General features: G+C 43.7%; 3 protein-coding genes across 3 annotated transcripts in view; all 3 read right to left on the reverse strand.

Annotated features, from left to right (window-relative positions):
• LOC110489301 (voltage-dependent calcium channel gamma-7 subunit) overlaps positions 1 to 10,962 on the reverse strand; it is a 34,585-nt gene extending 23,623 nt beyond the window's left edge. The window contains exons 1-2 of the mRNA XM_036971316.2: positions 10,459 to 10,962; positions 1,468 to 1,663 (exon numbers count right to left, since the gene is read on the reverse strand). Of these exons, the coding sequence (XP_036827211.1) occupies positions 1,468 to 1,657 (190 nt within the window). The 5' untranslated portion in view covers positions 1,658 to 1,663; positions 10,459 to 10,962. The remainder of the gene's footprint in view (positions 1 to 1,467; positions 1,664 to 10,458) is intronic.
• Positions 10,963 to 50,614: 39,652 nt separating this feature from the next.
• Positions 50,615 to 103,872, reverse strand: LOC110487602 (uncharacterized). Its single transcript, XM_036971228.2, has 14 exons — positions 103,677 to 103,872; positions 90,591 to 91,207; positions 85,107 to 85,373; positions 82,933 to 83,264; positions 69,171 to 69,285; positions 66,409 to 66,617; positions 64,900 to 65,068; positions 64,210 to 64,363; positions 62,395 to 62,520; positions 61,928 to 62,157; positions 61,076 to 61,236; positions 60,351 to 60,538; positions 57,834 to 58,066; positions 50,615 to 56,288 (listed from the first exon to the last, which is right to left on the reverse strand). The coding sequence occupies exons 2-14, from the start codon at positions 91,134 to 91,136 to the stop codon at positions 53,256 to 53,258; spliced, it is 5,763 nt and encodes a 1,920-aa protein (XP_036827123.1). The 5' UTR covers positions 91,137 to 91,207; positions 103,677 to 103,872; the 3' UTR covers positions 50,615 to 53,255.
• A 26,389-nt stretch (positions 103,873 to 130,261) lies between these two features.
• Positions 130,262 to 144,179, reverse strand: part of LOC110489295 (transcription factor HLF) — a 17,947-nt gene continuing 4,029 nt past the window's right edge. The window contains exons 3-5 of the mRNA XM_090228105.1: positions 140,976 to 141,398; positions 135,837 to 136,105; positions 130,262 to 135,168 (exon numbers count right to left, since the gene is read on the reverse strand). Coding sequence (XP_090084231.1) covers positions 134,953 to 135,168; positions 135,837 to 136,105; positions 140,976 to 141,398 — 908 coding nt within the window. The 3' untranslated portion in view covers positions 130,262 to 134,952. The remainder of the gene's footprint in view (positions 135,169 to 135,836; positions 136,106 to 140,975; positions 141,399 to 144,179) is intronic.

Consider the following 144,179-nt stretch of genomic DNA (forward strand, 5'->3'; position numbering starts at 1 on the left):
ATTGCCAAACTCGATTCACACATTATTTCTGACTCATGCATCAATTCATGTTGTAACTGATCTGACCAGAGAAAGTGAAATATTCCTCGATATGAAAAAGACACAAGAGCGAGTGGATAGGGAGAGGATGTTTTATGGCTCATTAAAAGTGTTGAAAAAAGTGTTGACAGTGATGAATAAAATATTAAACATTCATAAAAACAGTGGTTCTTTCTCGCTAGTCTTGGTTTTTAAAGATTTAAAACTTCACACTAGAGTCGACTATCAACTGCGCCGTGGGCTTGTGGAAGCTTCAGACCAATGACGTAATACGACAGACACGGTGATCTGAGCTATCTGATTGGCCAGTGGTGGGCCTATAGGTGCACTTGCTCAGGTCTCCAGGCCACCGGGTAGGCAGAGTTTACCTTCAGACACATCAAATGGTTAAAAATGGGAACACTTCGACTACCTGGCGCGCAGGGTTGCTCCACATTGCCTCTGCCTAAGAACAGCTCTTTGCCATGGTATATTGGCCATATGCACCACACCCCCTGGTGCTTTATAGCTTAATTATACACTGAGTGTACAAAACATTAGGAATACCTTTATAATATTGTGTTGCACCCCCTTTTGCCCTCAGAACAGCCTCAATTATTTGAGGTCGAAAGCGTTCCACAGGGATGCTGGCCCATGTTGACTCCAATGCTTCCCACAGTTGTGTCAAGTTGGCTGGATGTATTTTGGGTGGTGGACCATTCTTGATACACACAGGAAACTGTTGAGCGTGAAAAACACAGCAACGCTGCAGTTCTTGACACACTCAAACCAGTGTACCTCAAAGGTACTTACATCTTTTGTCTTCCCCATTCACCCTCTGAATGGCACACACACAATCCATGTCTTAATTGTCTCAAGGTTCAAATATCCTTCTTTACCCAGTCTTCTCCCCTTCATCTACACTGATTTAAGGGGATTTAACGGGTGACATCAATATGGGATCATAGATTTCACCTGGTCAGTCTGTGTAATGGAAAGTTTTGTACACTCAGTGCTACACTTCTTAACCACACAGATAACATTATGCCTAACCCTAAACTTAAATTAAGAGCAAAAAGCTCAATTTTATTTTCATAAATTTTTACGATATAGCCAATTTGACTTTATGGCTGTGGTAACTAGTGACAACCGTTGAGGGATGGGCATCGCATATGAGTGACGCAATCTGACGTAAGACAATGGGGTAACAATAATATGTGTGTGTGTGTGTTAAGGAATGAAATCTGAAACATAGACTATGTTTATTCCAGTACCTGCCACAAAGCATTACAATAATGTGTAGATGTGCTTCTGTACATATGAACTACTGTTGATCCGTATTGCTTTCCTCACACAAAACCTGCCACAAAGCATTATGTGTATATATGTATACTATATGTTTATGCATGCCTCTGTACATATAAACTAAATGTGTATTTTTCGGCATACCTGCCACGAAGCAGACCCTCCACATGCCGGAGTGCAGGGCCATCCTGACCTCCATGCTCTGGTTCTGCTGCAGAATGACACCTTCCTCCATCAGCAGCCAGTAGTCTGTGGACACAGCCACGCCTACCAGGAGCAGGCCGCACGCCCCAAACACCGAGGACAGGAGCGTGAGTGCCCGCGTGCTAAACATACTCGTCTGAGGAGAGAGGATAAGAAAGAGGCGAGAGGAGGTGAGAGGACAGGTGAGGTTGAGGGTTGAGTCTATTTCAGTTCAGCTAATTCAGTATATGAATGGAAACCCTGGTTGAAATGGCGTTGACCTCTCCCCTGGTGGGTTTTCTCCTCAGGATAGCTCAACAGAGACAAACTTACAGTGGAGGAACCACTCTAGCGTTGAGAAAAATGAAGAGAAAACTTCTCCAAGTGGCTGAAAGATCCCTTCTATCACATTTAATTGAAGATAATTAACCAGCATCACCTCGTTGTTCTGTCTTCAACTCACCTTAAAATAGCAAAGACTGAGGGAAGTGGAGGCTTATCCACCAGTGTGGCTACATACGGTAACTACTGGTACCTATCCGGTAAATAAAACATACATAACAAACATACCCTTGTAAAACTGACCATCCTACCGATCCTCGACTTCGGCGATGTCATTTACAAAATAGCCTCCAATACCCTACTCAACAAATTGGATGCAGTCTATCACAGTGCCATCCATTTTGTCACCAAAGTCACCAAATATATATACTACCCACCATTGTGACCTGTACGCTCTCGTCGGCTGGCCCTCTCTTCATACTCGTCGCCAAACCCACTGGCTCCATGTCATCTACAAGACACTGCTAGGTAAAGTCCCCCCTTATCTCAGCTCGCTGGTCACCATAGCGTCACCCACCTGTAGCACACGCTCCAGCAAGTATATCTCTCTGGTCACCCCAAAAACCAATTATTTCTTTGGCCGCCTCCCTTTCCAGTTCTCTGCTGCCAATGACTGGAACGAACTACAAAAATCTCTGAAACTGGAAACACTTATCTCCCTCACTAGCTTTAAGCACCAACTGTCAGAGCAGCTCACAGATTACTGCACCTGTACATAGCCCACCTATAATTTAGCCCAAACTACCTCTTTCCCTACTGTATTTATTTTTATTTATTTATTTTGCTCCTTTGCACCCCATTATTTTTATTTCTACTTTGCACATTCTTCCACTGCAAATCTACCATTCCAGTGTTTTACTTGCTATATTGTATTTACTTTGCCACCATGGCCTTTTTTGCCTTTACCTCCCTTATCTCACTTCATTTGCTCACATCGTATATAGACTTGTTTATACTGTATTATTGACTGTATGTTTGTTTTACTCCATGTGTAACACTGTGTCGTTGTATGTGTCGAACTGCTTTGCTTTATCTTGGCCAGGTCGCAATTGTAAATGAGACCTTGTTCTCAACTTGCCTACCTGGTTAAATAAAGGTGAAATAAAAATAAATTAAAAAAATAAAACAAATACTAGCTTGGTTAAACCAGGGTGAATGCTGCACTCAATGGTGATTCAGTCTGGTTTAACTAGGCTATAGGTATAGTGTAACAGTGAATACATAACCAGCGATAAAATCAACACAGGGACCACATGACTGCCCAGCCCGCTGTGACAGTGAGTGGAAATGACCTCACCATCACAGAGCAGCGTGCAGCGTGCAGCAAATTAGAGGTGAGGCTCCTCCACTGATAACTGTGTGGCTTTTTCTCACTCAAATGCTTCACTGGTGAGAAGAAAGAAAAAAAGAAAAACCTGCACGGGGAGGAGGAGAGCTACCGTGGTGCCGAACGAATGACCTCATCACTGCTTTGAGATGCAGCAGTGCACATTCAGCAATGTCACAATGGATTTGTCTCACTCATGATGACTCACCAGTTACAAATATTTGATATGGTAAAAAGCATCCCCGGACTACCTACCTCGCGTGAACCCAGTCAACCCAGACCTTCAGAAAGTCGTTGAATAAACATTGTCACCTCAAGGAGAGAGTGACCGAGGGTAACGGGGGGGACTGTGTACGTGTCAAGATTCCCTCAAGGCAACCACCGACGATAGGATAGAGGAGGAGGTGGATAGGAGGTCCAACTGTTAGCATCCGTGGTGCTCAGTATTTGTGTATGACACATACTTGTGTCTGCAAGGTCAAACAGAATGTGAAGATGAATTTGAATGGGAACTGAGAAGAGGCTTCTCCTGTATAAACAATGTGGACTGTGCGTGTTAGACATGGCAGCCAGAGAGAGTGAAGACCGCAGTCTCAAACAGATACTTTGATCTTTTGTAGTAAAACGTCCAATTCCCTTTAGACTTAGGGGCTTTTCACACTACTGAGCAACCGAGCCAAGCCAAAACTACAATAGTTGTTGGAAACGTTCTGAAAAGCACAATATGAAAAGACAATATCCAAGCCAGCACAGTTTGTTCGGGACGGCACAATGTGTGGATAGGGTAATATATACCACCTGGCCTTATGGATGGAACACATTAAGTACAGAGTACATTGAGTAAGAGGCATGGAACGTGGCCAGGGTCAATCCCTCATGGGTCATTCATTGTGTGCGCTAACATTTTGAAGATATGAGAAAGAACAATTCCCTTGATTCATCATTCCCTTGAAACACACTTGGTTTCAGTAACATGAAGAGACCTACAGTGCCTTCCAAAAGTATTCACCTTCCTTGGCATCCTATTTTGTTGCATTACAACCTGTAATTTAAATTGATTTTTATTTGGATTTCATGTAATGGACATACACAAAATAGTTCAAATTGGTGAAGTGAAATGAAAGAAATTACTTGTTTAAAAAAATAAATACAAATATAAACATTAAGTGGTACGTGCATATGTATTCACCCCCTTTGATATGAAGCCCCTAAATAAGATCTGGTGCAACTAATTACCTTCAGAAGTCACGTAATTTGTTAAATAAAGTCCACCTGGGTGCAATCTAAGTGTCACATGATCTGTCACATGATCTCAGTATATATACACACCTGTTCTGAAAGACCCCAGAGTCTGCAACAGCACTAAGCAAGGAGCACCACTAAGCAAGCAGCACCATGAAGACCAAGGAGCTCACCAAACAGGTCAGGGACAAAGTTGTGGAGAAGTACAGATCAGGTTTGGGTTCTAAAATAACATCCACAACTTTGAACATCCCACGGAGCACCATTAAATCCTTTATTTAAAAATTGAAAGAATATGGCACCACAACAAACCTGCCAAGAGAGGGCGGCCTACCAAAACTAACAGACGAGGCAAGGAGGGCATTAATCAGAGAGGCAACAAAGAGACCAAAGATAACCTGCAAAAGCTGCAAAGCTCCACGGCGGAGATTGGAGTATCTGTCCATAGGACCACTTTAAGCTGTACACTCCACAGAGCTGGGCTTTACAGAAGAGTGGCCAGAAAAAATCCATTGCTTAAAGAAAAAAATAAGCAAACACGTTTGATGTTTGCCAAAGGGCATGTGGGAGACTCCCCAAACATATGGAAGATGGTACTCTGGTTAGATGAGACTAAAATGGATCTTTTTGGACATCAAGGAAAACGCTATGTCTGGCGCAAACCCAACACCTCTCATCACCCCGAGAACACCATCCCCACAGTGAAGCATGGTGGTGGCAGCATCATGCTGTGGGTATGTTTTTCCATCGGCAGGGACTGGGAAACTGGTCAGAATTGAAAGAATGATGGATGGCACTAAATACAGGGAAATTCTTGAGGGAAACCTGTTTCAGTCTTCAGGAGATTTGAGACTGGGACGGAGGTTCACCTTCCAGCAGGACAATGACCCTAAGCATACTGCTAAAGCAACACTCAAGTGATTTAAGGGGAAACATTTAAATGTCTTGGAATGGCCTAGTCAAAGCCCAGACCTCAACCCAATTGAGAATCTGTGGTATCACTTAAAGATTGTTGTACACCAGCAGAACCCATCCAACTTGAAGGAGATGGAGCAGTTTTGCCTTGAAGAATGGCCAAAAGTCCCAGTGGCTAGATGTGCCAAACTTATAGAGATATACCCCAAAAGATTTGCAGCTGTAATTGCTGCAAAAGGTGGCTCTAAAAAGTATTGACTTCGGGGGGGTGAATAGTTATGCACGCTCAAGTTTTCTGTTTTTTTGTCTTATTTCTTGTTTGTTTCACCCCAAACATATTTAGCATCTTCAAAGTGGTAGGCATGTTGTGTAAAACAAATGATACGAACACCCCAAAAAATACATTTTAATTCCAGGTTGTAAGGCAACAAAATAGGAAAAATGCCAAAGGGTGTGAATATTTTCGCAAGCCACTGTATGTTTCTCTAAGATGGGGAATTGGGGTGGATGAGATTCCCTTGATAGTTAAAACCAACAGAATAAACCACAATTCCCATGCTGCAGCCTCAGGTTCCGCTAGAGCTGGGCGATATGGACAAAAATTCATATTGCGATAAATTTGCAATATTCATTTGCACCAGTTTTTTGTATTATCCTTCAAACTACTACTACTAATTTGATGGCTGTAACTGTCAATTGTGCAATTAGCAATCAACAATATAAGCAAACTTGTTTCATGTTAAACTTTACTTTTCTCTAGTATAGGCTACATGTCGTAATGAACAATATCAGCAAAATTCCTGCGATAAGTTATCGGTATGGTCGGTGTTGATCGTCCCACCTCTAGGCTCCACCCCTTTGTCTTGGGACTGGGAGGGAGAGCTTAGGTGTCCGGGAGCAAATGTAAGGAATGCCACATGAAGTGAATGGTGCTTTTGTTATAGCATGAAGGAGGAAGGGAATCAATGGAGAAAAGGACAAATAAAAGAAGGGATCAGTAGAGGAAAGTTTGGAGAGAGAGAGAAGCTTCAAGGGAATAATGTTTGAGGTCAGTGAGAGTGTGTATCTGTCCACTAGTATGGTGCTAAAATAACAGAAAAATAGATAGCATAAAACTAAGAGTTTTGAGAGAGAGTGGGGGGGAGGGCAGGGATAGAGAGAGAGTGTGGCTGAGGGGGAATATGTTTGAGGTCATGGTTAGAGTGTGGAGCTGTCCACTAGTGAGGTGCTGAAATACCAGAAAACTAGATAGTGTAAAACCGAGGACACTACTTGCCTATAGTCTCATGTATGGGTCCAAGCACACTACTGTACTGGGTCAGCACCTTTTTGTTGCTTAATTAACAAATGTCAGACTTAATGAATTAGCTAGACTTATTAATTAAGGCAGTAATTTGGTGTCATTAATATACAGGTGTTAATAAGTGTGTAATAATCAGTGGTGTAAAGTACTTAAGTAAAAATACTTTAAATACTACTTACTGTAGCTTTTTTCAGTATCTGTACTTTACTTTACTATTTATATTTTTGACAACTTTTACTTTTACTTCACTACATTCCTAAAGAAAATAAATGTACTTTTTACTCTATACATTTTCCCTGACACCCAAAAGTACTCATTACATTTTGAATGCTTAGCAGGACAGGAAAATGGTCCAATTCATGCACTTATCAAGAGAACATCTCTGGTCAACCCTACTGTCTCTGATCTGACGGACTCACTGAACACAAATGCTTAGTTTGTAAATGATATCTGAGCGTTGGAGTGTGCCCCTGGCTGTCTGTAACTTAATAAAAGACAAGACAATTATGCTGTCTGGTTCGCTTAATATAAGTCATTTGCAATGATTTATACTTTTACTTTTGATACTTAAGTATATTTAAAACCAAATACTTTTAGACTTTTACTCAAGTAGAATTTTCCTGGGTGACTCACTTTTACTTGAGTCATTTTCTATTAAGGTATGTTAACTTTTACTCAAGTTTAAGAATGTAGTACTTTTTCCACCACCGGTAGTAATATTAATAAGTTTGATTAATTAAGACCTTCCACCAGTGAATAATTCAGGGACTAGGCACTTTACTTGAGGTATTGTGCCCTGTAGCACACAGCATTATAGGGTTGTGATAAGAATCACATTATCCATTATCTTATCTTAGGTCATTAGTAGTGAATCCAATGTCAGCATGCCTAAGAAAAATTGGTGTTGAAAATGTTCCACGTGTCATGACAGTGGTATAACTTGACATGAACCGCCATGACGTGTTGTGACAGGTCTCATGTAATTCTAATGAATGTGTTATGACCATGTCATAGAGGTGTTACGATATACATATTAGGTATAGTCAAATGGGACTAGGGTATCTCGCAATGACATTTAGCAGATCCAGTCACTTTCAAGGGCACACAGCTGCATGTTTTAACGTGTGCTTCAGGCTTCTGCAGTTTATAGAATCAAATCGGGAGAAATACTTGGTATACTATGCAGAGGCACAGTGCTTCATTGTGCATTGTCTCTCTAGAACAGCATTGCGTTAAACATCGTAGCGCAGCATGATGGAACGAGGAAGGGAAAGAAGGGATGGATGAGGCCATTTGGAGCGATCATGGGTCCAGTGGACCAAGACAACTGCTGAGTGGTACAGAAACTACAACTCCCAAGGCAGCGGGACCAGCCCCACAGATGGTATTCCCAGCTAAGCGGCCAGGGAAGGCTCAGGATGGGGTGTCATTTTCTGTTGAGGCGGCAATATGTTCCCCTGTCAACAGGCTCGGCCAACTGGCATGAAGAATGCAGTATTTAAAGCAGGGATGGAAAAGTAGGTGGTCTGACATCAGCCTCTTGAATGATAAGAACCACTTACAGGAGAACAGCACAGTCATGTATTGAGTGCAGTACATTGTATGCATGTACAGAGTGCAGTACATTGTATGCATGTACAGAGTGCAGTGCATTAAAATGCATCAATGACCGAGATAATTAACATCAAATGTGCTCAATGAGGGAAGATAAACTGTAGGGGGAGAGATATGGAGAGATAAAAAGAGGGAAAGAGAGAGAGAGAGAGATTGGGAGAGAGGGGGGAAGACATGTCTGGGGAAAGACCTTGGCCCAAATAATGTTAGGAGAATCCAAGCGCTCTGACTCAGCCTACAAACACACACAGGAGTGCCACATGCCTGTACATGGCCAACTATACCTACAGTTACAGGCACCAACCACCATTCCTATACCTACAGATACAGGCACCAACCACCATTCCTATACCTACAGTTACAGGCACCAACCACCATTCCTATACCTACAGTTACAGGCACCAACCACCATTCCTATACCTACAGATACAGGCACCAACCACCATTCCTATACCTACAGTTACAGGCACCAACCACCATTCCTATACCTACAGTTACAGGCACCAACCACCATTCCTATACCTATGGTTACAGGCACCAACCACCATTCACAAATACATGGACAGCCATGTCTGTTATCTTTAGCATTATATGCTGAGGCATTGAAGGCTATTAAGACTGCCTGAAAGAGACAGGAATAACCCCGGGCGGCAGGTAACCCAATGGTTAGAGTGTTGGGTGGCAGTTAGCCTTGTGGTTAGAGTGTTGGGCGGCAGGTAACCCAATGGTTAGAGTGTTGGACGGCAGGTAGCCTTGTGGTTAGAGCGTTGGGCGGCAGGTAGCCTTGTGGTTAGAGTGTTGGGCGGCAGGTAGCCTTGTGGTTAGAGCGTTGGGCGGCAGGTAGCCTTGTGGTTAGAGCGTTGGGCGTCAGGTAGCCTTGTGGTTAGAGCGTTGGGCGGCAGGTAGCCTTGTGGTTAGAGTGTTGGGCGGCAGGTAGCCTTGTGGTTAGAGCGTTGGGCCGGTAACTTAAAGGTTGCTGGATCAAATCCCCAAAATCAAATCAAATGTATTTATATAGCCCTTCTTACATCCTCTGATATCTCAAAGTGCTGTACAGAAACCCAGCCTAAAACCCCAAACAGGCAAGCAATGCAGGTGTAGAAGCACGGTGGCTAGGAAAAACTCTTTAGAAAAGCCAAAACCTAGGAAGAAACCTAGAGAGGAACCAGGCTATGAGGGGTGGCCAGTCCTCTTCTGGCTGTGCCGGGTGGAGATTATAACAGAACATGGCCAAGATGTTCAAATGTTCATAAGGGTAGGGTAAAATAATAATAATCACAGTAGTTATCCAGGGTGCAACAGGTCAGCACCTCAGGAGTAAATGTCAGTTGGCTTTTCAAAGCCGATCATAGCCCCAAGCTGACATTCTTCCCTTGAACAAGTCAGTTAACACACTGTTCCAGGTAGGTAAATATTTGTAAAGGCGAACAAACCCATCCAAACATTTAAATTGGACACCCAGAGCCACACTTTTTCCCCCACTCCTTCGCTCTCTATCTCTCCTCCTCCCCTTCTCTTTCCTCCTGTCACACTCCCGTCAAAAACTCGACACACACACACAATTTTAAACATGCACATGGACCCAGATACACAACAACTAGGCTAGTGCAGCACACATCATATACCACCATCTTCCCCTCAGGTTCCCCAAGTAACGGGCATTACTTCGTTTGTCTCCCATACCAACTACATATCAACATTTATTCCCGCTCTCTTCACACATACACATAGAGCTTTACCACTCACTCCAGTGCGCCTATAGCACTGCATTGAACAACGCTCGCCAGTGGCAAATGCGACACGCAAATGATTCTAATCACCAAGACATGTCATGGGAGGGAATATTCATAAAGATAACATTCTCAGAGCCTACCACACGCACATCTTGCGGGGAGCGAGCGAGAGAGAGAGAGAGACCCGAGGCAGTATATTATACAACGACAGACAGTGCTTTTTCAGAATTTCAAACCCAAATGTCAGTTGAATGCATTTCCTGTGTGTATTCAGCCAGACTAAATAGACGCAGCAAATGTTACAGGCAGACTGACTGTAGCCAACAACACTCTGACAGACCGACATAACCACGAAACGTGTGAACTGCTATAACCCAAAATGGAAACTATGATGAGACATTTTTTAAGCCGGTTTATTAAATTAATGGTGATTTGTATAGCGCAATGATGACACATACTCACTAGGAACTACTCACCCTTTCCGACAGTCCAAATGAATGGTGCAGCCGTCGAAAGATCCGCGCGCTAGGGAGCCTTTTCAGATTGTGCAGTTTTCCTTTTGCGCGCCCCTCTCCCTCGCTCTGTCTCTCCCTCGCTCTGTCTCTGTCTCTCTGTCTCTCTCTCTCTCTCTCTCTCTGTGCGACTCTCTCTCGTGTATTTCCCCGTATCGCCCCCTCGCTTCTCTCTCTGTCTCTCTCTCTCTTTTGCCCCCCCCCCCCCCCCCCCCCCTCCTTTCAATCACTCTCTATTTCAGCACTGCGGAGAATCGGTTGAATGGGCTATACTGAGGACGGCGCGCGAGATGCGTGAGACGGGGGGGGTGGGGGGGGGAGCGGGGGGAAGCGCCACACAGAGCGAGGGAGAGATAGCATGACCGTGGAGAGTTGCGAGTGAAGACGTTCTACTGTTGCAAGGAGCCAAAAACACACGACACAGAAGCAAGCGGGGACACCCAGTTGGGTTGGCGATTACACTCACGCAAGTGCGCGCCCGCACGCAACAAGCAACACACCCACCCACACACACACAGTATTCAACGTGGTATTGAGAGAGAGGGTAATGAGGACAGTGATTATGTTACCAGAGCTACTTTACTTAGGAACGTTTACTTGATTCATCCATTTACAGTAACATTTCAATTGAAACAGAGAAAGAGCATGTATAAACCGCTCATGAGTTAGAGTCAAATGAGGACGTACATTACGAAATCGTTTTTTGGGAGAGGAGTGATCATCACAGACAATGTGCATGGTTTTGAATCATATATCAATTATATGATATGATCAGAAATATATTTTATGCATACTTAAAGTGGCATGTGAGTGAGCTGCACTGGCATGTAGTGTGAGCTGAAGTTGTACCGTTGTAAGGGGATATTTGTATGTATAAGGGAAGGGAAGGGGAGGAGGGTTTGGCTATAGTGGCTCAGTTAAGGGTGTCGCTTCACAGCATGACGTGCACCGCTCTGCTTCTATACCTACGGCCACCTGCACAGCCGCACACACGCGCGCGCGCGCAGACAGACACTGGCGATACCTGACTTCGTGGTCATCCAGATGTATAAATCGCCAAGGAGGGTGTGTGTGTGTGTGTTTATGATTGCATGCGCCCGTTCATGCAGTCACATTAACCTTAACAGACTGGAATGGTTGTGCGTCAACGGGGCATGTGGAAGCAGTGTGGTTGGTCAGCGTTGGAATCGATCCCTTTCCAAACCACACACAACCACCACGTACAGGGCCGATTATACCGCCTATCCTGCCTAATAGACTGAAAGGTCACAAAGTAGAACAGAGATTATTTTATTGATGTGGGAAATTAGACCTTTCGACCGTATGGATGCTATCAACATAGCTGTCAATCATAGTCTGATCTGATTCTCTTTAACATTTAGCATAAAGTTTCCATTGAATTGCATGAGTTGTTAGCCATTAGCTATTTCCAGATGCGATGTGGCTTATATTTAAGCAATAAGGCCCGAGGGGCTGTGGTATATGGCCAATATACCAGGGCTAAGAGCTGTTCTTTTCACGACGCACCGTGGAGTGCCTGGATACAGCCCTTAGCAGTTGTATATTGGCAATATACCACAAACTCCAGAGGTACCTTATTGCTATCATAAACTGGTTACCAACGTAATTAGAGAAGAGAAATAAACGTTTTGTCATACCCAGTGGTATACTGTCTGATGTACCACGGCTTTCAGCCAATCAGCATTCAGGGCTCGAACCACCCAGTTTATAATAATGGATAACTCCCTGTTTTCTGTACTTGAATATAACTGTTCACTGCTATGGCACCTTTGCATAGATCAAGGTGATTGGGAACTGCAGTGGAATTTGAGCTTGGTCCCAGATATGTTTGTGCTCTCTTCCCAACTCCTACAGTGACAAACATATCTTGGACCAGTATTGTAGAATCCTTAAGCGCTGAAGAAAGAGCCAAAATCTGAGAAGACTAAAGAGACTATGTTATGCACACCAATGATGCATTGCCACAAACATGAGACGAGTAAAGGTAATCTGTGAGAAAATCTTAAATAGGATGCCAGAGTGAAAAACCAGAGAAAACGTTGGAATACAATCCTTAGGGCTAGGCCCCTTTTTTCTCCATTTCCGCCTGAATGACGAGCCCAAAGTAAACTGCCTGTAGCTCAGGCCCTGAAGCCAGGATATGCATATAATTGGTACCATTGGACAGAAAACACTTTGACGTTTCTAGAAATGTAAAAAATAATGTAGGAGAATATAACACAATAGATATGGTAGGAGACAATCCAAAGAAAACCAACCAGAATTTTTTTTTGGAGTGACCATCCTCTTAGAAAGACAAGTAAAAGGTCATATTGGAAATTAGCTCCCTGGATGCAATTCCTATGGCTTCCACAGGGTGTCAGCAGGCTTGTAACTTCAAAAACGAATAAGAAATATTAGTTTTAGTACAGCGACAAAGTCTTGGAAATTCGTGTTTGCACGCGCCATAAAGACAATACGCACCTGCTAAAATCGGTTTTCTATTGAACATACTTCTTTCTGTAAGAAATATTATAGTTTGATTACAGTTTAGGGTATCTGAGGAGTAAATAGAAATGTATTTTGACTTGTTGAAACAAAGTTTAGGGGTAGATTTTCGGAATTGTTTCTCTGCATGTTGAACGAGTGGATTATTCAAATCGATGGCGCCAACTAAACAGACTTTTTGGGATATAAAGAAGGATTTTATCTAACAAAACGACACTACATGTTATAGCTGGGACCCTTTGGATGACAAATCAGAGGAAGATTTGCAAAAAGTAGGTGAATACTTAATGGTTATTTGTGAATGTATGGAACCTATGCCGGTAGAAAAATATTTTAATGTGGGGCGCCGTCCTCAAACAATCACATGCCATGTTTTCACTGTAATAGCTACTGTAAATCAGACAGTTAGATTAACGAAAATGTAAGCTTTCAGCCGATATAAGACACTTATATGTACCTAAATGTTTAATATCCATAATATTTATGATTATTTATTTGAATTGCGCGCCCTCCAGTTTCACCAGAAGTTGTCCCGCTAGCGGGATGCCTATACCTAAGTTAACAGAGGGGCTTTGTAGGCTATATCGACCCAAACTCGATTGGAATGGAGAGATGTCATTTCCGGTCACAACTTGTTGACTTGTTTATGTGCTGCGTGCGGTTAGTTGCTAACCGTACTTTGCTACCTGACAACTTTACGATTTTTATTTTTTAATTACTGTTTATATTTTTAATTTTTTCCCTCGCTCAACTTTTTTCATTCAACTTTTTCACCCCGGACGCTTTATCTGGACGTGATTCGTCAGGATATCCACCAGCCAAAGATAAATAGTAACATTAACATGATGCCTTTTAATTGCAGTCACTACACTCATACTATACAGGAGAACGATCGCCTTATGGCGAGGATAGCTGTGCTGCAAGCCCAGCTTCAGACGCAATCGTTAGGAAAGGGTCATTTAAGTGTAGGAAAGCATGAAACACTGTCTGTGCCACCAGTACGTGCAGATAGTAGTATAAATCCCCCTGCACAGTCCCCGCAGCCGGACAACTTTCTCATGGCTTCTGGAAGGAAATGCTGTAGGAATGCTCAACCGGTGTCGCTCATCCAGCTGACAGAAACTTTCAACCGGTTCTCCCCATTAAGAAATGGGTCGGAGTTAGAGGCCGAGCCTTCTCTGGTCTCTACTCCTCCCGTTACGGGGTCTGAGACGCCGAAGCCTCCCACAATTGAAAACCCCAGTCATTGGCGACTCCATTACCCGCAGTATTAGACCTAAAACAAATCATCCAGCGATCATAAACTGTTTACCAGGGGGCAGGGCTACCGACATTAAGGCTAATCTGAAGATGGTGCTGGCTAAGGCTAAAACTGGCAGGGTAGAGAGTATAGGGAATGTTGTTATCCACGTCGGCACCAACAATGTTAGGATGAAACAGTCAGAGGTCACCAAGCGCAACATAGCTTCCGCATGCAAATCAGCTAGAAAGATGTGTCGGCATCGAGTAATTGTCTCTGGCCCCCTCCCAGTTAGGGGGAGTGATGAGCTCAATAGCAGAGTCTCACAACTCAATCGCTGGTTGAAAACTGTTTTCTGCCCCTCCCAAAAGATAGAATTTGTAGATAATTGGCCCTCTTTCTGGGACTTACCCACAAACAGTCGATGTACTCAGCTCAGCTATCCCCATTGAGACCGTGTCTGTGCCTCAATCTAGGTTGGGCAAAACTTAACGTGGCGGTGTTCACTTTAGCAATCTCATTAGAATAAAGACCTCCTCCATTCCTGCCATTATTAAAAGAGATTGTGACATCTCACATCTCAAAATAGGGCTACTTAATGTTAGATCCCTCACTTCCAAGGCAGTTATAGTCAATCTTGATGTGATTGGCCTGACTGAAATATGGCTTAATCCTAATTAATTTACTGTGTTAAATGAGGCCTCACCTCCTGGTTACACTAGTGACCATATCCCCCGTATCCCTCGCACATCCCGCAAAGGTGGAGGTGTTGCTAACATTTACGATAGCAAATTTAAATTGACCCCCCCCCCCCCCCCCCCACACACACACACACATTTTCGTCTTTTGAGCTTCTAGTCATGAAATCTATGCAGCCTACTCAATCACTTTGTTTAGCTACTGTTTACAGGCCTCCTGGGACATATACAGCATTCCTCACGGAGTTCCTTGAATTCCTTTTGGACCTTGTAGTCATGGCAGATAATATTATAGTTGACTTTAATATTCACATGGAAAAGTCCACAAACCCACTCCAGATGGCTTTCGGAGCCATCATCAACTCAGTGGGTTTTGTCCATCATGTTTCCGGACCTACTCACTGCCACAGTCATACTCTGGACCTAGTTTTGTCCTGTGGAATAAATGTTGTGGATCTTAATGTTTTTCCTCATAATCCTGGACTATCGGACCACCATTTTATTACGTTTGCAATCGCAACAAATAATCTGCTCAGACCCCAACCAAGGATAATTAAAAGCCGTGCTATAAATTCTCAGACAACCCAAAGATTCCCTCCACCTACCCAAGGACGTCAGAGTACAATCAGTTAACCACCTAACTGAGGAACTCAATTTAACCATGCGCAATACCCAAGATGCAGTCGCACCTCTAAAAACAAAAAGCCAAACCTTGACCCAGAAAATTTAAAAAACTATCGGCCTATATCGAATCTCCCATTCCTCTCAAAAAAAAAAAAAAGCTGTTGACTCACTGCCTTCCTGAAGACAATGTATACGAAACGCTTCAGTCTGGTTTTAGACCCCATCATAGCACTGAGACTGAACTTGTGAAGGTGGTAAATTACCTTTTAATAGCTTCAGACTGAGGCTCTGCATCTGTCCTTGTGCTCCTAGACCTTAGTGCTGCTTTTAATACCATCGATCACCACATTCATTTGGAGAGATGGGAAACCCAAATTGGTCTACACGGACAAGTTCTGACCTGGTTTAGATCTGTCGGAAAGATTTCAGTTTGTGTCTGTGGATGGTTTGTCCTCTGAAAAATCAACAGTACATTTCGGTGTTCCTCAAGGCTCTGTTTTACGACCACTATTATTTTCACTGTATATTTTACCTCTTGGTGAGGTCATTCGGAAACATAATGTTAACATTCACTGCAATGCGGACGACACACAGCTGTACATTTCGATGAAACATGGTGAAGCCCCAAAATTGCCCTCCTTGGAAGCCTGTGTTTCAGACATAAGGAAGTGGATGGCAGCAAATGTTGTTCTTTTAAACTCGGACAAAACAGTGATGCTAGTTCTAGGTCCCAAGAAACAAAGAGATCTTCTGTTGAATCTGACAATTAATCTTGATGGTTGTACAGTCATCTCAAATAAAACTGTGAAGGACCTCGGTGTCACTCTGGACCCTGATCTCTCTTTTGACGAACATATCAAGACTGTTTCAAGGACAACTTTTTTCCATCTACGTAACGTTGTCAAGATCAGAAACTTCCCTCCCAAAAATTATGCAGAAAAATGTATCCATGCTTTTGTTACTTCTAGGTTAGACTACTGCAATGCTCGACTTTCCAGCTACCCGGATAAAGCACTAAATAAACTTCAGTTAATGCTAAACACGACTGCTAGAATCTTGACTAGAACCCAAAAATTCTGTCTCCAGTAGAGCTCCATTTTTATGGAATGGTCTGCCTATCCATGTGAGAGACGCAGACTCGGTCTCAACCTTTAAGTCTTTCTTGAAGACTCATCTCTTCACTAGGTCCTATGATTTGAGTGTAGTCTGGCCCAGGAGTGTGAAGGTGAATGGAAAGGCACTGGAGCAACGAACCACCCTTGCTGTCTCTGCCTGGCCGGTTCACCTCTCTCCACTGGGATTCTCTGTCTCAAACCCTATTACAGAATCTGAGTCACTGGCTAACTGGTGCTCTTCCATTCCTTCCCTAGGATGGGTGTGTCACTTGAGTGGGTTGAGTCACTGACGTGATCTTCCCTTCCCCCCCAGCCTTGTCTCAGGATGGTAAGTTGGTGGTTGAAGATATCCCTCTAGTGGGGGCTGTGGGGGCTGTGCTTTGGCAAAGTAGGTGGGGTTATATCCTGCCTGTTTGGCCCTATCCGGGGGTATCGTCGGACGGGGCCACAGTGTCTCCAGACCCCTCCTGTCAGCCTCCAGTATTTATGCTGTAGTAGTTTATGTCGGGGGACTAGGGTCAGTCTGTTATATCTGGAGTATTTTTCCTGTCTTATCCAGTATTCTGTGTGAATTTAAGTATGCTCTCTCAAATTCTCTCTCTTTTCTCTCTTTCTTTCTTCTTTCCTTCTTTCTTTCTTTCTTTCTTTTTTTCTTTCTTTCTTTCTTTCTCTCGGAGGACCTGAGCCCTAAGACCATGCCTCAGGTCTACCTGGCCTGATGACTCCTTGCTGTCCCCAGTCCACCTGGTTGTGCTGCTGCTCCAGTTTCAACTGTTCTGCCTGGGGCTATGGAACCTGTTCACCGGACGTGCTCCCTGTCCCAGACCTGCTGTTTTCAACTCTCTAGAGACAGCAGGAGCGGTAGAGATACTCTGAATGATCGGCTATAAAAAGCCACAACCACAACCAGCAACAACCACTATAATTATTTTTATTTGACCTTGCTGGTCATCTATGAACATTTGAACATCTTGACCATGTTCTGTTATAATCTCCACCCGGCACAGCCAGAAGAGGACCACCCCTCATAGCCTGGTTCGTCTCTAGGTTTCTGCCTAGGTTCTGGGGAGTTTTTCCTAGCCACCGTGCTTCTACACCTGCGTTGCTTGCTGTTTGGGGTTTTAGGCTCGGTTTCTGTACAGCACTTTGTGACATCAGCTGATGTAGGAAGGGCTTTATAAATACATTTGACTGATTGAATGATTGAACCTAGCTCAGGGAACACCAACAACACTAAGAGGAGAAGCATAGTCTTAATCGTTCACCGTCCCTCCTTCTGTCTTCCGCTTTGTATTCCTCTGTGCCCCCCCCATCCATATCTCCCTCATCCTTTCGCTCTTTTTTCTCAGTCTATTTTTAGATGCATGCCAGGGAAATCCAATACATGGATAGTGATATAAATAGCATGCGATACATTGACCGCAACGCATTAAATACACACGTAAGAAACATAGAAAATTGCTTAGAATTTTAGATCAATGTTGATACTTGAATATGACTTTCCAGTATGCCATGATAAAGAGAACAACGGTATAACAGGAAATGTTACGACATCATTTTGATGTATATGAAGACACCACGTGCATCAAACGTGTTTCCACGTGTTTGTTTGGGGGGTGCGTCCTGTTGGAAATTCCCACTCTCCGTATAAAGATTTTCTTCAATATTTCCACCTTGTTGCTGGGACAACCATGACTTCAAAGAAATTATATCAAAAGAAAAAGGTGGGAGAGTGAGAGGGAGAGAGGGATGGAGATAAAACATTTTTTTTAAATCTGCAAAAACAGAGGGGATGGACAGGAAGCTGGGAGTTCAGGATGGGGGAGGGAGGAGAAGAGGAGAGAAGGAGAGATAGATGTGGTCTATGGAGAGAAAGAGGGAGGGGGATGAGCATGTACAATAAAGTGGTGAGAAACGTGGATGGGATACAAACACTTAAATGAACAAGCAGAGAGAGCTACAGTGTCTTGTAAAAGTATTCACCCCCCTTGGATTCTTTCCTATTTTGTTGCATTACAACCTGTAATTTAATTAAATTGATTTTTATTTGGATTTCAGGTAATGGACATACAACATTTTTTCCAAATTGGTGAAGTGAAATGAAAGAAATGACTTGTTTCAAAAAAGTATAAAAAATAAAAATGAGTTGATAAGTGGTGCGTGGCCATGTATTCACCCCCTTTGCTTTGAAGCCCCTAAGTAAGATCTAGTGCAACCAATTACCTTCAGAAGTCACATAATTAGTTAAATAAAGTCCACCTGTGTGCAATATAAGTGTCACATGATCTGTCACATGATCTCAGTATATACCTGTTCTGAAAGGCCCCAGAGTCTGCAACAGCAGGGTTATAAAAAAATATCCAAAACTTTGAACATCCCACGGAGCACCATTAAATCCATTATTAAAAATGGAAAGAATATGGCATCACAATAAACCTGCCAAGAGAGGGCCGCCCACCAAACATCGCGGATCAAGCAATGAGGGCATTAATCAGAGAGGCAACAAAGAGACCGAAGATAATGCTGAAGGAGCTGCAAAGCTCCACAGTGGAGATTGGAGTATCAGTCCATAGGACCACTTTAAGCCGTACACTCCACAGAGCTGGGCTTTACAGAAGAGTGGCCAGGAAAAAGCCATTTCTTAAAGAAAAAATAAGCAAACATGTTTGGTGTTCGCCAAAAGGCATGTGGGAGACTCCCCAAAGGTGGTACTCTGGTTAGATGAGACTAAAATTGAGCTTTTTGACCATCAAGGAAAATGCTATGTCTGGCACAAACCCAACACCTCTCATCACCCCGAGAACACCATCCACAGTGGCAGCATCATGCTGTGGGTATGTTTTTCATCGGCAGGGACTGGGAAACTGGTCAGACTTGAAGGAATGATGGATGGCACTAAATACAGGGAAATTCTTGAGGGAAACCTGTTTCAGTCTTCAAGATATTTGAGACTGGGACGGAGGTTCACATTGCAGCAGGACAATGACCCTAAGCATACTGCTAAAGCAACACTTGAGTGGTTTAAGGGGAAACATACCCCAAGAGACTTTGAGATGTAATTGCTGCAAAAGGTGGCTCTACAAAGTATTGACTTTGGGGGGGTGAATAGTTATGCACGCTCAAGCACGCTCAAGTTTTCTGTTTTTTGTCTTATTTCTTGTTTGTTTCACAATAAAAAAAATATTTTGCATCTTCGAAGTGGTAGGCATGTTGTGTAAATCAAATGATACAAACCCCCCAAAAATCCATTTTAATTCCAGGTTGTAAGGAGACCAAATAGGAAAAATGCCAATGGGGGTAAATACTTTTGCAAGCCACTGTACATCAACAGTAATGTATACATAGCAGCTACAGTGCCTTCAGAAAGTTTAAACACCTGTTCCATATTTTTCTGTGTTACAGCCTGAATTCAAAATGGATTAAATAAATAAAACATTTCACCCACCTAACAGACAATGTCCCATAATGGCAAAGTGGAAACATGTTTTTATTTTTAGCAAATGTTTAATACAGAAATATTTAATTAACATAAAAATTCACACCTCTGAATCAATACATGTTAGAATCACCTTTGGCAGCGATTACACCTGCGGGTCTTTCTGGGTAAGTGTCTAAGAGCTTTGCACACCTGGCTAATACAGTATTTGGACATTATTTTTTTTTGTAATTCTTCAAGCTCTGTCAATTTGGTTGTTTATCATTACTAGACAGCCATGATCAATTTTAGCTTTAACTAGGCCACTCGGAAACATTCAATATCATCTTGGTAAGCAACTCCAGTGTATATTAGGCCTTTTAGGTTATTGTTCTGCTGAAAGGTGAATTTGTCTCCCAGTGTCTGTTGGAAAGCAGACAAGTCCAGGTTTTCCTCTGGGATTGTGCCTGTGCTTAGCTCTGTCACATTTATTTAAAAAAGTCATATCTGTAGTCCTGGATGATGACAAGCATACCCACAACATGATGCAGCCACCACTATGCTTGAAAATATGTGTTGCGTTGGATTTGCCCCAAACATAACGCTTTGTTTAAAGGACATAAAGTTAATTTATTTGCCACAGTTTTTGCAGTTTTACTTTAGTGCCTTATTGCAAGCAAGATGCATGTTTTGGGAGAAAAATAATTCTGTACAGGCTTCTTTCTTTTCACTCTGTCATTCAGGTTAGTATAGTGGAGTAACTACAATGTTTTTGATCCATCCTCTGTTTTCTCCTGTCACAGCCAGTAAACTCCAAAACGGTTTTAAAGTTACCATTGGCCTCACAGTGAAGTCCCTGATCGATTTCCTTCCTTTAGCAAGGATGCCTGTATCTTTGTAGTGACTGGGTGTAATGATACATCGTCCAAAGTGTCATTAATAACTACACCATGCTCAAACGGATATTCAATGTCTGCTTTTCTTTTTACCCATCTCCCAATAGGTGCCCTTCTTTGCGAGGCATTGGAAAACCTCCCAGGTCTTTGTGGTTGAATCTGTGTTTGAAATTCACTGCTTGACTGAGAAACCTTACAGCTAATTCTACATGTGGGGTACAGAGATGAGGTAGTGATTCAAAAATCAAGGTAAATACTATTATTGCACAGAGTTATTCCATGCAACTTATCATCATGTTAAGCACATTTATTACTCCTGAACTTATTTAAGCATGCCATAACAAAGGGGTTGAATGCTTATTGACTCAAGACATGTCAGCTTTTCATTTTTATTAATTTGCACACAAAAAAAACATAATTCCACTTTAACATTATGGGTATAGTGTGTAGGCCAGTTTTAAATTCAAGCTGTAACACAACTACATGTGGAAAAAGTCAAGGGGTGTGCATACTTTCTGAAGGTACTGTACCTGTATGTACAGACAGAGAACGAGAGAACGAGAGAGAGAGATGAGGGAGAGAGGTAGAGCAATTTCATGCTGACTTTTAGATAGACATTTAGAGGAACAGGGAGGAGGAAGAAATGTAGAAGTGGTGGGGAGAGAGTGGAGGAAGGACGAGGAGGCAGGCTTGAGTTACTGAAAAAAGAGAGGTTTTGCTGCTTCAACAATTACTAAATGGAGTGGTCAGCATCTTATGAGTGCAGGCTTAGGAAGAGGGGAAGACAGAGAAAGAGTGGGAGAGGAAGAGGGACTAGATGGGGTGACATTGGAGGAGTGAGAGATGGAGGGAGGCAGTAAAGGAATGACGTTTGGAATAAGAGATGGGAAGAGATGATGGGGTGAATGAGAGGATGAACAGAATGATGGAGAAGAATGATGAGAACAAAATGGTTAGAGTGGCTCGTAAGAAAGAGAGAAGGGACGAAAGATTGGGAAAATGGAGGAGGAAATGACGGAATAGTTGGGGGGGAGGGGCGAAAAATTGGCCAGGGATTCAGAAGACGCATTCATCGTGGCGCAAGTTCTGTTTCAGTGTATCTGAATATGTTTTTGTCTTTTTTGGTAGGGGGGCTTTCAATGCAGTAATAAATACTGTATAATAATATCTGACAAATTCCACCAATCATATCCCAGAATGAAAGCAATAACAGAGTTGATCCTCTTAATTTAGTCCCACTGTGTAATATAGAGTCGCTACTTTGTCGCAGAGAAAAACTTTCAAAGGACTTTGGATGACATAAGTAAATAAATAATAATATGACTTTCACAGGAGAGAAAAAAAACACATAGAGCACATACACAATCTGGAAAAAATGTTAGTTAGCTGTCAGACATCTTACTATACTGTAGATGCTGTGCTAATGAATACACATAAAAAAAAGACAGAAAGGCAGACATGTAAGGAGGAACATACAGTATAGTGCACATACACAATCTGTCATATATGACATATGAATGCGCATACACGTTGCCTCACAGAAACGAACAGACAACATAAGTGCCTTCAGAAAGTATTCCTACTGCTTGACTTATTCCACATTTTGTTGCGTTACAGCCTGAATTCAAAATGGATGACATATCATTTTTTTCTCACCCAACTACACCCAATACCCCATAATTACAAAGTGAGTACATGTCAAGATTTTTTTTGGTTTGCAAATTTGCTAAATGAAATACAGAAATATCACAACCCTGAGTCAATACATGTTTGAATCACCTTTGGCAGCGATTACAGCTGTGAGTGTTTTTGGGTAAGTCTCTAAGTGTCACGTCCTGACCGTAGTTCCTTTTTTATGTCTCCATTTTGTTTTGGTCAGGGCGTGAGTTGGGGTGGGCATTCTATGTGTTTTTTATGTTTTCTATTTCTATGTGTTTGGCTTGGTATGGTTCCCAATCAAAGGCAGCTGTAAATCGTTGTCTCAGATCGAGAACCATACTTAGGTAGCCTTTTCCCACCTGTGTTTAATGGGTAGTTATATTTCTGTGTGTGTTTGTGTGCACCTCGGTTGCGTCACGGTCTTTGCAGTTTACCTGTTTGTTTTTTGTTATTTTGGTTTCACTTTCATTAAAAGATGTGGAACTACATGCACTCTGCGCCTTGGTTGATTTATGACAGGGAGTTTGAGGATAGCGAGTGTGACAGAATTACCCACCACAAGAAGACCAAGCAGCGGGCGCCAACCTGGAGGAGGAGTTGGACCGGGGAGGAGAGAATGGTAGAGGACAAGGCCCGGTCACTGAAGCCCGAGAGGCAGCCCCCCCCAAAAAAATTTGGGGGGCACACGGGGAGTGTGGCGGAGTCAGGTTGGAGACCTGAGCCCACTCCCCGTGCTTACTGGGGCGAGCAGGTGACAGGTGACGGGGGGGCGGGGGGGGCAGCTGTGCGGTCGAGACCGCCAGTGCGCCTCCACGGCCCTGTGTATCCGGTGCCTCGTCCATGCACCAGTCCTCCTGTAGGTCTCCCCAGCCTGGTGGGTCCTGTGGCAGCCCCACGCACCAGCCTGTCCGGCGCCGCCAGAGCCTCCCGCCTGTCCGGAGCCTCCCGCCTGTCCGGCGCCGCCGGAGCCTCCCGCCTGTCCGGCGCTGCCAGAGTCTCCCGCCTGTCCGGCGCCCGTGGTAAGGGAACCCACTCCAGAGGCAGGGGGGACTCACTCCAGAGGCGCCACCTAAGTGGGCCAAGACTAAGGTGGAGTGGGGTCTACGTCCCGCACCAGAGCCACCACAGCGGTGAAATGCCCACCCAGACCCTCCCCTATAGGTTCAGGTTTTGCGGGCGGAGTCCGCACCTTTGGGGGGTGGTACTGTCACGTCCTGACATTAGTTCCTTTTTTATGTCTCCATTTTGTTTTGGTCAGGGCGTGAGTTGGGGTGGGCATTCTATGTGTTTTTTATGTTTTCTATTTCTATGTGTTTGGCTTGGTATGGTTCCCAATCAGAGGCAGCTGTAAATCGTTGTCTCTGATTGAGAACCATACTTAGGTAGCCTTTTCCCACCTGTGTTCTGTGTGTAATTATTGTGTTTGTGTGTTTGTGTGCACCTCGGTTGCGTCACGTTCTTTGCTGTTTACCTGTTTGCTTTTTGGTTATTTCGGTTTCACTTTCATTAAAAGATGTGGAACTACATGCACTCTGCGCCTTGGTTGATTTATGACAGGGAGTTTGAGGATAGCGAGCGTGACACTAAGAGCTTAGCACAACTGGATTGAGCAATATTTGCCTGTTCTTTTCAAAACTATTTTCAGGTCTTGCTATTGTGTGTTAGCCAGTGACAAAACATCTCAATTTAATCAATTTTAAATTCAAGCTATAACGCAACAAAATGTGGAAAAAGTCAAGCCAGTGTGAATACTTGCCGAAGGCACTGTAAGCAAATGCATGCATCCACATGGGGACACACATTTCCATAAAAAACAGCCTTGAACACGCAACAGCTTCCATCCTCCCGCGTGAGGCAGAAGCCCCAGGAGTCATGTTCTATTGGCAGAAGGGGCAGGACCCTACGGGGCATTGGCAGTGAATGTGACTGACACCTCTCCATCTATGTACTGTGTGTATATACAGTGGGGAGAACAAGTATTTGATACACTGCCTGATTTTGCAGGTTTTCCTACTTACAAAGCATGTAGAGGTCTGTAATTTTTTATCATAGGTACACTTCAACTGTATGATTTTTAAGTAATTAATTTGCATTTTATTGCAAGACATAAGTATTTGATCACCTACCAACCAGTAAGAATTCCGGCTCTCACAGACCTGTTAGATTTTCTTTAAGAAGCCCTCCTGTTCTCCACTCATTACCTGTATTAACTGCACCTGTTTGAACTCGTTACCTGTATAAAAGACACCTGTCCACACACTCAATCAAACAAACAGACTCCAACCTCTCCACAATGGCCAAGACTAGAGAGCTGTGTAAGGACATCAGGGATAAAATTGTAGACCTGCACAAGGCTGGGATGGGCTACAGAACAATAGGAAAGTAGCTTGGTGAGAAGGCAACAACTGTTGGCGCAATTATTAGAAAATGGAAGAAGTTCAAGATGACGGTCAATCACCCTCGGTCTGGGGCTCCATGCAAGATCTCACCTCGTGGGGCATCAATGATCATGAGGATGGTGAGGGATCAGGCCAGAACTACATGGCAGGACCTGGAGAGAGCTGGGACCACAGTCTCAAAGAAAACCATTAGTAACACACTACGCCGTCATGGATTAAAATCCTGCAGCGCACGCAAGGTCCCCCTGCTCAAGCCAGCGCATGTCCAGACCCGTCTGAAGTTTGCCAATGACCATCTGGATGATCCCGAGGAGGAATGGGAGAAGGTCATGTGGTCTGATGAGACAAAAATAGAGCTTTTTGGTCTAAACTCTACTCGCCGTGTTTGGAGGAGGAAGAAGGATGAGTACAAACCCAAGAACACCATCCCAACCGTGAAGCATGGAGGTGGAAACGTCATTCTTTGGGGATGCTTTTCTGCAAAGGAGACATCACGACTGCAACGTATTGAGGGGAGAATGGCTGGGGCCATGTATCGCGAAATCTTGGCCAACAACCTCCTTCTCTCAGTAAGAGCATTGAAGGTGGGTCGTGGCTGGGTCTTCCAGCATGACAACGACCCGAAACACACAACCAGGGCAACTAAGGAGTGGCTCCGTAAGAAGCATCTCAAGGTCCTGGAATGGCCTAGCCAGTCTCCAGACCTGAACCCAATAGAAAATCTTTGGAGGGAGCTGAAAGTCCGTATTGCCCAGTGACAGCCCCGAAACCTGAAGGATCTGGAGAAGGTCTAAATCCCTGCTGCAATGTGTGCAAACCTGGTCAAGAACTACAGGAAACGTATGATCTCTGAGGTTTCTGTACCAAATATTAAGTTCTGCTTTTCTGATGTACCAAATACTTATGTCATGCAATAAAATGCAAATTAATTACTTAAAAATCATACAATGTGATTTTCTGGATTTTTGTTTTAGATTCCGTCTCTCACAGTTGACGTGTACCTATGATAAAAATTACAGACCTCTACATGCTTTGTAAGTAGGAAAACCTGCAAAATCGGCAGTGTATCAAATACTTGTTCTCCCCACTGTATGTCCAATATCCAGACACATCCATATGTATCTGATTCTAAAGTATTACCTCTATGGACTTCCATGCGCCTGGATTCATATAGATTGAAAGGCTCCATACATTAGGGCTACTGAGGAATATTAAGCGGCTGTTTCAGAGTGTTTTTGGTCCATGACCCAGTTAGGGACTCGTGTCTGGTCAAATGAGAGGAACTCTGGGAAGCTGTGTTTTTAGCCGCTAGCTACTCAGCTCTGGCACATCTGTGACAGAAGCCTTTCGGACCTACAAATGTGTTTGTGGGGACTCAAAGGCTTATGTCCTCACTTGGCCATGCGGTGTGGGATTGTGAGGACATAGGGATTATACATGTCCTCATTTTGGCATCCTTACAGTGTGTCTTTTAAGGCTCAATGACCCGGGTCCTCACTTTGACATCTGCGGCTGTTTTCTGTTACAGTGTGTTTGTGAGGACACAATTACTCATGTCCTCACTTTAACATCTACGGTTTTTGTGAGGACTCAATGACCCACATCCTTACTTTAATATCCAGTGTGTTTGTGAGGACTTACTGACCTGTGTCCTCACTTTTCCAGTGCGTCTTGGAGGACTAAATGAACCATGTCCTCACTTTGCCATCTGTGTCTGTTTAGATCTTACAGTTTCTGACAGTCTTTCATTCAGCTACTTCTCCCACGGTGAATGTGGTATTTCAAAATGATCTAATAATTACTCCAACTTTGTGAATCATTAAAAGAGGCACCAGTTACCAATTGTGTTGAATTCTTTAAGGTTGCACCAAAAAGCAGTGCTTGCTACCACGTGAGTGAAAAAAGGGTCAGTCAAATACAATACATATTGAAAAGGAACTATAAAATAAAAAATGTCTTTACAATCCCTGAATTACTTGGAATGGACATGGAATTGACCCCAACCTTCGTGAAAAAGTGAATGGTCCCTGCAATGTAGCTACAGGTCCTCTCCATTGCTTCCTGAGACCACCGGAGTGATCCCACCGCTGCCAAGAATTTAGTGAGAGAGAGAGATGCAACAGGGACTCGAGCCATTGCTCCTAAGGTGCAGAGGCAAGCATCTTATGGACTGTGCCTCCGGGCAGAGGTGGTAAAATGCTCATATACCCCATGTTACGAAATGATTTAAAAGAAAACGCTACTATTTCAATTTCAGACTAAGGTCAATGTCATCACATCAGTATAAAGATAGATTATTGATGTAATTTGGAGTATGTAATGACAGAGGGGGCGGCAGGTAGCCTAATGGTTAGAGTGTTGGACTAGTAACTGGAAGGTTGCAAGATTGAATCCCCGAGCTGACAAGGTAAAAATCTGTCATTCCGCCCCTGAACAAGGCAGTTAACCCACCGTTCCTAGGCCGTCATTGAAAATAAGAATTTGTTCTTAACTGACTTGCCTAGTTAAATAAAGGTCAAATAAATCAATAAAAGAGGTGGCTCTAAAAAAAACGCATTGAGATCGTTAGATAACTATCTCGCCATTGCACACACGCATGCGTGCACACACACACACACACAGTTCCTCTCTCTTTTACACATCCGACACACACATTATGCAACCCGCTTTAGGTCAAAATGAGAGCAATCTGTTCTTGTTAAAGACCCCGGCGCAGGACTGTTTAATGGCCTTGTTAGGAGACACAGGCTCGTTTTTTAAATGAATTTGCACTGAAGTTTGCCAGCGTCGAACATTGAAGGGGGAACACCTACGAGACCAATGGTTAAAACGCACCTCTCATTATCTGCCTTTCCCCATATATTATCCATACTAATGTCCCCGCACTACAGGAAAGGAAGGGATGATTTGTCTTCTGTTCTCGGCTTTCTCTCTATTGCTCTCTAATTTGAGGTACTGTAAGTAGTCAACCTTTTATTAGGAGCCAGGTGTGTGCGCTCCTCCCTACGACACTGATAAATGATTTGTCTATTGCACCTTTTGTTTTATATGCACTTTGCACATTTTAGGGCGTCATGTTCTGAATAAATAAGATTGGTTTTTTTGCATCTGAGCCTCCATTTTGTGTGGCTATCTATCCTTCCTAAACTCTCAATTTGTCTGTTGTGTACAGGGCTGCACATATGTGTGTAATTCTTGAGTTCCCTCCCAGGACTGCTGACCTGGGACATCAACCTTCAAAGTCCAATGCGGTGGTTTTATTTCCATATCAAATCATTTCTGGATAACAACTAAGTACCTTACTGTGATTGTTTTCAATTAAAATGGTTTAAAAAAAGAAACTAAAATAGCTTCTTAGCAAAGAGCAATTTCTCAAGCAAAACTTTTTCTAGGACTGTCTGGGAGTGGTCTGAGTGGGGAGGATAAAACTGAAAACTAGCTGTTATTGGCAGAGGGATTTGGAACTCTCTTTCTTATTGGTCTATGGCTGCAGGGGCAGAATTGGGTAGCTTGGATGAATAAGGTGCCCAGAGTAAACGGCCTGCTCCTCAGTCCCAGTTGCTAATATATGCATATTATTAGTACATTTGGATAGAAAACACTCTGAAGTTCCTAAAACTGCTTGAATGATGTCTGTGAGTATAACAGAACTCATATGGCAGGCAAAAACCTGAGAAAAGATCCAAACAGGAAGTGGGAAATCTGAGGTTTGTAGTTATCGAATACACAGTGGGATATGGTTCAAGTTGCACTTCCTAGGGCTTCCACTAGATGTCAACCGTCTTTAGAAACTTGAATGAGGCTTCTACTGTGATGTGGGGCCGGATGAGAGCTCTTTGAGTCAGTGGTCTGGCAGAGAGCCAGGTCCTGGTCACGCGCATTTCACATGAGAGCGACCTGCGTTCCATGGCTTTTCTACAGACAATGGAATTCTCCAGTTGGAATGTTATTGAAGATTTGTGATAAAAACATCCTAAAGATTGATTCTATACTTAGTTTGAAATGTTTCTACGACCTGTAATATAACTTTTTGAACTTTTTGTCCGACGTTCGGCTGCATGAGCGTTTGGATTTGTGTACTAAACGCCCTAACAAAACTAGCTACTTGAACATAAATAATGGACATTATCGAACAAATCAAACATTTATTGTGGAACTATGATTCCTGAGAGTGCATTCTGATTAAGGGCGCTGTACTGCAGCGCCAGCTGTGCCATCAGAGTCCCTGGGTTCGCGCCCAGGCTCTGTCGTAACCGGCCGCGACCGGGAGGTCCGTGGGGTGACGCACAATTGGCCTAGCGTCGTCCGGGTTAGGGAGGGCTTGGTCGGTAGGGATGTCCTTGTCTCATCGCGCACCAGCGACTCCTGTGGCGGGCCGGGCGCAGTGCGCGCTAAACCAAGGTTGCCAGGTGCACGGTGTAGCCTCCGACACATTGGTGCGGCTGGCTTCCGGGTTGGATGCGCGCTGTGTTAAGAAGCAGTGCGGCTGGTTGGGTTGTGTATCGGAGGACGCATGACGTTCAACCTTCGTCTCTCCCGAGCCCGTACGGGAGTTGTAGCGATGAGACAAGATAGTAGCTACTACAACAATTGGATACCACGAAATTGGGGAGAAAAAGGGGTAAAAAAAATATTTAAAAAATGTAGAAAACATTTATGATGAGTACTTCTGTAAAATTGATGTGGCTATGCAAAATCACTGGATGTTTTTGGAACTACTGAACGTAATGCGCCAATGTAAACTCAGATTGTTTTATATAAATATGAACTTTATCAAAGAAAACATACATGTATTGTGTAACATGAGTGTAATCTAATGAAGACCATCAAAGGTTAGTGATTCCTATCTTTGACTCCTATCTTTGGCTGGAAAAATGGCTGTGTTTTTCTGTGGCTTGTTGGTGACCTAACATAATAGTTTTTGGTGCTTTCGCTGTTTAGCCTATTTGAAATCGGACACTGTGGTGGGATTAACAACAAGATTACCTTTAAAATGGTATAAAACACATGTATGTTTGAGGAATTTTAATGATGAGATTTCTGTTGTTTTGAATTTGGCGCCCTGCACTTTCACTGGCTGTTGTCATATCGATCCCGTTAACGGGATTTCAGCCCTAAGAAGTTCTAATTTACCCCCTGGTGATGTCACCAGGCAGGCCAAAGCTCCATCCCTCCAAAACAGGATGAAATTTCAGGCGTTTTTTCAAACAGCTCACAATTTTCACACTATTATTTCAAACTCATAGTGTGGAAATATATATTAAACAATGGTAAAACATGTTTTTGACGGCAGAGGGCCTTAATTCTGCTAGGAAACATCTGCTAAATATGTATGTATACTGATGATTTTGCATACAGAACATACACACTTGGTTTCTGTTATGTAAATATATACTCAAACACACACACACACACACACACACGCACACACACACACACACACACACACACACACACACACACACACACACACACACACACACACACACACACACACACACACACACACACACACACACACACACACACACACACACACGCACATACTTTCTTTACACATACTGCAGTGTACACACTTTACCCCCCTCCTCTCACTGCCTGTTAATACACACAAATATTTACTCTTCATCACATGTCAACCTTGCACATACTCTATTTCCGGGCAGCCTCATGCTCATGGCTAGACACACTCTTCCGCACATACTTTCTCTAGTTTGCATACAAGCCCACACTAACTCTCTTCACCTCTCTGTCACAGGTTCACACTCTCCTCTGCATAAACACACTCTTCCTTGCCAGCATGTGCACAAGTGCGCGCACACACACACACACACACACACACACACACACACACACACACACACACACACACACACACACACACACACACACACACACACACACACACACACACACACACTCCTTATCTCTCTCAGTCACATTTTCACCCCCCACCATTGTTCTCATTGCTCCACCTCATCTCATATTCTCAGTGTGGTGCAGTGAGGCCCTAGAGGGGGGCATTACACTGGATCGTTCTGTGACTGTTACCATCTGAGACTGTTACCATCCGAGACTGTAGCCTACTATGCCCCCCCCCCCCCCCCCCCCTCCCCCACCACCACCACCTGCCCTTTATCCCCACCTAACTCCTAATTTATGATCACTTCTGTATCTAAATCGATATAGTCCTGGGCCTGAGTCGGCAGCATTTCAGTGGCGGCGTTGACCAGATCCTTCGAAGGCGTCCAGGCGTCATGGGAATAGGGCTGAAATTAGCCTCGTTGTCGTCGTGCGCCGGGCAGTTCTCCAGGAATATGCGTGCGTATGGTGAGAGATTCATTCCACTGGCTACCGCCACACTCAGTTGCAGAAGCGCGCATCTCTGCTGCACGGTGTCGGAAGCAGGGTACTGCACCCTCCGCTGCGTTTCATACGCAAACCCCAACACCAAATGAGACGTAATGTGTTGAGACAGCACACGCTCATCAACGTATCCGAGGTCGCTGGTGCTTGTGCGTCGTGAAGGCAGCCGAAGCCGCTCTTAGTCCAATCAGAGTTCAAAGGGAGGGCTAAGATGGTAATTAGTGATCGAAACACTAATTTGATTTACTAGCATTAGGTAAGTACAGGAAATAGGGATTCCCTGGTCCCATTCTGGTGGTTCTGCTGCCCTCTGGCGGAGAGAGGAAGACTGTGCTGCAAAACAGATCGAGCAGACTACTATTATGACTCATACATAGTCAAAATCCATCGGCTCCAGTCCAGCCATCACATGTACATTTCGTTAGCTTCTTTAATTACAATATAAATTCAACATTTCACAGTTCAGAGGCCTTGTTAGGGCATTGGATATTATTCAATAGTTCCCTGATTTTATCTCATACATCATGTATATTGAAAGAAAGAGGTTAAAAGAACATAGTCAACATAGTATAACGTTTTCCTGTGTGAAGTCTAGGTAGACGAGAAGTATGAAAAGATCATCAAATACTACATTCTCCATCTCTTCAACATCAGATATGACCAGAGCCAACGCTGAGCTTCACAGACAGCATAAACCTGGGTCATACTACCACCCTCTGGTTGGCCTGGGCTACTACCGTTGACCTGCCAACCTGTCTGTCAAATCAAAGTTTTATTGGTCACATACACAGATGTGCAGATGTTTTCAAAGGTGCAGAGAAATGCTTGTGTTTCTCTGCAGCTATACCTAGCCATATAAAATAAAATAAAATAATACACACATAATCCAATATCAGAACGAGCAATGACAGACTGCGGAATGTACAACACCAGTCAAAAGTATGGACATGCCTACTCATTCAAGGGTTTTACTTTACTTTTTACTATTTTCCACACTGTAGAATACTAGTGAAGACATCAAAACTATGAAATAACATACACGGAATCAAGTAGTAACCAAAAAAAAAAACACAAACACCCATTGCCTTTTTTTTATTTTTCATTTCACCTTTATTTAACCAGGTAGACTAGTTGAGAACAAGTTCTCATTTGCAACTGCGACCTGGCCAAGATAAAGCAAAGCAGTGTGACACAGACAAAAACACAGAGTTACACAACACAGAGTTACAAAGCTGATGACAGCTTTGCACACTCTTGGCATTCTCTCAACCAGCTTCACCTGGAATACTTTCCAACAGTCTTAAAAGAGTTCCCACATATGCTGAGCACTTGTTGGTTGCTTTTCCTTGACTCTGGGCTCCAACTCATCCCAAACCATCTCAAATGGGTTGAGGTCGGGTGATTGTGGATGTCAGGTCATCTGATTCAGCACTCCATCACCTTCTTGGTCAAATAGCCCTTACACAGCCTGGAGATGTGTTGGGTCATTGCCCTGTTGAAAAACAAATGATAGTCCCACTAAGCGCAAATCAGATGGGATGGCGTATTGCTGCAGAACTCTGTGGTAGCCATGCTGGTTAAGTGTGCCTTGAATTATACATAAACAACAGAGAGTGTCACCAGCAAAACACCCCCACACCATCCCACCTCTACTCGATGCTTCAAGGTAGGAACCACACATGCGGAGATCATCCATTCACCTACTCTGCGTCTCACAAAGACATGGCGGTTGGAACCAAAAATCTCAGATTTGGACTCATCAGACCAAAGGACAGATTTCCACCAGTCTAATGTCTGTTACTCGTGTTTCTTGACCCAAGCAAATCTCTTCTTATTAATGGGGTCATTTAGTAGTGTTTTTTTTTGTTGTTGCAGCAATTCGACCATGAAGGCCTGATTCAAGCAGTCTCCTTTGAAGAGTTGATGTTGAGATGTGTCTGTTACTTAAACCCTGTGAAGCATTTATTTGGGCTGCAAATTCTGAGGCTGGTAACTCTAATGAATTTATCCTCTGCAGCAGAGGTAACTCTGGGTCTTCCATTCCTGTGGTGGTCCTCATGAGAGCCAGTTTCATCATAGCGCTTGAAGGTTTTTGCAACTTTACTTGAAGAAACTTTCAAAGTTCTTGAAATGTTCCGCATTGATGGACCTTCATGTCTTAAAATAATGATGGACTGTCGTTTCTCTTTGCTTATTTGAGTTGTTTTTGCCATAATATGGACTTGGTCTTTTACCAAATAGGGCTGTCTTCTGTATACCACCCCTACCTTGTATATGAATAGATATGAATAGAAAAGGTGTGTACATCAGTAGTTATAAAGGATGAGCCATGATTAGAATACAGTATACATATAACGTGGGTAAAACGGTATGTAAACATGATTAAAGTGACTAGTTTTCAATGACTCTATGTACAGTGCCTTGCGAAAGTATTCGGCCCCCTTGAACTTTGCGACCTTTTGCCACATTTCAGGCTTCAAACATAAAGATATAAAACTGTATTTTTTTGTGAAGAATCAACAACAAGTGGGACACAATCATGAAGTGGAACGACATTTATTGGATATTTCAAACTTTTTTAACAAATCAAAAACTGAAAAATTGGGCGTGCAAAATTATTCAGCCCCCTTAAGTTAATACTTTGTAGCGCCACCTTTTGCTGCGATTACAGCTGTAAGTCGCTTGGGGTATGTCTCTATCAGTTTTGCACATCGAGAGACTGACATTTTTTCCCATTCCTCCTTGCAAAACAGCTCGAGCTCAGTGAGGTTGGATGGAGAGCATTTGTGAACAGCAGTTTTCAGTTCTTTCCACAGATTCTCGATTGGATTCAGGTCTGGACTTTGACTTGGCCATTCTAACACCTGGATATGTTTATTATTGAACCATTCCATTGTAGATTTTGCTTTATGTTTTGGATCATTGTCTTGTTGGAAGACAAATCTCCGTCCCAGTCTCAGGTCTTTTGCAGACTCCATCAGGTTTTCTTCCAGAATGGTCCTGTATTTGGCTCCATCCATCTTCCCATCAATTTTAACCATCTTCCCTGTCCCTGCTGAAGAAAAGCAGGCCCAAACCATGATGCTGCTACCACCATGTTTGATAGTGGAGATGGTGTGTTCAGTGTGATGAGTTGTGTTGCTTTTACGCCAAACGTAACGTTTTGCATTGTTGCCAAAAAGTTCAATTTTGGTTTCATCTGACCAGAGCACCTTCTTCCACATGTTTGGTGTGTCTCCCAGGTGGCTTGTGGCAAACTTTAAACAACACTTTTTATGAATATCTTTAAGAAATGGCTTTCTTCTTGCCACTCTTCCATAAAGGCCAGGTTTGTGCAATATACGACTGATTGTTGTCCTATGGACAGAGTCTCCCACCTCAGCTGTAGATCTCTGCAGTTCATCCAGAGTGATCATGGGCCTCTTGGCTGCATCTCTGATCAGTCTTCTCCTTGTATGAGCTGAAAGTTTAGAGGGACGGCCAGGTCTTGGTAGATTTGCAGTGCTGATACTCCTTCCATTTCAATATTATCGCTTGCACAGTGCTCCTTGGGATGTTTAAAGCTTGGGAAATCTTTTTGTATCCAAATCCGGCTTTAAACTTCTTCACAACAGTATCTCGGACCTGCCTGGTGTGTTCCTTGTTCTTCATGATGCTCTCTGCGCTTTTAACGGACATCTGAGACTATCACAGTGCAGGTGCATTTATACGGAGACTTGATTACACACAGGTGGATTGTATTTATCATCATTAGTCATTTAGGTCAACATTGGATCATTCAGAGATCCTCACTGAACTTCTGGAGAGAGTTTGCTGCACTGAAAGTAAAGGGGCTGAATAATTTTGCACGCCCAATTTTTCAGTTTTTGATTTGTTAAAAAAGTTTGAAATATCCAATAAATGTCATTCCACTTCATGATTGTGTCCCACTTGTTGTTGATTATTCACAAAAAAATACAGTTTTATATCTTTATGTTTGAAGCCTGAAATGTGGCAAAAGGTCGCAAAGTTCAAGGGGGCCGAATACTTTCGCAAGGCACTGTACATAGGGCAGCAGTCTCTAGGGTGCAGGGTGGTAGCCGGCTCATAACAGTGACAAAGCAGGGTACTGGGTGGAGGCCGGGTAGTGATGACTGTTTAACAGTCTGATGGCCTGGAGATAAAAGCTGTTTATCAGCCTCCCGGTCCCTGTTTTGATGCACCTTTACTGTCTCCGCCTAGATGGTAGCGGGGTGGCTGGAGTCTTCTTGGCCTTCCTATGAAACCGGGTGCTGTAGATGTCCTGGAGGGCATGCAGTGTGTCCCCGATGATGCATTGGGCTGACCGCACCACCCTCTGGAGAGGGCTGCGGTTCTGGATAGTGCAATTGCCGTACCGGGAGGTGCTACAGCCTGACAGGATGCTCTTAATGGTGCCTTTGTAGAAGTTTGTGAGGGTCTTAGGGGCCACGCCAAATTTCTTCAGCGTCACTCACAGAGGCAGGGAGCTGTGATGCAGTAGTGGTCTCCCGGGCAGGAACACAAACTAATTGCATATCAATGCCTGTTTTCCATGGCAGACTCATTAACAAGCTCTTCAGCTCCTCGTAATGGCCAATATTTAGAAAATAAACCTCAGGCGAATAGCCTGTAAATTATTAGACCTCTTTCAAACCTGTCCTGTAGTTGTTCTCATGTAGTATGCAAAGTACAAGATTTATTAGAGGATGTTTGTGGGGAGAATATGAATACTGTATTACTATTGACAGTGTGTTAATTTACTTACCAGAGTGAGTTGATGCCAAATGGATGCTGTCAAATCATCAACAACAGTGTTGCCGAATGTTCAGTTCAGTTCAGATGTTTGCTTGAATGGGTTTTGGGGTGAGAGGTCTTTAAAAATGTAATGAAGAAAAACCAATGAGGTTGAAAGAATCCATAGACCTGTCTCCTTGGATCTGTATCTCTCCCCATGTCTATCTCTCTAGCTCTCTGTCAGCTTCTTGCCCATCACACGCTGTACACCTCTCCACCCCCCTTCTCTCCCCCATGTCTCTAAGCCCTTTTCTCTATCTGTCACAAAGTCCCCCTCTTCCTTCCTCTCTTTTTAAACTCTTCATTACTCTTTTTTTGTGTGTGTGTGTGTGTCTGTCTTTTCCTGTCTCCTAACTCCTGTGCACTGTTCAGGGTTTACTTTGGCCTGGTTTCTGCTCTAGTTTGTCTAGTACGAACAAGAGAGAACAGGCTGTTCAGCCAATATATACAGTGCCTTGCGAAAGTATTCGGCCCCCTTGAACTTTGCGACCTTATGCCACATTTCAGGCTTCAAACATAAAGATATAAAACTGTATTTTTTTGTGAAGAATCAACAACAAGTGGGACACAATCATGAAGTGGAACGACATTTATTGGATATTTCAAACTTTTTTAACAAATCAAAAACGGAAAAAATTGGGCGTGCAAAATTATTCAGCCCCCTTAAGTTAATACTTTGTAGCGCCACCTTTTGCTGCGATTACAGCTGTAAGTCGCTTGGGGTATGTCTCTATCAGTTTTGCACATCGAGAGACTGACATTTTTTCCCATTCCTCCTTGCAAAACAGCTCGAGCTCAGTGAGGTTGGATGGAGAGCATTTGTGAACAGCAGTTTTCAGTTCTTTACACACATTCTCGATTGGATTCAGGTCTGGACTTTGACTTGGCCATTCTAACACCTGGATATGTTTATTATTGAACCATTCCATTGTAGATTTTGCTTTATGTTTTGGATCATTGTCTTGTTGGAAGACAAATCTCCGTCCCAGTCTCAGGTCTTTTGCAGACTCCATCAGGTTTTCTTCCAGAATGGTCCTGTATTTGGCTCCATCCATCTTCCCATCAATTTTAACCATCTTCCCTGTCCCTGCTGAAGAAAAGCAGGCCCAAACCATGATACTGCCACCACCATGTTTGACAGTGGGGATGGTGTGTTCAGCTGTGTTGCTTTTACGCCAAACATAACGTTTTGCATTGTTGCCAAAAAGTTCAATTTTGGTTTCATCTGACCAGAGCACCTTCTTCCCCATGTTTGGTGTGTCTCCCAGGTGGCTTGTGGCAAACTTTAAACAACACTTTTTATGGATATCTTTAAGAAGTGGCTTTCTTCTTGCCACTCTTCCATAAAGGACAGATTTGTGCAATATACGACTGATTGTTGTCCTATGGACAGAGTCTCCCACCTCAGCTGTAGATCTCTGCAGTTCATCCAGAGTGATCATGGGCCTCTTGGCTGCATCTCTGATCAGTCTTCTCCTTGTATGAGCTGAAAGTTTAGAGGGACGGCCAGGTCTTGGCAGATTTGCAGTGGTCTGATACTCCTTCCATTTCAATATTATCGCTTGCACAGTGCTCCTTGGGATGTTTAAAGCTTGGGAAATCTTTTTGTATCCAAATCCGGCTTTAAACTTCTTCACAACAGTATCTCGGACCTGCCTGGTGTGTTCCTTGTTCTTCATGATGCTCTCTGCGCTTTTGACGGACCTCTGAGACTATCACAGTGCAGGTGCATTTATACGGAGACTTGATTACACACAGGTGGATTGTATTTATCATCATTAGTCATTTAGGTCAACATTGGATCATTCAGAGATCCTCACTGAACTTCTGGAGAGAGTTTGAATAATAATAATTTTGCACGCCCAATTTTTCAGTTTTTGATTTGTTAAAAAAGTTTGAAATATCCAATAAATGTCGTTCCACTTCATGATTGTGTCCCACTTGTTGTTGATTCTTCACAAAAAAATACAGTTTTATATCTTACAACCAACTGCAAAAAAAATACTAGTTTCATTTAAGGACCAACAAAAATGAACAGCTGTGCCGTATAGATTGCAAAATAGTTGGGAAGAGATTTTCAATGTACCGATTCCATGTCACATGGTTTATGAACTGATACGCAAAACGACACCGTACTCAAAACTTATATTTTTTCTATTTAGATTATTCTACAAAATTATTGCATCCAAAATAATATTATATATATGGGGGATACAACCATCCCAGCTCTACAGATTTTGTTTGCGAAGAGACAGAGTCATGAGATCATTTATTTTGGTGCTGTCATGTGTAGCTTGTTTTTGTTCGCAGGTCTAGGAATGGATGAAGGATTTCAATATTTACCTGGAGCTAACTTTGCAGTTAGCACTACTGGGTGATCTGAATTGTCATAGTCAATCAATCAATAATATAATAATACTTTTAGCAAAAAAAATTCTGTAGAATCTGTAGAAACTATGAGAATAGAAAGGTTCATTACTTTTGTGAAGCATCACAGCACAGTTGAAAAATATATGGCAAGTAGAAATCCAATATGGATGATGTTAAGAGATAGATGAAAGGGGTTTAATGGAGCTGAAGAGTGGGACTAATAACAACAAGATAACAAATGTGAAATATACTGTGTCTGTAAAATGTATATAGCTTCAGAACCTTGGTGAAATAGCACAGTTAAAAATATATGGCAAACAGAAATCAAACTGGATGGACATCAGAAATAGATGGGATAGGCTGAGGGTAGAGGAAGGGCAGGACTAAAAACAAACAAAATATAACTATTGTAAAATAGATTGTGTCCGTAAGAGGCATATAGTGTGTATAAACTGGAAATAAAAGCCTAAGTGTTGTTGTTCATCATTATTAACTGGGTGGTTCGAGCTCTGAATGCTGATTGGTTGACAGCCGTGGTATATCAGACCGTATACCACGGGTATGACAAAACATTTATTTTTATTGCTCTAATTACGTTGGTAACCAGTTTATAATAGCAATAAGGCACCTCGGGGGTTTGTGATATATGGCCAATATACCACGGCTAAGGGCTGTGTCCAGGCACTCTGCGCTGCGCTGTGCCGAAGAACAGCCCTTAGCCATGGTATATTGGCCATATACCATACCTCCTCGGACCATATTGTTTAAGTATACTCCAATTAGGGGAGGGGTGGTAGGGTTAGCGGAAAATAATAAAGGAAATACATTTTTAAAAGATATGTACAGTACCAGTCAAAAGTTTGGACACACCTATTCATTCAAGGCTTTTTCTTTATTTTTTTTACTATTTTCAACATTGTAGAATAATAGATGAAGACATCAGAACTATGAAATAACACATATGGAATCATGTAGTAAGCAAAAAAGTGTTAAACAAATTGAAATCTATTTTATTTTTTATGTTCTTCAAAGTAGCCACCCTTTGCCTTGATGACAGCTTGGTATTCTCTCAACCAGCTTCACCTGGAATGCTTTTCCAACAGTCTTGAAGGAGTTGGCTGCTTTTCCTTCACTCTGCAGTCCAACTCATCCCAAACCATCTCAATTGGGTTGAAGTTGGGTGATTGTGGAGGTTAAGTCATCTGATGCAGCACTCCATCACTCTCCTTCTTGGTCAAATAGCCCTTTGACAGCCTGTAGGTGTGTTGGGTCATTGTCTTGTTAAAAAACAAATGATAGTCCCACTAACCACAAACCAGATGGGATGGTGTATTGCTACAGAACTCTGTGGTAGCCATGCTGGTTAAGTGTGCCTATAATTATAAATAAATCATAGACAGTGTCACCAGAAAAGCACCCCCACACCATCCCACCTCCTCCTCCATGCTTCACGGTGGGTAGCCCACAAGTAGAGATGACCTGTTCACCTACTCTGCGTCTCACAAAGACACGGCGGTTGGAACCAAAAATTTTAAATTTGGACTCATCATACCAAAGGACAGATTTCCAGCAGTATAATGTCCATTACTTGTGTTTCTTGGCCCATGCAAATCTCTTCTTCGTATTGGGGTCATTTAGTCATGTTTTTTTTTGCAGCAATTCAACCAAAAGAGGCCTGATTCACGCAGTCTCCTCTGGACAGTTGATGTTTTATATGTGTCTGTTACTTGTTCTCTGTGAAGCATGCATTTGGGCTGCAATTTCTGAGGCAGGTAATTCAAATGAACTTATCATCTGCAGCAGAGGTAACTCTGGGTCTTCCTTTCCTGTGGCGGTCCTCATGAGAGCCAGTTTCATTATAGTGCTTGATGGTTTAAAGTTTAAAGAAACCTTTAAAGTTCTTGAAATGTTCCGCATTGATGGACCTTCATGTCTTAAAGTAATGATGGACTTTCGTTTCTCTTTGCTTATTTGAGCTGTTCTTGCCATAAAATCAACTTGGTCTCTGAACAAATAGAGCTATCTTCTGTATACCACCCCTACCTTGTCACCACACAAATGATTGGCTCAAATGCATTAAGAAGGAAAGAAATTCCACAAATTAACTTTTAACAAGGTACACATGTCAATTGAATTGCATTCCAGGTGACTACCTCATGAAGCTGGTTGAGATAATGCCAAGAGTGTGCAAAGCTTTCATCAGGGCAAAGGGTGGCTACTTTGAAGATTTTCAAATGTAAAGAATATTTTTGGCTTACTACATGATCCCATATGTGTTATTTCATAGTGTTGATGTCTTCACTATTAGTCTACAACGTAGAAAAAAGTCTAAATAAAGAAAAACCCTGGAATTAGTAGGTGTGTCCAACCTTTTGATTGGTACTGTGTGTACATTAATATATACACTGCCGTTCAAAAGTTTGGGTCACTTAGAAATGTCTTTGTTTTTGAAAGAAAAGCAATTTTTTAGTCCATTCAAATAACATCAAATTGATCAGAAATACAGTGTAGATATTGTTAATGTTGTAAATAGAGCTGGAAACATCAGATTTTTAATGGAATATCTACATAGGCGTACAGAGGCCAATTATCCGCAACCATCACTCCAGTGTTAGCTAATCCAAGTTTATCGTTTTAAAAGGCTAAATCATTAGAAAACCATTTTGAAATGATGCTAGCACAGCTGAAAACTGTTGTTCTGATTAAAGAAGCAATAAAACTGGCCTTCTTTAGACTAGTTGAGTATCTGGAGCATCGGCATTTGTGAGTTCGATTACAGGCTCAAAATAGCCAGAAACTAAGAACTTTCTTCTCAAACTCGTCAGTCTATTCTTGTTCTGAGAAATTAAGGCTTTTCCATGCAAGAAATTGCCAAGATACTGAAGATCTCATACAACACTGTGTACTACTCCCTTCACAGAACAGTGCAAACTGGCTCTAACCAGAATAGAAAGAGGAGTGGGATGCCCCGGTGCACAACTGAGCAAGAGGACAAGTACATTAGAGTGTCTAGTTTGAGAAACAGACGCCTCACAAGTCCTCAACTGGCAGCTTCATTAAATAGTACCCTCAAAACACCAGTCTCAACGTCAACAGTGAAGAGGCGACTCCGGGATGCTGGCCTTCTAGGCAGAGTTCCTCTGTCCAGTGTCTGTGTTCTTTTGCCCATCTTTTCTTTTTATTGGCCAGTCTGAGATATGTTTTTTTTCTTTGCAACTCTGCCTAGAAGGCCAGCATCCCGGAGTCGCCTCTTCACTGTTGACGTTGAGACTGGTGTACGCCTATGTACAGTGCCTTGCGAAAGTATTCGGCCCCCTTGAACTTTGCGACCTTTTGCAACATTTCACGCTTCAAACATAAAGATATAAAACTGTATTTTTTTTGTGAAGAATCAACAACAAGTGGGACACAATCATGAAGTGGAACGACATTTATTGGATATTTCAAACTTTTTTAACAAATCAAAAACTGAAAAATTGGGCGTGCAAAATTATTCAGCCCCCTTAAGTTAATACTTTGTAGCGCCACCTTTTGCTGTGATTACAGCTGTAAGTCGCTTGGGGTATGTCTCTATCAGTTTTGCACATTGAGAGACTGACATTTTTTCCCATTCCTCCTTGCAAAACAGCTCGAGCTCAGTGAGGTTGGATGGAGAGCATTTGTGAACAGCAGTTTTCAGTTCTTTCCACAGATTCTCGATTGGATTCAGGTCTGGACTTTGACTTGGCCATTCTAACACCTGGATATGTTTATTTTTGAACCATTCCATTGTAGATTTTGCTTTATGTTTTGGATCATTGTCTTGTTGGAAGACAAATCTCCGTCCCAGTCTCAGGTCTTTTGCAGACTCCATCAGGTTTTCTTCCAGAATGGTCCTGTATTTGGCTCCATCCATCTTCCCATCAATTTTAACCATCTTCCCTGTCCCTGCTGAAGAAAAGCAGGCCCAAACCATGATGCTGCCACCACCATGTTTGACAGTGGGGATGGTGTGTTCAGAGTGATGAGCTGTGTTGCTTTTACGCCAAACATAACGTTTTGCATTGTTGCCAAAAAGTTCAATTTTGGTTTCATCTGACCAGAGCACCTTCTTCCACATGTTTGGTGTGTCTCCCAGGTGGCTTGTGGCAAACTTTAAACAACACTTTTTATGGATATCTTTAAGAAGTGGCTTTCTTCTTGCCACTCTTCCATAAAGGACAGATTTGTGCAATATACGACTGATTGTTGTCCTATGGACAGAGTCTCCCACCTCAGCTGTAGATCTCTGCAGTTCATCCAGAGTGATCATGGGCCTCTTGGCTGCATCTCTGATCAGTCTTCTCCTTGTATGAGCTGAAAGTTTAGAGGGACGGCCAGGTCTTGGTATATTTGCAGTGGTCTGATACTCCTTCCATTTCAATATTATCGCTTGCACAGTGCTCCTTGGGATGTTTAAAGCTTGGGAAATCTTTTTGTATCCAAATCCGGCTTTAAACTTCTTCACAACAGTATCTCGGACCTGCCTGGTGTGTTCCTTGTTCTTCATGATGCTCTCTGCGCTTTTAACGGACCTCTGAGACTATCACAGTGCAGGTGCATTTATACGGAGACTTGATTACACACAGGTAGATTGTATTTATCATCATTAGTCATTTAGGTCAACATTGGATCATTCAGAGATGCACTGAAATGCACTGAAAGTAAAGGGGCTGAATAATTTTGCACGCCCAATTTTTCAGTTTTTGATTTGTTAAAAAACGTTTTAAATATCCAATAAATGTCGTTCCACTTCATGATTGTGTCCCACTTGTTGTTGATTCTTCACAAAAAAATACAGTTTTATATCTTTATGTTTGAAGCCTGAAATGTGGCAAAAGGTCGCAAAGTTCAAGGGGGCCGAATACTTTCGCAAGGCACTGTAGATATTCCATAAAAAAATCAGCCGTTTCCAGCTACAATAGTCATTTACAACATTAACAATGTCTACACTGTATTTCTGATCAATTTTATGTTATTTTAATGGACAAAAAATGTGCTGATCTTTCAAAAACAAGGAAATATCTAAGTGACCCCAAACTTTTGAACGGTAGTGTACGTAGGTATGTATGTGTATGTATGTTTATATATATATATATATATTTATTTACAAAAAATATATATGGGGGATTGGAAATGATGCAGAAAATTACATATATTTGCAATATTAAAGCTGATCTACCCCTTAAAATAAAATATTCATAATAATCTGCCCTGCTAGAGCTTCCCCGGTCAACTGTATGTGCTGCTATTGTGAAGTGGAAACGTCTAGGAGCAACAATAGCTCGGCCGCACAAGCTCACAGAATGGGACCGCCGAGTGCTGAAGCGTGTAGCGCATTAAAATCGCCTGTCCTCGGTTGCAACACTCAATTCCGAGCAGTGGTGGAAAAAGTACCCAATTGTCATACTTGAGTAAAAGTATAGATACCTTAATAGAAAATGACTAAAGTAAAAGTGAAAGTCACCCAGTAAAATACTACTTGAGTAAAAGTCTAAAAGTATTTGCTTTAAAATATACTTAAGTATCAAAAGTACATGTAATTGCTAAAATATACTTAAGTATCAAAAGTACATGTAATTGCTAAAATATACTTAAGTATCAAAAGTACATGTAATTGCTAAAATATACTTAAGTATCAAAAGTACATGTAATTGCTAAAATATACTTAAGTATCAAAAGTTAAAGGTAAAGTATCAATCTTATCAAATTCCTTATATAAAGCAAACCAGGCAGCAACATTTTCTTGATTTGTTTAATTTACAGAAAGCCAGAGGCATGCTCCAACACACAGACATCCTTTACAAATTAAGCATGTCTTTAGTGAGTCTGCCAGATCAGAGGCAGGTGTGTGAATTAGACCATTCTCCTGTCCTGCTAAGCATTCAAAACGAGTACTTTTGGGTGTCAGGGAAAATGTATGGAGTAAAAAGTACATCCTTTTCTTTAGGAATGTAGTGAATAGTAAAGTAAAGTACAGATACCCCGAAAAAAACGACTTAAGTATTACTTTCAAGATTTTTTACTTAAGTACTTTAGACCACATTTAGAAACTAAACATGACAATTTGAAAAATAAGCCACGGGAGTATTTTGAGTGAGAATAAAGACGACTTTCGAGTCGTAAGACATGTATAAAAGCAACAGATACCATTAATAAGAAGGGTCTAGAAGCGCTTTATATGGTGAGCTACCGAGTGGCTAGTACAGACAAGCCCCATACTATTGTGGAGGACTTCATTCTTCATGCTGCCGCGGATATGGCTGGGACAATGCTGGGGGAAAAGGCCAAAAAAACGATACAGACAATGCCTCCATCAAGACATAGTTGAGTGGTAACGTGCATGCAAGCAGTTGCTCCCGACGCCACTTGGATACACTGCAGCATCCGCCGAGAGGCTCTTGCTGCCAAGGGAATGCCTAATAGCTTGAAAGACGTTTTGGACACTACAGTGAAAGTGGTTAACTTTGTTAAAGCAAGGCCCCTGAACTCTCGTGTATTTTCTGCATTATGCAATGATATGGGCAGCGACCATGTAACGCTTTTACAACATACAGAAGTGCGCTGGTTATCAAAGTATTGACACGTTCTTTTAACTGAGAGAGGAGCTTAAAGTTTTCTTTACTGACCATCATTTTCACTTGTCTGACCACTTGCATGATGACGAGTTTCTCACAAGACTGGCCTATCTGGGTGTTTTTTCTCTCCTGAATGATCTGAATCTAGGCTTACAGGGACTCTCCGCAACTATATTCAATGTGCGGGACAAAATTGAGGTTATGATTAAGAAGTTGTAGCTCTTCTGTCTGCATTAACAAGGACAACACACAGGTCTTTCCATAATTGTATGATTTTTTGTGTGCAAAAGAACTCAAGCTTACGGACAATGTCAAATGTGATATAGCAAAGCACCTGAGTGAGCTGGGTGTGCAATTACGCAGGTACTTTCCCAAAACGGACGACACAAAAAAATGGATTCGTTATCCCTTTCATGCCCTGCCTCCAGTCCACTTACCGATATTTGTACAAGAGATCCTCATCGAAATTGCAACAAGCGGTTCTGTGAAAATGTTGTTTAATCAGAAGCCACTGACAGATTTCTGGATAGGGCTGCGCTCAGAGTATCCTGCCTTGGCAAATCGCGCTGTTAAGACACTGATGCCCTTTGCAACCACGTACCTATGTGAGAGTGGATTCTCGGCCCTCACAAGCATGAAAACTAAATACAGGAACAGACTGTATGTGGAAAATGACTTAAGACTGAGACTCTCTCCAATACAACCCAACATTGCAGAGTTATGTGCATCCTTTCAAGCACACCCTTCTCATTAACCTGCGGTGAGGTATTCACAATTGTTGATGAACAAATAAGGTTTTATATGTAAGATGGCTAAATAAAGAGCAAAATATTATTATTTGTGCCCTGGTCCTGTAAGAGCTCTTTGTCACTTCCCACGAGCCGGGTTGTGACAAAAACTCACACTCATTCTTATGTTTAATAAATGTATCATATAGTGTGTGTGTCGCAGGCTTACAATGATAGCAAAAAACAACATTTGAGAGTGCGCTGACCCTTGTGCTAGAGGGGGTACACAGCTGGAGGTCGAATGTTTGAAGGGGTACGGGACTATAACATTTTGGGAACCACTGCTCTAAACAATTCTACGCTTCTTACTTTGTTGCAACAGTTTGGGGAAGGCCCTTTCCTGTTTCAGCATAACAATGCCCTCGTGCACAAAGCGAGGTCCATACAGGAATCCATACAGAACTTGTCTGGCCTGCACAGAGCTCTGACCTCAACCCCATCAAACACCTTTGGGATGAATTGGAAGGCCGACTGCAAGCCAGGCCTAATCGCCCCAACATCAGTGCCCGACCTCACTAATGCTCTTGTGGCTGAATGAAGCAAGTCCATGCAGCAATGTTCCAACATCTAGCGGAAAGCCTTCCCAGAAGAGTGGAGGCTGTTATAGCAGCAAAGGGGGACATGCTTCCATATTAATGCCCATGATTGTGAAGTTAGATACTCGACGAGCAGGTGTCCACATACTTTTGGCCATGTAGTGTATGTGTTCTGTCGTCTATACATAGAAAAGAATACAGTAACGTGCATAGCGCATGTTACATACATGTTACACAACAAATTCATTCAGTGTGGACTCCTTCGAAATTAGTCAAATTGACATTATTAGAAGTACTTATCATACATTTTAAGTGGCGATATAACTTTTGTATTGCAATAATGGACAATTGTACACGGAGTATAGCAAACATTAGGAACACCCTCCTAATATTGAGTCGCACCAGCCTTTGCCTTCAGAACAGCCTCAATTAATTGGGGGCATGAACTCGTAAGAAAGAGTTCCACAGGGATGCTGGCCCATATTGACTCCAATGCTTCGCACAGTTGTGTCAAGTTGTCTTGATTTCCTTTGGGTGGTGGACAATTCTTGACACACACAGGAAACAGCTGAGCATGGAAAACCCAGCAGCGCTGCAGTTCTTTACACAAAGCGGTGCACCTGGCACTTACTACCATACCCTGTTCCAAGGCACTAAAATCTTCTGTCTTGCCCATTCACCCTCTGGAGTGGCACACATACACAATCCATGTCTCAATTGTCTCAAGGCTTTTAAAAAATATTCTATACCCTGTCTCCTCCCATTCATCTACACTGATTGAAGTGGATTTAACAAGTGACATCAAGAAAAGATCAGAGCTTTAACCTGGATTCACCTGGTCGGTCTATGTCATGGATGGAGAAAGCAGATGTTCTTAATGTTTTGTACACTCAGAGTACACTGTAGTTGAAGTGCAACAACGATACTAAGAATTTTAAGGGCCGATTATGGTGAAAAGTACAACAATAGCACTTACTGAGACGTGCTCTCGCCTTGAGTTGCCGTTGTTGCACCTCTTCACGGTAGATTACTACGTCTGCCTTGCATTATGGCTCTTATTCAAAGACTGTCTGCCTGAATAACAAGTCTGTCAGATTATTGCATCAGAAAGCGAGGACGATAGACATTGAATAAATATAGGCTACATCCACATCAAGGGAGAAAACATTACTTTACTTATAAGGCAAAATGTGAATTACAGTAGATCCTACATATGGACTGGAGCACCAAACCATCAAACTATCAAATCAAATTAAATATAAATGTATTCAATATTCTGAGGAAATAATGTAATGTTTTAAATGTATTTTATATCAGTACCCCATATGAAACAAAATCCCAATCCTGCTCTTACAATATGTTATAGACCAGTGGTTCCCAAACTTTTTATAGTCCCGTACCCCTTCAAACATTCGACCTCCAGCTGTGTACCCCCTCTAGCACCAGGGTCAGTGCACTCTCAAATGTTGTTTTTTGCTATCATTGTAAGCCTGCGACACACACACACTATACGATACATTTATTAAACATAAGAATGAGTGTGAGTTTTTGTTACAACCTGGATCTTGGGAAGTGACAAAGAGCTCTTATAGGACCAGGGCACAGATAATAATAATATAATAATAATCAATCATTTTGCTCTTTATTTAGCCATCTTACATATAAAACCTTATTTGTTCATGTAAATAACTCACCACGGGTTAATGAGAAGGGTGTGCTGGAAAGGATGCACATAACTCTGCAATGTTGGGTTGTATTGGAGAAAGTCTCAGTCTTAAATCATTTTCCACACACAGTCTGTGCCTGTATTTAGTTTTCATGCTAATGAGGGCCGAGAATCCACTCTCACATAGGTAAGTGGCATCAGTGTCTTAACAGTGTGATTTGCCAAGGCAAGAAACTCTGAGCGCAGCACAATCCAGAAATCTGTCAGTGGCTTCTGATTAAATAACATTTTCACAGAACCGCTTGTTGCAATTTCGATGAGGCTCCCTTGTTCAGATATCGGTAAGTGGACTGGAGGCAGGGCATGAAAGGGATAACGAATCCAGTTGTTTGTGTCGTCCGTTTTGGGAAAGTACCTGCGTAATTGCACACCCAGCTCACTCAGGTGCTTCGCTATTTCACATTTGACATTGTCCGTAAGCTTGAGTTCAGTAAGGAGCTGCCAGAGTCGCCCGTCACTCCGACGCTGCCAGAGTCGCCCTTCACTCCGGTGCTGCCAGAGTCGCCCTTCACTCCGGCGTACCACGCTACACCTTGGTCCTCACCTTCTTCCACCTACGACGATCGTTACAATCATAGCCTCAATTTTGTCCCACACATTGAATATAGTTGCGGAGAGTCCCTGTTATCCTAGATTCAGATCATTCAGGTGATTAAAAACATCACCCAGATAGGCCAGTCATGTGAGAAACTCGTCATCATGCAAGTGGTCAGACAAGTGAAAATTATGGTCAGTAAAGAAAACTTTAAGCTCGTCTCTCAATTCAAAAGAATGTGTCAATACTTTGATAACCAGCGCACTTCTGTATGTTGTAAAAGCGTTACATGGTCGCTGCCCATATCATTGCATAATGCAGAAAATACACAAGAGTTCAGGGGCCTTGCTTTTACAAAGTTAACCACTTTCACTACGTCCAAAATGTCTTTCAAGCTACCAGGTATTCCCTTGGCAGTAAGTGCCTCTCGGTGGATGCTGCAGTGTACCCATGTGACGTCGGGAGCAACTGCTTGCACGCGCATTACCACTCAACTATGTCTTGATGAAGGCATTGTCTGTATCGTTTATTTGGCCTTTTCCCCCAGCATTGTCCCAGCCATATCCGCGGCAGCATGAAGAATGAAGTCCTCCACAATAGTATGGGGCTTGCCTGTACTAGCCACTTGGTAGCTCACCATATAAGACGCTTCTAACCCCTTCTTATTAATGGTATCTGTTGCTTTTCTACATGTCTTACTACTCGAAAGTCGTCTTTATTCTCATCGTCTTTATTCTCACGCAAAAAACTCCCGTGGTTAATTTTTCAAATTGTCATGTTTCGTTTCTAAATGTCTGCGCAAGAGTGAAGGTTTCCCGCGAGAGAGGAACGGTTAATGTGATAGGATGTTAATTATTTGACTAGGCTAGCTGTATTTGACATTGTGTTGTTATTTCGCTCTACACTAGATGTTTTAATATTATTTTTGGCAGTGAAACGAGGCAAAAAAAAACCTGTGTGAAAAAAACCTCAACCAAATGTATAGCCCCGTTGGAAAATATAAACATACTGTTTGAAAATGTGAATAAAAAAAATATTTATAGTTTTATTTAAAAAAAACGTGAATCACAATTTTATTTGGCGTACCCCCAACGGAATTGCGCGTACCCCGTACCCCAATTTGGGAATACCTGTTATAAACGATCCAACGAATCATTTTTAACTTCAACTGGGTGGTTGATAACTGATCTCCTCACGGTGAGGGGTGATGGTAGAAAGGCACTCTGGCACAAAATGGCTGTCAACCAACCTCCATTAAGGTGTTTAATAGTGGCCCCAGCCATCTCATAACAATGCACTGTACTGTAAGTGCTCCAAGATCTGTTGAGCAGCTCCATCTCAATTAAATGTGTTATGGCATTAATGAGCTTCCATATAAGTCGGTATGTGTGTATGAGTGTGCATCGTCCAGAGCTGGTACATAGTAAAAAAAAAAACACATTTCAGTCAACACTTTGGACCTTCGTTTCAATTTACCACAATTCTATTCTTATTGTTGTTGCATCGTTGAGAGGTGAACCTGCAAGTAAGCATTTCATTGTAATGTGAACACCACGCGTACGTGTTCCTGTGCATATGACAAAGGACTTGTAAAAGAATTGAACTGGACGCAAACCATTTTCATGTGGTGCCTCTGTGTGTGAATGAGAACACCTATCTTTAATACCTCCATTACGGTGTCACTTGCTGTGGTAAAACATTGTACTTTTCTCAGGACAGGCTGTGTTCCGCAACAACATGTCCTCGTGGAGATATGTGAACAGATCACTTTCTCTCTCCATGCTTTCCCAATCATCCCACCCGCATCCGCTCCTCTGACGCCGACACAAAGACAAATCTAAACGGACGGAACAGGTTTTAATATGAAAATTATTTTTTATTCTGTTCTGCTTGCAGTACAGCACAGTATCGTCTTTCCAGTGGTGCGGCAGCCCAACATGACCACTGTGTTCTGCTCCAGTATGGCACATTGATTCTCACACAGTGACGCAGTGCAAGTCCGTCTGGACACAGTGTGGCGTAAAGACCGCGCCGGGTTAGCGGATAGAGACAGCGCTGGACCGGGGCGCTACAGTGGGGATTAATATGGAGGAACACAGTGTTTTTGTTGAGTTCAGCACGACAGATGCATCTTTGCAGAGTGAAAGCACACACCACAGTCCTGGGATGGCTCACGATGGATAGTATACTGCTGCATGATGCAAAAAAAAAGCCATTTGATGCCCGCTAGGCTATATTGTGCGTAAAGAAGTCACTGTACACCTCAACACATTGGTCCAGTTGGAATCCAGGCCCCAGTATCTCACCAGACGGTCATGTTGTTGGACAGGCTATGTATGCCCTGGTAAAATACCTTAGAATTCAATAGTTATTAATAACGTGTTACAGCCAAGGCCCATACTCACACTACTACAGTGACACGGTCGTCAGACACACACCTCAGTCACATCGCAAATATCATTGTTAAGTAATCGTGGTTGTTGGTCAGTAAGAACATAGTTAAGTACTGGTCTCTGAGTTCACTGGGTTTTGAGGACAGACAAAAATACAGCTTCCGAGATAATACTATCAATTTAGTAGACAAACTTAACGTATAATATCTTACCTTTGAAATATATTATTATATATAGATATGCTATTATTGAGATGAAATAAATATTCACCGATAAAAATAACAGTTTACAATTGCAGACACTCATCAACACAACAAATAGACATAAGGGGCAGATATTTCGGTTCATTGGTGGCACAAATACCTTGGCAGGTAACATTTCGCCCACAGTTAGCCTCGTCATTGGATTCTTGTAAGCTGTTGATTGTAACAAGCAAAGCACTGCTTCCATTGTGTTCCTATAGCTCTTGGGTTAGCCAGGTTGTAAGAATGAAAAACTATACTATTAGCAACAGCGAGCACTCCCAGTTGTGGGTGCATTTTTCCTTCACATCTTATCTAATGGCACTGGAATGACAAACAATATCCTCATATCAAGATGCTGAACAATAATTGATCTAATGCTACCCAACTCCACAAATATATATGTGATATACATCTAGATATTCAAAGAAATGCAGACAAAATTTTACACGACACAATTTTGTGTTCACTTTTTTTTTCTTCAGCTGAAGTATGGCTCAGATGCAGTCGCAGACAGACGAATGAACCGAACAGACTATATGGAGAAGATGGAACTAGCCTTGTGGGTGACTGACAACATGCACAAAAAAGTCGTAGCAGTATTCACTCTCCGCTACTCAACTTCCTGTTGCTTATGCTAATGCTAAAGGTGGGTGGATAACGGGCTGATTTGAAAGTACGCCTTACTATGCAGGTATCGGCTTTGCAGTCAAATTGCTATAAATAAGCTAGCTCTTGATTACAGATTTACAAACGCATCTCTGGTAGCATCTTTTAGGCACCTAATCATGTTGACATCATTGCTGGGACACAGAGAATTCATTCTGACCATCTGTGCGGCCACATGTCCGACAATTCAATCTAGCATTTACCCAATGGTTTTCCACATAGTGCCCCCCCCCCCCCAAATGCTACAATCTTAAAGTGTCTTCATCGTTGCAGCAGACTAGGTCAAGGCTACATTCTGTCTTATGGGGGGGGAAAGGCTGCCAATGACGTTAGGTAGTTGAAAAACGTTTCGCGTGTACCCAGTATAGTACAGCACAGTGCTTACATTTTGTCATAATTAATACATTTGTCTCCTATTATAATAACACATAGTAAACTAACCTTTTTTTAAATATAAAATGCATGAACTGTTGGTGTGCAGGTAATGTATTGCTCAAGAGGGACATGAATGGGAGAGTACCTGTGGTATAAATGAAACAGCATTGTATGTAAGCTCCGCTGAAGTTTGGCACAGTACAAGGTCAGTCACAGTCGACTTACCCTGTTGTCAAGAATACAAACACAGTAAAACGCAGACACACAGAATATCAAATATGAGTTTGAGAGGGTGAATGGGGAAAACAGAGAGGGCTAGCTGCTATTCTATTCTCCCTAAAAGTGAAATATAGAACATACATGACCCCAGACTTCACAGTTCTGTGAAAGTTAAAGGAAAGTTAGGGGTTAATGTTAAGGGATGTAAATAAAATGTTTCTGCATTGGAACCCTCAGTAGGGAGGTCTATGAATGAGTACCTGAGCCCTCAAGAGCAAATATAATTTCACAATAATAACCACTTCACTTCAAGACCCAAAGACACGGCGTGTCAAGAGGACGGACCCATTTCTGAGATCCCACTTTGGACACCAATTTCATTGAACCAACAACACATGTAGTCTTTCAGATACTCTGACCGGAATGAAGAGAGCCCCAGTAAACATGACATTGCTGTGCACTCCCTCTCACTGGACAATGGGGGTTGTGCAAGAGTTGTAGGGGGCTGAGTTACAGGACTGCTGTTGCCACACAGTCATGACCCAACGTTTCTGAATAGGTCAGCGGTTCCTACCCAGGTAGGTGTCTATGATTCGCCTCACACCTCGCTCTCCACACTGGAGAAGTGTGCGGACCCCCTCCGTGAGCAGAGGCTCTTGGCCTTGAGGGGCAGGTGAGGTGACTGTAACCTTTGGGGCTGGGGCACTGAGCGCAGTCTCTGGTACAGGAGTTTGGCACTAGCAGAAGCCATAGAAGACGGCTGGGGGGCGCCTGGGGTGGAGGATACTACAGAGGGAGATGAGACCGAAGAGGACGAGGTGGGAAGAGGGACGTGGATGGGATGGGATGCAGAAGGAGGGGCAGGAAGGGCTGGGAGTGTTGGTGGAGGGAGGGAGGGTATGAGGGCTTGCGATGTAGAGGACTGCCGAATGCGGTCCGTCCGCTGTGTTCGCTGGATGCTGAGGTTGGACTGGCTTCCCGATATGGGTTGATTCTGGGTCCGGTCGGGTTTGGAGGAATGCCGTTTGGAATTGGCGCTGCTCCCGAAACGTTGACAGTGTAGAAATAGCTCCTCCTGGCTACGAGAGCTCACCTTGGCCCACTTAGAGTGAGCGTGTTGATGCTCGAGGGCCGATTGACAGTTGCAAGCCACATTACCGCGCCCTTTGTCCTTCCTTTTCCCTTTCTTCTCCTCCTTCACGGGAAGCTTGTCCACGGACCAGTATCTTCGAGGAGCTGGTGGTGTCAATGGAGGTGGAGGCCACTGTGTACCACCTATCCTCCTTGAACCCCAGGCTCCACCTGATCCCCAGCCACCTTCCCCTGCTATCCCTGCTCCCCCCCATCCCTCCCCATGCCTCAGTAATGAGTCATCCCTACTGTTTATACTGCCAGCTTTTTCTCTGGCGGGATAAGTGCCGAAAAACCAACCTCCCCCTCCTATGCCCCCAACCGCCCTACCCTCATGACCATCCCAGTACCTTTCAAACTTTCCGAATTCTCCCGAGGAGCCGTCGTCGTCGGAATAGATGCCCACCACCTTATCGCGTTCCCTTTCGGACTCTGATGCGGTCCTTCTTCTTCTTTCGTGTCTCGTCTCTTGCTCCACTTTTCTCCTTTGCTCCTTGGAATCGTCATCCTCATCTTCGGAATCCCACTCATGAAACGACAGACCTTCTTTGGTGTGAACCTCCACTCTTTCGTTCCTTCCCAACAGGGGGCGCTTCTCCCCTTCTTTCCCTAGGGCCTCTCTATCTGAACCCTTACTCCTGCGCCTGGATGAGAGAGGGATCAGTGGTAGAAATGCAGATGAAGGAGTCTCTGACGATGGGTTTCCCGCTCCCCAGAACTTGACAGCGGTTGAGGGTTTACTGGAGCTCTGGTACTGCTTGCTGGAACTGGAAGGCCTATCTGCATGCCTGTGGCGAGAGTGAGGACTTCTGTGCCTTTCCTTGCCTCTAGTGTTGTCTCCATCATCTCTTTCCTTATCCTCTCTCTCTCTCCTCTCTTCATCCCTTGGAATATCCCATCCGTAACTTCTGATAGAACCTTCACTCTTTTTCCGCATGGAGTCACGCCTCGGAGCCGGGTAGGAGGAGTAGGCCTCTTGCATTATCGCTTTGAGCTGCCCTCTCTGCTCACCACCTCCCTCCTCGTGCTCTGACCGCTTGCCCCGGTCTCTTCTCTTCACCTTCTCCTCTCTCTTCCTCTTCTTCTTCACTTTACGCCGCTTGCGCTCCCGCTCTCTCTCCTTCTCCTCTCTCTTTTTTTTCTTCCGGCCTTTCTTCCTCCTCTTTCTCTCCCTTTCGCTCTCTTTGTGATGCCGTTTCTCCTCCTTCCCCTCGGCCCTGGTTCCTGTTCCTCTACATCTTTCTCTCTCGCCCCAGGAGGCCCACCACTCCTGCAGCTGGGCTAGCTGGCTCCCTGCCCTCTCTCTCTCATACTGTAGACGAGGCTTGCGGGGTGGCACAGGCGGAGGGGGCGGACTGCAAGGCAGTGAGCGAGAGGACATGCGTCGGGATTTGCCCTTTCTCCGTACTAGCAGGAGGCTAGACTCCTCTGTCAGCTCATCAGAGTCGTAGATGTCCTCGACATCTCTACTGCCGGCCCTGTACTTAAAACTCTGGGACGATGTGTATGAGGTGTTGGAGGATGAGGGTGAGTTGGAGCGGGAGAGGGAGACGGAGGATGAGGAAGAGGATGAACTGGATGAGGTGGAGGAGCAGGAGCTCGAGGTGTAGAGGGCGGAGTGAGAGGGAGTGGTAGGTGTAGTGTGGGCAGGGGACGAGACAGGGACAGGCAAAAGGAGTGGGGGAGGGCGACGGCTTCGCCTGCCACCTCCATCCCTTGCACCGTACCGCCCTCCCCCTCTTCTCCCCAGGGGGAGGATGTTCTCATACAGAGGCCCCCCGGAGCCCTTTCTTTTAGGGAGGCTGCCTCTTCTCCAAAATAGAGGCCGATGTGGGGATGAGGGGAGAGCTAGAGGGGGCTTGGACATGAAGTGCCAAGGGGGCGGTCCTTTAGAAGGTAGCCGTGGCATTCCTGAGGACTTTGTTCCCCTCTGGTTCATTTTGGGGGTTTGAGAGCCACCTGTTTGTGGGTCAGCATTTGCCCCTAAGCCCTCTGGATCGATCGGGCCATAATATCGCTTGTATTCATCCAGGCCCCCGTCCCCTCCACCGGCTCCCCCAGCCCAGTGAGGGGGCAAGCCCTGTTGAAACTGTGCCATGTCTGGGATCCCACCGCTGCCACCAATAGGCTTGTCCGTGCTGGGCTTGGGACGGTTCCAGCGGTCTACCACAGCCAATCTGCGGTCATGACGAGGCAGAAAAGTGGAGCACGGCATAGGACCCTCCGTAAGGGGACTGTTTGATGGCCCAATGGCCATTGCAGAGTGCCCAGTAGTTGGAGGAGATGCAGCGGGAAGCATGCTGTATGCTTGCGGTTGTTGCTGCTGCTGATGCATCTGCTGCTGCTGCACCATAGCAAGAGTAGTGTTACAGGTTACAGCCGCTGAGATGTGGGACTGGGGTGGAGGCGGCATTGTGGGAACACTATGATATAGGGGAAGTGTGTTTTTTAGGCCTCCAGAGATGGTTTCATCTTTAAACTTGCAGCAACTGTACATACCCTGGGTAGAGAGGGAAGGGAAAGCTCATTAGGATACATCTAGCAAACTACACCACCCAGTATCCCTTGATGAGAATATTGATACTTATGAAAGTCGCTTAAAAACATGTGAGTTAAAACTAGGTTCCATATGTACATATGTTGTGGCAGAAATGTAGCAGAAATGTGTCCCCATAGAAGACTGAATACACTTACCTCAGTGTCTGCATTTATGGTGCACTCAAGCTTCAGTTCAATTTATCTTTTTAAACTACCACCTAGTGTGCTATGTACTCTGGAGCTCCCACTGCACTGCTCAAACACTAAGTCACAACTGACTCTTTAAAAAAAGAATAAGCACTTTGTGATATCTGCTGATGTAGAAACAGCTTTATAAATACATTTGATTGATTGATTGAATAATCTGTCCTTTCTCTCCCCTCCAGCATAAAATGTGACGTGCCATGAATATGGCGGATGCTGCTCTAGGCAATATCTCTACTCTGTACTCTGGGAGGTGGAAACTAACCACAAAATACTAATGAGGGTGGAAGAAGAACTTGTGACAGGTCTAATACTAAGTAATTTACTGCTTTAAAAGACTGATAGGCAACAATTATCGATTAAGTGCGTTGAATGGCGGGGCCATGTAAATCATAACAGCTGTATCACCTTTACTTGAAGGTGATTCATTCAATACCAATACGTCTTAATGGAAAACGAGAGTCATCGCACTAATCTAATCACTACCACCACCACTACCACCACCACTACCACCAGCAGGGGTATCACTACCACCACCACTACCACCACCACTACCACCAGCAGGGGTATCACCACCACCACTACCACCACCAGCAGGGGTATCACTACCACCACCACTACCACCAACAGGGGTATCACCACCACCACTACCACCACTACCACCAGCAGGGGTATCACCACCACCACTACAATCACTACTCCTAGCAGGGGTATCACCACCACCACCACCACCACTACCACCACCACTACCCCCAGCAGGGGTATCACCACCACCACAACCACCACTACCACCAACAGGGGTATCACCACAACCCCCACTACCACCAGCAGGGGTATCACCACCACTACCACCACTACCACCAGCAGGAGTATCACCACCACCACTACCATCACCACTACCACCACTACCCCCAGCAGTAGTATCACCACCCCTACTACCATCACCACAACCACCACTACCCCCAGCAGGGATATCACCACCACCACCATTACCACCACTACCACCAGCAGGAGTACCACCATCACTACTTCCACCACTACCCCCAGCAGGGATATCACCATCACCACCATTACCACCACTACCACCAGCAGGAGTACCACCATCACTACTACCACCACTACCACCAGCAGGGGTATGACCACCACCACTACCACCATTACCACCACTACCACCAGCAGGGGTATCACCACCACCACCACTACCACCACTACCACCAGCAGGGGTATCACAACCACCACTACCATCACCACCACCACCAGGGGGCATCAGTATCACCACCACCAACACCAGTCAGTGACTCACCCTGCTGAGGACCAGTAGGAAGTCCATGCCCCCTGAGTGGCCCAGGCATTGCCTGATCTTCCAGTACACCAGGTGCTCCCAGGAGAACACCAGCAGACTGAGCCCCATGGCCACCAGCAGCATGTAGAAGACGCCCGCCATGTTGTCGATGTCCAACTTGGAGCTCATCACCTCAATCTTGTCGTTGTGACAGATCCCAGAGAGCCACAGGCGCTCAAGCATGTCGATCTCGTCTGGCGGGGGGAGAAGAGGGGCCGGGAGGCAAATAAAAAACCACGAGAAGGTGTTATCTGCCTTTGTTATGAGACAAGCAGTGTTTTATACCTGAAAGGGTGGAGCTGGGAGATATGTTGCATGGCGGGGGGCGAGGCGAGAATGAGGGAGAGAGGGAGAGAGGGTGAGAGAGAGGCAGAGGGAGAGAGAGAGAGACAGAGAGAGAGACAGAGAGAGAGAGAGACAGAGAGGAGGAGAGATAGAAGCTGCACAGCTTTGATGGAGGTCTGAAATGGCCAGGATACAGAATGTCCCATGCTAAGAGTGACCCCGACGGTGCTTCAAGATGAAAGGAAGCGGACACTGATAGGACTCCGCACACTAATCATTAGTACCTTATCAAAAACAACTGTTACACTGTCAAGGAATAATGAAGGAAAAGCCAGAGCTTGTACTCAGCGGAGAGCAGATAACGTGCATTGAAATGACAGCCACATCTGTGAGCTAAAGCCCTCTGCATTGCAAAATGAGCTACTTAAAGGAAGTTTTAAAATCCCTGTTCATTATAACACTGAAACATTCAACTATATTAACCTTAGGTTAATTTCCCCTTGTGGGACACCCAATTGTAAAGCCCAAGGTACATGGATTAGAAAAACAGGAATTAACCATGTTGACTAGAATGTCATAATCCACTCCAATAAAACTCAATAAAAAGGATTCTACCAAACAAAAATATTCTTCCAAGAATGTGTAGCTAAGAATTCACAGTCAGAGAGTTAGTGATCTGTCTGATTACATTTTGACATTTACATTTGAGCCATTTATCAGACACTCTTATGCAGGGTGATTTACAGTTAGAAGAAACCATCTTAAAATAGCTGGGTGAGACAACCACATATCTCAGTCATAGTAAGTACATTCCTCCTCAATAAAGTAGCTATCAGCAAAGTCAGTGCTAGTAGAGGGGGAAAAAGTGAAGTGCAAATGTTGGTTCACGAAAATCACTATACTTAACTGCCAATTGTGTTTTCAACAATGGATTCTAATTTGCATGATCATAAACTGTGGCAGACTCCTAATCTCATTCATCATATTTCAATAAGCACCACCGTCCCCCGCTCTCTTTTCACATTCAATCCTAAATCACGACAGCAGCCTGAACTCAGGGCGTCATAACCCCGCTTTGAGATCTTTACAAAGACGGCTGAACTGAGACGGAGCTGTAACATCCTCTTGCATTAGCGAAGGAGCAACCGCGCCTTTTAAATCACAGAACCAGAGCAATTGAGTGACAGAAAAAAAGATCTATTAGAAAGAAAAAGTCCCATAATAGGAACACCAATTGTAACATGAACAATACAAAATATGATACAGCACTGGAGAATACATGCATGGAAATCTTTAAGACCTCGTATAACGTGATGATTAGTGAAACATTCTGGGGTGGTTGCACAGACCCAGATTAGGCCTACAGTCCTCATGCACTGTAAGTTAACTAGACACTAGACATGCAGGTAACTGCCAAAATAACGGAAACACGTGTAAATGAGTAAATGAGGGATGCAAAGTATATTGAAAGCGGGTGCTTCCACACATGTGTGGTTCCTGAGTTAATTAAGCAATTCAAATCCCATCAGGCTTAGGGTCATGTATAAAAATGCTGGGCAGGCCATTATTTTGGCTACCATGGCTATGCCCCCATAGGATGACAATGCACCCATCCGCAGGGCACGAGTGGTCACTGAATGGTTTGTTGAGCATGAAAACCATGTAAACCATATGCTGTGGCCATCTCAGATCAGAACTCGACCCAATTGAACACTTATGGGAGATTCTGGAGCAGAGCCTGAGACAGAGTTTTCCACCACCATCAACAAGACAGCAAATGATGGAATTTCTCATGGAAGAATGGCATCTCATCCCTTCCATAGGGCTCCAGACACTTGTAGAATGTATGATCAAGGTGCATTGAAGCTGTTGGTGGCCCAACACCCTATTAAGACACTGTATGTTGGTGTTTCCTTTATTTTGGCAATTACCAGTAGGTCTACTGTAAAATGTACAGTATGTAGGACAAACTGTAAAACCGTGAATATACGTACAGCATTCAACTGAATTAAGCAGTAAGTACTGCAGGAAAGTGCTTTTTTTTCTCTCACTTCAATCCACCACCAAAAGCAGAGACAGATTGATGCTGCCAGCCCGCTACTAACAAGCCAGCACATTTATCAACTTCTCCTGCCTGTCCCCAATCCCTCTCTCCCTCGTCCATCTCTCCCCCACTCCTCTTTCTCTCCTCACCGTCTCCCACCAGCTGCAGTAGGGCCAAGTCCACCGGGCGTTTCCAGCGGGTGTTCTTATGCAGGGCGATGCCGTAACCCGTGGTGGCAAACACCTTGCCCGAGCCAATGGTCATCACCTTACAGCCCTCATCCTTCCGCGCCATGTAGTTTAGCACAGCCGCGTCATAGATGAAGGCATCTAGTTTGCTGAAGGGGAGGGAGGGAGAGAGAGAAGAGGGGATGAGAGTGAGATGATAAGTGAGAATGCATCATGTGAGGTTTAATAACACGGTACGTCAGGTCCGGGTGAGGAATAGGCTGCTAGTGGTCAAGTCGTCTAGGGGAAGTGATTGTCTTTCCTCTGCATGAGGCGCACAATTTGTTATAAATACCCTCATGCTTCCAACATAAGTTTATGTATGTTTTGTCTAATGTAAGCAGAATCCATATTTTGCACTACAGACACCAGCAGAGAGACAAACACACATACAGTACAGTACGATAGGACGTCCCGTGGAGATAATTGTTGCTAAGCGGTTGCTATGCTTGGTTGTGTTCATTTGGGCACATAACGGGAAAAATAAATGCAACGGAAAACGAAAATGTGCGTTTCTTATTGGACAAGTCTAGGTAGTCCCTCCCTGTTTCAGTCTGTTTTCTTTCCATTTGGTGCCTAATGAACATGGCCCTGGTTGAATGCAATGAAATGAAAGGGATGTCATCTTCACAAACAAACAAACTGACCCAGTCTTGAGGTTGTCGATGGCCTCCTCCACGCCCTTCTGGTTGTTGCGGATCATGAAGTTGTGCATGTTGGCGTAGTTGCTGCGGATGTTCTCCTCCGTGCTCCCGTTGGGGACGGTGCCAAATCGGAGCGGGGGGTACTGCTCAGTGGGCTGCTGGAACTGAGGGGATAGAGGAAGAACTAGAGGTTGATGTGGGGATTCAGGGTAAATGTTGAGTGACAAGAGTACATTACATCGTAAAAAATGCATGCATAGAGATCTAAGAAAGTTGGACAGGTGGACAATACCCCAAGCAGCGTGTTATGAAATCAAAGAGCTGACAAAACACGAGAACATTTCAAAAGGGTTGCGGCTCAAATCTCCCACACCAACTCAGCAAGTTGAGCGTCTATCTTTTGAGATGTTATTGTGATTTCTGGCTGTGCTGTCCAGTGCCCATCCAACGTCCTTAGAGCTCATGTAAAAAGGCTTCTTCTATTCCCCCCCCCCCCCCAAAGTACAGAGATCTTCAGAAAGGGAGAGAATTGAGAGGGATTAAAGGTAGAGATGGATCAATGCATAAGTTGTCTGAAGGTGGCAGCAGAATTGCCACTAGACCAACCTTCAGCACAACAAAAAACGTCTACTTTTATTGACTTCCAGGCGCTACCCTGATTCTCCACCTTGCACATTCCCACTTGCACATTCCCATCATGGATTAACAATAATGGAGACTCCCTCCAGCCAATGCCTTCACCAATCCATAGACAGGTAATGTGCAAGTGGGAAAAATTGAGGCACCGCTGTGGTATGGAAACAGACATTATGGCCCTCTTGGCCTTGGATCAGAACGGCCTCCTCACTCGCACACCTTCTTGTCGCTGAGACCAGACACAGTGTCGATGTACTCCTCCTGGATCATGAAGGCTGCCAGGTTGGCCGTGTAGGAGGCCAGGAAGATGACAGCGAAGAAGGCCCACACCAGCACCATGATCTTACTAGTGGTTCCTCTGGGGTTCTCCACAGGCACTGAGTTATTGAAGACCAGAGCCCACAGCAGCCAGATAGACTTCCCTATGGTGAATTTAGAGCCCCCTGTCTCTGGATAGAGAGAGATAAGGGGGACAGACAGAGGGGGGAGTGGGAGAGACAGTGAGTGAGAAAGAAATAGAAAAAGAGAAAGAGAGAGAGAAAGAGAGAGAGAGAGAAATGGACATTGAATGGAAAATAAATATCCCCAGGTTACTCACAATGGCATATAACTCATCACGACCATTTAAATTGCTTCAATGGTGATAACCTGAAATAACAATGACCATACTGTAATAAATGACTTACTCTTTGCACTTTGCAGGCTGCGGTTGTAGCCAACAGGGCTGAAGAACTCAAAAATAAAGACTGTGACGGCGACCACGGACAAGCACATGACGAACATCATCACCCACACAGCTGGGCTGTACGGCTCTGAAACATCACATCACAAAGACAAGGGTTCTGTCCCAAGGTTCTCACTAGCTTGCTACTTAGAATGAAGCTATGGATGCATCGCAAATTGCCCTAAAAATGATCAAAAACTCCAGCCACCCTAGTCATAGACTGTTCTCTCTGCTACCACACGGCAAGCGGTACCGGAGCGCCAAGTCTAGGCCCAAGAGGCTTCTAAACAGCTTCTACCCACAAGCCATAAGACTCCTGAACATCTAATCAAATGGCTACCCAGACTATTTGCCCACCCCCTCTTTTACGCTGCTGCTACTCGCTGTTTATTATCTAATCATAGTCATTTTAATAACTCTACCAACAGTACATGTAAATATTACCTCAATTACTTCAACTAATCGGTGCCCCCGCACATTGACTCTGTATCGGTACCCCTTGTATATAGTCTCGCTATTGTTATTTTACTCTTGTTCCTTTTATTTCTTATTCATATTTTTTAAACTGCATTGTTGGTTAGGGGCTTCTAAGTAAGCATTTGACTGTAACACTGTAATTTCATGTATTATTGTGTTTCATGAAATGAAGAGTTTTTTGTCATTACACAAGTGGAACATAAGGAACCGTCTCATTTTTGGAGGTTCAGATTCTGTCTGACCCGAGTCATATAGGAGTAACTTACAAGCTCAAAACAATTAAGGTCAAACCCAAGACGGATGACAAAATGGTCGACGGTCTCAAGAAAACGACCTTACAGAAAGGGTCAGGCTTGAAGATCCAAGATTTTCTTGGCAAGAGATTACTCTGGGCTCATGCCAGCTAAGACATACTGAGACCAAGCCAAGGACCCTTAGGTTACAATCAAATCAGTGACCCTTGAATCAGACGAAATGGCCTTGGGGGAAAAAAAAACGAAAGAAACTCCAGGTTGCACACAGTACAGGTCCAGATTGTCTACTAAATCTTACTTGACAGATAGATAAACATCCATGTTTGAAATGGATCATTCAGAGGGGGGAAAAAAACGACATACATTATGTGCTGATTGAGTGTCTGAAACTAAGACCACATCCAGTCTGTGCTACTTGAGTTGCTGGCTGAGCGAGCTTGTTTCACTTACAGCACAGCCGCCTCCTATGGCCAGAATACTGTGTAATACTGAGTCATATCTGATGAGCTGCCATTACACACTGTATTATCTAAGATCTGGCTGCAGATATAGACGCACCATCACGTCTCAATCGATGGCTGTAGAATTAAAAAGCCGGCCTTGTCTGCAGCCTGAGTCTCTGTCTCTACATGCTTGGGAAAAGTCTGGAATTAGGCTGACGCGATTTGAAATGTAGAGGTGTTATCTTAGAGACATATTTTACTCTGAAATATCTTTACCCTTCATTATTGAGGGAGGGAGGGAGGGAGGGGGAGGCATAGCCCATTGGAATAGTGAATTTCACCAAAGGCTACCGTGAAAAATACAAGAGGAAATGAAAATATCGACGTGTTTATGGCCTTTGTTTGAGATGCCTGTGAAAACCATGCTTGGCAACTTCGATACTAAACCAAGAAGGAGAAATCAAGGTTTTCCTTGTTAATGGGGGGTAACATTGGTTGGGGTATGTCAGGTATTGTGTGTTACAATAGACTCTTCATAGCCCATCATAGGCCCTTCATATGCCCTTCATAGGCCTTCATAAGCTCTTAGTCAGCCCTGCTCACCAAGGAAGGCCGACGGCGAGACGGTGCCGTTGCTACGGGAGACCATGACGCTGATGCCCGTCTCCACGAAGGGCACGGAGAACTCCACAGCCTCTGACCTCTCCTTGTTGACTGTCAGGGAGCCAATGGCCATGTCGGCCCGTTTATAAACCACCTGGTGGGCGGGAGGGGAACTGCAGTTAGGAACAGAAAAAAATGGGCCCATTCACGTTCACAGGCACTCACTTCCAGCTGTCTCAGCAGTAAAATGGTTACGTTAACGAGATCCGAGAGTGAGTTGTGCAACTAAGGAGCCTCGCGGTGGGGGAAAAGGGACACCTGCACCTGGTAGTAGCAGGAGCCTAGCCACCCGGTGGCTGTATAAACACAGCAACACACCCGTAGCTGTGCTGTCACTGTGAATGTGGGTTGACACATCCCCATCCCTTCTCTGTTAGCCACCCGTATTAATCCCGGCACCCAGAGGAGGATTGTCTTCCCTGGAAATAGCGAGGCATTTGCCCAAGACTCCACGCCAAACACTCCCGAGTTACTTCGCCATGGGAATACTAATCTATTTGACAGTTCTTGGTCTCATTCTGTCTCCCGTTTACTTTCAGGGGATTTTGAGGAGGAATTGCATGGCACCCCTTGAACACGTTTTTCTGAATGCGAAAAGAAAGAGAGAAGAAGAAATACATGACCCCTGACCTCCCCGACCATGCCATTCCACTGCCCATCACTCCCCCTCTTCCCGTGTCTGCCATTGGTCACCAGGTAGAGGTCATAGGAGAAGCCCACTATTTTGGCCAATCGCTTGAGGACGTCAATGCAGAAGCCTTTGCAGCAGTGCTTCGATGATTTCTCATCCACCGGCACACTGTGGTTACAGATAGAGCGAGGGAGGGAAGGAGAGAAAGACAGGGAGGGAGATGTTAGAGACAGGAGGCAGAGGAAAGAGAGAAACAGAAGGGAGACACAGAAGGGCAAGGAGTGAACATATGAATTATTAGCGAGAGCTGTAGTTTCTGGATCAATACTGCCTGTAGTTGGACTGCTCAGTTTTAGAGAAGGGAGGCATATCAGGACAGACAGGAGAGGAGGAGGAGGACTGCATAAAAACTGGATTAATTGTCCTTTTTCAGGGTGGGTTATCCTCAGCAGGGGACGAGGAGATTTAACAGGACATACGTGGACTCTTTCTAAGCATGTAGCTTTACAATCGGAATGTCGACAGAAAAAGCCTATTGACATATTAAAAGTTAAGTTTAACTGGGCAAATATCAATGTGTGGTACCTCCCTGTATGCCCACTATGATAACCAACCAGTCAGCGCAGGTGTTGCGATTCCAATGGAATGTTAAAAGCAGGCTGATTAACTGGGGCAATCTCTCTGAGCCAATACAATTGATGGACTTTTCCACGGGCTTTGTTACCAGACGTCTTATCAGAGACAGGCTGGGAACACATAACCCACTAAACAGACCTCCAGAGACCAGGACAGACTGTGAAACACCGAGTGAGAGTTTATAAACGAGTACAAGAGAGAATAAACAACAGCATGTCAATGAAAAAAAAAACTGACAAAGCATGTGGTTACTGGTTAGACTACGCTGCATCCCAAAAATGTACGTTTTAAAAATATATATATTTCAAAGTATATTTCTACCTTGTGTGCAGCCCGGAGCTGTTTGTCAAAATCAAGAGTAGAGCAATGAAGCTGATGATGTCACAGGGTCACTGGGCACCCCTGTGGCGCATGGCATAGATTTACTTTGACAATTATAAAGACATTTTCAAAGTCTAAAGGGTTTATTACTTATTTACTGCAATTCAGTTGCTAAATCTTTACAAATTCCCTGCAATTCTTTTCCCTGAATGGCTTGAGGGGAGGGAATGTAACCATGTGACATCATAGGTAGAGTGGAGTAAAACATTGTATTTTAAACACACTCTCAATAAACTATATCAATAACAAGGAGCAACATAAGCCAATCACAATTATCATTTTTGTATTACCCTTTAGGCTTATGATAGTTACAACATTTAAACTATGTTGGTTACATGTTGGTCATGGTTAAATATATCTACATGGTTAGACCATGGTCAGTCATGGTTAAATATCTACATGGTTAGACCGTGGTCAGTCATGGTTAAATATATCCATGGTTAGACCAGGGTAGGTCATGGTAAAACATCCGCCCCAGTAGCAGGCCTTACTTGGTGGTGTTGAGTGGTAGTCTGCAGGGTACCGAGTCCCGGATGCAGGAGTTGGTGCCTGGGTCGGCTGGCTCCACAATGACAAAGGGCCTCTCCTCCAGGGTGACCACCTTGAGGTGCTGGGTGTCATCCAGCGGCTTGAGGAAGGAGCCGTAGCGTGAAAAGGGCTGGATAATGAGATCCAGAACACCGTTCTGCCACGTGCCAACCTGCAGGAGATCATTTAGAGCCATTTAGGAAGTACACTTGTAGTAGTACAGTTTTTGCACTATTCCTGACATTTAATCCTAGTAAAAAGTCCCTGTCTTAGGTCAGTTAGGATCACCACTTTATTTTAAGAATGTGAAATGTCAGAATAATAGTAGAAAGAATGATTTATTTCAGCTTTAATTTCTTTCATCACATTCCCAGTGGCTCAGAAGTTTACATACACTCAATTAGTATTTGGTAGAATTGCCTTTAAATGATTTAACTTGGGTCAAACGTTTCGGGTAGCCTTCCACAAGCTTCCCACAATAATTTGGGTGAATTTTGGCCAATTCCTCCAGAGCTGGTGTAACTGAGTCAGGTTTGTAGGCCTCCTTGCTCTCTCACGCTTTTTCTGTTCTGCCCACAAATGTTCTACAGGATTGAGGTCAGGGTTTGTGATGGCCACTCCAATATCTTGACTTTGTTGTCCTTAAACTATTTTGTCACAACTTTGGAAGTATGCTTGGGGTCATTGTCCATTTGGAAGACCCATTTGAGACCAAGCTTTAACTTCCTGACTGATGTCTTGAGATGTTGCTTCAATATATCCACATAATTTTCCTTCCTCGTGCTGCCATCTATTTTGTGAAGTGCACCAGTCCCTCCTGCAGCAAAGAACTGCCACAACATGATGCTGCCACCACCGTGCTTCACGGTTGGGATGGTGTTCTTTGGCTTGCAGGCCTCCCCCTTTTTCCTCCAAACATAACGATGGACATTATGGCCAAACAGTTCTATTTCTGTTTCATCAGACCAGAGGGCATTTTTCCAAAAAGAACGGTCGTCTGGCATTTTTATGGCGGTTTTGGAGCAGTGGCTTCTTCCTTGCTGAGCTGCCTTTCAGATTATGAGCGGTATGACAGCTGCGGGGTCCCATGGTGTTTATACTTGCGTACTATTGTTAGTACAGATGAACGTAGTACCTTCAGGCGTTTGGAAATTGCTCCCAAAGATGAAACAGACTTGTGGAGGTCTACAATTTTTTTTCTGAGGTCTTGGCTGATTTATTTTCATTTTCCCATGATGTCAAGCAAAGAGGCACTGAGTTTGAAGGTAGTCCTTGAACTACATCCACAGGTACACCTCCAATTGACTCAAATGATGTCAATTATCCTATCAGAAGCTTCTAAAGCCATGACATCATTTTCTGGAATTTTCCAAGCTGTTTAAAGGCACAATCAACTTAGTGTATGTAAACTTCTGATCCACTGGAATTGTGATACAGTGAATTATAAGTGAAATAATCTGTCTGTAAACAATTGTTGGAAAAAATGACTTGTGTCATGCACAAAGTAGATGTCCTAACCGACTTGCCAAAACTATAGTTTGTTAACAAGAAATTTGAGGAGTGGTTGAAAAACGAGTTTTAAGGACCCCGGCCTAAGTGTAGGTAAACTTTCGACTTCAACTGTATGTGGATCGTGAGGAGGAAAAAGGAAACCTTTTGTGCGATGCACATTTCTCTTTTGCTCACTGCCTCGGTGTGGCATGTGCTAAAAACTTGAGAGTGTTTCGGTGTCTCGGAGGTCAAGCTTACATTGGAGACTCCATACTGGGGGAAAATAAAAACCAGAAGTGAACGCAACCTGTGTTGAAGTGATTCACTAATTCATTCAAGTGATTGCTTTGAGAGAACCATTTCCCCAGTTCTTCTTCAGGGTTACTTGAACTTGTCAGGTTCTAATATCACTACAACGTGTAGACCATGGAATGGCCTACACGTTTATATTATTATCCTAATATTTGGAATCAGGGTTATTTTATACTATAGGGAACAGTAAGTTACAGTATTTACGGATCTATGGAGACTACAGACGGACAGTATATCATTTGTGGTCATGTGTAAACGTGTATCTGACCAATACAATTTGATTTGATTTGAAGCGGTCAGACTTTTCCCATTAGATAATGTGGTCTCGGGTCAAAAACTGGTCCCAGAGCTCAATCGTCCACTGCTTGTTCACTCACCCTTACTGATCAGAGCCCAGAGCACTCAGAGGAGATAGGAAATTAACTGAAGGAGCACTACTACAGAATCCATGTTATCATACAGCTGCAACTGGGTCAGATTAACCCACCTTGACAGTACAGAGGCATATCACGGTTCATGCTGAACGAATTCCTCCTGTTGTGAATGGATATCATGGAATCACCAGGCCTTGAGGCAACAACGTGGGTGAACGTACAGAGTGCTGAAAGGTTAGTTGAAAACAGCAGGAATGGAGTGAATGGAGAGCTGAGGCAAGTGCATGGGCTTTCTCTCTCTTGGGGGAACAAACATTAGACGTCGAGTTAGCCAGTTAACGACAGCTAACAAGGTTGACAACACATTAAATAAGGGGTAAGTAGACACATCCGATGGACTGTGATAGTGCGGTAAGGGTGGTTAGCAAGTTGAGGGGAGAGATTGTGTGTACGTGTGTATGAGGATAAGTTAGCCAGACTTGATGGGTGTGAAATGGTGGTTAGCGAGCGTGTCAGATAATTAGCGGTTAGCACGCTAACTCACTGACCTCCTCCCAGCCTTTCCCCTCGGAGTAGGAAATCACGTCCAACACTGGATTAGACAGGTAGCCATCACTGTTGAACGAGTAGTCCCGGCCACTCAGCGTAATGTTACTGAAAAACCTGGAAGACAGGAAATGGAGTGTGGGAATGGCAGACAGAAAGAGAAAGAAATAGAAACAGGGAAACAGAGAGAAATAGAGAGGCACACTAAACAACTTTCAGCACAAACAGACAGAGAAACTGAGAAACAGGAGACGGAAAAACAGAGAAACGGAGTGGCATGCTAGACTTTCAGCAAGATTCGAGTTTTAGCTGGAAGTGACAGGGAAGGCGATGAGAGAGTGGCAGCGAGAGTGGCAGAGCGAGAGAGAGAGAGAGAGAGAGAGAGAGAGAGAGAGAGAGAGAGAGAGAGAGAGAGAGAGAGAGAGAGAGAGAGAGAGAGAGAGAGAGAGAGAGAGAGAGAGAGAGAGAGAGAGAGAGAGAGAGAGAGAGAGAACGAGAGAAGCAGGGGACACTTAATACTAGATATCTTTCATGTGTCTTCAGTTGCAGGCTTTGTAGTTGAAAGACTAGTGTAGCAGAGTGGCAGGGTGAGAGACAGCAGGCTGTAGCTGGGCAGTTAGGCACTACACTAGAGATTTCTCTATGTCCCAAGCTGCTTGTTATTATGTTCCAGCCATTGTTCAGTTACAGGTAGCTACGTGACAGGAAAATGTAAATAAATCAATGACTTGATAAACAAAACACGGGAGCTTGCCTTTGGAGTAGCCAAAGTTCTGCAAACGGCAAGTCGTTTCTGCTTATCACGTGAATAATGTGCAGAAATTGTGAGTGGTTGAGACTTGCAAAGACTGCAGTATGCAGCGATGTAGGGCAGGCAGGCTATTTTCCATCATCTTCAGCACATCTGTATCTCGTTGATATCGAGAGTGCTAATGGTTTCCTGGCCCTGCCCTGATAATCAGGAGTAAAAGCTATAGAGCAAAACTACACTAGCTGTTGGCTTTCATGTTTTTCATGTTGCTGTTAGGGGCAGCCTGTCGGATACCGAGTCTGAGATGCTTCCGTGTCGCCATGACAACACTGCACCTAAAAGCACCATTCACAGAGGACGCCAGTCAGATAGAATGCTGAAAAACCAATGCCAGTTCGCTTTTTCTCTCCCTTCCTTCAAAAGGCATTTGGAATTTTTGTTGTCAGCGCTTTCTTGTTTTCATGATGCAGCAATCGCTGATTGAAGATGCCCTCATTTCCTTTCATCCAGCCATTCTTTACACGAGGCTGTCACATAGAAAGCCTACCACACAACATGAGATGTTTGTCTGCGTCTCACCCACTGCCCTCTCTCCAACTTCACAAGAGTATTGAGCTGAATTATGACCTATAATTTATGGGTATTTCTAGATCCATATAGCAGGAGAAATGATTCACATTCTGGCACATGATAAGGCAGGCTGGAGCCCTACTTCTAGGGGCTGTGCTGATCTTCCCATCCATCCTGTTGCTACTGTATACAGCATATGAGGGGCAATAATGGAATGCAAAGTAATGGAGTGCAATGCAAATGAGCTAGAAGGCTGTATATGTTTATAAAGGCTGTATGAAGGAGTCACAAAGGGAATTACTACTTTTCACACATGATTTGTCAAACCAAGCCAATAAAGAGAATACTGACGGATGAAATAGAAATCCAATAGAAAGCAGAAAAAAATGAAAGCAGAAAACACCCTTGGTCTCTATTCTACATTCAAATGATTATTTCATGGTTTGGAAAAACAGAGAAGAAATTCTGCTGAAAAATACAAAACTATTCAGTGGTTGCTTTTCTTATAAGATGAAAAAAGACAATGTGTTAATGTTAGCATTCACTTGAACTCTGCAATGCCACTGATCTCTCTTGGTGAGTGCCATGTTGTCATGGCGACCCACCGTCATTGACATTACATGTGTTTCCACAGATGCCGAACATTGTGAGGTGAACAAGCTACGGAATATTTGAATATAGATTTGTCTCTCGTACCGTAACAAAGACAACTCATAATGGCTAATGCATTCAGACAGAGAAATATGGAGGGAGGAATAGAGAGAGAGAGAGAGAGAGAGAGAGAGAGAGAGAGAGAGGGATAGGCAAAGTGGGAAAGAGAGTGAGAGAGAGTGATATGGGGAGTAGGGGTGAAGGGTTTGAGGAGGGGGGTTACTAGCTATTTAAACATCAGACAACATTCACATTAATGTACTCTCTTTAGAGCTGCATTTGCATGCCCCCCCCTCCCCCCTTCTATTAGATTCTCCCATGCCTCACTGGTGCCAGCTCCTCCATTAGGAAACGGGACGGGTCATGTGGTGGGAAGGGAAGGCGGTATGGGAACTGTTTGGTGTGTCCCTATGCTGTTGACAGTGCTCCTGCCATGATAGTGATGGCTCGGGAGATACAGAGAGAGGCCAGAGGAGCTTTGGTGCCTGGTTGGGTTTGTGGCTGTGTGTGACTGCCTCCAATATTTCTACCCTGCATTTGTATTTGAATTTATTAAGGATCCCCATTAGCTGCTGCCAAGGCAGCAGCTACTCTTCCTGGGTTCCAGCAACATTAAGGCAGTTATGTACAATTTAAAATTGTATATAACACTTTTCACAACACATTAAGTGTGTGTGCCCTCAGGCCACTACTCAACTTCCACATATCTAAGCCAACACAATCAATTATCCTATTTACATGTAAAACGATGAAGCATCAGATCCCTTTTAGAGAAGGGAGGAGAGAGATGGGGGGGGGGGTAAAGGGAAGAAACGGAGTGATGAGAAAAAGAGTGAACCAGGGAGGAAGAGAAGAGAGAGAGAGGGTTGTGAAATTACAATAGATGGGAGAGCGTGGGAGGGAAGGAGGGAGGGATGGAGGGGGAGAGAGAAGGAAATTAGATTGAGGATGAGATTGAATGGTGTAATAAAAACAAAGCATAAAGAGCATAGCGGTGGGAGAGAAAAGGGGAGGAGAGAGGGGTGCAGGGATGACAGAGGAGCAGAGAGGTACGGAAGGGGATGCAGATGAAAGATAGAAAGAATTGTGAGAAAAAGAAGGGAGAGCGGTGAGAGGTAGATAATTGTAGTTTTACCTTGACTGGTCAAATAAATGCCTTAAAGAGACCCATTATAGCTGACACATTAACAATGAATGAAGTAGGTGGTAATTAATACATAAATTGGTACCATTTAGGCCTTTGGTAACAAGTTATTGCCTTCAGAAAGTATTGACACCCCTTGAAATTGATTACATTGAGATTTCTTGTAAAAATGTCAAAGTGGAATTATGTTTTTTGAAATTTGTACAAATTAATAAAAAATGAAAAGCTGAAAAGTGTCAATAAATATGTAATGTCAATACGTATTGTTATGGCATGTCAAAATAAAAATGTCACATAATAAGTTGCAGAACTCTGTGTGCAATAATAGTGTTTAACATGATTTAAAAAATGACTACATCATCTCTGTACCCCACACATATACTATTATCTGTAAGGTCCCTCAGTCGACCAGTGAACTTCAAACACAGATTCAACAACAAAGACCAGGGAGGTTTTCCAATGGCAGTAAAGAAGGGCACCTATTTGTAGGGTAGAAATAAGAAAAGCATACTTTTTAATATTATTGTAAGTATGGTGAAGTTATTAATTACACTTTGGATGGTGTATCAATAAACCCAGTCACTACAAATACACAGGCGTCCTTCCTAACTCAGTTGCCAGAGAGGAAGGAAACCGCTCAGGGATTTCACCATGAAGCCGAAGGTGACTTTAAAACAGTTACATAGTTTAGTTACAGAGTTTAATGGTTGTTATAGGAGAAAACTGAGGATGAATCTACAACATTATAGAAACTCAACAAAACTACACTAATTGACTGAGTGAAAATATTTTTTTTCTTTCAAAACATGCATCCTGTTTGCAACAAGGCATTAAAGTAATACTGCAAAAAAATGTGGCAAAGCAATTAACTTTTTGTCCTGAATTCAACACATTACTGAGTACAACTCTCCATATTTCCAAGCTTAGTGGTGGCTGCTTTATGTTATGGGTAATCTTGTAATCGTTAAGGACTGGGGAGTTTTTCAGGATAAAAAATCTACGGAATTGAGGCAAAGGCAAAATCCTAGAGGAAAACCTGGTTCAGTCTGCTTTCCACCAGACACTGGGAAATGAATTCCCCTTTCAGTAGGACTATAACCTAAAACACAAGGCCAAATCTATACTACAGTTTCTTATCAAGAAGACAGTGAATGTTCTTGAGTGGCTGAGTAACAGTTTTTACTTAAATCTGCTTGAAAATCTATGGCAAGACCTGAAAATGGTTGTCTAGCAACAACCAATTTGACAGAGCTTGAAGAATTCTTAACAGAATAACGGGTAAATGTTGCACAATCCAGGTGTGCAAAGCTCTTAGCGAATTGCTCAGAAAGACATACAGCTGTAATCGCTGCCAAAGGGGACTCTTACATGTATTGACTCAGGCATGTGAATATTTATGTAAATTAGATATTTCTGTATTTCATTTTCCATACATTTCTACACATTTCTAAAAACATGTTTTCAGTTTTTGTGTGTAGATGTGTGAGAAGAAAAAAATATATTTAATCCATTTTGAATTCAGGCTGTAACACACATAAAATGTGGAATAAGTAAAGGGGTATGAATACTTTCTGAAGGCACTCTATCTACAGCCTATCAGTAACATTTCAACTAACGATCTACTAACCCTAGCCCTAACCCTTACTCTAAACCTAACCATAACCGTAACCTTAGCAAGCAGTTTGCTTATCAACAGAGAGTACGACCATCTGCACAGCATCTACAGATTGAACATCCGGACTATCCAGATAAAGTATGACCATGCCTTTTTGGCTATAATGGAATACATCCTCAGCAGTTCGTTTAATCCCCCAATGCTAGTCAGTAAACTAGCTTGATTAGCAAAGACAAGTCATGTATTTTAACTTGATTTACATGGACTCAACATGGCATGCACAGTACCTTTAACTTGATTCACATTGACTCAACAAGCTATGTACAGCTGAAGTCGGAAGTTGACATACACTTAGGTTAGGACATCTACTTTGTGTATGACACAAGTAATTTTTCCAATAATTAATTTACAGACAGATTATTTTACTTATAATTCACTGTATTACAATTCCAGTGGGTTAGAAGTTTACATACACTAAATTGACTGTGCATTTAAACAGCTTGGAAAATTCCAGAAAATGATGTCATGGCTTTAGAAGCTTCTGATAGGCTAATTGACATCATTTGAGTGAATTGGAGGTGTACCTGTAGATGTATGTCAGTGCCTACCTTCAAACTCTGTGCCTCTTTGCTTGAGATCATGGGGAAATCAAAAGAAATCAGCCAAGACCTCAGAAAAATAATTGTAGACCTCCACAAGTCTGGTTCATCCTTGGGAGCAATTTCCAAATGCCTGAAGGTACCACGTTCATCTGTACAAACAATAGTATGCAAGTATAAACACCATGGGACCACGCAGCCATGGGACCCTGACTCAATTACACCAGCTCTGTCAGGAGGAATGGGCCAAAATTCACCCAACTTATTGTGGGAAGCTTGTGGAAGGCTATCCAAAATGTTTGACCCAAGTTAAACAATATAAAGGCAATGCTACCAAATACTATCTGACCCACTGGGAATGTATAAAGTATAAACACCATGGGACCATGCAGCCGTCATACCGCTCAGGAAGGAGACGCCTTCTGTCTCCTAGAAATTAACGTACTTTGGTGGGAAAAGTGCAAATCAATCCCAGAACAACAGCAAAGGACCTTGTGAAGATGCTGGAGGAAACAGGTACAAAGGTATCTATATCAACAGTAAAACGAGTCCTATATTGACATAAGCTGAAAAGCAGATCAACAATGAAGACGCCACTGCTCCAAAACCGCCATAAAAAAAGAAAGACTACGGTTTGAAACTGCACAAGACTGTACTTTTTGGAGAAATGTCCTCTGGTCTGATGAAACAAAAATAGAACTGTTTGGCCACAATGACCATCTTTATGTTTGGAGGAAAAACTGGGAGGCTTGCAAGCCGAAGAACACCATCCCAACCGTGAAGCACGGGGGTGGCAGCATCATGTTGTGGGGGTGCTTTGCTGCAGGAGGGACTGGTCCACTTCACGAAATAGATGGCATCATGAGGAAAGAAAATTATATGGATATATTGAAGCAACATCTCAAGACATCAGTTAAAGCTTGGTTGCAAATGGGTCTTCCAAGTGGACAATGACCCCAAGCATACTTCCAAAGTTGTGGCAAAATGGCTTAAGGACAACAAAGTGAAGGTATTGGAGTGGCCATCACAAAGCCTTGACCTCAATCTCATAGAAAATATGTGGGCAGAACTGAAAAAGCTTGTGCGATCAAGGAGGCCAACAATCCTGACTCTGTTTCACAAGCTCTGTCAGGAGGAATGGGCCAAAATTCATCCAACTTATTGTGGGAAGCTTGTGGGAAGCTTATTGTGGGAAGCTTATTGTGGAAAGCTTCCGATGGTTCAGTCTACGCTGACTAGTTGAATTTGTCCGCGAGGCGGCTGAGCGGAGTGAATTTGAAACAAGTGGAGAAGTAAACAAGGAGACTGAGTTGTGAAAATCTAACGATAACAATTTACGTGAGTATAAATGTTGCGATTGTAAGACTCGCAGACTTGTTTACGTGCTGCTGTGCATTTTGTTGCCAACCTTACTTTGCTACCTGACAACTTTTTAACTTTTTAATTACCGTTTATATTTTTAGTTTTTCCCTCACTCAACTTTTTTTCATTCAACTTTTTCACTCCTGACGTTTTATCTGGACATGGTTCGTCAGGACCTCCAACAGCCGAAGCTAAGTAGTAACATTAACATGATGCCTTCTAATTGCAGTCGCTGTACTCATAATATACAGGAGAACGATCGCCTTACGGCGAAGATAGCTGTGCTGCAAGCCCAGCTTCAGACGCAATCGTTAGGCAAGGGGAATTTCAGTGTAGGAAAGTATGAAATGGTGTCTGTGCCACCAGTAAGTACAGATAGTAGTATAAATCCCCTCGCACAGTCCCCACAGCCGGACAACTGTCTCATGGCTTCTGGAGAGAAATGCTGTAGGAATGCTCAACCGGTGTCGCCCATCCAGCCGACAGAAACGTTCAACCGATTCTCCCAATTAAGCAGCGAATCGGAGTCAGAGTGTCACGCCCTGACCTTAGAGATCCTTTTTATGTCTCTATTTTGGTTTGGTCAGGGCGTGGGTTGGGGTGGGCATTCTCTGTTTTGTGTTCTATGTTTTCGATTTCTGTGTGTTTGGCCGGGTGTGGTTCTCAATCAGAGGCAGCTGTCTATCGTTGTCTCTGATTGAGAACCATACTTAGGTAGCCTTTTCCCACCTGTGTTTTGTGGGTAGTTATTTTCTATTTTGTGTGTCTGCACCAGACAGAACTGTTTCGGTTTCAGTCGTTGTCTTTGTTGTTTTGTTATTCAGTGTTCAGTTCTATTAATAAATCATGAACACTTACTACGCTGCACTTTGGTTCACTTCTTTATGCAACGATGACCGTTACACAGTGGCCGAGCCTTCTCTGGTCTCTACTCCTCCCGTTACGGGGTCTGAGACGCCGAAGGCTCCCACCATTAGCTCTGACAAATTGAAAACCCTAGTCATTGGCGACTCCATTACCCGCAGTATTAGACTTAAAACGAATCATCCAGCGATCATCCACTGTTTACCAGGGGGCAGGGCTACCGACGTTAAGGCTCATCTGAAGATGGTGCTGGCTAAAGCTAAAACTGGCGAGTGTGGAGAGTATAGGGATATTGTTATCCACGTCGGCACCAACGATGTTAGGATGAAACAGTCAGAGGTCACCAAGCGCAACATAGTTTCAGCGTGTAAATCAGCTAGAAAGATGTGTCGGCATCGAGTAATTGTCTCTGGCCCCCTCCCAGTTAGGGGGAGTGATGAGCTCTACAGCAGAGTCACACAACTCAATCGCTGGTTGAAAACTGTTTTCTGCCCCTCCCAAAAGTTAGAATTTGTAGATAATTGGCCCTCTTTCTGGGACTCACCCACAAACAGGACCAAGCCTGGCCTGTTGAGGAGTGATGGACTCCATCCTAGCTGGAGGGGTGCTCTCACCTTATCTACGAACATAGACAGGGCTCTAACTCCCTTAGCTCCACAATGAAATAGGGTGCAGGCCAGGCAGCAGGCTGTTAGGTTTCGGCCTTTCTAGGGAGTTTTTCCTAGCCACCGTGCTTCTTCACCTGCATTGCTTGCTGTTTGGGGTTTTAGGCTGGGTTTCTGTACAGCACTTTGAGATATCAGCTGATGTACGAAGGGCTATATAAATACATGTGATTTGATTTGTTAGCCAGCCTGCCAGCATAGTAGAGTCTGCCACTAGCACAGTCAGTGTAGTCAGCTCAGCTATCCCCATTGAGACCGTGTCTCTGCCTCGACCTAGGTTGGGAAAAACTAAACGTGGCGGTGTTCGCCTTAGCAATCTCACTAGAATAAAGACCTCCTCCATTCCTGCCATTGTTGAAAGATATTGTGATACCTCACATCTCAAAATAGGGCTACTTAATGTTAGATCCCTCACTTCAAAGGCAGTTACAGTCAATGAACTAATCACTGATCATAATCTTGATGTGATTGGCCTGACTGAAACATGGCTTAAGCCTGATGAATTTACTGTGTTAAATGAGGCCTCACCTTCTGGTTACACTAGTGACCATATCCCCCGTGCACCCCGCAAAGGCGCAGGTGTTGCTAACATTTACGATAGCAACTTTCAATAAAATAAAAAATAATAATAAAGTTTTCATCTTTTGAGCTTCTAGTCATGAAATCTATGCAGCCTACTCAATCACTTTTTATAGCTACTTTTTACAGGCCTCCTGGGCCATATAGAGCATTCCTCACTGAGTTCCCTGAATTCCTATCGGACCTTGTAGTCATAGCAGATAATATTCAAATTTTTGGTGACTTTAATATTCACATGGAAAAGTCCACAGACTTTGATGGCTTTGTCCACAGACGATGATGGCTCCGAAAGCCAAAAGGCTTTCGGAGCCATCATCGACTCAGTGGGTTTTTGTCCAAAATGTCTCTGGACCTACTCACTGCCACAGTCATACTCTGGACCTAGTTTTGTCCTGTGGAATAAATGTTGTGGATATTAATATTTTTCCTCATAATCCTGGACTATCGGACCATCATTTTATTTAGTTTGCAATCACAACAAATAATCTGCTCAGACCCCAACCAAGGAGCATCAAAAGTCGTGCTATAAATTGTCAGACAACCCAAAGATTCCTTGATGCCCTTCCAGACTCCCTCTGCCAACTCAAGGACGTCAGAGGACAAAAAACAGTTAACCACCTAACTGAGGAACTCAATTTAACCTTGCGCAATACCCTAGATGCAGTTGCACCCCAAAAAACTAAAAACATTTGTCATAAGAATCTAGCTCCCTGGTATACAGAAAATACCCAAGCTCTGAAGCAAGCTTCCAGAAAAATGGAACTGAAATGGCGCCACACCAAACTGGAAGTCTTCCGACTAGCTTGAAAAGGCCCTCACTGCTGCTCGATCATCCTATTTTTCCAACCTAACCTAATCCAACCTAAAAATAAGAACAATCCGAAATTTATTTTTGATACTGTCGGAAAGCTAACTAAAAAGCAGCATTACCCAAGAGAGGATGGCTTTCACTTCAGCAGTAATAAATACATGAACTTCTTTGAGGAAAAGATCATGATTATTAGAAAGCAAATTACGGACTCCTGTTCAAATCTACGTATTCCTCCAAAGCTCAGTTGTCCTGAGTCTGCACAACTCTGCCAGGACCTAGGACACAATGATGACAATAATCATGGCCTCTAAACCTTCAAGCTGCATACTGGACCCTATTCCAACTAAACTACTGAAAGAGCTGCTTCCTGTGCTTGGCCCTCCTATGTTGAACATAATAAATGGCTCTCTATTCACCGGATGAGAACCAAACTCACTAAAAGTGGCAGTAATAAAGCCTCTCTTGAAAAAAGCCAAACCTTGACCCAGAAAATATATTTTTTAAACTATCGGCCTATATCGAATCTTCCATTCCTCTCAAAAATGGTTGAAAAATCTGTTGCGCAGCAACTCACTGCCTTGCTGAAGACAAGCAATGTATACGAAATGCTTCAGTCTGGTTTTAGACCCCATCATAGCACTGAGACTGCACTTGTGAAGGTGGTAAATGACCTTATAATGGCGTCAGACCGAGGCTCTGCATCTGTCCACCTGCTCCTAGACCTTAGAGCCGCATTTGATACCATCGATCACCACATTCCTTTGGAGAGATTGGAAACCCAAATTGGTGTACACTGACAAGTTCTGGCCTGGTTTAGATCGTATCTGTCGGAAAGATATCAGTTTGTCTCTGTGAATTGTTTGTCTTCTGACAAATCAACTGTACATTTCGGTGTTCCTCAAGGTTCTGTTTTAGGACCACTATTGTTTTCACTATATATTTTACCTCTTGGGGATGTCATTTGAAAACATAATGTTAACTTTCACTGCGATGCGGATGACACACAGCTGTACATTTCAATGAAACATGGTGAAGCCCCAAAATTGCCCTCGCTAGAAGCCTGTGTTTCAGACATAAGGAAGTGGATGGCTGCAAACGTTCTACTTTTAAACTCGGACAAAACAGAGATGCTTGTTCTAGGTCCCAAGAAACAAAGAGATCTTCTGTTGAATCTGACAATTAATCTTGATGGTTGTACAGTCGTCTCAAATAAAACTGTGAAGGACCTCGGTGTTACTCTGGACCCTGATCTCTCTTTTGATGAACATATGAAGACTGTTTCAAGGACAGATTGTTTCCATCTACGTAACATTGCAAAAATCTGAAACTTCCTGTCCAAAAATGATGCAGAAAAATTAATCCGTGCTTTTGTTACTTCTAGGTTAGACTACTGCAATGCTCAACTTTCCAGCTACCCGGATAAAGCACTAAATACATTTCAGTTAGTGCTAAATATGCCTGCTAGAATCCTGACTATAACCAAAAAATGTGATCATATTACTCCAGTGATAGCCTCCCTACACTGGCTTCCTGTTAAAGGCAAGGGCTGATTTCAAGGCTTTACTGCTAACCTATAAAGCATTACATGGGCTTGCTCCTACCTATCTTTCCGATTTGGTTCTGCCGTACATACCTGCACGTACGCTACGGTCACAAGATGCAGGCCTCCTAATTGTCCCTAGAATTTCGAAGCAAACAGCTGGAGGAAGGGCTTTCTCCTATAGAGCTCCATTTTTATGGAATGGTCTGCCTACCCATGTGAGAGACACGGACTCGGTCTCAAGCTTTAAGTCTTTACTGAAGACTCATCTCTTCAGTAGGTCATATGATTGAGTGTAGTCAGGAGTGTGAAGGTGAACGGAAAGGCTCTGGAACAACGAACCGCCCTTGCTGTCTCTGCCTGGCCGGTTCCCCTCTCTCCACTGGGATTCTCTGCCTCTAACCCTATTACAGGGGCTGAGTCACTGGCTTACTGGTGGTCTTCCATGCCGTCCCTAGGAGGTGTGCATCACTTGAGTGGGTTGAGTCACTGATGTGGTCTTCCTGTCTGGGTTGGCGCCCCCCTTGGGTTGTGCCGGGGCGGAGATCTTCGTGGGCTATACTCGGCCTTGTCTCAGGATGGTAAGTTGGTGGTTGAAGATATCCCTCTAGTGGGGTGGAGGCTGTGCTTCAGCAAAGTGGGTGGGGTTATATCCTGCCTGTTTGGCCCTGTCTGGGGGTATCATCGGATGGGGCCACAGTCTCCTGACCCCTCCTGTCTCAGCCTCCAGTATTTATGCTGCACTAGTTTAAGTGTCGGGGGGCTAGGGTCAGTCTGTTATATCTGGGGTATTTCTCCTGTCTTATCCGGTGTCCTGTGTGAATTTAAGTATGCTCTCTCTAATTATCTCTCTAATTCTGGCATGAGGACTCCTTACTGTCCCCAGTCTACCTGGCCGTGCTGCTGCTCCAGTTTCAACTGTTCTGCCTGCGGCTATGGAACCCTGACCTGTTCACCGGACGTGCTACCTGTCCCAGACCTGCTGTTTTGAACTCTCTAGAGACAGCAGGAGCGGTAGAGATACTCTCAATGATCGGCTATGAAAAGCCAACTGACATTTACTCCTGAGGTGCTGACTTGTTGCACCCTCGACAACTACTGTGATTATTATTATTTGACCATGCTGGTCATTTATGAACATTTGAACATCTTGGCCATGTTCTGTTATAATCTCCACCCGGCACAGCCAGAAGAGGACTAGCCACCCCTCATAGCCTGGTTCCTCTCTAGGTTTCTTCCTAGGTTTTGGCCTTTCTAGAGAGTTTTTCCTAGCCACTGTGTTTCTACACCTGCATTGCTTGCTGTTTGGGGTTTTAGGCTGGGTTTCTGTACAGGACTTTGATATATCAGCTGATGTAAGAAGGTTTATATAAATACATTTGATTTGAAAGGCTACCCGAAACGTTTGAGCCAAGTTAAACAATTTCAAGGCAATGTTACCAAATACTAATTGAGTGTATGTAAACTTCTGACCCACTGGGAATGTGATAAAAGAAATAAAAGCCTAAATAAATCATTCTCTCTACTATTATTCTGACATTTCACATTCTTAAAATAAAGACAGGGAATTGTTACTAGGATTAAATGTCAGGAATTGTGAAAAACGGAGTTGAAATGTATTTGGCTAAGGTGTATGTAAACTTCCGACTTCAACTGTATCTTTAACTTAATTTACATGAACGCAACAAGTCTTGCACTTTTTAACTTGATTCATATGGACATAAGTCATGTATCTTTAACTTGATTCACAAGTTAGCATGGTTCATGTATCTCTACAACACAGGAACATGACTCATGTTCTGGTTGTGATTCATGGCTCATTACTTTATTCTGACACATACTGCATACGGACGGACACAGACATACAGCATGTACCCATGGCTCATGTATCTTTCAGACAAATGTACTGACTGAGTGACACGAGAGGGACTTGGAGGAGTCACCTATGAGACACGGTTGACAGGCAGCAAAAGACAGACGGAGGGAGATACAGAGACTTCTCATACACAACTGAGAACTAGACAGGGAGAGAGAGGGAACATGAGGGCGAGAAAGAGAGGGAGAGGGGTTGAAGTGTTTCAGCTGTTGATGGGGAGAGAGAGGCAGACAAGGGGGGGAGAGGGGGGGGGCGAGACAGACACAGAGAGATAATCAGCGATGACAGAGAAAGGCAGAGAGAGAGAGAGAGATAAGGAAAGAGGAAGGGGCAGATATAGACAGAGACAGAAAGAGAGAGGGAGGGGGAGAAAGAGCAGAGAGAGAACGAGAGAGAGCGAGAGAGATTGAGAGAAAGAGAGAGAGAGAGAGAGAGAGAGAGAGAGAGAGAGCAGAGGGAGAGCCGAGAGAGAGCCGAGAGAGAGAGAGAGCAGAGAGAGAGAGCAGAGAGAACAGAGAGAGAGAGCAGAGAGAGAGAAAGAGAGAGAGAGAGAGCAGAGAGAGAGAGCAGAGAGAGAGAGAGCAGAGAGAGAGAGAGAGCAGAGAGAGAGAGAGAGCAGAGAGAGAGAAAGAGATAGAGAGGGAAAAGCAGCCAGCAGCAGTATGTGACACTCCTCTGCCACAGCTGAGCAGTTCTCCCCCCTGAGAGTTCTGAAGGAGCACCTCCGCTCTCCTCACCTGATCCTGTCTGGCACCCTCTGTGTCTGGTTGCCATCTGTCTGGCAGTTGCCCGCGAAGTAGTGTGGCCCTCGGGCCCAGCCGTACTCCTTCCTCAAAGCCATGGCTCCGTGGGTCAGCACAGACACCCCTTTGGCGATCCTCCTGCGGGGCTCGTCCCTCCAGCCCTGCGGCCGCACTGCGAACAGGGCCTTGGGGAGGCCCTCCAGGCCGAGGCCGGACAGGGCTGGCCCCACGGCGAACCACATGTGGGAGTGTCCGGCCTGACCCGAGGCCCAGGCAGCCTTGAAGATCAGTGCGGCCTCCTCCTGGGAGCAGTAGAGGAGACGCACCTGGAAGTGTGGGGGGGGGGGGGGGGGGGGGGGGTTAAGTGGGAGTCTTGTTGGACCAAACTAGGTCAAATGATGTCAGTTTGGGGGGATTGCTGACCCCGTTCACTGCCCTCTTTGAAAACATTTCAATTCAGACCATTTCCCACTCAGACTACAGCAGTGGACAGTTTTTGGGGGTGAAATTTCATATCGTTACATCATTTATTTTTCTCTTTGTCCATTCTCCTATTTCTTATTTACATATATATCAAAAAGACCATCAACAGCAGGGTTTCCATTATATGGAAGAAAAGACTGAATTCAATGTCCCAGGTTGAACTATTTGAAGTATTCCAGTTCATTTATGAACTATTCTGAAAAACTGGCAGAATATCTTAGCTTATTTTCCAAGACAGGTGATTGGAGTGTCTTTCGGGTAATTGGATACCAAGACGATTCTGTACTAATTAGTGTCTAATTAATTCTTAGCAGGAATGAAATCCGGCATAGACTGCACAGCAGGGTCCCCGGGAACAAGGTGGAGAAACACTGTCCTGCAGTACAGGTACACTGCAATGAAAGGACCGCAAAGACAGGACGACGGCATGAAACACAACAAAGGTCCCCCGCAGTCCTGTGGCTGGCGTCGCGGGTTGACTTACCATCTGCAGCACATCTATACAGTCTGATGGCCTATGGACTTTTTAGCGCAGACTGGGATTGCGCAAGGACTGGGGTGGATACACAACTGCATTTTTACCCTTTCAGTGTGGGATCAACTCCCAGTCCCACAGCTATTCTCTCCCCGTCTCCCTTCTACCTTCAACCGTGTGTCGTGGAAATTCTTACACGGGGACCCTCAAAGTCAATCTTAAACGAATCATTCTTTATTTGTCAGAGCGCTGGAGTGGTTCCAACCAACTCAATGCACCATAGCACACGTCCATCGGGAGCTCTGCCTGGGCAGTCCCTGCAGTTGACTTATATACAGCTATACAAAGACAAGTTATATTTGCATGATTTAGCATAATTCAATCGTCATTACCGTTTTGTTTCATTCATGTGACAGACCAATACTGGTTCATAACACGTGACAGACCAACACCTCACGAGGCTTCTTCTCTCTTAGCAGAGACCTTGAAACTGAGATATCTTTCGTTCGTTCGCAAAACAAGCTCTGGGCGTACTGCCAAATTGCAGCTACTTTTGCATGAACACAGAAATTGGTTTACAGAACAGCACATGAATAGAACACAGAAATGAGTCATAAGAAAAGCACAAACATAAAAATTCCATTACACCTGTCTAAAGAAATGAACATGACTAAATGATTAAGAAGAGGGAATAAAAGGGTCCCCAGTGGAGACCCTGTGGGATAGTGGTAACACGCCCACTGCTAGCACATATACAGTTGAAGTCGGAACTTTACATACACTTAGGTTGGAGTTTTCAACCTAAGTAAAAAATGTAAAGGCAATGCTTCCAAATACTAATTGAGTGTATGTCAACTTCTGACCCACTGGGAATGTGATGAAAGAAATAAAAGCTGAAATAAATCATTCTCTCTACTATTATTCTGACATTTCACATCCTTAAAATAAGGTGGTGATCCTAACTGACCTAAGACAGGGAATTTTTACTAGGATTAAATGTCAGGAATTGTGGAAAAACTGAGTTTAAATGTATTTGGCGAAGGTGTAAGTCATTTTCCGACTTCAACTGCACATGCCTCCCCACCGGAGACCTGGGTTCAATCCACAGCGTCTGTTCTTCCTGTGTCTCCCCTCTTCATCAGTATCTCCCTCTGCTTCTGTACCATAAAAAAAGTACAGCAACTTTTTAAAAAGGCTGTAGCCGTCTCACCTGCGCCTCGTTCTCCTTGAGCAGCCTGCGTGTGCGCGTCCCTCCTGGGTCGTCGGTGACGTTGAGCATAACCACGCCCTTCTTCTCCCAGCCGATGAAGGATCCGTCCGTCAGGCTCTCCACCATGGCCAGGAAGTCCTCGTAGCCGTGGTGACGCGTAGCCACCACGGAAAAGGAGGTCCAGTCGAACTCCTCCAGCACCTCGAAGATCACGTCCAGCTGCATGGCTGTGGAGCAGGTGAACTGGAGGTAGATGGAGCCGCTCTCCTGGGGGAGGACAACAGGGAGAAAACGGTTTGTTAAAGAGTTAAACGGTTTTTTCAGGACCAGGAGAGGGACAGAGAAAGAGGTCGCAGTGAACTGTCTACCTGAGGGTTGTGTTCGAGTGGGAAGACATTTATTTGAAGCTGAGCGAAATGGGGAGGTGGTATGTGAACAGAGTTATTTTTCTACTATTGCCTCCTGAAATATGTATATATTTTTTTACATCAATAAAAATATTCCGGGGGGGGGGGACATGTTACCAAGAAAGAATTGGGAAAAAAATATTGTTATTTATCTTTTAAAGTGCTAAATTGTTATATTATAGTCAATGGGTACAGTAGCTGAAAAACCTAGCTTCGGCATCCAGGTGTCCACTGCAGAGGACATTTCTTGATAACCTCTTATTTTAGCTCTTATTTCACGTGAAAAAAGTATTACACGGTCCTGACAACTCACTTAACTATTCCTGAGATATTCACTTACTAGAAGCAATTTGAATATCAAACTCACAAAAATTATAATTTATAATTACACACACTTCTTACAAAATTTCCATAAAATGTGCTCATTTTCACAGCAGCAATTTTTCTAAGAACCAGGAAGATAAAATTGTCAAGGTCACATCCCCATACATGTGATACCATTGAAAAGCCCAGAATGTCCTCTCAAATGGACAACAGGACTTAATACAGTGGCTTGTATGGCCTCAGAGATATGGACCAAGAACGGATGTCCACTAGAGAGGACACAAATGAATTGCTGTGTGTCAGGAGGATAGAGGAGGAATCAAGGCCTCGCATTCACAATGAGTCTCAGAGTAGGAGTGCTGATATACAATCAGTTCAGCCTTTTAGATCATAACGAGTACGATACATGGACAGGAGAGACATGATCCTAGATCAGCACTCCTACGCTGAGACGCTTTATGAATACAGTGGAGTCCAGTGTTGTGTTCAATAGGGAGAAAACATTCTGAAACGAGGAAGTAGTATCTCAACGCGTCATACAAGAACACAGATTCTTCCTTCTGAACATAGTCCATGTTAAGAGTAATGTAAAATAGGAATGACAATGTGAGCTTAATTCAATCCTACACGCACTGCAGGGGCTTAGTCATGATGGAGGCCTATTTAAACGTTGGTTAGAAAGACCCATTAAAGTTGTGGTGCATCAACTTTCTTACCTATTCAGTGGCTTACATTCATGCCATAGCAATTTTACCCATGGTTAAATAGGCCTAGAATTACCCAATGTCTATGGGTAGTATAAAAACCCTTCTTACTGCTGCTACCCACCAGGTGGACTCCTTTCAAAGCTTCCTGTTTTCAGAGTAACAACTACACGCGAAGGTAGTAGTAGTCTTAACCCAAAGACACCACGCAAACATCGATATGGCCATTTTAATTGGATTCCAGTCTCAATAGCCTTCTTCCCTTTCTTGTTCTTTTCTCTTTGTCTGTCTTGTGCAGACATGTGACAGGGTCCTCTGTGAAGTCTTTCCAGTACAGTCCAACAGTATGTCCCAAATGGCAACCTATTCCCTTTACAGTGCACTACTTTTGACCAGAGCCCTGCTTAGAAGTAGTGCACTATGTAGGGGATAGCGTGTCATTTGGAACACAACCAGTATGTCCCTGTGTTTTGATTTGATTTGGGGGGTTTTAAACCAGATGTGGGTTAAATTAAATGATTCGTTATTCACCGTGCCACCATTTCCATTTTTATAAAAATGGCAATCTTATCTTTACCTCTGCATTGTTAGAAACGGCCCCATAAGTAAGCATTTCACTGTTAGTCTACATCTAACAGCAAATTATTTTATTTGATTTGAAATTCTGTATTGTACTGTAGGCCATGATTGTTTATGAAACAGACTAGCCTTCCTCTCCTTGTCTCCTTTCTTTCATCATCACTGATCTGACCAGATTGGACAGGTAAAAGTGACATGAGGAAAACCTACAATTGTCCAGTTCTTTTAGATTAGATTTGGATAAGAACAGATGGAGGAAGGGAAGACAGTGTACTGAAAGGTTTAAGGAGAGGATAAGGTTTCTAGACCCTTGTACATAAGACAGATAAAATAACAGAGCCAGAGATGGGCAAAGATACTTACAAATGTTTCTTGTTAGAAAATACAACCTATCAAAGTCAAAAACAAAATACTTTTGCCAAGTAATGTATTTCAATCAAATACGTGCAAGTAGCCCCATTAACAACAACAACATTCTCAGTAACGATTACAGAAATGTTTTACTTGCTATGACTTTGATGTGGTTGCTTATCTACCTTAGCTGAATGTACGGACTGCTGTGAGACGCTCTGGATAAGAGCGTCTGCTAAACGACCAAAATGTGCATTTATAAAAATGAACACTTGCAAAGCACATTGGGTATTGTTTTCTAATGAGCTCTACTCCCAAACAATTAGTATTTTAATTAAATATGGCCTTGTTTGTGGGCAGAGCTCATTAGAATAATACCCAGTGTGTTATGCGAGTGCTCATTCTTTCCATTTTTGGTCATTTATCAGACACTCTTATCACACCCGAGTGCCGTCAGACTTCTGATACCGATGCAGCAAATTTGGGGTGATGGGGGGGACGGGACAAAATTGTGTACCGCTTTAAAAAATGGTACAGAAAAGTATTTTGGTATTGTCCCAAACTCGATCCCGTGGACCGCAAGTAGTACACATGAAGTTTTTTTTCCCTAGCACGACACAGTTTATTCAAATAAACAAATATTGATGGTTAGTTGATTACTGTGCAGTGCTAGGGTAAACAAAATATATATATGTGCACTACTCTAAAGTATCTTGTTACAAAATACATTGGATTGTACATCAGGACAGTTACTCAAAAGTCATTTAAATATGTATTTCAAATACATGTAACAGAAATGAAGCCCATCTCTGAACAGGGAGATACAATTTAGAAGGAACTATGCACTAAGCATATGTAAATGACCCCTGTTGAACTCACTCACTATATACATTTTTTCAGAGAGCTACAGTGCATTCGGAAAGTACTCAGACCCCTTGACTTTTTCCACATTTTGTTACATTACAGCCTTATTCTGAAATTGATTAAATTGCTTTTTCCCCTCATCAATCTACACACAATACCCCATTATGACAGAGCAAAAGCTGTATCTCAGAAATGTTTGCAAATGTATTAAAATTATCAAGTGTAATATCACATTTACATAAGTATTCAGACCCTTTATTCAGTACTTTGTTGAAGGACCTTTGGCAGCGATTACAACCTCGAGTTTTCTTGGGTATGACACTACAACCTTGGCACCCCTGTATTTGGGGAGTTTCTCCCATTCTTCTCTGCAGATCCTCGCAAGCTCTATCAGGTTGAATGGGGAGCATCTCTGCACAGCTATTTTCAGGTCTTTCCGGAGATGTTCGATCAGGTTCAAGTCCGGGCTCTGACTGGGCCACTCAAGGACATTCAGAGACTTGTCCCGAAGCCACTCCTGCATTGTCTTTCTTGGCTGTGTGCTTAGGGTCGTTGTCCTGTTGGAAGGTGAACCTTCGCCCCAGTCTGAGCGCTCTGGAGCAGGTTTTCATCAAGGATCTCTGTACTTTGTTCCGTTCCTCTTTCCCTCCATCCTGACTAGTCTCCCAGTCCCTGCTGCTGAAAAACATAACCACAACATGATGCTGCCACCACCATGCTTCACCGTAGGGATGGTGCATTGTTTCCTCCAGACGTGACACTTGGCATTCAGGCCAAAGAGATCAATCTTGGTTTCATTAGACCAGAGAATCTTGTTTCTCATGGTCTGAGAGTCCTTTAGGTTCCACACTTCTTCCATTTAAGAATGCTGGAAGCCACTGTGTTCTTGGGGACCTTCAATGCTGCAGACATTTTTTTGGTACCCTTCCCCAGATCTGTGCCTCGACACAATCCTGTCTCTGACCTCTACAGACAATTACTTCGACCTTATAGCTTGGTTTTTGACATGCACTGTCAACTGTGGGACCTTACACAGACAATCAAGTTGCAGAAACGTTTTACGGATGATATATGGAAACAGGATGCACCGGAGCTCAATTTCGAGTCTCATATCAAAGGGTCTGCAAAGGGTCTGAATACTTACGTAAAGAAGCTATTAAAGAAGCTATTTCTGTTTTAGTTTTTTATATAAATTAGCAAACATTTCTAAAAACTTGTTTTCGCTTCGTAATTATGGGGTATTGTGTATAGATTGACGAGAAACCTTTTTTAAAATCTGTTTTAAAATAAGGCTGTAACGTCACAAAATGTGGAACAAGTCAAGGGGTGTGAATGCTTCCTGAATGCACTGTGCACAATTAACAAAGCCAAGTGAGACTTGAACGGAGCCTCTAATTGTCGACAGGTTCACAGTTGGATATGTGTACAAAAATAGGTTAAGCATGAAATTATACATTTGGGTTTGAGAAGAAAGACTGATTAAAGGTGCTAGGCAAAAGGTCTGGGTTGCCTTTAAGGGTTGGGTGCCCTTATCCTAAATGGGACTGCGTGGCGAATAAGCACATAAGTACACTTAGACAGGAGGTGCCATTGAGAGAGTCTCTAAAGGTAAAGGTTGTGCAACCACTCTCTCTGTTGTCTGTTTCATCAGCGGCTGAGTTTGACCTTTGGAGACCAAGTGTTGAACCTTGCCAGCAATCAGTGACATTAATTGTTCAATTATAGTAAGTACTAGGCAGACACAAAAAGCAGCAGGACTGTGGCCCTCGAGAAGTGAAGTAGTGTTCTCCTAATCAGACCACACTGTATACAGCGGGCAAACATTGTTGCAAAGATCAAATCAAATCAAATTCTATTTGTTACATGCGCCGAATACAACAGGTGTAGACCGTGAAATGCTTACTTTACAAGAACCTTAACCAACAATGCAGTTCAATACTAGTTGTATAAGGAGGACGTTTTGTGAACATCTTTTGAGCAACCAGATAGCAACCAAAATACAACGTCTTTCCCCATGACGCCTCTTTACCTGGTTGTAACAGAGACCAGATGGTTGCAATCTGGTTTTATGATGTCTTCTCAACCAGAAACCCAGTTTACAAGCAGAAAATGAAGACGTCATGTGCCAAATTAGTAAGGCTTCAAACACACAGTAACTCAGGACTTATTGTGGAAAATTCAATTATTCTGCCACGACAGAATGGTTGATTACTTGAAGTCCATTAACAAGGGAAAGGTCACAGCCAGGTAGTTACCTGTGGCTCCCTGCCCAGGCCGGCCCCTCCTCCCACGGCCACAACGGGCACTCCGGTCTGGGCCGAGACAAACTCCATCATGGGGGCCAGGGGAGCCTGGTTGTGTGGCGGGGGCCTCTCCTCCTCGAACACCAGGCCCTGGAGCGGCGTGGTGGCCAGCAGCTCACACAGCTGCAGAAGAAGGCTCGCCGGGCTGCTCTCGTTCACCGTCAGGTAGATCACGTTGGCCGGGCCATACTGCGTCATCACGCTGTCTCCCACCAGAGCCGCCGATGCAGACGCCAGCGTGGCAGATGCCGACACCGTGGCCAATGACGATGAGGCCCCCCTTCCCTGAGGCCCCCCCGGCCCGCCCGCTGCGCCCGTTCCCCCAGCAGCGGCCGTCTCCGGGAGCAGGGAGGAGCCCGAGTGGACCACAGCGATGTTGACAACGCCCAAGTCCCTCTCTCTCTCCCGGGGGCGGAGCAGGAGGGGAGGGGAGGAGCGAGCGGGCCCCGTGCAGGCCAGCACGGCCAACAGGAGGGAGAGGACAGGCTTGGCCGCCATGGGGGAGGGAGGAGGGGGGGGCGCAGTTTGGTGGGCGGAGGGGTGGCGGCGGTTCACAGGCGAAGAGGGACCTGAAGTGGAGAGGGGAGAAGAAAGGATAAATTAGTGAGGAGAGGAGCAATGATACGCATAGAAGTAAGTAGGAGCTGCAGTGGCGAGGGATACTATTGAAAAACTATCAAGAGGAAGAGAGGGGGGAGTTTAGGCGTAATGGGAAAAGGGGAGCTTTCCACTGTGCCTCATCTACAAAGAGCAGGTTTCAAAAGGGAAGGGGGAGAGAGAGAGAGAGAGAGAGAAAGAGAAAGAGAGAGCGAAAGAGAGAGAGAGAGTCGCAGTGGGGCAGAGAGATTGCGCTAGGCGGGGGGGGGGGGGAATGAAATGTGAAGGGGAGGCCTGCATCACCTACCATACGATCGATCAACATCAATTAAGGTCAGTGTAAGCGTAAAGCCAAGTACAGTGAACTACAGAGGAACATAAGCTCACTGCTTAGGGACTAGAGTAGGAGTGCTCACCCCTTGAACTCAACCCTCCCCCCTACGGGACATCAGAATTCATTACCCCAGGAGCTGATTCATGGTTCGGTCCCACACCATTAGAGAGCTTTAAAGCTAAGCTATAGGTATTTGCAGCCATAAACCACCAACGGGTACTGTACATCTAAACGGACTGGGCTAAATTACAATACAAATAAAAATGTGGGGGAAGGAAGAGTTAAGTCGAGGTAGGTGTGTGTATGCACATTTTTTATTTAACAATTGTGGTTGAGGTGGGGTAATGCTCCGTGCAGTAGAATCAGGCTATGGGACTGTACGCGAAACGTAAGGAGATGTAAAGCAATGAATCATTTTGAAGTCGCTTAGCGTGCCAACCCCCCCCCCCCATCCCCCTTCCTTCTCAACCCCCCTTTCCATTCACTCTCTTTAATTAACCCTCCCTCTCCCTTGGGGCACACACAAATACACACAGTCGAAAACACACTCTCTCCAGATCACTAACGCGCAGAGCAACGTGCATACACAATCAGCATCTGGCCATCCGTCTCCTAGAGCCTGTTATTTCTCCTAGCGTCCGTGGCTAATGTCATTGCTTTGAACCAGAAGGCTTGCTGACGTAATGTTCTCCTCACACCGCCCAAACCAACAGCTTCTTCCTGCCTTGTTCTCTCACTCTCTATCTAATTCCATTTTCGCAACCCTCCTTTTGATGCCGACTCATCATCTGAGGAAGAAATGCACAAAAAAAGGGGGATCACAATGAAGTGATCAGTTTGGGGGAAAAGGGGGGGGGGGGGGACAAACAAAAATGAACAGTAGCAGTCGTGGAATAGAGAGAGCAAATATAGGAGTGAGCCAGTGAGCCAGATAGCCACAGTGGCTGGAAAGTGAAAGAGAAGGCAATATAGTAGGGCTAGAGGATATACTGTATCTAGGGGACGGTAGTAGAGGGAGGGTAGAAAGAGAAATATTTAACACTATCCTCAATATACCATTCAGACAGAGCCAGACTTCAGCCCGAATGAGTGAAAAATGGCTCACCCGAACCCGGCCTGTTGCATAATTAAGGTGGATATTACTACTGCCTACCCCAGTTAAGCCTATGGGCAGAACCTGCCATGAAACCTAATGGCCTCACCCTTTTTCACAGGGAGAAAGACTCTTGAATATGTTTCCCCGATACAGCACAAAGGGCAAGTGGCTGAGTCCAGTACAGACTGTATGAAACCAGTACAGACCATATGAAACCAGTACAGACTGTATGAAACCAGTACAGACCATATAAAACCAGTACAGACTGTATGAAACCAGTACAGACCATATGAAACCAGTACAGACTGTATGAAACCAGTACAGACCATATGAAACCAGTACAGACTGTATGAAACCAGTACAGACCATATGAAACCAGTACAGACTGTATGAAAACAGTACAGACCGTATGAAACCAGTACAGACCGTATGAAACCAGTACAGACCATATGAAACCAGTACAGACCGTATGAAACCAGTACAGACCATATGAAACCAGTACAGACCGTATGAAACCAGTACAGACTGTATGAAACCAGTACAGACCATATGAAACCAGTACAGACCATATGAAACCAGTACAGACCATATGAAACCAGTACAGACCGTATGAAACCAGTACAGACCATATGAAACCAGTACAGACTGTATGAAACCAGTACAGACCATATGAAACCAGTACAGACTGTATGAAACCAGTACAGACCATATGAAACCAGTACAGACTGTATGAAACCAGTACAGACCATATGAAACCAGTACAGACCGTATGAAACCAGTACAGACCGTATGAAAACAGTACAGACCGTATGAAACCAGTACAGACCATATGAAACCAGTACAGACCATATGAAACCAGTACAGACCGTATGAAACCAGTACAGACCGTATGAAACCAGTACAGACCGTATGAAAACAGTACAGACCGTATGAAAACCAGTACAGACCGTATGAAAACCAGTACAGACCGTATGAAACCAGTACAGACCGTATGAAACCAGTACAAACCAGTACAGACCATATGAAACCAGTACAGCCCATATGAAACCAGTACAGACCATATGAAACCAGTACAGCTCATATGAAATCAGTACAGACCATATGAAACCAGTACAGCCCATATGAAACCAGTACAGACCATATGAAACCAGTAAAAACCACACAGGTGCTGTACTCAGTCCGCAGGCCATAGGGATTCATCTAGTTCAAACCGTATGAAACCAGCACACACCAGTACAGACACAGGTTCTCCACTCAGTTCGAAGGGGATACGGCTAAATCCAGTCATCCGCACGACAAACCATACATACGGGTTCAATCATTCCAGGCTAGCATTCCATCCGTTGTCCCTAACACCAGTCAGCTTGTGTTGTCACTCCCCGGGCCTCTCATATACAGGAGTTTTATGGTCTTCCACTGGCATGGAGTGCATTGTTTGTTGCCTATGTTAAATGGGCCCTGTGGTATCATGGCTGTAGAGAGGTATAGGGGTTAGGGAAATGGCGTTGGGAGAAGATGATTAGAATACAGGTCAGAGTTGCTGTACGCTGTGGCTCCCCAGAGATTACTGTCAAACACACAGCTGTATGAATGGATAATGAATATCCTGGCCTGCATGAGCAGTTTCAGCTGTAAATACTGGACGGAACTCTGTAGCCGCGTTATCTATCCAGACATTAGCATAGAGGGTTTACATCCTTGAACTCCTCCCCATATCTATTTGTCTTGGTTGTCAACGGCTTACAGTCCTAATGGGTTTTACAACATGAATGGATGTCCTTATATTTCCCCTCCAAAGAACCCCTGCATCTTGTGTTGACGGTCGTATTGCACGTTCAGCTCCGACATGAATCTTCTGTGATGATCATATAGCATGGTCAGCTCAAAACGCTCTCAGAGGAAAACAAGATAACCGGTAGCCATTAATAACTGCACTGCCCATGAAGGAAACGGGCCCACAGACAGCGTGATCGTGTCCAGTCTCTCTTTCTGGCCGTCTAAGTGTTGCCAGACTCTCTGCTCTTGTCCAGAGCAGCACAAGGCTTAGGAGGAACTGTCTGTCCCTGTCTTACTCCAAACGGCATCCGCCGGCACTGTGGCACACCATTAGCAGGAGTGTGATGTACAGTCAGGTGTGCTCAAAGCATCTCATGACCCATAAGTCAGGACCCTCCCTAATAAGCTTAAAGGTGACTTGACTAGCCCCCTGACACACAGAAGGACATTCACACACACACACACACACTCTCGCACGCAAACACACACACGCTCTTCATACCCACACAATCGTATACACACTCACACAGAGTAAGATTCAATTCAATTTTGTCAAAGCAAACTACTTTTCAAGGCACTCCGTGACTCCATGTCTGACAGAATTGGAATTTCACGTAGTTAAAGAGGTCTTCCTCATGCTACAGCATCTACTGTAGGTACAGCTCGATGCACTTGTAATATATACATTGTCAGACAGACTGGCGGTTACGATATTTATCTTATTCTATATATATATATATATATATATATATATATATATATATATATATATAACAACCATTTTTTTTGTAAAAAAATTCCCTCGAGGTGATCTGTCTTGTCTCCAAGGAAGTCCCAGGAGAACAACGGAACAAAAACAGGGCTCCCTGAGCTTTAAGCACGTAAACATACCTCTTTTTCTTTTACACAAAAAATGTACTCCAATTCCCTCACACTGAGCACAGCAGTTAGTTATGCAACGCTACTTTTAAGTAGTTAAGACAAATGGTCTGAAGGGTTTGCCTGGATGAAATACAATTACTTTACGCACTAGTATTTCTCATTACATTTTGCACCAAATAAGGACACACAAGAAGCAATATTCATCATTTCCTACTGATCTTTGTGGCTGTAAATAAAGAACATCGCATTCCAATTTATTGGGGATGTGATGCATTACCTCAGCATCGTCTTTGCATGAAAGTAATTTGGTGGTGGAAATTGTACTGGGAACAAACCTTGCCCCATAGCACTCTGCATACAAAGGAGCAATATTATTTCTATCAATAATTGCTACTCTAAAATACATATCACATTACATTTGCTGAGGGTCATTGGTGACATTCTTCATTCCCCATATGCTGCGGCTATGGATGGTGGGAGGGGAAGGAATCAATGAATGCTGGCCTGCTCGGAGGAAGCACTGAGGTATTTAACAGCGTCTGCTCTCTCTGCAAAGAAGTAATCAACAGGCTAACCGGTGACCTTGCTAAGAATGTTTTTAATAAACATGACCTTCATTAGATTTAAAGAGAAGCTGGTGAAGGGAGTTATGAGTGAAGGGGCAGAGGATGATAAGATATATTCTTCCAGGAAATGACAGGGGAAGAAGGAAAGGTAAAATCAGGCAAGTGGAAGAGCGAGAGAGGGTGGGAGGGGAGGTGGATAAGACGGAGGAGAGACATGAGGACAGACCAAGGACGGTGGGTGGGGGGGGGGGGTGTGCCCAGTGGGTTATAAGATGCTGAGGGTGTCTCTTGCTCCCTCGACCCCCCCCCCCCCCCCTGGTATGTTCCTTCTGCCTCTCTCTTTCTCTCTCTCTTCCCTCTACCATTCCATCTATCTCCCACTCCCTCTCTATCTATCCCTGGCCTGTCCCTCTCTCCCTCTCCTATCTATCACACTCCCCTCGTTTGTTTCTCCTTCTCTCCTCTCCTGCCTCTCTTCCCTCTATCCTACTCCCTCCCCTTCCCTTGTGGCTCCCTCAGTCTGTCACACGCTTCTAAAGGGTTTCATGTCTCCAGAGTCCCATTTGGCCAGGCCTAATGAGTTGGTATTTAGCTGGCTCACGATCCTCAACTTTGACCCCAAGGGAGCTGGCGGATTACAGGTCTCCGCCGGTGGGTGTCTCGGTTGACACGCCACAATAAAGAATCAGCAAAGGTGCCTATCTACACGCCCCATGCAGTGCCACCTAAGAAGAACGACCTGTTGCATTCCCGGGCACAACGTAAACCCCCCCCCCAAAGACTGACCTTATTGTTACACAGAGCTTTATGACCAGCTTTATTAAATCCATGTGTCTGACAGTAGAGCCATCAATTTGAGGTATATTTATGTAAAATGCCATGGCTGTGGTTTTGTGGTTTGGTGCTAAGGTGGAATTAAAGTTGTTGGAAGGTAAAGAGAGACAAAGAAATTGGCAGGGTCTGTACACAAACACACCTATCGCAGGGAAAGTACACCTGGGAAGAACGAAAGACAATAGAGAAGAAAAAAACGAATCTATACCAGAGACAACACACACACACACACACACAACTCTTTATTTCAGTCTCTATAAATTGTCTTCCTCTTATGCCTCATTCAGCTCCCTCGCTCTCTCGGTTTCTCTCTCTCTCTCTCTCTTTCTCTATTCCTAGACATGTTCTGAACATACTGTACTGGGTTTTGAGCCAAAAACCTGCCTCTGTGAAAAAGGTCCACAGACGTATTCATCGGCTCTGTCAGACTCGCCCAACCAGCTGCCAATCAAGCAACCAACCAATAAACCTGCCTGTCAGTAGAACTGACTAAGAAAAAGAAAAAACACAGCTGAACCCGAGATGTGTAATCATTTGTGTTGGTCGGTGTCGTAGAGTAGCTGACTGAAGCTCAATTGCTCTCCTTAGAGGAAGCGAAATGAAGACAGACGTTTCCAGTTGTACTGGTACAAGAGGCTGTGTGTGGCCTAGCAGGTCGAAGCAGTGACTTCATCAAGCCAAAGTGTGCAAATGAAATGTCAATTTACATTTGGACGAAGGGGATTTACGATCAATGCCGTTAGCCAAATGTTAGCTCTCTACGATAAAGGAGACGGAATTTACGACCCGATTAAAACGCAATGTTAACAGAAAGCAAACCAATCTGTTCCACAGTGTTCTCAACAACTATTTAGACAGTATCAGCCCCACCATCGTCAAGAATAGAGACTCTCCATACCAAACTGTTTGCCCAAGCTTTTAAGGTTGGGGTCTCCTGAATGCATTTGATCAAGACGACACCCCCCCCCCCCCCCCCCCAAAAAAAAAACATGTAACCTGAAGATTTTGGAAAGAGTGCCCAGCTCACAGTAAAGAACAAGTATTAATTCACGGGCATTTTTGTTGTTCATTATCGTGGGACAATATCAGATTTTGTGCTTTAGAAGTTGAGTAGAGATTGCAACACCTACACTATAGCCATGATACACAGGCCTATTTGCAATGGATAGATACTGGCTTGTCACACTGTAAATATGCAAACAGTGATACAAGAGGCACCATTAAACACCCGTTCTGGGAGTCACCGAGGCAAGAAGCTTGAGTTGGTTGTCATTGAAAAGTCTTACTAGCTACACACAGCCGATAAAAACAGAAAAGGAGCATTAATGAATGTTGAAAGTTCATTTGAACATTAGACATATCGGCTCCCAGATAGGCTTGTGTTAAATGAGACGGCGCCTTCTTTGGTCAATGGGATCTGAGAAGGACAGCCTTTAGGCCTACATTTAGCCTAGCCTACTGTAGGCTAACTGACTAGGCTACGTAGCCAAACAGCGACAATAGAGCATTTGGAATGAAGATGTGGCTCCGAAGTTTCGGAGTGGCCTTCAAACAGGGTCTGGGTGAGTCGAAGGTGAGGTTCCCGATCACATTGTTCTGTCACGTACGTTCAGGCGGTCGTCTTTGGATGCGACCTTAAGGCAGACCCCCACCTCCAGCTCACTACTTTGACGTTAAGTCGGATCGAAGGCTTATAATCCCCCAAAAAAATTCAGTCAGGAAAGCTGAGAAAGTCTCATGGTGGATCCCCTGGGTGTAGCCAAGCCAACCAACAATTTCACCACCATCACCTTGACCACCATCACCATGGAGGAAAGCCAGGGCCACTTGGCTTGTCGCTAAAGAAGGTGACGCTAAAATGGCCTCCTTTCCTCCGCTAAGCAGAACAGGTGATTTCAGTCCAAGGACCCCACTAACATAGCTAACAATGTCATGCAGCCAACAACAACCATTTATTCATACACAAGTGACTCAATGAAACACCTCAGACTGAGTGCAATTCTCAGGGATGAAGAATCACTTTTGTAAAGGTGTACTCGATATGAAAGGACATCCTGCTTTCTGTTCCTTGTCTGTGGTAGGGTTTGTGTTCATTAGGCACCAAATAGTAGAAAACAGGCTGAAACAGGAAGGAACTACCTGGACTCGTTTTCTGTTGCTTGAAACATTTTCCATCGTGTGCCCTAATGAACACAACCCACCCCTGCCTGGAATTTGGAAGCACAGAGCTGAATCCTCAGGTGACACTACAGGTGCAGCCCTCCTTCTCTTCCTCCTCTGTCTCCTACTCAGTGGACCTGAACTTCTGAGTGTCACATTACTCTGGTGATTTACTGTGACAAGTCCCCACAAGTCGAGAGTTACGCAGAGCTGAAACAACTGTCTGAAAGAAGCCTCCCCTGAGTGACTTGGGTCTGCCATTGTCAGATTTGGTTCTCTACATAAAAGGGTTCCTCTGGGATAACAGTCATTCAGAGGCCATGATATCAGCTGATGACAAACGGTAAGATGTGTTTCAACAGCCTTCCCGGATGAAATGGAGCATTTTGGATTAGCCCTAGCTCCACAATCGGTTTCACTGGAGAAAAAAAACTCAATTAGAATGTGTGGACTGTTGCATTATTGTATGTGTGCGAAAATTGATGACACGTGAAACTAGGTTCATTATAGTCCAATAGCAAATCCCACCCGCTTTCATGCACACATGTCCAGTCCAGAATGTCTAACAAAAGAAAACATGTCGGGTACAATGTCATCAACTGAACAAGGAGTTTTCAAGCTACAGTCAAGATTCCATGCTGTCAAGCACTTGAGAACCCCGAACATGGAAAGTGTCCCTTCAAGGCTATCTACCGCATAATGATCAATGAAAAACCCTGTTTCAACTTGCTCTAGGATAGAAATAAAAGGCCTACAATATGAGTTGTCACAAGAATCAGTGTGCCCACGGACCGTTTAAGGATGCAAATGTTATTGAAACATGCCACTAGCCTACAGAGCAAGCATTTACTCAATATACACCAGTGGGGGTCGGTGCCGTTTATGATGAGGGAGGACCATTTTAATTTTCATGAGCACGGCCTTGTTTCTATTCCAGCATATTGGATGACTGTCATATATATTCCATTCACCCAGCTCAATGTAACATCGAGAGGTTTAGGCTACTCCTGTACATGATACTCGAAATTGGCCCTTTACCCATCATGAGGTTGCTACAACCTAGCCTACGAATGAACGTTTTACAGCGTGGCACAGGTCGAGAGACATTAGAGTCATCAAGGTGACCGACGGTGACACACATTCAACACCACCTTGCACACTCTTGCCTGCATCTAGTTCATCTAGGTTATAATCATTACTCCAACAGTTGCAAACAAGAGTTTCTATTGGACAAATTCAGGTGTGTTTATCCCCGTTTCATTTTGTTTGCTTCCGTTTAAGAAACTTTTTTTTTTCCAACAGAATTGGCGGAATTAATAGCCACATAGCCTATAGAGTGTGTTCATAAATTCACTCTGGAGTGCCAGAGTGCAAAGCTGTGGGCGTTTGTAAATTCAGAGAGCTGTCAGATTGTACGTTTGTAAATTCAGAGTGTTTAGCTTTCGGAGCGTTCAGAGCACACACTGGACTCTCTGACCGACGAGTAGGGTTGATCCGAGCATACTGACCTCAAAAAGTCAGTGAAGAACTTAAGTTAAATGGCTAAAGTTTGCTAGCTTGCTAGCTACTTCCAGACACAAATTAGAGAACACCTGAACACCATTTTACTCGCCCTAGCAGAGCTGGTTAGGCAATTTTCATGTTATCTAGAGTGTTGGTGACTGTAACTGAACTGCAGGCAAAAATGTAATTACGTTATTTTGCCGAAATTTACTGGCACCGGTCATATTCAACGGGTATTGCGCGTTCGTAAATTCATCAGTTATTCTGCACTCGGGATAGCCAGCTAGCTAACATAGTATCCCTCTCTGAACCGGGTGTTTGAGTAGGCTAAACTAGCTAGCTACATTTGCTAGCTAAGTAAGTGAAAGTAAAAAAAAAATATATATATATATATACAGTGCATTCGGAAAGTATTCAGACCCATTGACTTTTACCACATTTTGTTACGTCACAGCCTTATTCTAAAATGTATTAAATACATTTTTTACTCATCAATCTACACACAATACCCCATAATGACAAAGCAAAAACAGGTGTTTAGACATTTTTGCAAATGTATTAAAATACATAACAGAAATACCTTATTTACATACGCTTTCAAACCCTTTGCAATGAGACTCGATATTGAGCTCAGGTGCATCCTGTTTCCATTGATCATCCTTGAGATGTGGTAAATTCAATTGATTGGACATGATTTGGAAAGGCACACACCTGTCTATATAAGGTCCCACAGTTGACAGTGCATGTCTGAGCAAAAAACAAGCCATGAGGTCGAAGGAATTGTCCATAGAGCTCCGAGACAGGATTGTGTCGAGGCACAGATCTGGGGAAGAAAAAAAAAATTGCTACAGGTCCCCAAGAACACAGTGGCCTCCATCAATATTAAAATGAAGAAGCATGGACCTAGAGCTGGCCGGCCATCCCAAACTGAGCAATCGGGGGAGAAGAGCCTTGGTCTGGGAGGTGACCAAGAACATGATGGTCACTCTGACAGAGCTCCAGAGTTCCTCTGTGGAGATGGGAGAACCTTCCAGAAGGACAACCATCTCTGCAGCACTCCACCAATCAGGCCTTTATGGTAGAGTGGCCAGACAAAAGCCACTCCTCAGTAAAAGGCACATGACAGCCCGCGTGGAGTTTGCCAAAAGGCACCTAAAGGACTCTCAGACCATGAGAAACAAGATTCTCTGGTCTGATGAAACCAAGATTGATCTCTTTGGCCTGAATGCCAAGTGTCACATCTGGAGGAAATCTGGCACCATCCCTACGGTGAAGCATGGTGGTGGCAGCATCATGCTGTGAGAATGTTTTTCAGCGGCAGGGACTGGGAGACTAGTCAGGATCGAGCGACTGATGAACGGAGCAAAGTACTGAGTGATCCTTGATGAAAACCTGCACCAGAGCGCTCAGGACCTCAGACTTGGGTGAAGGTTCACCTTCCAACAGGACAACAACCCTGAGCACACAGTCAAGTCTCTGTATGTCCTTTAGTGGCCCAGCCAGAGCCTGTACTTGAACCCGATCTAACACCTCTGGAGAGACTTGAAAATAGCTGTGCAGCGACGCTCCCCATCCAACCTGACAGAGCTTGAGAGGATCTGCAGAGATGAATGGAAGAAACTCCCCAAATACAGGTGTGCCATGCTTGTTAGAAACTCCCCAAATACAGGTGTGCCAAGCTTGTAGCGTCATACCCAAGAAGACTCAAGGCTGTAATCGCTTCCAAAGGTACTTCAAAAAAGTACTGAGTAAAGTGTCTGAATACTTATGTAAATGTGGTATTTCAGTTTTGAACATTAATGAGGGGGGGGGGGAACAAATGAATCAATGTTAGAACAAGGCTGTAACATAATAAAATGTGTAAAAGGTGAAGGGGTCTGAACACTTTCCAAATGCACTGTAATGCGAAATATAGCTAGCTAGCTCACGCTCTCTCTTGCTTCTCCTTCATTTTGAAATGAACTATTGTCTTTCTCTCTCTTTGAGTCAACTACTCACCACATGTTATGCACTGCAGTGCTAACTAGCTGTAGCTTATGCTTTCAGTACTAGATTCATTCTCTAACCCTTTGATTGGGTGGACAACATGTCAGTTTATGCTACAAGAGCTCTGATAGGCTGGAGGACGTCCTCCAGAAGCTGCCATAATTACTGTGTAAGTCTATGTAAGGGGGTGAGACCCATGAGCCTCCTAGGTTTTGTATTGAGGTCAATGTACCCAGAGGAGGACAGAAGCTAGCTGTCCTTCGGCTATACCATGGTGGTACCCTACAGAGTGCTGCTGAGGCTACTGTAGACCTTCATTGCAAAACTGTGCATTTTAATAAATTATTTGGTGATGTGAATATATTTTGTATAGTTTTATCTAAAAAGGATAACTTTTTAATGTTTCACTGTTTTTATTTTTATGAAATTCATTGAGGAGAATGGTCCTCCCCATCCTCATCTGAGGAGCCTCCACTGAAATACACACATCAGTGCAAGTAGGATAGTTCGCCTAAAGAATTCTGACAAGATCAGAGCAAATTACCTTGTGCACAGCTCAGAATTGCAATTCAAAGAGCTGTCTCCCAATGAATATAGTGGGGAGAACAGCTGACAGATGGGTATTGGGTACATACAGAAAGCTCTAGGATTGATTCAACACCTGAAAGCTGTCTTGGGCAAATAGCAGGAGATGTGGCAGGGAAAAGGCTACAAAGTGTTCTCCCTGGACAAGAAAACAATAGAAAGGACAAAGGCACACATGCGCATAAACCGACTTCAAATGAAGGCAATGTGGTCGACATGGCATATTAATGAGGAATGGTTATGTACCCAGATGCACATGCGGATTTTGGTGAGGTAAGAAAGGTCCACATTTCTTTCATCACTAATGTAAGTTATGTGTGGTGACTCAGAACGTGTGTGTGTGTGTGTGTGTGTGTGTGTGTGTGTGTGTGTGTGTGTGTGTGTGTGTGTGTGTGTGTGTGTGAATAAAATCCCGTGCTGGTGTGTGTATGTACAGTAGGCTATGCATGTGCAATGTGAGTCTGGAAATAGTCAGAGCTCTTAGAGTGTGCACGCGCATCAATGACAGAGGGGTCAAAGTCTCGCGCACCGGCCGGTTGTCGCCTATCCATCAAGCTAGCTACCCATACGAGTCGACACATATATAGCCTCGGGAAACGCTACGCCACTATTCCGGTCCCCGTGTAAAACATTCAGCCGAATTTGAAGGGCAAATCTTGGAACACTTCTTAAAGAAAACCTAAACATATCAGCCTCACAGCAAGGAGTAAAATACTCACTGTTTTTCAGGAGCCCGACACTCTCTTCTCCCCTCGTCTCTCCATCCACAATACATCCATTCCTCTTCTGACCATATCCTGCGGGTGATCTCCCGATGTGTAGCCTATATATTGAAATGTTGCACCGATACACAGTGTCGAGCTTTTCTGTACTCAGTGAACCTACATGTTGCTGACTACCTCTCTTCCTCCCTCTTTCCCCTCTCACCAGTTATTTGGTTAAAATTCCGTATATACGCCTCGTCACCTAGCAACCTCTCTCTTCATCACTCCCGCGACACGTGTTGAATGCTAAACTTGTCGTTGTGGAATTTTTTTTTACGAAGGAGTAGATACACACTCAGTGGTGTATCAGTATGCAATCAAGATATTTATTAAAACTCTCTCTGCCTGTCTCCCTCCCTCCCCTCTCTTTTTCCCCCTCCCCTTAAACCCATATGTAAACCTCTATCCCTCCTCCCTGCTCCCTCATCTCCTCTCTCTCTCCAAGCAAAAGAGAAGCCAGTGTATAGCCTACCTTAAAAAAAAACACTAAAGATAATTCAAGCCTCGCGCTTTGCGGTTATGTTTGTCCTAAGGGAATACATGATAATTGCTATTGTGAGTTTATAATATTCAACTCTGGGCTGAACTTTTTCACTGCAAGGCGATTTTGCCACTTGAAATTATTACACACAGATAAAGAACTTAACAATGCATATGTTAGAGATACACATATAAATAATCGTGCTTAATTACTGTAATCCTGTCTGCATTTATCTGGTAATGATTTGATATCACAATATTAGGCTTTTGCAATTGTTCTACTTCTGAAAGTAAGTACTATAATTAGCCCTTATAGGAAATAACAGAGAAAAAAATCTTATTCACCCCTTTTCATCTTTTCTGCTCAGCACCAGCCATTTTGTCCTCTATGCTGGACATCACATTTTTGACTGTAGCAGAGAAGAAGAGAGGATGTGCCTATGTACCATGCATACACACACCTTTTATATATTGATGTAAGCATTGTGTGTGTGTGTGTGTGTGTGTGTGTGTGTGTGTGTGTGTGTGTGTGTGTGTGTGTGTGTGTGTGTGTGTGTGTGTGTGTGTGTGTGTGTGTGTGTGTGTGTGTGTGTGACGTACGACATGTGCACTTGAGTGAGTGTATATGTGTGTGTGTGTGTGTGTGTGTGTGTGTGTGTGTGTGTGTGTGTGTGTGTGTGTGTGTGTGTGTGTGTGACGTACGACATGTGCACTTGAGTGAGTGTATGTGTGTGTGTGTGTGTGTGTGTGTGTGTGTGTGTGTGTGTGTGTGTGTGACGTACGACATGTGCACTTGAGTGAGTGTATATGTGTGTGTGTGTGTGTGTGTGTGTGTGTGTGTGTGTGTGTGTGTGTGTGTGTGTGTGTGTGTGTGACGTACGACATGTGCACTTGAGTGAGTGTATGTGTGTGTGTGTGTGTGTGTGTGTGTGTGTGTGTGTGTGTGTGTGTGTGACGTACGACATGTGCACTTGAGTGAGTGTATGTGTGTGTGTGCGTGTGTGTGTGTGTGTGTGTGTGTGTGTGTGTGTGAGAGCCTCTGTGTCTATGTCTCTGTTTTGTTTGAAGTGAATCCACATTCACGGTGAAACCTCTTGTTTTCATTCGTAAACACAGAGCTGCCACGCTGCCGACCAGTTCTGTGAAATATTAAAAATAGGCCCTAATTAACAGAAAACAATAGAAACCCATCGTGGTTGTTTACCCTGTTGTTTTGTGATAGGAAGACAGGGCATTGGCCTCTCTCATCAGGAAGTTGAAGAAGACAGAGATGATAACAGGAGGAATATTGTGATGAGGTAGAGAGATGGGAGGCTGGAGCAAGTCTTTCATGACTGGAACACAAATCCAGGAAAATCTGAAACAAGCTGCCACAGGTGGAACAACACCAAGTGGATATAAAACCAATATGGCTTTTATACCCTACAAACACTATCATGTCTGTACAGTCATTGCTTCTGAGTGTGTTACGAATACCTAAAGGAGATAAAAGCTAACCAAATCCTCTTTAGCTAACCAATCTATTCATTTTAGAGAATAATTACAGACAAATTCTATTGGAATGCCGCCATGAAGAAATAACTGTATTTCTGCACACTTCTGAAGGCTGTGCCTCGCTATTGGGATTATACAATTAAAGCAGCATATTAGTTCTTTGTTAATAATTGAGTTACAGCAACCAATATTCTCAAAGAAATATGACAGCACACTTTTAATTTAGTCTATGGTGGAATTTAACATCTGAATTCTCCCTTTCTCTGTTCTGACTGGGAATACAATGTAGTTAATTGCCTTTCGTTTTTCAATAAAAAAATACACGCAATTGACACATTTCTTTTTTTCTCACCGTAGAAAAAGAAAGGTGAGGCAAAATGATTAAATAAAATGGTAGCTTGACTGAAAAGTGAAGTGGCAATACTATTAGCTATTTAACAAGGTTCAAAATCAAAGTTTGTCAGATGCTTTCAGATCTCAAAAGTGGTTTGATGTCAAGATGATTCGTCAATCCCAGGTAAATAGAGATGATGAAAATAGAGATTGAGGCCCATACACCTGAATATGGATATATACAGTGCCTTGCGAAAGTATTCGGACCCCTTGAACTTTGCGACCTTTTGCCACATTTCAGGCTTCAAACATAAAGATATAAAACTGTATTTTTTTGTGAAGAATCAACAACAAGTGGGACACAATCATGAAGTGGAATGACATTTATTGGATATTTCAAACTTTTTTAACAAATCAAAAACTGAAAAATTGGGCGTGCAAAATTATTCAGCCCCTTTACTTTTAGTGCAGCAAACTCTCTCCAGAAGTTCAGTGAGGATCTCTGAATGATCCAATGTTGACCTAAATGACTAATGATGATAAATACAATCCACCTGTGTGTAATCAAGTCTCCGTATAAATGCACCTGCACTGTGATAGTCTCAGAGGTCCGTTAAAAGCGCAGAGAGCATCATGAAGAACAAGGAACACACCAGGCAGGTCCGAGATACTGTTGTGAAGAAGTTTAAAGCCGGATTTGGATACAAAAAGATTTCCCAAGCTTTAAACATCCCAAGGAGCACTGTGCAAGCGATAATATTGAAATGGAAGGAGTATCAGACCACTGCAAATTTACCAAGACCTGGCCGTCCCTCTAAATTTTCAGCTCATACAAGGAGAAGACTGATCAGAGATGCAGCCAAGAGGCCCATGATCACTCTGGATGAACTGCAGAGATCTACAGCTGAGGTGGGAGACTCTGTCCATAGGACAACAATCAGTTGTATATTGCACAAATCTGGCCTTTATGGAAGAGTGGCAAGAAGAAAGCCATTTCTTAAAGATATCCATAAAAAGTGTCAGTTAAAGTTCGCCACAAGCCACCTGGGAGACACACCAAACATGTGGAAGAAGGTGCTCTGGTCAGATGAAACCAAAATTGAACTTTTTGGCAACCATGCAAAACGTTATGTTTGGAGTAAAAGCAACACAGCTGAACACACCATCCCCACTGTCAAACATGGTGGTGGCAGCATCATGGTTTGGGCCTCCTTTTCTTCAGCAGGGACAGGGAAGATGGTTAAAATTGATGGGAAGATGGATGGAGCCAAATACAGGACCATTCTGGAAGAAAACCTGATGGAGTCTGCAAAAGACCTGAGACTGGGACGGAGATTTGTCTTCCAACAAGACAATGATCCAAAACATAAAGCAAAATCTACAATGGAATGGTTCAAAAATAAACATATCCAGGTGTTAGAGTGGCCAAGTCAAAGTCCAGACCTGAATCCAATCGAGAATCTGTGGAAAGAACTGAAAACTGCTGTTCACAAATGTTCTCCATCCAACATCACTGAGCTCGAGCTGTTTTGCAAGGAGGAATGGGAAAAAAATTCAGTCTCTCGATGTGCAAAACTGATAGAGACATACCCCAAGCGACTTACAGCTGTAATCGCAGCAAAAGGTGGCGCTACAAAGTATTAACTTAAGGGGGCTGAATAATTTTGCACGCCCAATTTTTCAGTTTTTGATTTGTTAAAAAAGTTTGAAATATCCAATAAATGTCGTTCCACTTCATGATTGTGTCCCACTTGTTGTTGATTCTTAACAACAAAATACAGTTTTATATCTTTATGTTTGAAGCCTGAAATGTGGCAAAAGGTCGCAAAGTTCAAGGGGGCCGAATACTTTCGCAAGGCACTGTAGCTAGAACAAATGGCTTGGGACGTTAACCCATTCTGGAGGTCTGAAAACTATCACTTTAAAGTCTTGTGACACTACTTGCCATCAAAATATCAAAATTTGAAGCACCCCAAAATTGAATCAAAAAATGTATTTAGTTTGCAATTTCACAAAACATGTCGCAATACAAAAGAAAAAACGCTAGGAGGAAAAACACAGTACTCTCTCACCACCAAACATCCTGTAGATCCATGTCTGCAACTTGGGCCAAGTGAAGGAAGCCTACAAACACATTTGGCAGGAGACATTGCCAGTTCATTGGGAGAATGATACGTAAACTTCCAGGCTTAGTGAGAAGGGAATCTAATCGATGCACCAAGACAGAGACATCCAAGGCATGTCAGTATCTCTGCAGACTGAACATTGGAGACGTGCAATACACTTAGGCATTTAGCACATATAGCCTTGATTGAAGCATCCACTGATAACATGTCTGTTACTAATGACACAATTAAGAGAAAAGAGCACGATCCCTCCTTCACTCACTCATTCCCTGGCTCATTAACTCACTCAATGTTCCTTTAACAAGCTTACATGGCATCCACAGCGAACTTTGTTGTAAGTGCACATCTCTTCAGTATAGTAAGTCAAACAAAGATGTGTGTTTACGTTGCACAACCCAAACCCTACCAACCCATGACTCGTTAGTTGTTTTCTTTCATTTACTTCAAGCGTTTGGGGTTCCTGCCTAGTGTGTTAGATGGGTGGGAGTTTCACTTTTTGGACAATTACATTGGATCCATTGCACCAGGCAAGCTCAAACAAGCGCAGCTAAAGTATTCAAAAGAAAATTAATACGATTGACACTATATCTATCAGCAGGCCTTCCAGCCTACAGCCACAGCCGAGCACAGCTGTGAGGAATAGTCTCTCATTAAGAGCTCTATGCGTATCTGTCCAAGCTAAAATGACTTTAAAGCTTTAGCAGTTTCTCCCTGTCCATGGTGTTGAAACAATTGCAATGTGGCATCACATTTTAAGACGCATTATTACTCAAGGGTGATGATACAAAGTGAAACAATAATATATGTATGTGGAACTGTCTAACGTGCTGAAACGGTGCCCAGTTTTCACAGGCTTTGTCCCTGGTTTAGGGTTGGTTGCTTTCCCTGTCCATGGTGCTGAAATGTTTGCCATGCAACGTTTGTTATGCAACGTTAGCGACGCACATTTACAATGAATCATTACTAAAATGCAATGTTAATAGTGACTGTTTCATAAAACACCACAGTCTTACTAGCTTGTTAAAATATACTGTATGTCTCATATAGATATAACACATCAGCATTCACCTTGAGAGGGTCGCTATATATATATATATATATATATATATATATATATATATATATATATATATATATATATATATATATATATATATATATATACACACAGTACCAGTCAAAAGTTTGGACACACCTACTCATTCAAGGGTTTTTCTTATTTTTTAAACTATTTTCTACATTTTAGAATAATAGTGAAGACATCAAAACTATGTAATAACACATATGGAATCATGTAGTAACCAAAAAGTGTTAAACAAATCAAAATATAGTTTAGATTTTAGATTCTTCAAAGTAGCCACTGTTTGCCTTGACGACAGCGTTGCACACCCTTGGCATTCTCTCAACCAGCTTCATGAGGAATGCTTTTCCAACAGTCTTGAAGGAATTCCCACATATGCTAAGCATTTGTTGGCTGCTTTTCCTTCACTCTGTGGTCTAACTCATCCCAAACCATCTCAATTTGGCTGAGGTCAGGTGATTGTGGAGGCCAGGTCATCTCCTTCTTGGTCAAATAACCCTTACACAGCCTGGAGGTGTGTTTTGGGTCATTGTCCTGTTGAAAAACAAATCAAATCAAACTTTATTTGCCACATGCGCCGAATACAACAAGTGTAGACTTTACCGTGAAATGCTTACTTACAAGCCCTTAACCAACAGTGCAGTTCAAGAAAAATAAAATATTTACCAAGTAGACTAAAATAAAAAGTAACAATAAAAAGTAACACAATAAGAATAACGAGGCTATATACAAGGGGCACAGGTACCGAGTCAGTGTGCAGGGGTACAGGCTAGTTGAGGTAATCTGTGCATGTAGGTGGGGGCGAAGTGACTATGCATAGGTAACAAACATACAGCGAGTAGCAGCAGTGTACAGGGGGGGGGGGGGGGGGGGGGGGGTCAATGTAAATTGTCCGGTGGCAATTTTATGAATTGTTCAGCAGTCTAATGGCTTGGGGGTAGAAGCTATTGAGGAGCCTTTTGGTCCTAGACTTGGCAGTCCGGTATCGTCGTACGGTAGCAGAGAAAACAGTCTATAACTTGGGTGACTGGAGTCTCTGACAATTTTATGGGCTTTTCTCTGACACCGTCAGGTCCTGGATGGCAGGAAGCTTGGCCCCAGTGATGTACTGGGCCGTTCGCACTACCCTCTGTAGCGCCTTACAGTCGGATGCAGAGCAGTTGCCATACCAGGTGGTGATGCAACCGGTCAGGATGCTCTCGGTGGTGCAGCTGTAGAACCTTTTGAGAATCTGGGGGCCCATGCCAAATCTTTTAGTCTCCAGAGGGGGAAAATGTTTTGTCGTGCCCTCTTCACGACTGTCTTGGTATGTTTGGACCATGATAGTTTGTTGGTGATGTGAACACCAAGGAACTTGAAACTCTCTACCCGCTCCACTACAGCCCAGTCGATGTTAATGGGGGCCTGTTCGGCCCGCCTTTTCCTGCAGTCCACGATCAGCTCCTTTGTCTTTCTCACATTGAGGGAGAGGTTGTTGTCCTGGCACCACACTGCTAGGTCTCTGACCTCATCCCTATAGGCCGTCTCATCGTTGTCGGTGATCAGGCCTACCACTGTTGTGTCATTAGCAAACTTAATGATGGTGTTGGAGTTGTGTTTGGCCATGCAGTCGTGGGTGAACAGGGAATACAGGAGGGGACTAAGTACACACCCATGAGTGGCCCCAGTGTTAACGATCAGCGTGGCAGACGTATTGTTGCCTATTCTTACCACCTGGGAGCGGCCCATCAGAAAGTCCAGGATCCAATTGCAGAGGGAGGTGTTTAGTCCCAAAGTCCTTAGCTTAATAATAAGCTTCGTGGGAACTATGGTGTTGAACGCTAAGCTATAGTCGATGAACAGCATTCTCACATAGGTGTTCCTTTTGTCCAAGTGAGAAAGGGTGGTGTGGAGTGCGATTGAGATTTGGTAGAACTGATTTAAGTTTACCTGCATTAATGTCCGCGACCACTAGGAGCGCCACTTCTGGGTGAGCATTTTCTTCTTTGCTTATGGCCTTATAGAGTTGGTTGAGAGGGGTCTTAGTGCCAGCTTCGCTTTGTGGTGGTAAATAAATGGCTATGAATAATACAGATCAGAACTCTCTTAGTAGATAGTGTGGCCGACAACTTATCATAACGTACTCTACCTCAGGCGAGCAATACCTCGAGACTTCTTAATATTAGACATTGTGCACCAGCTGTTATTGAAAAAAAGACGCACAACTTATCATAAGGAACTCTACTCTACTGCCGGTGCATGGAAAATACCGGCAGCTCTATATTGTCCGTCTCGGTGAAACATAAGATGCTACAGTTTATTTTTTATTTTTTTATTTTATTTTACCCCCTTTTCTCCCCAATTTCGTAGTATCCAATTATTAGTAATTACTATCTTATCTCATCGCTACAAGAGACGAAGGTCGAAAGTCATACGTCCTCCGAAACACAACCCAACCAAGCCGCACTGCTTCTTAACACAGCGCACATCCAACCCGGAAGCCAGCCGCACCACTGTGTCGGAGGAAACACCGTGGTTAGCGCACACTGCGCCTGGCCCGCCACAGGAGTCGCTGGTGCGCGATGAGACAAGGATATCCCTACCGGCCAAGCCCTCCCTAACCCGGACGAAGCTAGCGGCGCTCCTAGTGGCCGCGGACATTAATGCAGGCAAACTTAAATCCGTTCTACCAAATCTCAATCGCACTCCACACCACCCTTTCTCACTTGGACAAAAGGAACACCTATGTGAGAATGCTGTTCATCGACTATAGCTTAGCGTTCAACACCATAGTGCCCACAAAGCTTATTATTAAGCTAAGGACTTTGGGACTAAACACCTCCCTCTGCAATTGGATCCAACAGTTGATGTTGAGATGTGTAGGGCTATCTTCTGTATACCACCCCTACCTTGTCACAACACAACTGATTGGCTCAAACGCATTAAGAAGGAAAGAAATTCCACAAATGTACTTTTAACAAGGCACACCTGTTAATTGAAATGCATTCCAGGTGACTCATGAAGCTGGTTGAGAGAATGCCAAGAGTGTGCAAAGCTGTCATAACAGCAAAGGGTGACTACTTATAAAATATATTTTGAATTTGGTTACTACATGATTCCATATGTTTTATTTCATAGTTTTGCAAAGAGGTTTTCTAATGATAAATTAGCCTTTTAAAATGATAAACTTGGATTAGCTAATACCATCACTCCTGGAACATAGGAGGTTGCTGATAATGGGCCTCTGTACGCCTATGTAGATATTCCATAAAAACATCTGCCATTTCCAGCTACAATAGTCATTAACAACATTAAGAATGCCTGTTTTTGTGACCAATTATTATTGTTATTTTAATAGACAAAAAAATATGCTTTTCTTTCAAAAAGGAAATTGCTAAGTGACCCCAAAGTTTTGAACGCTAGTGTACATATAACAGCTTAAGAGCAACATTGGTTTTTGGGCAGCAAAATGGATATTAACGATTAGCTTAACTCTGCAAAAGCTCTAGGAATCTCAGCCCGTCTGCTTTCGGCAGATCACTTTTATACATTCCCTCTCCGTGATTAAGTCACATTATTTTCAATCATCTGAAATTTGCTTCTTACCACAACCAATCATTGAAATGCCATTTTTCAGACCTCCCAATCACAGAATCTCAACATCTCCCTGATAAGGATGGCTTCCATTTCTTCGGTTCCCGACCTGAAATAGAAGTTTCCCCAAAAGTCTAATCAGTGTCTTCATCCCTTGAATTTATGTTAAAATAAAATGAATTCAATATGCATTTACCTTATCAATTCAGTTTTTTTAAGTGCAGACAGGCAGCCAGCCAGGCGGACGGACGGACGGCAAAAAGAGGTAAACAGGTCAGAAGACAGTCAGTCAGAAAGACAAACAGATTGAAAGATAGACACCCAGAAACTCTGTAAATACAGCTAATAACCTTTAACCCCCCCCCCCCCCCCCTCCCCCCACTCAGTGGATGAGGGATCCTAATGCAGCGTAAAACTGTAATCCTCTCCAGTTTCATAGTCTTGGTGAGTTTAATCTTTGCGCCACAAGCCCACGACAACTTCCTTTTATTTGCATGGTTGACTCTATAGTTGGACGTCGTTTCCTCCTGGCGGTTCCCGCTCATCAACCATAATGGACATCATGTCGGAATGGATTCAAGAAAGGCTACCTCTACGCACCTGTGAATCAAAGTACATATTCATCTATTCCCCAAGCCCATTTAAGTGGCCGTAAATGAGGTGAATCAGAGAGAAGTCAAGTCAAAAGAAAAGAAAAGTCTAATCACACATCTGGTCAAGTTCTTTGTCATGAGTCAGAGGACTTTTACATGCGCCACCAGAGATATTGGACTGTCGTCCGAAATGACTTACAGTCAATATACTGTACTATGTACTGTGTTGGGCCTATGTAGTTCAGATTGGTGTACATTAGTAGTTTGGGTTAGATTAGCTAGTCCCAAATCAGGTCCTGATGTGCCCTTGAACATTGCTGTTTTTTAATTCACACTAGTCTGTAGGACTCACATAAGATGACTGTGAGACGTTATCAAGGTCTAATGCGAAAATCAGTATCTCATCTTGAATGTGTGTCATAAACTTGATTCATTGATAGATCAAGGTTAAGATGAATACCAGTTTCCCAGAATGTAGCTCAGGGGAGACTGGTTAGATCATATAGCACTTCATTGTACCTGGATGTATCTGTTCACTGTCTGCTGAATTCCATGGACGTATGGCATTTTGGGATATTCAATGGCTGATCAGTGTTCCATTATATTTTTCAGGAGAATTATTATTTCTGTTTGCTATTGGGAACTTCTCTGCATGTTTGTTGACTTTGCGCCATGGTAATGATGGGGCTTTGTATTCAGGACATTCTCTGGTAGGGTCTTAACTCTGGTAAAGGTGACCAAGCCTTTTTGTTTGTTTATATTTCATTCAGACCGCTTGTTTTATCAAGATTTAATGGGAACTTTTGGATTGCGGATGTGGCTTCTGTTAAATTCTTAAATCTAATATGATGTAACAAACTTGCATAAACCACAAACAGTATATTTTACAGAAGTAAAATATTGGTGTAATTGATCAGTGCAATAATAGTGTATTGTATAGGAAAATAAAAATATTTCAAAATAAAAAAACACCAGAAAGATTTATCAAGAATGATTCGTTCAGCTAATGAATAGTCACAGCCACACAGTCCAAAGAGCAACTTCACCATATACTGTAACTGGAAAAACTTAGTCTTACCAGAACCCCCTGGTTGAGTATTTGAAAGAAAGTCTCAAATCCAAATAAATATTTGTAATCCAATGGTAAAACCCCACAAAAAGAAGAAAAAAATAGTCCCGACGGAATCCCAAATTTAACGTCACTAAATCCAACAGAACGTTTAACGGTCCAACAGAAGGTGATGGCTCTGAACCACTCAATATTTATATTGAGTTTATTAATAGTTATTTTAAACTATTTTCCTACGTTGTATTCATTAGCCGGATTCTGTTGCAAAACGTTTGGTCTGATGCAACATTTTTTTTGCAACGGAAACTGTTTACTCCAAACGGAAAACATTTTGCAACGAAAACAAGTTTCTACTGGACAGATTCAGGTAGATCCCTCCCTGTTTCGTTCCGTTTGCTCTATTTGCTTCAGTTTGGTGCTTAAAGTAAACGGTAACCGGTTCCAACCAAACGTTTTGCAACGGAATCTGACTAATGAATACACCCCTGAAGTCCCTCTTAAAAGCAAACAATGTTAGGCTCTCTCCAAACAATGGTGCTTCAGCTTAATTCAATATGGCACCTGCAGCCTTAAAGGCCTACTGCATAATACTCAATTATCAGCACAATACAGTGTGCTAACATAGTCTTGGATAAGCATATAAATTAGCACATTATTGTCGTATTTTCACTTTATGCTTTTTATGTGGCAATGTTCTTGTTAAAGAAGTGCCTATAAGAAGAAAAATAATAAGAAGGTTGACACTTTGTATACTCTCAACTATTTAATGAAAATAACCAACTAGGATTCACACAACCCAGAAATGTGTTTATCTTTGTGGTATGTGAAAATGGAGAAAAATCATGAGTCTATTCATTTGCAATAGACCTTATCAAGGGATGATCTAATTTCTGGCCTAAGATCATTTTAGACTCCCCTTTCTATCTCCTACCTAATATCTCAGTTAAACCCATTTGCTGTTGGAGCGACCCTGGAATGAAACCTTGCTGCCATCATACTGATTTGCATTCAATTGGCGCCGTTGGTATCTAAGATTAATTAGGAACTAATTATGTGGGCATATGGAGTGAGACCAGGCATACAGAGTATGTATAGTAACTATTCTGAGATCCAACACCTTGAATACCTTGCCTTAAACGCGTTACGCCTCACTGAAATATGGACCAAATATGGACCTTGTATTTTTACTTCCTCTTTCTCACTGACACACACTGGCCCCATTCTAATTCCTTAAACGTGTATGATAGGACACAGCGAACGTAAGGGCTCCAGAGTGCTCCACCATGGCTTTCACCTATCACGCCATTTCTAAATCAGAGATTACCTCAGGGACAGGACAAAGAAAGGATGCACGTTTAAAGAATTTGAACGGTGCCGGTGGTTGCAGTTCTGTGAGCAGAGCAGTTTATTCCATGTCCTGGGGACAGGACATGTACCCTGTCTGCCTCTGGCAGTCTGTTGGCATCAGTGCAGTTGCAGTTACTGTATCAGCCTACAGTTACAGCTGGCGAACAGTAGGTGGCAGCACTATGTTGTTGTTGTTTTTGTCGCCCTGCAGGCTGTCCTCTCAGTGTTTGATTAGTGAGAGCGGAGCTGTAGGCTCCTCATAGGCTCTCATGGAGTCACACAGACACAGTACACCTCTCTATCTCCTGGTGTATACTCACCGCATAGACACTCATACACTTAGAAATGTCCATGTGCACACAATCTCATTATACGGGCAAACAAAAATGCATGTGTGCGCACACATGCACACTCACACAAACCACAGACACGCTCACACATAATTTACCATGAACATACACACACTAACACAAAGTCTCCCACACACATACACAGATATTGCCATTTAACCTAAGGATCCCATTGGTGCACTTGCATTTGCACACACATGATCAAACATCAATTATCATGCACACACACACTTCTGAGTGGCGCAGTGGTCTAAGGCACTGCATCTCAGTGTTAGAGGCGTCACTACCGACCCTGGTTCGATTCCAGGCTGTATCACAACGGGCGCACAATTGGCCTAGCGTTGGCCGGGATAGGCTGTCTCTGTAAATAAGAATTTGTTCTTAACTGACTTGCCTAGTTAAACAAAGGTTACATACAAATAAACACACATTTACAAATTCCGATACAAATACATTTACAAATTCCCATGCACGCACACAGAGAGACTTGAAATTGAGCTCGGGTGCATCCTGTTTCCATTGATCATCCTTGAGATATTTCTACAACTTGATTGGAGTCCACCTGTGGTAAATTCATTTGATTGGACATGATTTGGAAAGTTACACACCTGTCTATATAATGTCCATCAGTTGACAGTGCATGTCAGAGCAAAAGCCAAGCCATGAGGTTGAAGGAATTGCCCGTAGAGCTCCGAGACAGGATTGTGTTGAGGCACAGATCTGGGGAAGGGTACCAAAACATTTCTGTGTAGCAATGAAGGTGCCCAAGAACACAGTGGCCTCCTACATTCTTAAATGGAAGTTTGAAAGCATCAAGACTCTTCTTAGAGCTGGCTAACCCTGCCATACTGAGCAATCAGGGGAGAAGGGCCTTGGTCAGGGAGGTGACCAAGAATCCGATGGTCACTCTGACAGAGCTCCAGAGATCCTCTGTGGAGATGGGAGAACCTTCCAGAAGGACAACCATCTCTGCAGCACTCCACCAATCAGGCCTTTATGGTAGAGTGGCCAGACGGAATCCACTCCTCAGTAAAAGGCAAATGACAGCCTGCTTGGAATTTGCCAAAAGGCACCTAAAGACTCTCAGACCATGAAAAACAAGATTCTCTGGTCTGATGAAACCAAGATTGGACTCTTTGGCCTGAATGCCAAGCGTCACGTCTGGAGGAAACCTGGCACTATCCCTACGGTGAAGCATGGTTGTGGCAGCATCACGCTGTGGGGATGTATTTCAGTGGCAGGGACTGGGAGGATAGTCAGGATCGAGGGAAAGATGAACGGAGCAAAGTACAAAGAGATCCTTGATAAAGATCTGCTCCAGAGTGCACAGGACCTCAGACTGGGGCGAAGGTTCACCTTCCAACAGGACAACAACTCTAAGCACACAGCCAAGACAATGCATGAATGGCTTCGCGACAAGTCTCTGAATATCCTTGAGTGTTCCAGCTGGTGCCTGGACTTGAACATCTCTGGAGAGACTTGAAAATAACTGTGCAGCAACACTCCCCGTCCAACCTGAGAGAACTTGATAGGATCTGCAGAGAAGAACGGAAGAAACCCCCCAAATACAGATGTGCCAAGCTTTTAGTGTCATATCCAAGAAGATTTGATGCTACAATCACTGCCAAAGGTGCTTCAAAAAAGTACTGAGTAAAGTGTCTGAATACTTACTGTGGGGCAAAAAAGTATTTAGTCAGCCACCAATTGTGCAAGTTCTCCCACTTAAAAAGATGAAAGAGGCCTATAATTTTCATCATAAGTACACTTCAACTATGACAGACAAAATGAAAAAAAAATCCAGAAAATCACACTGTAGGATTTTTAATGAATTTATTTGCAAATTATGGTGGAAAATAAGTATTTGGTCACCTACAAACAAGCAAGATTTCTGGCTCTCACAGATCTGTAACTTCTTCTTTAAGAGGCTCCTCTGTCCTCCACTGGTTACCTGTATTAATGGCACCTGTTTGAACTTGTTATCAGTATAAAAGACACCTGTCCACAACCTCAAACAGTCACACTCCAAACTCCACTATGGCCAAGACCAAAGAGCTGTCAATGGACACCAGAAACAAAATTGTAGACCTGCACCAGGCTGGGAAGACTGAATCTGCAATAGCTTGGTTTGAAGAAATCAACTGTGGGAGCAATTATTAGGAAATGGAAGACATACAAGACCACTGATAATCTCCCTCGATCTGGGGCTCCACACAAGATCTCACCCCGTGGGGTCAAAATGATCACGAGAACGGTGAGCAAAAATCCCAGAACCACACGGGGACCTAGTGAATGACCTGCAGAGAGCTGGGACCAAAGTAACAAAGCCTACCATCAGTAACACACTACGCCGCCAGGGGCTCAAATCCTGCAGTGCCAGACGTGTCCCCCTGCTTAAGCCAGTACATGTCCAGGCCGTCTGAAGTTTGCTAGAGAGCATTTGGATGATCCAGAAGAAAATTGGGAGAATGTCATATGGTCAGATGAAACCAAAATATAACTTTTTGGTAAAAACTCAACTCGGCGTGTTTGGAGGACAAAGAATGCTGAGTTGCATCCAAAGAACACCATACCTACTGTGAAGCATGGGGGTGGAAACATCATGCTTTGGGGCTGTTTTTCTGCAAAGGGACCAGGGCGACTGATCCGTGTAAAGGAAAGAATGAATGGGGCCATGTATCGTGAGATTTTGAGTGAAAACCTCCTTCTATCAGCAAGGGCATTGAAGATGAAATGTGGCTGGGTCTTTCAGCATGACAATGATCCCAAACACACCGTCCGGGCAACGAAGGAGTGGCTTCGTAAGAAGCATTTCAAGGTCCTGTCGTGGCCTAGCCAGTCTCCAGATCTCAACCCCATAGAAAATCTTTGGAGGGAGTTGAAAGTCAAGTCCGTGTTGCCCAGCAACAACCCCAAAAGATCACTGCACGAGAGGAGATCTGCATGGAGGAATGGGCCAAAATACCAGCAACAGTGTGTGAAAACCTTGTGAAGACTTACAGAAAACGTTTGACCTCTGTCATTGCCAACAAAGGGTATATAACAAAGTATTGAGATAAACTTTTGTTATTGACCAAATACTTATTTTCCACCATAATTTGCAAATAAATTCATTTAAATTCATAATTTTCTGGATTTTTATTCCTCATTTTGTCTGTCGTCGTTGAAGTGTACCTATGATGAAAATTACAGGCCTCTCTCATCTTTTTAAGTGGGAGAGCTTGCACAATTGGTGCTGACTAAATACTTTTTTGCCCCACTGTATGTAAATGTGCTATTTCCGTGATTTAGAATAAGGCTGTAACCTAACAAATTGTAGAATGTCAAGGGGTCTGAATACATTCCTAAGGCACTGTAACTAACCTAGTGAAGATACACAAATCAGTCCCATTCAAATCCTATTTTTGCTAACCCCTAACCCTAACTCTAATCCTTACCCTAACCTTAACCCCAAAACCTAACCCTAAAATTAACCCTAAGGTCACGCCCTGACCTTAGAGAGCCTTTTTATTTCTCTATTTGGTTAGGTCGGGGTGTGATTTGGGTGGGCATTCTAGTTTTTCTATTTATTTTTTGGCCGGGTATGGTTCCCAATCAGAGGCAGATGTCTATCGTTGTCTCTGATTGGGGATCATACTTAGGCAGCCTTTTTTCCACCTTTAGTTTGTGGGATCTTGTTTGTGTGTAATTGCTTTCTGCACTGCATGTAGCTTTACGTTCGTTTTTGTATTTTGTTGTTTTTTCGGTGTCATTTTAATTAAATAAAAATGTACACCTACCCCGCTGCACCTTGGTCCAATCCATCTCTAAACGATCGTGACACCTAAACATAATTCTAACACTAATTCCAACCTTAGCCCTAAACCCCCTAGAAATAGTATTTTACCTTGTGGGGACTAACAAAACGTCCCCAGCTGGTATAAACATTTTTTTTTTCCTATTCTTGAGGGGACTTCTGGTCCCCACAAGTATAACTAAACACGTCCACACACACACACGTCCACACACACCCCCCTCTCTCTTCTCCTCTCTCTCTCACTCAGCCAGACTCTGTCTAACAGATGGGACAAGGGCACTGCCAGATCCCGGTCACCTGACAGAGTCCAACAATCTGATATGTGAGAGAGAGAGCGCAGGAAGAAGGGATGGGATTGATGATGACACACAGGGCTCAGAAGACCCCAGACACAGACAGACGGAGACAGAGACAATAGGAAAAGAGGGAGATGAAGATAGAGATGAGAGAGGGGGAGATCAAGAGCCTCTCTTTAGCTAATGGCTTTGATATTACAACCTTGGTGACATATTCATGACATGTATTTTGCACAGTTAGCAATGCAAATCAGTGGACGACGAGGAGCCACAATTTACATGCTAATACGTTCTCGTTTAAGTGTGGAATGTTTTACATGCAATATCATTTTTTGAAGAGAGCACTTCTGCATGACTAAGGCTGTGTGGTCATAATTGTGCACAAGCTTCTAGTCGAAATTAGTCCCTATTTTATGTTAGACATGTCACAGCAAATTATACATGTTTTTAAAGTAAATGTGTGTCCCTGGTAAGATGCAGAGGAATGGTAATAAAGTATTTAATTTGACAGTTTTTCAACTTTGATGAATTTTATAGTTGTCAATTATGAGTCATACCTCTATGACAAGACACATATACTGTCTGTAAAGTATGTCCCAGGGACCAACCAGCTTAGCCTGCTACAGCCTGATAGTAAACTGTCCTATTGTCCTGTTGTGTTCAGATTTGTCATGTAAATCACATTTCTTCATTTGTTTTCATTCATTTGAATTGAAGAAAATTGAATTGGGAAATTGCCTGTATGTATGTGTGTGGGCAGAGAGGGGTCTCGGTTTCTCCTTCCTCATCAATATCATGATTTCCCTTTTGATCTAAAACCTTTATGAACCAAATTAAGACCAATGTACAGTATGTAAAAGGTTTCAGTGTGATTAAAATCCTTTTGGATGTGTGGATCAGGTATGAAGCTGTGAGATTTGGCATTACTCATGATAGGCTTGGAAAATAGCATGAAAGGCATTTAAAGGATTAGTGTAATGATGAGTGAAGGTAAACAAATCACATTGAATCAGATCTGACTGGCTCTCTATCTCTCACACACACACACACACACACGAGACAAATCTGCCTAAGATAGCTAGAAGGAATGAGATAATTGGATGAAGCGTGTGTGTATGTATACAGTTGAAGTTGGAAGTTTACATACACTTAGGTTGGAGTCATTAAAACTCGTTTTTCAACCACTCCACAAATTTCTTGTCAACAAACTATAGTTTTGGCAAGTCGGTTAGGACATCTACTTTGTGCATGACACAAATACTTTTTCCAACAATTGTTTATAGACATATTATTTCACTTATAATTCACTGTATCACAATTCCAGTGGGTCAGAAGTTTACATACACCAAATTTACTGTGCCTTTAAACAGCTTGGAAAATTCCAGAAAATTATGACATCATTTGAGTCAATTGGAGGTGTACCTGTGGATGTATTTCAAGGCCTACCTTCAAACTCTGTGCCTCTTTGCTTGAGATCATGGGAAAATCAAAAGAAATCCGCCAAGACCTCAGAAAGAAAATTGCACCTCCACAAGTCTGGTTCATCCTTGGCAGCAATTTCCAAACGCCTGAAGGTACCACGTTCATCTGTACAAACAATAGCTACACTTTACATACACTCAAATACTATTTGAGTGTATGTAAACTTCTGACCCACTGGGAATGTATAAAGTATAAACACCATGGGACCACGCAGCCGTCATACCGCTCAGGAAGGAGACGCGTTCTGTCTCCTAGAGATGAACGTACTTTGGTGCAAAAAGTGCAAATCAATCCCAAAATAACAGCAAAGGACCCTGTGAAGATGCTGGAGGAAACGGGTGCAAAAGTATGTATATCCACAGTAAAATGAGTCCTATATCGACATAACCTGAAAGGCCGCTCAGCAAGGACGAAGCCACTGCTCCAAAACCGCCATGAAAATGAAAGACTACAGTTTGCAACTGCACATGGGGAGAAATATCGTGCTTTTTGGAGAAATGTCCTCTGATCTGATGAAACAAAAATAGAACTGTTTGGCCATAATGACCATCGTTATGTTTGGAGGAAAAAGGGGGAGGCTTGCAAGCCGAAGAACACCACCCCAACCGTGAAGCACGGGGGTGGCAGCATCATGTTGTGGGGGTGCTTTGCTGCAGGAGGGACTGGTGCACTTCACAAAATAGATTGCATCATGAGGCAGGAAAATTATGTGGATATATTGAAGCAACATCTCAAGACATCAGTCAGGAAGTTAAAGCTTGGTCACAAATGGGTCTTCCAAATGGACAATGACCCCAACCATACTTCATAAGTTGTGGCAAAATGGCTTAAGGACAACAAAGTCAAGGTATTGGAGTGGCCATCACAAAGCCCTGACCTCAATCCTATAGAAAAGTTGTGGGCAGAACAAAAAAAGCATGTGCGAGCAAGGTGGCCTACAAACCTGACTCAGTTACACCAGCTCTGTCAGGAGGAATGGGCCAAAGTTCACCCAACTTTTGTGGGAAGCTTGTGGAAGGCTACCCAAAAAGTTTGACCCAAGTTAAACAATTGAAAGGCAATGTTACCACATACTAATTGAGTGTATGTAAACTTCTGACCCACTGGGAATGTGATGAAAGAAATAAAAGCTGAAATAAATCATTTTCTCTACTATTATTCTGACATTTCACATTCTTAAAATAAAGTGGTGATCCTAACTGACCTATAACAGGGATTAAATGTCAGGAATTGTGAAAAACTGAGTTTAAATGTATTTGGCTAAGGTGTATGTAAACTTCCGACTTCAACTGTATGTGTGTGTGTGTGTGTGTGTGTGTGTGTGTGTGTGTGTGTGTGTGTGTGTGTGTGTTTGTGTGTGTACATGTGAATGCGTGCAGGCATGTGTTTACATCTCAGAAAGGATTGAGAGCAATCGCGGCACAGCTGTGCGAGAGGGAGAGAGAGGCAATTTATCAGCAATGAGTGTCTGAAACACGTGTCAAACATCTGGAGACATTGGGCAGTACCCTCCACATGGCTACTTCATTTGGCAATAGTGGGGCACTCACAGCCTTACTGATGAATCCTCTCACACTCACACAGAAATAGCCAGATGGAGGGATTGAGAGAGAGGAGAGGATGAGAGAAAGAGAGAGAGAAAAAGAGACAAAGACTGTAAATGAGTGTGCAGGAGAGAAAGAGGAAGAAAGAGAGAGAGAAAGAAAGAAAAGAGAGATGAAAGAGTTGTGAAATAATCTAGCAGGAAATGAATGCACTTTGAAGATCAGTACTGTTCCAAAGGTTCAAGGAGAGAGCGTACAGCCTACAAAAAAAAGTAAACCATATTTTTTCCATAAAAAAAGGTATTTCCCATCAGATTCCATATTGCATTATAATATCATGATGTTGTTAGATAAAGCAGGTCTGAGCATAAACATGAAAACAACAGATCTTAGGCCTAAGTTGCCAGCCTCTCCATGCTCAGCCAGGCGAACCAGACACATAAATAGACACAAGACAGGCAAATGAGGCTAGCATAGCATAGTGTAGCATAGCCCAATTAAAACGCAGTGAGCAGTAATGCGGTCGATGCTACATGCCGTACCAAAGAGGTACCAATGAGATGCTAACGATTACATGCTTGAAATAATACTTTGATACTCCGAGAGGGCGGGGATGGAGGGGGAGGTTGAAAGGGTTCACTCGGGCTTAGTTCAAATATGCAACATCTAAATATAGCACCTAGAGTCTGCTACTTAACAGATTAAAATTAATTAAGCTTGCTTTTCCTGGCTCCAAAAAGGGAAATTAAATAAACTGGAACGGGGTCATGTTGGTTCTCAGATGTTTTTATGTACAGTAGAGAGAAGGTTTGTAAAACATGTATCCCTTTTCAGATATTGTATGTATAGCCTACAGACACTGTCTGTTTCAATCTCGCTAAAATGGGTGAAATGGTGTTTCAGTAGATTTTAGAGAGTCAAATCATTCCCAAGCTGATGTTCTACATGCTGTTCATAAAGGGAATACAACAGCTACAATTGTATAATATGCAATCTGAAAGGATTTAAAATGCTTTTCAATTCACAGCCAGTGGCTTACTGGTCATCTGGCTAGAGCCAGCATAGCAACAAACTGTTAAGCCGCGAACAGCAGGCTGCTATCAAATAGCCTCCTATAAATAGTGTTGGAGCCCAGATCTGATTCTGACTCTGGGGCATTTAAAAACGGAACAAGCCACCACAATCAGTAAAGACCTTACCAACCAGGGGTGATCGTTAAATCACCAGTAAGCATTTAGGGAAATCCTGTGGCCGTTAGTTATCCAAATGTGGTAGTAAACAATGAAGTTGTATTACAATGCTACACCTTCAAATCACAAAATGAAATGTTAATGGTCACATACACATATTTAGCAGATGTTATTGCGGGTGTAGCGAAATGCTTGTGTTCCTAGCTCCGACAATGCAGTAGTATGTAGCAATTCACAACAATACACACAAATCTAAAAGTAAAAGAATGGAATTAAGAAACATATCAATATTAGAACGAGCCATGTCGGAGTGGCAATGACTAAAGTACAGTCAAATAGAATACAGTACATACACATGAAATTAGTAAAACAGTATGTAAGCAGTATTAAAGTGACCAGTGATTCCATGTCTATGTACACGGGGCAGCAGCCACTAAGGTGCAGGGTTGAGTTACCAGGTGGTAGCCGGCTAGTGATGGTCTTTGAAGCAACACACTGAATACACACACCAACACATCTGTGTCAAGCTTTTCCAGCTGCTATACTGCAAGAAAAAAAAGAGACATTAAAACTGCAAAAGGAAGAAATCGGAGTCTACTTTGTATGCAAACCTATTATATTTTTTCCTTTGATGTAAAAAAAAAAAAAAAAAAAAGACATCATGACCTGGAAGCAACTACTGTTCAAACCAAAAATACTTTATTGTGAGATGCAGTCATCTCCCAATGAATGTAATGACTGGGACTGCTGTAAATGGATGCCCTAGACCAGAACAGATAGATAGATATCCACAGCTATAAAAATGAATTTATTTTTGAATTGGGACTGGTGAACTGCAATCCACTGCAATACACCGTGCACTTATTCAATAGACCCTCTTGATTTAAGTTATAGGCCCTACTTGATCACATCTACAGTGTCCATTTTAGGACATTCATCACCCGTCTAGCTCCAACACAACATGCTCCTATGAACACCAAATACCTTATTTCACCTATACGAAGTCTATTGCACCATCCGAAAATGTGTTTTCCCTAGCACCTAACACGCTCTAGAGAGTGAACACTTGTTTTGGCTTGGGTACCCATTCTACTCGATTGTTATCTGTGTTCTGGCCTCAGTGGCTGGGTTCTTGGACCTCATTCTGGGTTTCTATCTGCATCACAGCACATACTAATAAGGTGCCTCTGCCTCCCCCCTCTCTCTCCCGTGTCACTGCAGAGAGGTTTGGATCACGGCCTGTCCAAATCTCTCTCTCTCTCTCTCTCTCTCCCTCCCTCTCTCTCTCCCTCACTCTCTCCATTTGGTCTCTCTGGTCACTGCACATAAAGATTTGGAGCATATGCCTCTCTCTCGTTCTCTCCCTCTCTCCCCCTATCCCCTCCCTCACTCTCTTTCTCGCTCGCTCTGTCATCTCCCTGCTTCCCTCTCTCTCCCTCCCTAGTCCTGTGCCTGTTTACTTTGATCCGTGCTCCAGGAGAGGAGCCAAATCCAGGGTGCTGTGGTGCACTCCCCCTGCAGCAGCCAGGAGCCCAGGGCTCCAGATGAGCTGAGTTGCTCTCCAGTGTGTAAAAGGAACAGTCGGAGCCTTCGCCTCCACTGCAGCTGCCACCCACTTAGTGCAGAAACACATTGACACACTCTGCCACTACATGGAAACCACACACTGTAGCTTATTTGCAGAGTTATGATTCGAGTAAAACAAAAGGCACTTGTACAGTGGACTGAATAAAGAAATACAACTGTGATACACACTCACACAGGATGGTACACATTGCTAGGCAACCAGGAGTGTGGAGAATTCCTTCCGGAAGAGGCAGCTACACCAGCTGACAAGCAGGAGCCTCGTTGCCGGAGTTACTTCACTCACACACTCTCTGCCTCTCGGACAAACATATTTTAGACAGCACACACTAAAACACACACATTCGCACACGAGAAAGCTTCACCTCACCTACCTCTGCAGAGGAACTAGCCCTCCCTGCAGCACTCCAGCACCAGTCTCCATAGCGACGGCCAATCCAGAGCTGAGGGGGGGGGGGGGGGGGAGAGTCAGTCATCTCTAAAGCAGAGCTGGCAGAGAAATTCCAGGAGTGGAGAAGTGTAGAATAAGGAGAGTGAAGGAGCAGGTGAGAGAGGGAGAGGAGGAAAAAGGCTCTGGGGCTCGGGCCGGGAAAGCAGAGGTCAAATCGAACCTGAAGAGAGGGAGAGGAGAGGAGAGCTGGGGTGTAGAAGTGAGAGGTTGCTGAAAGGCCTTGGGGTTCGATAGAACAGTTTCCATTTCCACCCCCCACACCACTGAATAACTGTCAAATCTCCACGTGGCTATACTCTACGTAACTGTCAACGTGTTATGACTGCTTATACAGTGCAGACAGTCTATACCTAGATTAGAGTCAGGACCTAATGCACATGCCTTTAAGAAAGAGTTGGGTTCCACCACTTAGTCAAATGTTGCCGGGATTCAATCAAAAGGCACAGTGTTGACAAACACACTGGAGTTAACTTTTAAAGGTAATTCACGTTTACCGAAAACTCCACGAATGCCGTTTGCTTGTGGACAATGCATCTGATTGAATCCCGGCCTGTGTGTAGGCCAACTGGTGATGTCATCCTGATAGTATGGAAAGTTTCTCTGACCCAGCAGGCCTCTGGAGGGATGGTTATATAGATTACAATTGCAGCTAGCGACACATCTATTCAACAGCGTACCAGAAGAACCTGGCAATTTCCTGGAGTTCCTGGGAACTTGGCCTCTTTTGACAGTTCAGTGTTTCAGGACAAAAACTGAGATTTTCTCCCGCCATTTAAAGATGTCCCATTGGTTTGCCACCCATGCCATCGAGAGACTGCAATAGGACAATTGATTTTAGTCACACAGAGCGCTGTTCTGTACATTGACATGTTGCGCATCAATTTTATTGGGCCACTATTTTCTGTTGTATAGATCGACAGAGTAATGCTACATTGATATGTTCCAGCCGGTGGATTGATATGTAGTGCCTAAGCTTGAAATGTAACTGTACAGACAAGTCAAACTTGAGAACACAATCAAGACCTATTTCTTCTCTGTTGTTCGCAGTAAAAAAAAAAAGAAGAAAAAAAAAAAAAGAAAAACTTGTATCTCCACAGATATCGCAATGGGAGACATTAGCTGTGACTGCAGGCCACGGAAATGGAGTGTGTTGCCCTTTTAATATACCGCAGCTTAGATGTATTTAATCATGTTGATACTTAAAAGGGAAACGGGAGACACAACGATATACAAACAGTTCACCAAACGGTTAGTAAACGAGTTATAACAGGTAATAACCAGCGTATGACCTTCACGTCGTCGTGTTCCTTGGTCATTCACCAGTTTCCTCTATATCCTAACCCTCATGACTTATCGAAACACCTTGCTGTCAACTCTGCTCGGCGACATGCACGACAAATGTCAGGAGCCACATATCAACAAGCCCGACACATCAGACAGGCTCGCACCACATATATCCACCACACTGGTGATCACTTACACTGCCTACATTACATTACAGCCGGGCCTGAATAGGCACACATCACAGAATACATCAGTGGGATTTTCATCTCCAACTACAACCGTCGCTCATTAATGCCGGTCGGCCTTTGAATAGGATTCCGCACGCAACTCGATACCACCCTGAACAATTACAGGGCTGATTCGGTAATCAGCATGCCCGTGACATTTGGCTCACTCGGTATCGCGACAGCTTTTCCAGACCTGCCAGATATGCCGGCCTCCCACACCACCACGCCGATCGCTCATAGGGCCACTGGCACGCTCAGCTACAGTGGAGGAGGTGGCGGGTGGTGTTTGCTTGCGCTGTGCAAGGCCACACCGAGACATTTGGAGTGACATTCTCGTGCGGCGTCGCTGAGTCTCGGAGCTATGATGTGACAGGCTACCCAGCTTGACCCCCCCCACCCGCCCAACACACACACACACACACCCAATAGCACAGTGTTACAGGTTGGTTGTCAGGGAGATGGAAAAGTCCTCAAAGGGGAGGCTAGGGGAGGAGGGGAGCCATCTTCCCTGGTTGTCAAAATGGTTCTTAATGAAAGCTGGGGGGGTGAAAGAGAGAGGGAGGGGGTGAGGAGTTAGTGGGGGGCAGGGGGTGTCCAGTAGGATAGGGGTTAAAGTGACGGGGAGAGAGGGAGAAAGTGAGAGACAGAAGGCGTTGCTTGTGGAGGTTTGACGAGAGGCGAAAATAGAGGAGAGAGAGGATTGGGAAAAAAGTGAGAGAGGAGAGAAGAAGTAACGGTGGAGATAGGGGTAAGGAGATGGGGGTACAGAACGAGCGAGAAAAAGGCGGGGGAGTGGTGGAGGTTGGAGAAGAGAAGAGAGGGGCACCACAGTGAGGGACCTTACGTCTGTTTTCCATTGAGGCATGGCACATCACACAGCCGTAATGAACGGGACCTCTCACCCAGTTCTGTAGGGAGCTGAGGGAGGCTTTGAAGAGCAGAGAGACGGACATCCACACATGTAAAGACATTACACGACCCACTGCCACACTCTCAAGCACGCGCTCCACGTCTCTCTTCAATTCTCTCAGGCCCAAACTCTTGCACACGCACACCAACGTCCACACGTGCATTCTCTCTTTGTAAATGATTAGACTGTCTTCCTAGTCACACACACACTCATCATCGCAGTAAGACAATTATTTCCCTCACGTAATCTTCCTGTTCTCTACCCTCTATTTCTTTCACTCGGCGCCGTTCTTCCTTAAGCATATCCCTGCCTCAGTGACGACAGAACAACACTCCGTAGCGGTTTAATCAGTAGCAGGCCGAGGACTTGATACCGTGGTCAAAACACTGGCTTGCGTCTTAAATGGCACGCTATTCCCTTTATAGTCCCCTACTTTTGGCCAGGGCCCCTGGTCAAAAGTAGTGCACTAAAAAAGGAACAGGGTACCATATGGGACATAACCAGCGTGGTCTCCCACCTCTAATGGTAGGGAACACATTTGTCCTCCGGCAGTGTTGTCAAGGACACTGTGAGGCCATGGTAATTGAAGGCGTTGCAGTGTGTCCACCACTTAATCACTGCTCTGGTGAAGAGCGTGAAAACTTGCCTTTGGCCCTGCTCTTATCGAGTAGGCTCAGATTCGGGTTTTCCTGCATCTAATACTATAACACATGCTCTGCTAGATCCGAGATCAATTACTTTTTTATTTTATTTTTAGAAATGTATCCTCTTTTAGGGCGAAAATCAATGGCTTCGTCCAGACGAAGGAGGGTTCTTTGTTGTCAAACGTGAAATCAGCCTGTGCTACAGTCTCTATTGAACTGCAATCATATCAAATGTACAATCATTTACTTCACCTGGGAAATCAGAGCATTACATATTTGTATCAAGTGCAGCCCTGAAAGACTATCAAACTTTCCATGGTGAAATGGATACTGTGGTCAGAAAACAGTCGCTCCGGGAGTCCATGTGGATCTATCGTTTGAACCCATGTTGGTTAACACCTGGGCGATGCCATGCTGCTACTACTGACTGAACAGACGGCAGACGGAGTTGAGAGGGAACTGCTTGAAGCAATCCATGTTGACGAACAGCTGAACCAGCCCACTGGTCACAGGTGGCAGTGGGCCTCCATTTTATGATGTCTAATATGGTCTCGGGGGGGGGGTAGCACCATCTTAAATGGCCTTAGTGCCTTCGTTGTACTTTCTGATGCTGTGAGAGTTCGATTCACTGTAGTTTCACACAAAGAGAAGATATACAATTTTGACAACATACAAGACACCACAAAAGCTTTCTCAGTGAGTAAGGATGAATCTTTATTGGTGATTTCAGAAAAGCCAGACCACATCCCCCAGCATCCATATAGGCAGGATCAGTAGACATTACTGGTGCATTAGGGTAGTGGTGTGCTCATGGGATTTGTAGTTTATTTATAACAGTCACAACAGGTAGTAGTTTATAATCCACATGGGGAAGGTGAAATAGGCTGTGTACATTACCCGCAATGCCGTTTAGTAGCATACCATCATTGTGAGGATGGACTACAAATGCCCACAAAAAGTTGTAGTAATCATACAGTATCATACAGTAATCATACATGTAGAAAAATACCGCTGTTAAAAGTTTATAAGCTTCTGCAAACAAGTCCCAGGTATCAAAAAGTTGCTTCTTCGTCCATCAAAAGATGGGTGGTGTTAGAAGCCTGTGCTGGGAGATGTAGTTCAAATTCTTCCAGGTTTTGTTTTCTTCCTTCAAGTCCATAGTTTGTGGTTGTTTCCGCTTTTGTTACATTACAACACCCACAGACAAGACTACAGCCCCCACAGTGCACCTGGATAGTCTCAGTGGATGGTGCCAATAGTGAACAGGCTCATGGAAAATAAAGTAGAGTAAAGATGGTCTTGAAAAATACAAGGGAGATAAAAATGAGAACTGCATTCCCACTTAAAAAGTTGTAGCAAGGAAAAGAAACAAGAGTAGTGATAATAACAACGACAACAACGACGATAATACTAGCAATAATAACTGTAATAGAGAGAAGAATAAAAAAGAACATTGAATTCTATGTCTGAAATCAACAAAGACCTTAAAATCCAGAACTGGTATAATTACAACCTCACTACCAAGGTGAGTTGGTAGTACGCAGTACAATTCCATCTAATTTTACCGAAATGTACTGCTAAAGTGGGCCAGCTCCAAAATGTATCCTGGTCAAACCGTAAAAAGAAAGAACAACTTCAGTAATCAAGATTTAGCGTAAGAGTTTTTTTTTTTATCCCCCAGAACACCTGAGAAATTGACAATGATTCCAATCATTTTATACTACATTTATATATTCAAGCCATGTATATTATTACATCTATAGTCACATGTTCAAGCATATATCATATACACACACATATCTAGTGAGAGATCAGTTTTCGTATTTAATTGTACATGTGTATGGTACATTAGGGTGTATTGTTTCACTGGGTAAAGTTGTTCAGGAAAGGTGTCGACATACTCTTCTGTGTGTCAATCTACATATATACGATTTCCTCTTACAGCACGATACGCAAAATAAAGAACAAACCAAGAAAATAAAAGGTATAGGTAGTTCAGTTACTATGTTGAGGTGTGTGTGTGTTCAGATGGAGGATCAGGATGAGCACCATATATAGTCCGCACTAATAAGAAGAAGAATTGTAATCAAAGGTGAGGTGTGTTAACGGTCGGCATGCTCAGGTTCATGCTAAACCCTGCCAACTTAACCCGGGCCATCGATTCCAAACCAGTTTCAATTCGGTGTCACAATTCAAAATTGGATCAGAAGAGAGAGAGAGAGAGAGAGAGAGAGAGAGAGAGAGAGAGAGAGAGAGACGATGCTGTAGAAAGTGATGAAGTGTTGTGTGCTATCATACATGGCCCTGCGTTTCAAGGTCCAGCTTGCTGTCAGGGCCAAATAAGTGTGTGTGCGAGATAATTTGAGAGTGGGTGTGAGAGTACGTGCAAGAATGTAATTTAATGTAAAAATGCATTTGTAGTCACTGGTCCAGCTTATTTGACTGTGTGGCTTGACATGTCTGTTTGCGGTGTGCGTCTGTGCCGAACATATTCACCCATCGACATGAATACCTGGCAACACATTTGAGCAATATTTATTCACAAATATCTATGTGGCTGCAGCTGTCCTCGCGATTGATCACTGACTGTAGCATTTCCATTTATTCTCTCTCTCGCTCTCTCTCTCTCTCTCAGTGCCAGACACACAATTAAAACGATTTAATTCCAGAAAGGAATCAAAGAGAAGAGAACAAATTAAAAGGGCAACTCCACCACTTTTCAAATTCACTTTCGTTATCTCCAACACAATACCAGTGTCAACATACATAACATGGCCAAGGGTATGTGGACACCTGCTCGTCGAAGATCTCATTCCAAAATCATGGCCATTAATATGGAGTCGGTCCCTCCTTTGCTGCTATAAGAGCCTCCACTCTTCTGGGAAGGCTGTCCACTAGATGTTGGAACATTGCTGCAGGGACTTGCTTCTATTCAGTCACCAGAGCATTAGTGAGGTCAGGCACTGATGTTGGGGCGATTAGGCCTGGCTCACATGGGGTTGAGGTCAGGGCTCTGTGCAGGCCAGTCAAGTTCTTCCACACCGATCTAGACAAAACATTTCTGTATGGAGCGCTTTGTGCATGGGGGCATTGTCATGCTGAAACAGGAAAGGGCCTTCCCCAAACTGTTGCCACAAAGTCGGAAGCACAGAATTGTCTAGAATGTCATTGTATGCTATAGCGTTAAGGTTCCCTTCACTGGAAGTAAGGGACCTAGCCCGAACCATGAAAAACAACCCCAAACCATTATTCCTTCTCCACCACCAAACTTTACAGTTGGCACTATGCATTGGGGCAGTTAGCTTTCTCCTGGCATCCACCAAACCCAGATTCGTCTGATATTGCTAATGGTGATGCATGATCCATCACTCCAGAGAACGCGTTTCCATTGCTCCAGAGTCCAATTGTGGTGAGCTTTACACCACTCCAGCCGACGCTTGGCATTGCGCATGGTGATCTTAGGTTTGTGTGAGGCTGCTTGGCCATGGAAACCCCCATTTCATGAAGCTTCCGAAGATCAGTTATTGTGCTGATATTGCTTCCAGAGGCAGTTTGGAACTCGGTAGTGAGTATTGCAACCGAGGACAGCACTCGGTGGTCCAGTTCTGTGAGCTAGTGTGGCCTACCACTTCGCGGCTGAGCCGTTGTTGCTCCTAGATGTTTCCACTTCACAATAACAGCCGTTGCAGTTGACCGGGGCAGCTCTAGCAGGGCAGAAATTTGTTTAACTGACTTGTTGGAAAGGTGGCAACCTATGACGGTGCCATGTTTAAAGTCACTGAGCTCTTCAGTACGGGCCGTTTTACTGCCAATGTTTCCTATGGAGATTGCATGGCTGTGTGCAAGATTTTATAAACCAGTCAGCAACGGGTGTGGCTGAAATATTTGGCTGTGTAGTGTATGTGAAAAAGGTGCATTTCTAGGTTTTGTAGAAAAATCTAGTTAAAGTTCTCCCCAATGACATCAAAAGTTTCAACATTTTAAAAACTGTGATTTTCAAAAACTGAGATTCGCGGTCACGCGGGGAGCTAGAAAATACTCTCCCTTGGGCTAAAAACTTGTTGCAGGTGATGTCATAAGAGAAGCATTTTTTGGGGGACCTTACTTCGTATCTTTTTAAGCACAGACAATAGGAACGTGATGTTCTCACATATGTAAACACTGGTTTGATGGTGGAGATGACGATAATGCGGTTGAAAAGAGGAAGAATTGCCCTTTAAAAAGTAAACTTGTCATTTTTTCCATTTTCATCATCTCCAGAACCACCCCAACATCAACATATGTGAAAAGTGTTTCCAATGACATCATCGGTGTGTATCATGTGATTTTAACCAATTACGAGTAGGCATTGCCTACTAATTGATTGATGAACTCATTGGAAACACTTGTCTTTTTTTACTACAAAACATAAATGCCCCATTTCCACATGTTAATGGTACTGGCGATGATGAACATGAAGAGAACATTTTTGAGAATTCCCTTTTAAGTGCTTCAACGAACCTAACAGAACAAAATTAAAACTATACAATGTCTTCGATCTGTCTATGTCCACAAACATTTACTAAGATAATTCTCCTCTCTTGCCGTCATGTTATCCCTGGATACAACCATTATACATTCTCTATGACGACCTCTGACCCCTCTATCTTAACGAGTTCAAAATATATCATTTACCAATCCATTTACCAATAGCCCCCATCTCTATACTAAACTCACCCATATATAAAATATACAAAATATTACTTCCAAAAACCCCTCTGAACTGTCCATCTTTGCAAATATAAAAATATACAGTTATGTTGAAATCTCTTTGCTTTCTTCTGTCCTGAACCACCTCTCCTAATCTTCCTCTTCTAGTTATACTGTAGCTCATCCTCTATTTTCTAGTTTGCCCACGTCTCCCTCCTTGCCCAGTACAGTTCAAAAATATACATGTTTTGTCATAGAAATAAAGTACACACCTGTCTTCCCCTGGCTTGTCTCCTTGTCTATAGCTTAAAAACATTAGTTGTCTTGTGATCTGTATGATTTGAACACCTCATTTGAGCGGGTGCACGTATGGCCCTGCGCATTACCCGGAAAAACACTGCAATGCACCTGATACAAAACACTGAATGACGTCGCGGCGCCCAAGTGACAATACCCGTCAAAGAGACACGGGGAGTGAAACCAGCATAGCACAGAATCACTAAATGGAGGCTGCACTCACGGCAACACTGCAGGCTACTCGCAACATGGACGCTTACGCAAGGTGTCATACGATGCTTACGCCAAGTCTACATAGGCCGTACGCGCACCCCCTCAAATAAAGGGCTGCCAATGTTGCCTTATACCCCTCTCTCCTCCTCCTCCACCGCCTCCCTCCTCTTCCTCCTCCTCCTCACAAGTCTCCGTGTCGACTCTCAAACTTGTTGAGGATGTTGCGGCACCGGCCCAGCTCCTTGCGCATGTCGGCCACTTCCTGTCTGAGAGCAGCGTTCTCTCGCTCCAGGAAGGCGGCACGCACCGTGATCTGGTTCTCCTTGAGGCGCCGGGCGTCACGTGAGCGCTTGGCCGCCTCGTTGTTCTTGTAGCGCCGGCTCCAGTACTTGTCGTCCTGCAGGAGTCACCACAAAGTAGAGGCGTGTTGTGGGGGTGGGAGAGGAGAGAGGAAGGAGAGGGGCAAGAAGGCTCAGTTTTGTGATGGCGAGGGGGGCAGGGGGAGAGGGGTCACATCTGAGCATTGTATTTGCACACTTGAAGCATGTATATAAAGATTTGTATAAACGTTTGTGTTGAAATGACTGAAAAGTACACAGAGCCTTACTAATAATTCCATCACAATTAGCTACTCTACAGACAGCAATGTGATAGTTTCCTACCTTCTTACCATGGTGTTACATGCACATCTACATGCCAGTTCCATCAGGAATGTATAACTACTTCTTCTGCTCTACAATGAGCCAGAAAGATGAACGCATGCACCTCAATTACGTAATTAGTTCTAATTCATCGAATACAGCCTGTAAAAAAACCTGCACGTGCATTAAAAGGTAGACTCAGCAATATGACATCACACACAGCGATGAGGACCTCCTGCCTACAGACATCAGAATTTAAACTTGCCCCTTCCCAATGTGTGCCATCCATTGAGGAATTCCCACATTGTCATTCACTTAAGCAGGAAGTTGACCTGCTTTTTAGGATGACATTTTGTCAACTCTACCATTAAGCTTCTTATGTGCAAACTTCATTTAAAGACAAGAATTGTAAGAAATGTAGCACCTTCTGCTCGTCTGGCACCAGCATCTTGCGGGCCTTCTTGATCATGGGCTGTGGCTTGAGCTCCTCGTCCGAGAAGCGGTGCCTTCGCGGGTCGAAGGCTTCCTGGCCCGGCACGCTGGACAGCGCCACGTCCGCCGGGTCCGGGTCAAAGTTCACCATGACGTCAGCAGTGCCACTGGTGACCGGCGGGCCCCCTGGCGGCCCGGGGGGACAGGGAGAGGTGGTGGTGGAGGAGGGCGAGGAGAGGTCAGGAGGCCCTACTTGGCCACCTATATGGAGAGAGGCCAACAAAAACAAACTTGTGGTTGATCACATACCTCTCACCATGGCCAGGGTGAAAGGTCAAAGCCTCAAGCATGCCAATAATAAGGTATAGAGGATGAGTTAGTTCTGTGTATAAAGGCATCATAACATAACACATATGACGTGTTTATAAACAGGCTGCTGTACGGAGGTTGCAGTGTTACCGGTCAGCCGCCAGGTGGAAGCAGAGGCCACATCACTCCGTCAGTTTTGGAGTTGAGTTGGCAGCTGGCTGATCCAGGATAAGATGGCACCAAAGCCCAATCTTAATAACAACCATTTTGGGCAAAAGGTTGAAACCGATCCAAAAACAGTGTTGCTGGGTAAACAACCTTCTACATGCAGCTCTAAGCTTTCTTATGCCCCTTGCCATCTTTTACCTTTGGTCAAGGTCATTCTATTTTACCCTCACTCAGTAAAATATGCTTGATCTTCAAAGGAGTAGTTCACTATTTTACAGCTTGATGTTATATGGTTGCTCACCCTGAAAGTAATCTATGGGCCAAGATAACTGAACCATTGATTCGTTTTTCTTTAAACAGCCACTACAAAATTCAGCTAACCATCAACTCCATATTTGGTTTGATGCTACTTAAAATGTGATTTAAAAAAAATAATACACGCTCACATGCCCCCATCACTTCCATTGATTGTTAGTTTGTGGTAGTTAAAGTTAGCTGAAGTTTTTAGTGGCTGTTTAATGAAACAGTATCTGCTGGGCCAGAGATTACGTTCACGGTGAGGAACAATCATCAAGTTGTAAAATACACCTATAATATATTTATTTTGTATACTTAATAGCAATACAAGTACATTTTCCAGGTAACAATTCTGAGCAGGGTTGTTGGCAACGATTGTTTGATTGCGATTTGTTTTTAGAAAACACTTGAGGAAATAGAAATGCTGAAATGGAATGTGCTTTAGGAAGTGTTACATAAAATGCGCTCCCCCGTCCTCTCACTACATAGCCACCACAAAGACAGTTCCCTCCAATACCCCTCCAACACCTACCCCACCCCCCATACTCCCTCTATCTTCAATTTAAAATATACACAAGATCCTTCCTTCATAAGTATCCAAAGGACAAACCACTCTGCATCACGTTCTTCCTCCCGCCTTCAGAAAATAACACAGAGAGCACAGCTGTCTAAAGCAGCCCCCCCCCCCCCCACCACCACCACCACTACCACACACAAACAATAAACCTCACCTTTCATTTCATAGCAGTCTTTCCCTCAGTCCTTATGTCAACAACATGTCATTCTGAAATGTTATGTCACAATGTTGTTCAGTGTGTAAAAATGGTATGGCGACATGGTGGGGATATCTCTGCAACGTAAATCTCTCGGCTTCTTTATGGAAGGCTAGTCTTATGCAATATTATGCTCTCTCTCTCTCTCTCTCTCTCTACTTTACTCCCTCTTTATGCCTCGCTCCCTCCAACCCCTCCCCTTGCTCTCTCGCGCCATTGCTCTCTGCATCGGCACGTGACACAACGCCTGCACATGGCCCAAGCGTGTGAGAGAGGGAGTAAGGGGGAGGGAGAGACAGAGTGAGAGGTTTTAAAACATGCAAGGAGAACACTCAACTGGGCTCTCTCGTTTCTACTGTATTGCAGAGTCTTTCTTAACCCTTTCCTCTCCACGGGTCATTCAAATGATTTATTGTGCTAAACATTTCTACAATTGATTCCGGAATTTGATCATTTCTCTAAGCACTCGACTGTATTCCCTGGTCTGTAACTCATCTATATATTTTGTTCTTCGTAACGTTAGTCTGTTTGTGTAGAAGGGATTTAGCAGATCTGTTTCGGTCCGGTGTGAACGTTGTCGTCAGAAAAATAGAAAGGGACACGTCATTTGAAAGCTACAGTAATTGTCTTTTTGGAAATCAAACTCAAATCGTACTGCTGGCGATGTCATAAGAGTATGCAAAGTAGGTCTAGTGATGGAAAAGGGTACACCCTGATGGACATTGTAAAGCATGTGCTTGTAGTTTTGAAAACCAAATGCACTTTATGGTGGGAGTATACAATATTATGCGTTTATTAGAAAATGCCACCAGAGGGTGTCAGAGTTTAAGAGGTTAATTACGATAAAACCAGGTGCCAAAACAAAGGGCCCTGAATCGTCTACTGGACAAGTTGTTTGAGACTATACCCTGTCTTTTTACCCTTTGTATATAGCTTCTGCTTGTTTTTGTCCCCTGTCCCTTGATCATCTTCTGCTAGCATCAAGCCACCAATTTCGCACTAGACGGGGGATTTTTGTATTTATCAATGCACAGTGAGGCGTTTGTACTTTGGAATAAAACATAAAGCAGTTCCATTGGCCCTCCTAAATATTTGTTTTTGCCTTGGAGCTTCACAAACTGCCGTGTTTTCCCCCGCCAACCAAGGCCGACATGGGGCATGTTGAGGAAGGTGCAACTACTGCAATGACCGTTTCAGTCATCTTGTGACATTGTCGATCTTGTGACATTGCTCAGACACACACCAACGCAAAACACGCAAACATATGGTGAAAAATAATCCCTCACCTACACACCGGGGGTTGGAACCGGTACAAGGCACAGAAATGGAACCTGGGCCTCCCGCGTGTCTCACGGAGGTTAATGGCACCGCATCACAGTGCTTGAGGCATCACTACAGACCCGGGTTCGATCCCAGGCTGTGTTAAAGCCGGCTGTGGTCAGGAGACCCATGAGGCGGCGCACAATCTGGGTTAGGCCGTCCGGGATTTCCTTGTCCCATCGGACTCTAGCGACTCCTTGTGGCGGGCCAGGCGCCTGCAGGCTGACCTTGGTCGCCATCTGGACGGTGTTTCCTCGGACACATTGATACGGCTGGCATCCGGGTTAAGGAAGCAGTGTGTCAAGAAGCAGTACAGCTTGGCAGGGTCGTTTTGAACAGAAACAGTATATTTCTCTCCCTGGTCGGAGAGAATGGCTCTCGACCTTCGCCTCCATAGGGGAGTTGCACCAATTGGATATCATGAAATTGAGGAGTAAAAGGCGTAAAAGTACAAATATATATTTTTGGGATATCATGAAATTGGGGAGTAAAAGGGGTAAAAGTACAAATATATATTTTTTGTATAATATATATATATATATATATATACACATACACACAGTGGGGCAAAAACATATTTAGTCAGCCACCAATTGTGCAAGTTCTCCCACTTAAAAAGATGAGAGAGGCCTGTAATTTTCATCATAGGTACACTTCAACTATGACAGACAAAATGAGAAAAAAAATCCAGAAAATCACATTGTAGGATTTTTTATGAATTTATTAGCAAATTATGGTGGAAAATAAGTATTTGGTCACCTATAAACAAGCAAGATTTCTGGCTCTCACAGACCTGTAACTTTACAAGGCTCCTCTGTCCTCCACTCGTTACCTGTATTAATGGCACCTGTTTGAACTTGTTATCAGTATAAAAATACACCTATCCACAACCTCAAACAGTCACACTCCAAACTCCACTATGGCCAAGACCAAAGAGCTGTCAAAGGACACCAGAAACAAAATTGTAGACCTGCACCAGGCTGGGAAGACTGAATCTGCAATAGGTAAGCAGCTTGGTTTGAAGAAAAATCCCAGAACCACACGGGGGGACCTAGTGAATGACCTGCAGAGAGCTGGGACCAAAGTAACAAAGCCTACCATCAGTAACACACTACACCGCCAGGGACTCAAATCCTGCAGTGGCAGACGTGTCCCTCTGCTTAAGCCAGTACATGTCCAGGCCCGTCTGAAGTTTGATAGAGAGCATTTGGCTGATCCAGAAGAAGATTGGGAGAATGTCATATGGTCAAATAAAACCAAAATAGAACTTCTTGGTAAAAACTTAACTCGTCGTGTTTGGAGGACAAAGAATGCTGAGTTGCATCCAAATAACACCATACCTACTGTGAAGCATGGGGGTGAAAACATCATGCTTTGGGGCTGTTTTTCTGCAAAGGGACCAGGACGACTGATCCGTGTAAAGGAAAGAATGAATGGGGCCATGTATCGTGAGATTTTGAGTGAAAACCTCCTTCCATCAGCAAGGGCATTGAAGATGAAACGTGGCTGGGTCTTTCAGCATGACAATGATCCCAAACACACCACCCGGGCAAGAAAGGAGTGGCTTCGTAAGAAGCATTTCAAGGTCCTGTCGTGGCCTAGCCAGTCTCCAGATCTCAACCTCATAGAAAATATTTGGAGGGAGTTGAAAGTCCGTGTTGCCCAGCAACAGCCCCAAAACATCACTGCTCTAGAGGAGATGTGCATGGAGGAATGGGCCAAAATACCAGCAACTGTGTGTGAAAACCTTGTGAAGACTTACAGAAAACGTTTGACCTCTGTCATTGCCAACAAAGGGTATATAACAAAGTATTGAGATAAACTTTTGTTATTGACCAAATAGTTATTTTCTACCATAATTTGCAAATAAATTAATAAAAAATCCTACAATGTGATTTTCTGGATTTTTCTAATTTTGTCTGACATAGTTGAAGTGTACCTATGATTAAAATTACAGGCCTCTCTCATCTTTTTAAGCAGGAGAACTTGCACAATTGGTGGCTGACTAAATACTTTTTTGCCCCACTGTATTTGCCGAGGTTTCAGGACTTCTGACACCATGTTAAGATCTTAGTCAGATATGACTGTACTGCGCAGCAGAACACGAGCAAATGGCTCAGCTTCAAAACGTTAGTGATTAATTTAGCGATACCCGAGCCCTACTCGTACGTTAGTTATTGATGAAAAAAAAAACAGGCCTTAACCCGATGTATAACGTTGGGGCCCGTCGGGCTCGGCTCAGGTAGCAGAGCTCTACTACTAACCATGTAGGCACTCGGGCCCTCCCATCATGCCTGGCAGTCCGTTTGGTGGCAGCGGCACATTGTCCAGGCCCAGCAGCGAGGAGGAGGAAGATGAGGAGGACATGGAGGACGATGAAGAAGAACATGGTGGAGGGGATGACGGCGGGCACTGGGAGCTCTGGTTGGGCACGGCCGACTGCAGGGAACTCTGCGAGGGCACCTGGGCGCTGGCGCTCGAGCCGTTGCCACCTTTGTTGTGCATGGCCATGCCGTTCTCAGTCAGGAACTCCTCCAGGTCCATGTACTGAAGCTGGAAGAGGCCCCCGTCGCTGCAGGGCAGCGTGCGCTCCCACAGATGGGGCCCCAGGAAGGCCGACTGGGAAGGCCGGCCACCTGGACCTCCACTCATGGAGTCCTCGTCTGAGTCCTGGGGTTTGTCTTTATCTGTTAGTGGGAGATGGGGAGAAAGAGATAGAAAGGAGATGGAGAAAGAGAGCGAGCGAGATGGAGAGAGAATAAATGAAAGAGAACAATTGGAGGAAAAGGGGAGAGAGCGAGAGAGGGTCATTGAGTGCAAAAATCCAGCCTGTTCAGTGTTCATCACTGCTGTCGCTTATCATCACATAATCTGCCTGGGAGCCATTGTGCCTTCAACAGCTCTGCATGCAACCAACCGCCATTACATGGTTGATTCAGCAACAGTGCCAGCAGTCTTCCCATCCACACACAGGCTGGCTGAGAAATGTGAGTAAGGGTGTGAGATGCTATGCTAATATCATGAAGGTGAACTGAAATGCTACTCTGACATCATGAAGAGGAAGTGAGATGCTAAGCTAGCATAATGAGGAAAGAGAGAGATGCTAGGCTAACATAATGAGGGAGTGAGATGATACACTAACATTATTAGCGGAGGTGGCATCGTCTCGTGTCTCAGCCCTCACTCCCTTGAATTGGCAGCTTAGCGAGGGTAATAAGGGGAGGCGAGAGCCATCACATTAATGAGCAAGGAGAGGGGGCTCCAAAATGGGGGATGACTATCAGTGTGACACTGCTAAGAGCTAGGCAGAGGAGATCAGATAGAGGGTTGAAGGGGTAGGGAAAAGGGTGACAGGGCTGATTCATAGTGTGATGATCACACCAGGGCTGTACTGGCCAGCACAGCGCATTATTGTCAGCACACACACACGCCCACACACAGTTTTGGAAGTGAGATAGAGAGGAGAGAGACATGCAGAGGGAAGAGAGAGGAGAAAAAAAGGGAATGCAAAATAAGCCAGACAGACAGGAGAGATGATAGAGAAGAGAGGAGACATGAGAGGAGTGAGAGGGGTGAAAGGGAGGAGAGAGGAGAGAAAAGCAATTCAAAAATCATAAATAGACAGGAGAGAGGCGAGATGGAACAGAGGAGTAATTAGGGAGGAGAGGATGGAGACAGAAAAAGAGGGAATGAATATAAGAGGAGATGTGGTGATTAGGAAGAGGAAAGGGAAGAGGAGACTAAAGAGATTCAAATAGGAGGAGAGATGGATGACAGAGCGATATTTTTGGATGAGGGGAAATATAGGAGATGAGAATAAAGAGGGTGAGAAGGAAGAGAAAGAAGAGGGAGTGGAAATAGGAGTAGTGATGGAAGAGAGGAGAGAAAAGGATAGGCAGAGAGATATGCAATACAAAGAAAAGAAGTGGGATGAGGAAAGAGATAGAAGTGAAGGGGGATTGAGGGAGATGTGACAAGTGCAAGAGGAGTGAATGAGGGGGATTTGGTAAATGTGCTAGAGGATGGAGAGGATGGAGAGGCGGACAGAAGAGGTAGGAGAGGAGCGATACGCACAGCGAGTGGGTGTATATGAGGGTGTCGAACAAAGCAAGCAAGCCGACCAGGGAGAGATATATACTGTTTCTGTTCAAAGTAAAATGCATCATGCATCGAAGCCACAGGCAAGCAAATATGTTGGATGCAAAAAACACTCAAGACTCCATCTCATGTAATAAAGCCCTTCTCCATCCCTTAACATTAGTGATGCACCCCGACTATGCATGCTCTAATGGTGAACTTGATGCTGGTAGGTCCTTTGTGCCCTGACTCCATTGGAGGAGCTGTCAGTCTTGGTCAGCGTCACCTCTTACACAAAGATATCCATGAAAATTGTGGAGGCTGCTGTTCAACTCTATAGCCACCAGGGGGAGGCTGTTAGTCAATGTGATTGTTGTTTGTGTACAGACAGCAGCTGACTAAGGTTGTGACATCCCTTTAACCTAAACGTTAAGTTCCTTATTTTAGGGGACTAGCTACAGAACTGTTTCGCCTGCACAGACTGGAATATGTTCTGGGACTCTTCCAATGGCATTGAGGAGTTTACCACATTAGTCACCGGCTTCATTAATAAGTGTTTCAATGGCGTTGTGCCCATAGTGGTCATACGTACATTTCCCAACCAGATGCCATGGGTTACAGGAAACATCCGCACTGAGCTAAAGGCTAGAGCTGCCGCTTTCAAGGAGCTTATAAGAAATCCTGCTATGCCTGCCGACGAACCATCAAACATGCAAAATGTCAATACAGGACTAAGATCAAATCCTACAGCACCGGCTCTGATGCTCATCAAGTATCAAGTTCACCATTAGAGAATGCATAGTCGTGTCTTAATGGATTACAAAAGGGAAACCTAGAAAGCTGCCCAGTGACATGAGCCTACCAGACGAGCTAAATGCCTTCTATTCTTGTTTTGAGGAAAGCAACACTGAACCATGCGTGAGAGCACCAGTTGTTCCGGACGACTGTATGATCACACTCTCCATAGCCGATGTGATAAGACCTTTAAACAGGTTAACATTCACAAGGGACAGACAGATTACCAGGACGCGTACCCAGAACATGCGCTAACCAGCTGGCAAGTGTCCTCACTGACATTTTCAACCTGTCCCTGACTGAGTCTGTAATACCTACATACTTCAAGCAAACCAACATAGTCACTGTGCCTAAGAACACTAAGGTAACCTGTCTAAATGACTACCGCCCCGTAACACTCACATCATAGCCATGAAATGCTTTGAAAGACTGGTCATGGCTCACATCAACATCATCCCAGAAACCCTGGACCCAGTCCAATTTGCATACCGCCCCAAACAGATCCACAGATGACACAATCTCTATTGCACTTCATACTGCTCAATCCCACCTGAACAAAAGGAAGAATGCTGTTCATTGACTACAGCTCAGTGTTC

This window comes from Oncorhynchus mykiss, chromosome 30 (assembly GCF_057628025.1).
Source record: "Oncorhynchus mykiss isolate SJ-2025 chromosome 30, ASM5762802v1, whole genome shotgun sequence".
Lineage (NCBI taxonomy): Eukaryota > Metazoa > Chordata > Actinopteri > Salmoniformes > Salmonidae > Oncorhynchus > Oncorhynchus mykiss.

Coding starts and splice junctions, on each gene's coding strand:
- LOC110487602 (XM_036971228.2), bottom strand. CDS start 91,136: ATGGCGGCCAAGCCTGTCCTCTCCCTCCTGTTGGCCGTGCTGGCCTGC. Junction 85,374..90,590: donor GCCTGGGCAGGGAGCCACAG/GTAACTACCTGG, acceptor GTCCTCCCCCAG/GAGAGCGGCTCCATCTACCT. Junction 65,069..66,408: donor CTACCACTCAACACCACCAA/GTAAGGCCTGCT, acceptor CTGTAACCACAG/TGTGCCGGTGGATGAGAAAT.